This window comes from Lactuca serriola, chromosome 9 (genome assembly GCF_051521515.1).
Source record: "Lactuca serriola cultivar US96UC23 chromosome 9, Lser_US96UC23_V15, whole genome shotgun sequence".
NCBI classification, from domain to species: Eukaryota; Viridiplantae; Streptophyta; class Magnoliopsida; order Asterales; family Asteraceae; genus Lactuca; species Lactuca serriola.
In genome coordinates this window covers 64139447-64283625 of record NC_136416.1, presented here as the reverse complement: position 1 = coordinate 64283625, position 144179 = coordinate 64139447, and positions in this window count along the sequence as shown.

Here is a 144179-nt window from a genome sequence, read left to right as displayed (position 1 = left end):
GCGGGGTTATCGGCTACTTAGGAACTCTGGAATGGTCCGTGTGGAAAGTATGGGTAGATGTGGCAGGTAGTATGGGCCCATACTACTGAAAGCAGAGGACCCATACTTGATACAGGGGGCATTCTAAAGGTCCTAAGGGTCAGATTGAGGGGTGATGTTATGGTTCGGATACCATACATCGGATCGGATACAGAGTGATGTTATGGTCAGGGCACCATACATCGGAACAGTTTGGGATAGATGTTGTGGCTCGAGTGCTACACATTGGAGCAGATTGAGGAGTGGTGCTATGGTTCAGGTACCATACACCGAAGCATGTTGAGGAGGGATGTCATGGGATGAGTACCATGGTTCGTATTGGATGATGCTTGTGGCTATCTTGTTATCCGGTTATCGATCGGACGAGCACGAACGAGCGGGATGCGAGGATTCGCGAGATCCGGCGTGATGAGGTTGCTGCATTGTTGCGGGCGGAGTCGCCAGAATTGTTTGGGTCGATCAGGACCACTATGATTGAAGTAGTTTGATGAGCGATATGCGGCTTTCGCAGAGACGGCTGCCGCGGCGGTTACAGCGGCTGTAGCAACGGCAAAGAAAGGGGCTAGTCGGGGTTTTCAATATCGGGACTTCTATTATGCGAAGCCTCCCACATTCGATGGAGTTCAGGACTCGATTGTTGCTATGAGATGGTTATCAGACATGGAGGGGTGTTTCTCCACGAGTTTATGCCCTGCTGATCAGAGGGTGGAGTGTGCTCTGAACCTATTGAGGCTCGGGGCGAAGGATTGGTAGAGATTGACCACGAGGTCATTTTCCGATGCACAGAGGGCTGCAGTTTCATGGGATCAATTTAGAGGGATGTTCAGTACTCGCTATGTTCCGCGGGGTGAAAAGGAGAAATTGGCTCGGAAGTTCCTTGAGCTGAATCAGGATTTGGAGTCGGTGACAGAGAGCACCAGGATGTTTATTGAGAGGGCGATGTTTTGCCCTGAGTTCGCTTCGGAGCAGGCTCAGATGTCCCGATATCCGAGTATGCTCAAGGGGGAGTATCAGACAGTTCGTGTCTGCGCAGAGGCGCGAGACCGTGACAGGAGGCCGCCATGTGGCGTGAGCTAGAGGTTGAGTTGCAGTTGCGTGAGATGAGGCAGGCCCCGATGCAGTCGCAGTCGGCGCCGAAACGGCCCATGCCGTAGACGTTAGAATGGGGGATCGGAGCGGTCACACTTGTGGGAAGTGTGAGAGAGATGGCACCGGAGCTTGTTGGCCCAGTGGTGCATGCCGCAAATGCAGAAAGGAGGGGCACGGTGCACGGGATTGTCGGCAGTCAGTGCCAATTCGAGATTTCAGGAGTTGTTATCAGTGTCGGCAGGTTGGACATTTGAGGGTCAACCCTCCTCAGTTTCCTGCAGGACCGGTGCAGGCTCTAGCATCGGCCACCTTGAGGAGTTCAGGAGGAGGACAGGATGGAGCAGAGCCCAAGGGCTCATGGTCGCGCTTATCGGCTTGCGGCAGAGGGAGACGGAGCAGTGCCGGAGGCAGCTGCGGGTATGATGCTCTCTTGATGTCTTGAGTAGCTTGCGTTGATTGTGGCGCATTGTTTGTGCTGGTGTCTGGTGTGGATTTCGATGCAGTATTCGTTGTTTCGCGGGTTTGGCATGGTTATGAATTGGTGCTTCAGGTTTTCGCTTGGCATTCGTTGTTCCCTGATGGTTTAGTATGATTATAGTTTGGCGTTTTGGTACCGGTAGCCTTGTGCGGTTTTCGATGCGATGTTCAACCTTTGGCAGGTTGTGGGTTTGGTTATGGGTTATTGCTTGGGAATTCCGTTGGTCATCGTTCGTGAGGGTTGATAGTGGAGATGCGGCACTGGGTTGAATGACGGGTAACATCTGCAGTTGTGGAGTGGATAATTGAAAGATCGGATTCTTTTGAGCGGATTGATCAGGGAGGAGATGTGTTTTGATGAGGGTTGCTTACGCTTGTGGGAAGCAGTCAGTGGGTAAATGTTCTCCTTGTGCAGGATGGTTCTGAAAGGTCGTTAATGACGATCGGTGGCAGTTAGTCAGTGCTTTAGTGGGGGAGAATTGTAAAATTCTCCGGGAGATCGGTGAGTATGTAAGGGTGCTTAGCTGTTGGGATTCAGCAGTGTTTGTCAGCGCAAAGTATAGGCCGACGAGAGCGAGTGTTGGGTATGCGGGGCGAGATACAGACCTAGGGCATTTGATTGTGGAGGCCTGAGAGGAGGTCGGGATCAAGTTTGAGTAAGTAATCGGAATTTTGCGATCAGAGTATTGGTACGTTTGAGGTACGAGATGGGTTGTACTGCAATAATCCCACGGGATTATGTTGTGCATGTTTCTAGAGCTGGAACCGGAAGGTTCCCAGAGTTAGAACCTAAGGGTTCGCAGAGTTGGGTGTACGGACCCATAGAGATATAGCCTCGAGTGGCTAGTATGTGTTATGAGAGTCGGTCCAGTCATACTGGAGACTCTGTTGGTATTGCTGGATCAGTTTGAGATTTGCGGATCGCGTATGTGCAGTGTGATTGCATTGGAAGGTCTGGCCCCGGGTTAGTGATCTTGTTTAGCTAAGGCAGTGATTCTGATGAGTGGAGAGAGTGCATGGGATTGAGAGCCCCTGCAATGGGAACCAGAGTATGTGGTTAGCGGTTACGCGAAAAGGGTGGTGTCGCTTGGGGCGAGCACCGTGGCACCGGGTGGAGTGGCATTATGGCCAAGAGGGTTCCTTGGAAAAAGGAAAAGAGGAGGGTGTAACTCCGAAGGGGTGCAAGTTCACAAAAGTGAGAGCTGCAGAGCAGAGCTATGGATAGAGTATTTCGAGTATGGTTGTGAGCATCGTGTTCGCGGAAGGGGAGTAGGAACCCATCCGGTTGGGATGTTTGACGAGACTCAGGATGGATGCAAGGGAATAGAGAATCTGGAATTCTCAGTGTGATTCTGATCAGGGTATAGGACGGATATTAGTGGTTCGTCTTGGGAGATGTTCGAGGATATCATCAGTGAATCGGGTTTTTCAACCTGCGAGTGTTGGGGCTAGTTCAGTATGTGTATGTGGTGGCAAGAGGGAACTTGTGAGAGTTGACCTGAGAGGGAGAACGGATCTCTCAGTCGGTCCGGAATGGGCAAAGTGGGCTTTGGATCGGGGATCCGGTGGTTCAGGGTTTCCTAACCCTTATGGGTTGAGTGATCGTTGAGATTTGGAGCAGAGTGCATCTTGGGTAATTTCCGATTACAGAGAGTGATGAGCAGTTCAGAGTTTGTACTTTAGTTGGCAAAGCAGACTCAGCAGGTTAAAGAGAGTAAGTGATCGTTTAGAGTTAACAGGAAAATTATGCAGGCAGACGCCGTTACGAGTATGTGATTCAGGTCAGCGACCTCGTATTTCCGACGGGGTGCTTCGATTTAGGAAGAGGGGTAAATGGGGGGCCCCGGTATGTTGGGTCTTTTCGTGAAGGTGCGAAGGTAGGAAGGGTGGCCTATCGTTTGGAGCTGTCAACGGAATTGGGACGGATCCATGACACTGGTATGTGCCGCAGTTGAAGAGGTGTATAGCGGATGAGTCAGCAGTGGTTCCATTAGAAGCCATTCAGGTGGATGCAAGCTTGAATTATGCCGAGAAGCCAGTGGTCATCAGAGAACGGGAGATCGAGGTTCTGAGGAATAAGGAGATACCTCGGGTGTTAGTTCAGTGGCAGCATCGGAGGGGATCGGAAATGAACTGTGATCTGGAACGTGGTATGTGAGAGCAGCATTCGGGACTATTTTCAGAGTGAGACTTCGAGGGCGAAGTCTAGTTCTAGTGGGGGAGAGTTGTAACAGCCCGGAATTTCAAATATTGATATAATTATGATTTGGGGGTGTTTTAAGAAGGGACTCGGCGAGTTGGAGCCTTGACTCGCCGAGTAGGATCGCAGACCGGGTCGTGGGTTCGCGACTGGACTCGACGAGTCCGATATGGACTCGGCGAGTCTACGCTGTCAGCGAAAAACCCTAACCGTTCAGGTTGGGACGTATAAGAGGCACTCATTGGCCGTCATTGTTCAGTTTAGCCTTCTGGGAAGAACCCTAAATCGAGTGGGTGCATCTGGAGCAAAGTCTTAGGGCCATTGTTGATCTTGGAAGAATTGTTGTGCAAGGAAGAGAAGGGATTGGCTAAAGGAGCAGCAAGGGAGTCACATTCTGAGGATTGGGGACACAGAGGATACAATATTCAGGTAAGAACTCGAATTATCCTCTGCTATGTTGATGTGTTATGGGATTAGGGTTTGTGAAACCCATTTGGAGATTAGATGGATTGTTGTGTTGTTATCCAACGTTTATAACCCTGTATTAGTACCCCTTAGAGGTCCAGAAGGTCCTATGTTTGTATATTCGGGGAAATATGTATCTCAGGAAGCAGTTTGGTCGACTGCATGGCGTGGACTCGCCGAGTCGGATGATCAGACTCGGCGAGTAGCTTGAAGATTCACTGGGACTCGCCGAGTTGTTCTTCAGACTCGGCGAGTGGAGTCGGGGTGGCCCCGCGATTCTTCCAGGAGTGACTCGTCGAGTCAAAGAGGATACTCGACGAGTAGAAGGGGAATCTTAGATGATTGAAGGACGACCAGACTCGCCGAGTCGCCAGGGAACTCGCCGAGTCCAGTCGAGCTGGCAATGGGCTGTTGACCAGAGTTGACTGGTGTGATTTCGTAGGGTCAGTTAACGTGGAAGGTAGAAGTATTAATAAGGGATATATGATGTTACAGGGAGCTTGTAGCTCGGAGGATCAAGTGCAAGGGACTTTAGGAGTTGCTATCTTCTAGTGTCCGCGAGGTGAGTCTTCTCACTATACTGTACCCGGAAGGGTTTGACTGTGTGACCGGAAGGTCGGATATGATATGTGATATGTATGCTATATGTGGTATGTTATATGTTATATGTGCTATGTATGTTATGGGCCGGAAGGCGAATATGTTATGGGCCGGAAGGCGATATGATGTGTGATGGACCGGAAGGTCGGCGTGGGTAAGGCCGGAAGGTTTACCCAGCAGGGACGGAAGTCCCCTGAGACACATGGACCGGAAGGTCGGGCCGGAAGGCAATGTTACGTGGATCTAAAGATCCGGGCCGGAAGGCAATGTTATGTGGACCGAAAGGTCCGGGCCGGAAGGCGTATGTGCGTAAGTTGTATATTGGGGAACTCACTAAGCTTCGTGCTTACGTTGTTTATGTTATGTTGTTTCAGGTTCTTACAGTAACGCGGGATGGCAACGGTTCGATTATACACACCGAAGAAAGAGTCGTGTTTTGGAGGATCCTGGTCTTCTATTATAATGAAAATGAAACTATGTTTTGTAATTCAAATGTGATTAAGACTTTAAACAAGTGTTTTTAATATTAAATTGATTAATTAAATGAAAATTTTGTTTTTGGAAATCATGGTGTTACATGATGCATCTATATCAATGATGGGTGCCGTGTTGATGCAGAGGGGGCACATGATAGCATATGCGTCGAGGCAGCTGAATCCTCATGAGACAAGGTTTCCCACCCACGATTTGGAGTTGGGGGCGGTGGTGTTTGCCCTCAAGATTTGGCGCCACTATCTTTATGGTGTCTAATGTACCATATACACGGACCATAAGAGCCTGAAGTACCTTATGGATCAGCCAAACCTAAATATGAGATAGAGGAGGTGGCTGGATGTAGTGAAAGAATATGACTGCGAGATTTTGTATCACCCTGGCAAGGCTAATATGGTAGCCGATGCCCTGAGTCGTAGGGCAGCGAGTGCTCTGATCCGAGATGTGTGTATGAGGATGACGGTGATGACTCCAGTCTTAGATACCATTCGAGAGGCCCTAGCGGTGGCCATGAGACCAAAGAACCGTAAGAGAGAGCGGGTGATTGGGCAGATTTCTGAGTTTGAGACTGATAGTCAGGGGCTTATGACCTTCCGTGGGCGGATATGGGTGCCATATACGGGTGTAGCTCGACGTATTTTGATAGAGGAGGCCCATAGGTCGAGATTATCGATCCATCCTAGGGCCACCGAGATATATTTGGACTTGAAAATGGATTATTGGTGGCCCTGTATGAAGAGAGATGTGGCATGGATAGTCGAGAGGTGCTTGAACTTTCATCAGGTCAAGGCAGAGCACCAACGTCCCCATGGCCAGTTGTAGCCTTTGGAGGTTCCCTTGTGGAAGTGGGAACATATCTCCAGGGACTTTATTACCAAGTTACCGAGGACCATGTGAGGTGTCGATGTGATATGGGTGATTATAGATCGGTTGACGAAGAGTGCTCACTTTCTGGCTATAAGTGAGAGCTCTTCTGTGGAGAAATTGGCTGAGATCTACGTTTGAGAGGTGGTGGCATGACATGAAGTGACAAAATTGATAGTGTCAGATGGGGATGTGCGTTTTACTTCCAGGTTCTGGAAGAAACTTCATGAGGAGCTGGGTACCCAATTGCATTTCAGCACCGCTTACAACCCACAGAGAGATGTGCAGAGCGAGCAGGCGATTCAGATGCTCGAGGACATGCTATGCGTAGGTGTTATGGACTTTGGTGGAAGTTGGGACACTTACTTGCCCTTAACTGAGTTTTCATACAACAACAACCATCACTCCAGCATCGGTATGCCTCCCTTTGAGCTTTTGTATAGGAGGAGGTTTTGAACTTCCATCTGTTAAGGAGAGTTAGGACAGAGAGTGATCGGGTGCACTAAGATAGTGCTCAAGATGATAAAGCAGATCCAGTAGGTCAGACAGAGGTTACTGACAGCCCAGAGTCATCAGAAGAGTTATGTAGACCAGCGACGTTTAGAGCTAGAGTTCCAGGTCGGAGATTTTGTCCTCTTGAAGGTATCCCCATGGAAAGGGGTGATCTGATTCAGGAAGCGGGGAAAGTTGGGCCCTAGATACATCGGTCCTTTCAGAGTGATTGCTCGAGTGGGTAAGGTAGCTTATCGGTTAGAGCTGCCTGCAGAGTAGAGTCAGGTTTCTCTATTGTACATGCTTTGATTCTAAGACTTACAAATCTAGATCTATCAAATATAATTCAAAATTATCATAAAGAAAACAGATCTAAGTGGTGTACCTCTTTCAAGTAGCTTGAGTCCTTGTAGTCTTCTTGATCTTGACCTTAGAGTCACAATTGTAACTCCTCTAATGGTTCAAAAACCCCACAAGCAAGAAGGTAATATGAGAGAGGATGAGAGAGGTGCTGAAATCAGCCTAAGGTTCTCTTTGAATCAAGTGGTAGCCGATTTCCATAGCCTAGGGGTCTTATTTATACTGCTGGCTGCTAGGGTTTCAGCCTAGACCCTAATGGACAGCTTAATCACCAAGCAGCCCATAGAACCTTCTAGATTAGGGACCTTGGACGAAAATATGATGGATCCCCATCATAATTTCTTTCCCCCTTAGTCCATTAGGTTCTCCAGCCCAAAACTCAACGATCATGCATTTGACAGTTTATACCCCTTTATTTAATTGATCTCTTTTAGTCACCAAATTAATTCCTAATTAATTTATGACCAATACTAATTAAATAAATATGATTTCTCCTTTAATATATTATTCTTATAATATATTAATAAACCATAATATTCTCTCTTTCTCCTTAAATTACATTGTCAAGTTGCTTTGGAGAAGGCAACCCAAAAGGACCATGCACAACCGGGTCAAGTACATACCAAATATAGTTACGGGCTTAAACACTATTCCAATAGTCTCCCACTTGGATAAGTCTAGTAACTATATCTCACATACGACTATAGAATCCGATTAGCAATCGTAGCTCTTATACTTTGCTGTCAACCCTGATTAACTTGTCCTTCAGATAAGGGATCGTATAATCCTCCGTTCTAGATATCATGCTGACAATGCTTATTGTCCAACATTTGTTCCTCGATTTCCAATTTGTTTGACATAGAATTTAGTTGAACACATCAACTTCATTCTGACCGGGCTCGACACATAAGTCAAACCAAATCATCAAGTGGCCAAGATATCACTTTTATTCTCATAGAATAAAAGGAACAGATTAACTTCGACTCATATGCATCTATTATTCACTAATTGAATCATGCACATAATGCATTTTGTAACATCAAGTTACTGATGCGTTTACACATTATCAATGCATAACCAACCAGCAAACAACAACCATATCTCTAAGTTTTAAGACTATATGATATTATCGCTTTGCGATCACTTATGGTAAAACACCACGAAGTGATACCAGCAAATACGGGTTTATTCCAATGCTCAAATCATATTCATAAGCACTCATGAACTTTGCAGCAAACCTTTGCTATGCCCAAAACCTTTTAGACAATCTACAAGCAATTCATGACAGTCTTCATTCATATCTACTTCCAAAATATGACCGATTGTTGACTGTTTGAATAATCCTATCATTAAGGAAGTCAAAACATGCAAAATGGAAACAATAGATAAATAACGAACACAAGATAGTAGCTTTACTCATAAATAACACAATTTTATTTATTCATCCAATGTCAAGTACAAACTATCTATTACACTTTTCCTATCTAATCCAAACTTATATCATCCTTCAACCCAGTGCTCCTAGCGTGCTGCGAGTGTTTGACCCTACTCAGTCCCTTCGTAAGGGGATCTGTTGGGTTTTCTTCTGATGATACCCTCTTCACAACGAGGAGTCCCTCTTCTACCCGATGTCTGATAAAATGGTATTTTCTGTCAATATGTCGAGATCTACCATGATCTCTTAGTTCCTTGGTCAAGGCAACCGCTCCTTCATTATCACATAAAATTTCCATCGACTCCTTTATGGATGGCATAACTCCAAGGTCTCTAATGAAGTTCTTCAACCATATAGCCTCCTTTGACGCTTTGCTCGCCGCAATGTACTCTGATTTGCACGTTGAATCAACTACGGTCTCCTGCTTGGAACTTTTCCAAGTCATTGCTCCTCCATTCAGGGTAAAGACCCAACCTGACTGCGATCGGAAATCATCCCGATCCATCTGAAAACTAGCGTCACTGTACCCTCGTACCCTTAATTCATCACTCCCACCGAGGACTAGAAACCATTCCTTGGTCCTTCGTAGGTACTTAAGAATATTCTTAACTGCAATCCAATGGGCTCTACCAGGGTTCCCCTGATATCTGCTGACCATGCTCAAAGCGAAGGCCACATCAGGGCGAGTACAAGTCATAGCGTACATGATAGAGCCTACTACGGAAGCGTAAGGTACTCGGCTCATATCGGCTATCTCTGCCTCTGTACTCGGGCTTTGAGTCTTACTCAGCTTGGTATTGCTTTGGATTGGTAACTCCCCTTTCTTGGAATTTTCCATACTAAAACGCTTTAGTACCTTATCCAAGTATGTATCCTGACTGAGTCTTATCAGTCTCTTTTCTCTGTTTCTTACTATCCTTATTCTCAGAATATAAGCAGCCTCTCCGAGGTCCTTCATAGCGAAACATTTCCAAGCCAGGACTTGACCTCCTGCAAGGTTGGGACATTGTTTCCTATGAGCATTATGTCGTCGACATACAATACGAGGAAGCTCACTATACTCCCACTGGCTTTGACATACACACAAGATTCATCTTCGCTCGCAGAAAGACAAACTCTTTAACCTTCTCGTCAAAACAAAGATTCCATCTGCGAGACGCTTGTTTCAATCCATAAATGGATTTCTCAAGCTTGCATACTCTATTTGGATGCTTCGCATCGACAAAACCCTCTGGCTGATTCGTAAACATCCTCAGCCAACTTTCCATTAAGGAAAGCGGTTTTCATGTCCATCTGCCATATTTCATAATCATGAAACGCAACTATTGCAAGCATTACCCTAGTAGACTTTATCTTTGCAACTGGCGAGAAGGTCTCATCATAGTCAACTCTAGGAGTTTGAGTAAAGCCCTTCGCAACCAATCGCGCTTTATAAGTATGCACGTTCCCATCCATGTCCGTCTTCTTCTTGAAGATTCACTTGCACCCGACTGTCTTACGACCCGATACATTATCAACCAAATTCCAAATTTGGTTGTCGTACATGGACTGAATCTCACTGTCCGTCGCCTCTTTCCATTTTGCAGACTCCGGGCCCGTCATGGCTTCCTTATAGCTGTTAGGTTTGTCAAAATTTACTAGTATACTATCACTAGTAAATGTATCCCCTTCAGTAGTAATATGAAATCCATTCAACTGGGGTGGAACACTAGCCCTAGTGGAACGTCGAAGAGGTAAGGACTCATCAACAGGTTCAACAGGAGTTTCCTCCTCAAGTTGAGTGCCAGTTTCAGAGGTTCCTTCATCGCTTTGATCTTGAATCTCTTCAAGTTCAATTTGCCTCCCACTGTCTTCTTGGCTTATCAATTCCCTTTCTCGAAAAACTCCTCTTCTAGCAACGAAGACAACATTGTCACTCGGTCTATAGAAAAGATAGCCAAAAGACTTCTGCAAATAGCCGATGAAATAACACTTCTCACTACGAGGTTCGAGATTTTCGTGAGTCTCTCATCTTACGAAAGCCTCGCAACCCAAACCTTAATATGTGTAAACGAGGGAGCCTTCCCTGTCCACATCTCGTGAGGAGTCTTGGAAACCTTCTTGGTGGGATCTAAGTTAAGGATATGGGCGGTAGTCTCTAAGGCATACCCCCAGAAAGCTATTGGTAACGAAGTCCGACTCATCATAGAACGAACCATGTCCAACAAGTTCCGATTACGTCTCTCAGCCACACCATTCAATTATGGCATCCTCGGAGGCGTCAATTGCGAAACAATTCCGCATTCTTTTAGATAGTCGTGAAACTTAAGACTAATGTACTCTCCTCCTCGGTCTGACCGAAGCATCTTGATTTTCCTGCCCAACTGATTCTCTACTTCATTCTTAAAATCTTTGAGCTTTTCAAAGGTTTCCGACTTTTTCTTGATTAAGTAGATATATCCATATCTGCTATAATAATCTGTAAAAGTCACGTAGAAGCGGCAAGCATCCCTTGTGGTGGATCTAAAGGGCCTACACACATCGGTGTGTATGAGATCCAATAAACCCTCACCCCTTTCACAAGTGCCAGTAAAGGGTGACTTGGTTATCTTCCCAAGTAAACAAGATTCACACGTGTCATCTTCCCTAAGGTCGAATGACTCCAACACTCCATCCTTTTGGAGTTGGGCTATACGTTTCTTGTTGACATGGCCAAGGCGACAATGCCATAAGCATGTTTTGTATAGAGTAGTAGACGAATCAATATTCAAAACATTATTATCAACAACCATCACATATTCATAAATCCCATTACAAGGTAATGCATTGAAATAAAAGACACCATTCAAATAAACATTAATAGAGCCATTACTATTATCTAAAGAATATCTGAAACCTTGTCTAAACAACCCATGAAATGAAATAATGTTTCTTGCCATATCTGGCAAATAACAGCAATTGTTTAAATCTATTCCTAACCCATTACTCAACACTAAAGAATAAACACCGACTTTGGTCACTGGCGACGATCTTCTGTTTCCCATAATCAGTTTTATCTTTCCATGTTCCACCTCCCTACTTCTTTTTAGGCCCTACATATCAGAACAAATATGGTAACCAAACCCTGTATCAAGAACCCATGAAGTAGCAAATGAGTTATTAGATTTAATAGAATACATACTTGCAAAGGTGGGCTTAATCTTCCCATCCTTTATATCTTGCAGATATTGAGGGCAGCTTCGTTTCTAGTGGCCCTTTTGGTGACAATAGAAGCACTCTGCTTCCTTTGGATCGGATGAGGGTTTAGCAGGGCCTGCTTTGGTCCCACTTGAGGACGAACCATCACGGGGCTTCCCCTTATGGTGGCTCTTACATGGAGCCTTCCTGTTTTTACCCTTTCCTTGACCTATTGCCATCACAGGAGCAGCCACAGCAGGGGACGGTGCAATGGATTTGTCTTTGAGGTTGCTCTCAACAGTCCTCAAGAGTCCTTGGAGCTTGCTCAAGGAGTCCTCTTCCTTGTTCATGTGGTAGGTCATCCTAAACTGGTTGTAGCAGGAGGGCAAGGAGTGGAGGATTATGTCAATAGCCAAATCCTCATCAAACTTAACATTAAGTTTGAGAAGAGGATCAACATACCTCTGTATTTTCTGCAAATGAGAGGTTAGGGATTCTCCACTCCCCATCTTAGCAATGATCATGTTAGTAATGATCTCATAGCGCTCTTGCCTCGCGGTCTGGTGATACCTGTCCAGCAAATCCTGATGCATTTCATACGGATTCATGTCCTCATAGGACTTTTGGAGTTCAAGGTTCATGATGGCCAACATGATGCAGTGAACTTTCGTAGCATCACGCTCATGGGCCACAAAGGCGGCCAGCTCTTCAGGAGTAGCAACATCTGGGATGATATTCTCAAGCTTTTCATCGAGGACATATTGTTTGTCCTCGTAGCATGTGATCATGCGAATATACCTCATCCACTCGTTGAAGTTTGACCCATCAAATGTCACTTTCTGACACAGGTTCATTAACGAGAATGACCCAGAAGCGTTGTTGTTGTTTTTTGCAGACATCTGAAAAAGAAAGGAACAAAGTTTGATTAGAAATGAATCCCTAATCAAACACCCAAATGAGAAATTAGGGCTAGGATCCAACAACATTATTTACAACTTAGAAAGGGATGCCGTACTCTAAAAGTAAATAATTTGAAGGTAAGTGAATGACAATTCACTAATTCTCACCATGAAAAACGAAAAAGATATTTAGGTTTTAAATGTATTGAAAACTCCTAGATCTTTGAGATTCATTGAACTTTTCAATGACATGTTTAAATCTCGATATGCATTTCAAATTTGTGACTGGGATGCCGAGGATCGCAAACAAATTGTGAATAACCATGTGAATCAACATGGTGCACTCAATGTCTCTATCACCCAATCAATGTGCCGGTAAACCACACACGCTCCATTGATCTATGACAAACATCGAGTCACCCTTCGCTACCAATGTCATCCCCAAATTGATGTACCGGTTAACCACACGCCCTCCACCAACGTTTGACAAGGGTACGAAGTGTAATTCCATGGATTAGCATCATTTTCACATTGTACCCTAAAGTAACTAAGATTGAGAATTTGCAAAACATGTAGTTACTTTGTATGTTACATTATACTTTTAATGAGGAGAGGGTTGCCCTATCCTACCCGTTAGGCTAACGACCATCCACCAGTCAAGCAAGTGGTGGGTGTGAGTGTACACCCGTTAAGCGCCATTTTATAGGCAACAACCTTATACCCACCTTATAGACTGGCTTCGTGAATGAAGCCTACTAACGGTAAGACTAGCAGTTTAAGTTATACACACACACACACACGCATATATATATATATATATATATATATATATATATATATATTAATTAAGCTTGTAATAATATATAATAGTATAGGGTTGAATTTTAAACTTGTAAAATTCTAAGGCTTTGAAATTTAAATTATTCAAAATTAAACTTTTAATCACAAAATTCAAATTTCAAAACTTGAGGGAAAGTTTTGAACTTTGAAAAACATAAGGGATCAAATAACAAATAATTTAAATTAAACAATTAAATTCATAATTATCTTTATTTGACCTAATCTTATTTGAGTCATTAGATAATTACCAAATAATTTTAAATAATCCATATTTATCATATAAACAACCAATATTCAAAAGATTTGAAATTATCTATTGTTTTGGCAAGGATAATCATTTAATTAAGATAAAATTCGGATTTTAACTTCAAAAAACGATTTAGGCATCAAATCCAAGTCAAAACAGCAGCTAAATCCCGAAATACCCTTTGTCTGAGGCACAAACTCGTCGAGTCAACACTGAACTCGCCGAGTCCAGATATTGACTCGCCGAGTTGAGTCGGGAAGAGGCAAAAAAACTCGATTTTCAGCAAGTAAAACAGTTAAGCATCACATACAATTGAAACCAATCAAGGCTCCGATACCAATGATGGGTTTTATGCATAAGAAACATTCCTATGTGCTCATACAAACCTAATGCTTGGATCTAGGTTTCTCTATTATACATGCTTTGATTCCAAGACTTACAAACCTAGATCTATCAAATATAATTCGAAATTATCATAAAGAAAACAGATCTAAGTGGTGTACCTCTTTCAAGTATCTTGAATCCTTGTAGTCTTCTTGATCTTGAGCTTATGTGACATCCCCATTTTCATGGCCAGAAAAGACCGATTTGTTTATGCTTTGTTTTATAAATCAGAGTGATCATTTAAAGAAAACGGTTGCAGAATTTGTTCCCAAAATAAAATATGATAACCATTTATCAAAACGTTTCTCAAAGAGAATGTATTGTCATTAAATAATAAAACCTCGGGATGTCATGTTCCGATACAGAACAAAAACATAAACAATATAAAATAGACCTTACAACAGTTATTCATAACTACTGGCCTATAATCCAAAATCTCTCGTCAAGTCCACCAACTTATACTCTTGTGCCATTACCTGTAATGCAAAGAAAACTGAGTGGGTCAGGTTTGGGAGCCTGGTGAGCATATAGGGTTTTCAACCCACAATAATATAATTATTATACTCAACCATCAAACAATCAACTCAATTACCCATCCCTATTATCTTTCTTAGGATTTTACCCTAGGAATTCAACTACCCGTCATTCATTCATTCCTAAGGATTGACCTAAGGAATTAGCACAAACTTCCATTGCGACATAAGGCGCATCTACCAATATTATCCTTTAAGCGCCTCTACCAGGATTACGTCATACACTATGAGGCGTGACTGCCAGGATTATGACATTCTCTTTTAGGCGCATCTGCCGACATTATCTTATAAGCGCATCTGCCAAGATTATCCTATAAGCGCATCTGCTATTGTTATGACAATCTCTATTTGGCGCATCTGCCAAGATCACGACATTCACTACTTGGTGCATCTACCGATATTATTCTCAAGCGCATCTGCTAGCATTATGGCATGCTCTTTTAGGTTCATCTACCAATACTATACTTAAGTGCATCTACTAGTATTATGTCACTCTCTCTTTGGTGCATCTACCAATACTATTCTTGAGCGCATCTGCTAGCATTATGACATTCTCTAATTGGTGCATCTGCCAATATCATTCTTAATCATCTTTCATACCTCATCATTTTATCACATACCAACTATCTCATCTACCCATGTCCTACCCAACATATTTGTAGATATTAAATACATATACAGTTTAACTCATTTAAAAACTATATAAAACATTTATTCCATACTCATCTCAAATACACAACAATATATAAACACATAACACGTATTTTATAACAAATATTTCATATTTATGTGTTAGAAGAAAGTAACCACACACTTTCCCAAACATATACTTAATACATTCAAACAATACTTGTATTATACCCGTGTTTATGAAAGGGACTGTACACCCACACATATAAACAACTTCATATTATACACATAGCACGTATTTTATAGAAAATACTTAATATTTATGTGTTAGAAGAAAGTAACTACACACTCACACGTATAAACCACAATATACTTAATACACTCAAACCATACTTGTATTATTATCGTGTTTATGAAAGGTAGTATACACTCACACGTATAAACAACTTTATATTATACACATAGCACGTATTTTATAAAATACTTCATATCTATGTGTAAGACAAAAGTGATTATACACTCACACGTATAAACAACTTTATATTATACACATAGCACGTATTTTATAAAATACTTCATATCTATGTGTAAGACGAAAGTGACTATACACTCACTTGATCAGAAGATGATCGGACAGCACTACAGCTTGTAGAAGTATTATTCTTCGGTAGATCTGGAAGATCTCCACAAAAACCGGACTTCTCGCGGGCAGAGCTTCGGCTCAGGAATCGCACTTCACGGGATCTCGGGAGCGTAAAACTTCCTTCTTAACTTGGATATGAGATCCGGGGTGTCGGGATGGCTTCGGGGGTTTACACGCAGAGCTTCAGCACAAAAACGAGGAGAAATGAGCAAATAAGCCCGTAACCCTCGCATCCTATTTATAGGAGGCTGGAGCTTCGGAGTACGCGGGGCGTACTGGTCCGAAATTGTCATTGCGTTCGTCATCCGAAGAACTCGAGTGCGAAGGTCGTCATGCTTCGCTGTACGCGGGGCGTATAGCAGTACGCTGGGCGTACTTCGGATATGCCCGGTGACTCCTCTTCGGATAATACCGGGTTTTATAATTAAATTTAAATATTAATTATTTAAAAAAATTCGGAAATTCATATCTTCTTCATACGAACTCCGTTTTCGACGTTCTTTATATCCACGCATAGGTGAGACTACGCTCTACAACTTTCGTTTAGACTTCGTCGACTAATTTTGAATATATTTTTAGTAGGCCCGGACAGGAAAACTTCGTTATAAATTCATAACTTCTTCGTTTGACGTCCGTTCTTGCCTAACTTTTCATCGCTTCAATACCAACAACGAGATCTTCGATTCTCGTTTAGATTGTTTCGGCTAAAAACCGCTCGATCTCAAATCGAGTATTTCGGGCTGCATACCGCTAAGTCGAAACTTAGAAAAATCATAACTTCCTCATACGAAGTCAGATTTGGGCGTTCTTTTTATGCACGCTCATGGTTTAACGTATTATACGACTTTCATTTAGATTGCTAAGGCTAAATATCACTCTAATGTGAATTCACTTTTTACGTCGCGCTGTGTGGTGCCGATTCTGTCGCGAAACTTCGACAGGTCATAACTTCTTCGTTATAACTCGGATTTCGGCGTTCTTTATATGTACGGAATCCTTGTAACATATACTAAAACTTAGTTAAGATTATTCATTCTAAATAATCTTTCATAAAAAATTCATTTTTGATGCCTATCGTTTCTAAATTGACTAGCCCTGATCTACGGGCGTTACAATTATCTCCCCCTTAGGATGATTACGTCCCGGAATCATCAACGAAAATAGAACTTGTACAATGATTCCATACACTATCTCTTCATCCTAGGTAATAACCATAAATTCTATGTTTCCTCGAAAGAGTATTTAACTCTATGGCTTTCTTGACCGCGGACGATGCCCAATCTTGCATCTGCTTATCGTACTATGTTGTACTTTCAATCGTAACCCTCGAGTTACCAAATAAGTCGTTATTATGGACTCCTTCTTCTTCTCAAGATAAATACTTTCCTTTATCTATTGTAACAAACAGATGGGTCGTGCTCTATTGACCTCTCATCGAATGATGCAATGCTTAGACTCAGGTGTCTTAGAGTTAAATTCCAAAATGGAATATACCTTACTTCATATTCTAATGTGATATAATCACATTTCGGCATGTAGCATTTCTACCGACAAACTTCTTTTAACAACGAGCGCGACACTATCAATCGCATTAACTTCAACCTTCTGACTTAAGTCAGATGTTACATCTAACTTGGACCTCTAGACCACGTAACATACTCCTCGTAGTTGAACTCAAATTTAAATATGACCACTAGGGTCGGAACAAGAACCATCTTACTAGTCATTACCGAAACAATGGTAATGACATACCAGAATAAAATGGAATCAATCACTAGCTTCTTGGTAACCTTGTGACTTTCCCTGATCCAAGTGCGAGTCCTATGCTTCCGGTAGTATATGCATCTACTACCTTTCACACCTACTCATACTCGTCCCAAGTATTGTCCCGCAGTCGACCAAGACACCATACAAGAAAATCAGACAATCATTCAACACATCAGTTAGCAAAACTAGGGTTTATATTAATTCCTTGAAACGATTACACAAAAGTCCAAGTTCACCCTATACTATGCCTCTAATAGGCTACACACATGATACTTTTCATATCGCTACTTTATAACTTAATCTTTAGATATAAGATCCTTATTCCTGATTCCTTGCATTGCCATCTGCTTCATCAAGGATCATTTGAAATGCTCTTGCCTTTAGCTTTGGCGGTGCCTCTAGCCTTGCTGCTTGATTTTTCCTTGGGCAGTCTTGCTTGAAGTGCCCCTCTTCGTTACATTCGTAACACACCTTTTTGTTGAAAATACATTCATCTGCGTAATGGCCATGCTTTCCACACTTGAAACATGTCACCTCCACGCCACATTTTCCTGAATGCTTCTTCTTGCACTTATCGCACCACCTTGCCTCATCCCTTCCTCCTCCTCCAGACTTCGAGAATTTTCTTTTCTCATTAGAACCTGAAGTTCCTTCTAACTTTCTCTTCTCGCCAACTTCAACCTTACTGTCAGTCCTCCCCTTGATCATATTCTCAACAGACTTGGCAGCCCAAATAGCTGCCTCTAGAGTAGGTGCCTGACGCACTGGCACCGCATACTCCCAAGGGAGTCCCTTTGCGTACCGGTCGACTTTTGTCAGTTCGTCTGGGACGATGCGCAAAGCAAACTCCATCTTGTCTGTGAAGGCATTAGTGTATTCATCCATTGACATGCTGCCTTTCTTCAATATCAGAAATTTGTTCTCCAACTCTAGCAGGTTTTGGGCCGAGCATAACTTGCGCTTGAATTGCACCAAGAACTCCGCCCAGGTCAGTTGCAGTGGCTCATTAGGAATTAGGATCTTCCCCAAGGTGTTCCACCAACGAACAGCCCCACCCCTGAACTGACGTACTGCGAAAGTGGTCTGCAATTTGTCTCTGCAACCACACGTCATGAAGGCTAGCTCCATTTCCGATATCCAATCCATAACTCCGATCGGATCCTCCTTTCCAGTGAAGGTCGATGGTTTGCAAGTCAGAAAATCCTTATACTTGCATCCCATTCCATCATTCCTTCCATTCTGGTTGTTTTGCCTAACTATCGGTGGGTTGGCTTGACCAACAGATCCACTGAAGTTTCCTCCTTCCGAGTGCCCTTCATTTAATTTAGGCTCTTCCACTTGAATTGACAGTTCTTCACGATTCTGTTGAAGCAACCGCCTGGTTTCATCCATCTGACGATCCAACATTGTTTGAATCATCATTTGCACACCTGCCATGGTTATTGGCTCAGGTGCTACTGCTGCGACAGGTATTTGCTCAATCACTGGTGGTTGATTCCTGTTTTCATCAGCATTTCCAACTCCACTTCTTGTTCTCACCATTTTTGATCTACACACCGAATAAGGTGAAATTAGATCCTCATTCACGATAGATATTCAAATCATCCTTGTCACTCCGAAACGTTTACATACTAGTTCTAATATCGTAGACGTACGCTTAGAATCCTACACACATAAGGTTTCTAGATCTGGTCGGCAACAGACCATAGATCCAAACAAATAATATCATATATGGCAACATATAACATTTAGCACATAAAGCATTTTAGGCAACTTTCCTAAAATAAACTAGTGCTCGTGTCTAAAACATAACAGACACACATCTCAAAATTCCACTTAGCATTCTAAGTTTAAGTCTAGAAATCCTACAAATTCCTAGTTCGCTTAAACTAATGCTCTGATACCAACTGTGACATCCCCATTTTCACGGCCAGAAAATACCGATTTGTTTATGCTTTGTTTTATAAATCAGAGTGATTGTTTAAAGAAAACGGTTGCGGAATTTGTTCCCAAAATAAAATATGATAACCATTTATCAAAACATTTCTCAAAGAGAATGTATTTTCATTAAATAATAAAACCTCGGGATGTCATGTTCCGATACAGACCAAAAGCATAAACAATATAAAATAGACCTTACAACAGTTATTCATAACTACTGGCCTATAATCCAAAATCTCTCGTCAAGTCCACCAACTTATACTATTGTGCCATTACCTGTAATGCAAAGAAAACTGAGTAGGTCAGGCTTGGGAGCCTGGTGAGCATATAGGGTTTTCAACCCACAATAATATAATTATTATATTCAACCATCAAACAATCAACTCAATTACCCATCCCTATTATCTTTCTTAGGATTTTACCCTAGGAATTCAACTACCCGTCATTCATTCATTCCTAAGGATTGACCTAAGGAATTAGCACAAACTTCCATTGCTACATAAGGCGCATCTGCCAACATTATCCTTTAAGCGCCTCTGCCAGGATTACGTCATACACTATGAGGCGCGACAGCCAGGTTTCTGACATTCTCTTTTAGGCGCATCTGCCGACATTATCTTATAAGCGCATCTGCCAAGATTATCCTATAAGCGCATCTGCTATTGTTATGACAATCTCTATTTGGCGCATCTGCCAAGATCACGACATTCACTACTTGGTGCATCTACCGATATTATTCTCAAGCGCATCTGCTAGCATTATGGCATGCTCTTTTAGGTTCATCTACCAATACTATACTTAAGTGCATCTACTAGTATTATGTCGCTCTCTCTTTTGTACATCTACCAATACTATGTGTGACCGCATCTGCTAGCATTATGACATTCTCTAATTGGTGCATCTGCCAATATCATTCTTAATCATCTTTCATACCTCATCATTTTATCACATACCAACTATCTCATCTACCCATGTCCTACCCAACATATTTGTAGATATTAAATACATATACAGTTTAACTCATTTAAAAACTATATAAAACATTTATTCCATACTCATCTCAAATACACAACAATATATAAACACATAACACGTATTTTATAACAAATATTTCATATTTATGTGTTAGAAGAAAGTAACCACACACTTTCCCAAACATATACTTAATACATTCAAACAATACTTGTATTATACCCGTGTTTATGAAAGGGACTGTACACCCACACATATAAACAACTTCATATTATACACATAGCACGTATTTTATAGAAAATACTTAATATTTATGTGTTAGAAGAAAGTAACTACACACTCACACGTATAAACCACAATATACTTAATACACTCAAACCATACTTGTATTATTATCGTGTTTATGAAAGGTAGTATACACTCACACGTATAAACAACTTTATATTATACACATAGCACGTATTTTATAAAATACTTCATATCTATGTGTAAGACGAAAGTGACTATACACTCACACGTATAAACAACTTTATATTATACACATAGCACGTATTTTATAAAATACTTCATATCTATGTGTAAGACGAAAGTGACTATACACTCACACGTATAAACAACTTTATATTATACACATAGCACGTATTTTATAAAATACTTCATATCTATGTGTAAGACGAAAGTGACTATACACTCACTTGATCAGAAGATGATTGGACAACACTACAGCTTGTAGAAGTAGTATTCTTCGGTAGATCTGGAAGATGTCCACAAAAACCGGACTTCTCGCGGGTAGAGCTTCGGCTCGGGAATCGCACTTCATGGGATCTCGGGAGCGTAAAACTTCCTTCTTAACTTGGATATGAGATCCGGGGTGTCGGGATGGCTTCGGGGGTTTACACGCAGAGCTTCGGCACAAAAACGAGGAGAAATGAGCAAATAAGCCCGGAACCCTCGCATCATATTTATAGGAGGCTGGAGCCTCGGAGTATGCGGGTCGTACGCCTGTACGCGGGGCATATTGGTTCGAAATCGTCATTGCGTTCGTCATCCGGAGAACTTGAGTGCGAAGGTGGTCATGCTTCGTTGTACGTGGGGTGTACAGCAGTACGCTGGGCGTACTTCGGATATGCCCGGTGACTCCCCCTTCGGATAATACCGGGTTTTATAATTAAATTTAAATATTAATTATTCAACAAACTTCAGAAATTCATATCTTCTTCATACGAACTCCGTTTTCGACGTTCTTTATATCCACGCGTAGGTGAGACTACGCTCTACAACTTTCGTTTAGACTTCGTCGGCTAATTTTGAATTTATTTTTATTATTTATTTTTAGTAGGCCCGGACAGGAAAACTTCGTTATAAATTAGTAACTTCTTCGTTTGACGTCCGTTCTCGCCTAACTTTTCATCGCTTCGTTACCAACAAATAGATCTTCGATTCTCGTTTAGATTGTTTCGGCTAAAAATCGCTCGATCTCAAATCGAGTATTTCAGGCCGCATACCGCTAAGTCGAAACTTAGAAAAATCATAACTTCCTCATACGAAGTCAGAATTGGCGGTTCTTTTTATGCACGCTCATGGTTTAACGTATTATACGACTTTCATTTAGATTGCTAAGGCTAAATATCACTCTAACGTAAATTCACTTTTTATGTCGCGCTGTGTCGTGCCGATTCTTTCACGAAACTTCGACAGGTTATAACTTCTTCGTTATAACTCGGATTTCGGTGTTCTTTATATGTACGAAATCCTTGTAACATATACTAAAACTTAGTTAAGATTATTCATTCTAAATAATCTTTCATCAAAAACTCATTTTTGACGCCTATCGTCTCTAAATTGACTAGCCCTGATCTACGGGCGTTACAACTTAGATTCATAATTGTAACTCCTCTAATGGTTCACAAACCCCACAAGCAAGAAGACAACATGAGAGAGGATGAGAGAGGTGCTAAAATCGGCCTAGGGTTCTCTTAGAATCAAGTGGTAGCCATTTTCCATAGCCCTAGGGGTCTTATTTATACTGCTAGCTGCTAGGGTTTCAGCCTAAACTCTAATGGACAACTTAATCACCAAGCAGCCCATAGAACCTTCTAGATTAGGGCCCTTGAACGAACATATGATGGATGCCCATCATAATTTCGTTCCTCCTTAGTCCATTAGGTTCTCCAGCCCAAAACTCAACTATCATGCATTTGACAGTTAATACCCCTGTATTTAATTAATCTCTTTTAGTCACCAAATCAATTCCTAATTAATTCATGACCAATACTAATTAAATAAATATGATTTCTCCTTTAATATATTACTCTTATAATATATTAATAAACCATAATATTCTCTCTTTCTCCTTAAATTACCTTGTCAAGTTGCTTTGGAGAAGGCAACCCAAAAGGACCATGCACAACCGGGTCAAGTACATACCAAATATAGTTACGGGCTTAGACACTATTCCAACAACTGACAGCCCAGAGTCATCAGAAGTGTTATGTAGACCAGTGACATGTAGAGCTAGAGTTCCAGGTCGGAGATTTTGTCCTCTTGAAGGTATCCCCATGGAAAGGGGTGATCTGATTCAGGAAGCGGAGAAAGCTGGGCCCTAGATACATTGGTCCTTTCAGAGTGATCGCTCGATTAGGTAAGGTAGCTTATCGGTTAGAGTTGCCTGCAGAGTAGAGCCAGATTCAAAACACCTTCCACGTGTCCCAAATGAGGAAGTGTGTAGCCGACGAGACGGCTGTAACGCCTGTGTTTCCGGGCTTGCCATTTTTAGCAATGAAATAGTCTAGGTTAACTTTTGTAACCCGTTTTGAAATAATAAGAATGTATTATTTGAGTATTATGTGTTTTGTGCTTAATTGCTTAATTTTGTGGTCTGATTAATTAAGAATAAAAAAATAAGCGTCAAAATTTAAGTGTAAAATAAACTTAATATCTTTGGATAATGTTGTAGTAGTTGAAACGAGGTTTCCGAATATATATATAGAACGCCCAAATCTGACTTCGTATGAGGAGTTATGATTTATCGAAGTTTCGACTTAGCGGTATGCAGCCTGAAATACTCGATTTGAGATCGAGCGGTTTTTTAGCCGAAGCATTCTAAACAAGGATCGAAGGTCTCGTTGTTGGTATTGAAGCGATAAAAAGTTAGGTGAGAACGGACGTCAAACGAAGAAGTTATGAATTTATAACGAAGTTTTTCTGTCGCGGCCTATTAAAAATAAATAATAAAAATAAATTCAAAATTAGCCGACGGAGTCTAAACGAAAGTTGTAGAGCGTAGTCTCACCTTCGCGTGGATATAAAGAACGTCGAAAACGGAGTTCGTATGAAGAAGATATGAATTTCCGAAGTTTATTAAATAATTTGTAATTATTTTTAATCTTTAATTCCGGTATTATCCAAAGAGGAGTCAGCGGTCCGATCCGACGTACGCCCCGCGTACTCCGAAGAGTGTCGACATTTCGGATGACGCTTGCAGTGACGACTTCGGAGGCTAGTACAGCCCGCGTACTCCGAGGCTCCAGCCTCCTATAAATAGGATCTGAAGGCAGCCGAATCTTTTGCCAATTTCTTGTCTTCTCTCTCCCGTTTTGCATCGATTTGCGTGCCAAAAATACCCCGAAGCCCTGGTATTATACTCGAGCCCCGAGGCAAGTCCCGAGATCCCGAAGATCCCGAGAGGGGCGGTTCCCGAGTCGAAGCTCTGCCTGCGAGAAGTTCGATTTTTGTGAAGATCTTCCAGATCTGCTGAGGATTACTACTTCTGCAAGTCGTAGTGCTGTCCGATTGTCTTCTGATCAAGTGAGTGTATACTACCTTTCATAAACACGATAATAATACAAGTATGGTTCGAGTGTATTAAGTATATTGTTGTTTATATGTGTGAGTGTGTAGTTACTTTCTTCTAACGCATGATTATGAAGTATTTTATACGAAATACGTGTTGTGTGTAGAATTTGTTGTTATGTGTGTGAATGTATGTTCACCCTCTTCCATCTCATAGATCTGAATTGCTTTCTATGAAATACGTGTTACGTGGGTATGCCTCATCTGTTATGTGGAATATATATTGAATGAAAATGATATACAGGTTTTAAACTATGTATGAAAATATATATTTTATCTACTAATATGTTGGGTAGAACATGGGTAGATAGTTGGTGTGTAATAAACAGATAAGAGGCCTCGATGTTGTTGTTGTTGTTGTTGTTGTTGATCTAGTTATTCAGCAGAGTATGGATAACGACCACGGACTCTTTCTAGACAGTCCAGTGGAACGCTAGCAGGTTCATAACCTGTAGGTGTTGTGAACGATGTGTTCACCGGTGTACTCTATCCCCCTCATGGTTGCCTTTAGGATATCTATTGTTGAGGAAACCCCTTCGCAGTGATGTCCGTCCCGATGAAAATCCTAGATTAGGTCCCTTGAGATAGATGTTATTTTAGGGACGTAAAGTGAGGATAACGGGAATGGGTAATCGGGATAATGATTGGTTGGTGAAATTAAATATAACTTATTTATTGTGGGTTGAAAACCCTATATGCTCACCAGGCTCCCAAGCCTGACCCACTCAGTTTTATTTGTATTACAGGAAGTGGCGCAAGGGCGTAAGATGGATGAATCATCGAGTTGTTTTGTTTACAAGTCTGTATATGTATATATTTGTTGAATGACTTGTAATGTTATCGTTTATGCTTTATGGTCTGTATCGGAACATGACATCCCGAGTTTTGATTATATAATGAAAATGCATCTCTTGATGAAATGTTTTGATAAATATTATTTTATCATGTTTTGTTTTGGGAACAAATTCCGCAACACTTTTAAATCAAAAGGATTTACTCTGAAAATATTTTAAAAAGCATAAATGAAATCGGTCTTTTCTGGCCGTGATTTTAGGGATGTCATAACGGCAGTGGTCCCTTTAGAGGACATTCAGATTGATGATCGCCTGAACTACATTGAGAAGTTGGTGGTGATTTTGGATAAGGTGAAGGTATTGAGGAATAAAGAGGTGCCCTTGGTTCAGGTTCAGTGGCAGCATCAGAAGGGATCCGAGTGGACTTGGGAGCCGGAGTCCGAGATGCGTGAGCAGTACCCAAAGTTGTTTTCGGAGGATGAATTTGAGGTCGAAGTATGATTCAAGTGGGGGAGAATTGTAACATCCTGACTCCCATGTATAATATTTAATAAAATTATATTCATTTTTTCAGGGCAATTTTACAAGTTGGAGGCACCAACTCGCTGAGTAGAGTTTGAGATGGTCGCGTGATTTTTAGAGTCTACTCGACGAGTTCGGGGACCTGACTCGACGAGTAGGAGCTGATTTTGAAACCCTAATTTTCAGGGTTTGCACACTATTTAAAGGACCTTAAGTCCTTTACCCCTCCTCTCTCATCACCTAAACACTCTGAGAAAAACCCTAATCGAGCTATTATCATCTTTGTGAGAGAGAGAGAGAGAGGCTAAAATTCTATGTTTTAGTGCATTCTTGGAAGAAGTTTGAGGAGAAAAAGGCTTGGAACGAGAAGGAGCCCTTAGATCCAGTAGTCTTTCAGCGTTAGCTGCCACTTGGAGGTAAAAAGCTATTTTACCTTGACCACTTGTGTGTTAGATCTCTCCATTAGAGAGTTTATGGCCATTTCCATCTTCTCTTTGAGTCCCTTAGTTGTTTGAGCATGCCTTGAAGTTGAGACTTCAGATCTGGACAATATGAGGTCCCATGGGCCTAAAGATTCAAGCTTTATCAAGCTATTGGCCAACTTTCATGCATTAAACCCTTTATTGAGCTTTGGGTTGGCAAACTTAGCCCTAGATGTCATGCATGGACGTGAAGCTTGTAGCTTTACGTGGTATTTCAATTTTGGATGGCTAGATCTAGAGTATGGGGCCTTAGTTCTGCTTAAAAATGTTTGGATGAGAGAATGGACTAAAGGGACTCGAAGAGTTGGTGAGCCAACTCGACGAGTTGGTTAGGGTTTTCCCCGATAGTATGGACGCGTTACAAACTCGGCGAGTTGGTGAGACAACTTAACGAGTTGAGTTAGATTTTCCTGATTTTTCAGAAGAAACGAGGGAACTCGATAAGTCGCATGGATGCACTCGATGAGTAGGGTCAACATGGACTGTTGACTCGAGTGTTGACTTCCGTTGACTTTTAGGGTTTTGTCAAGTTATGGATTATGGAGACCATGGAGGGGTAAAATGGTCTTTCACCCTTTCCAAGAGTTAGAAAACGGGTTAACTTAACATTTTTAGATTTGTAGTTATAAAGTGTTAATTAGAGATCATTATGATATGTAGGCGGTGTCTAGACCGATCGTTGAGTACGAGACCTACTTGCTTACGTACGAGGTGAGTCTTCTCACTATACTTACCTAACTGGTAATACTTTGTGATCGGAGGGTCTTATTTGAGTTACTGGTCGGAGGGTCTTATGTGCTTATACTGAGTTATGTGATATCATGCATTTTGTCTTTGTGATTTATGTTTTATATTAATATGTCCCTTATTGAGTTAGGATCGGAGGGTCCAAACCGAGCTGTGACATCGGAGGGTCCTCATTGAGATACCGGACTGGAGGGTCCAACTCGAGTTGTGATGCCGGAGGGTCCTTATCGAGCTATAGCCACGAGAGGCTAATTATTTGTGTGTGGTATTTTGGGGAACTCACTAAGCTTCGTCCTTACAATGTTGAGTGAAATGTGTTTCAGGTACCTCTCAGGACTGCAGGAAGGCGCCGGCTTGATTGTACACACCAGCTTAAGATTATGTTTTGAGGATTCTAGGATATTATCAAACATTTTGTTGTCTTTTGTTTTGAACAACTTATACATTTGGGTTTTGAGAAATGTGAGATTGTGTTTTATGTGGTTTTAAAAATGAAACTTTTGTTTGAAAATTTAGAGTGTTACATGAGGACTAGATGACATGTCGTGGGAATAGTGTCTCAACAACTTAATGGATTTAGCTGTTTTCCATCCATTCCATGAGCTCCAAACCTCAAACCTGATTTTTTCCAATGTATTGATGGATAAAGTCTCCAACTTTATGCATTAATACATCCCAATAATCCAAGATCTCAAATACTAACTCCTTGATCTCACTTAAGGCATGAAGTCACCCGTGAACACTTAATCCTTAAATTCTCCAATCCAACACTTCCAGAAGGGTTTTAGGGACCCTAATGATCCCTTAAAATGTAAAATTTATGGACATGCATGCCCCATACTTGTCCTTTCCAAAATCTAGGATAGAAGATGACATATGACCTAAAATTCATGCAAAGTCTTCAAACCACCACCAATTCATCGATCTATAAGATAAGATGCTCAAGGGGATCAGAGAAACCATAAAGTTCCAAACTTTATCTCTTCAAACCATACAAACAACATCAAAGGGACCAAAACATGACATAAAAGCTAGATCTAAAGCGGAACCCATCAAAAGATGGAAGTTTGAGGACTTACTAAGGTCCAAAATATGTACAAGAGAATGATGATGAAGTTTCCTTGCTGGATCAATAAACTAGAACCCCTTCTTCTTATTCTTCATGCTACCAAAGGCACCAAAATGATCCAAGAATCACCAAGGGGAAACAAGGTTAGGGTTTTTAAGGTTTGAGAGTGATAGGGGTTGAGGAGGATACCCTAATCCTTTGGATAAGATGCTTAAATACGAGAGAAACCCTAAAATCATGGGTTTTGGCCAGAACAGTTGCCACATCATGGCCACCTTATTGCCACATCGTGGTACTCATCAAATGAACGTGCTCCATAGTGGCTTGTCACGTCCTGAGCTCCCTATGGTCACGTCGTGACACATGATTTTTCCCAAAGATCATGCATTTCACTCCTTTATGCCATATATTGATCCAATCTGAAAAACGGGTGTTACAACTCTCCCACACATAAATTAGATTCATCCTCGAAATCATTCCTTAAAACTTATCCTACTAGACTAGTCGACCCCTTCTAAGCTTTCCTGAATGCAAAAACCAGAACTGGGAAATCATCTCACATAGACAACCACCTTCCGATACAGGTACCAAAACCCAATCTTAATGAAAATCACATGACCTGACGAAGGACGAACCTTAACACACCGCCCTTTTAACCAACAAAGAGAAAGTTCTACTACTTTGCTTGTATCTGATAACCTTATACCATGCCTGACTTCCAGCCAAACAAAATCGCTCAAACCACAACTAAAATGACTCTAATCCACAACCCAACTGACTTAATCCTTTCCAACCCTACATTATCTCAATAGAATAGGACCCCCGACCATTCAACGATGCCGGCAACCTTGCACTCGAATACAAAGGCGGCTCTCAACATGGGCCTCAACCACTAATTTTGGATCAACATATACATCACATTCTGCTGACCAAAAGTTTGTAAATCTGGTCTAACTAAGATCTTCCTGGTTGTACGACGACCCACTAAAATATTGAAATGCAGAAACCCTAACCAATTGTTGAAGATGTCCCTCTCACACATGGTTGCCCACGAGAATCCAACTAAGAGTCTAACTGACAAAGGCTATCCTAGCCTGACCATCATCATGGCTCCAATGATATACTTTGCAACACATGCACCCATTAGTCTAACTATAGAAACCATGCCCTAAAACCGAGAATCATCCCCTTGTCATACTTACCTCTAGTCCCCGACAAGGATCACTGCCGAAACATGTAGAATGAATTCTCAAAACATCCCGATCGTGGATTCCAAAAAATTTCAATACAAAATTCCTATCCAAAAAAACTTCATGTACACACTTGACTTTCTGCAAAGTCATCATTAGCCCACTGCTCCCACAAGCGTAATAATGGTCAATCCAAGAATCTCGCTCCAGCCCAAGTGTACAACCATCGGCAAATCCTTCAAGACAATTACATCGAACTTTTAGTCCAAAGTTTCAAGGCCAATACCCAACCATGCTAAATACTAACGATCTGAAACAAAAAAAGTCTCAATCATATGACTACCGGGTCCCAACCACATGATACATACACTCACTGGTTCATGATACATAGTGAAACCTCTAATCCACTAGAATGCTAAAATCACAGAACACACTGATCTTACCATCACTCCACCATTGACCTGAAGACTTACAACCAACACCACATTCCCTGATCATATCAAACCTTGTCACACCCCAAAACCGGAACGACGGAAACGTTCTGGGGTGGATGACGTCATGTCAAGTATCACAACACATGCATTATAGTAATCAAAGTACAACAACCATTGCATTAATAGTAATAGTTTTACATGGTTTACATTACAATACATCAAGGTAATACTAAGCTATCTTCATCAACAGCTTCGGGGATGTACCAGTCTAATGCTGACCTGAGAATACAAGTTATTTGAAAAGAGAGTATCAGCATTTTTACAAATGCTGGTGAGTTCATAAGTATTTAGTGTCATTTCATTCAAATAACTTTAATAAAAGTGGTAGTTTTAGAGTATCTATTAAGTTATAATCCTTTCCAGAAAATCCTATATTTTCTTTAATAAAAGCAGTCTTCTACCAAGACTAGACGAAGTTATGTGGTAAAAAGTAGTTTTCCCTTAATCGCTATCGTTATCAAAATACAGAATTTGATTATTAAAGAAAGCAAGAGAAATCAGGGAATAACATATGCCTCAGCAGTGAAGACTGCTGACTAAGGCAAAAGAATCATAGACTCCAGGAGAGTATCGAACAAACGACATGCTTGGCTTAGTCTAACAAAGAGAGACACAGACCCCAGACGGTACCAAATGAAAGGTATGGCTATCAAGGTCTAAAAACAGAGGATACAGACCCCATACAGTATCAAATGAAATATACAGCTAGTAAGGTCTAAAACAGAGAATACAGACCGCAAACAGTATCAAATGAAAGATACAGCTAGCAAGGTCTAAAAACAGTGTGACTCTGAGAGTGGGTTTCCAGCATACAATGTAAATTGCTAGTGAAATACCGTTACCTTAAGGCCATGAATTATAAGGTAACATGGGATACTCGTAACCATACTAACCGACACTAGAGTACCTGACGCCCTGCAAGCGTCTATAAAATGTGACATTTGTCACCCCTCGACTTGGTAGGCCGTGGACTGTAGCTAGCAATGAGGGTGCGGGGGTGTCAATTCCATATAGATCTATACAAACAATGTCCGCTCTCCCTACAGGAGACTCTGGTTACCAACTAGACGACGGAGAAGGCCGTGTCCTGAAGATGCATCCCAAATAGTGGGTAGTGGGTTTCCAATATAAGTGTTGAACTAGAGGTAGAGACTCATAACTGAACTGATTAGAGTAAACCTATATGGCTATGCTCGTATACATAATATATAACTAATGAATCAAACGACCTTCGGACGGACATCCGATCCCACCAGACCACATCTCAACGAAGAAAAGGAAATAGGGCGGACAAACCTTCCTAAGTCCTTCAACCATTATTTATATGCATCTATGCAATCACAGGTATACATCTAACTACGTTTGAGTGTGTAACAAGTGTGAACTATAAGCGTATAGTGTGGAATAACCGAATCGTGAAATATAAGCGTACAGTGTGGAATAACCGAATCGTGAAGTATAAGTGTACCAAATATAAGTGTATCATGAAGTAGAAGCGACAACAAGTGAAGTAAGAGCATCTAATAGGCATAAGCGACTACAAGTATAAGCAAAATAGAGGCAATAACAAGTATAAATGCATCACGAAGTGAAAGCGTTATCAAGTAGGAGTTTAAACTAAGAGGGAGTATCAAAACATGGAAGAAAACCTTTATACTTGAGAAAATCACAACTTGGTGTTCTTTGGTAAATAGAGTTGAAAACCTTTAGAAATTCTTTGGAAAATTTTCATAAACCCGTTTAAAATGAACTTTGATAAAATAGTATAAGTAAGAGTTTTGAACAAGTGAAAACCTTTTTGGAAAACCATTTATAGTATCCTACTTGGTAAAACAGTTTACCGTGTGGTAAATCCTTGTGCATGCGGGTTATCAATCACATGTTATTGATATGATAACTGGCATGTTTAACTTGTATTCCCCCCTATAAAACATGTAAAAACATTTAAAAGGTTCATTCAGGGGTATGAACTCACTTGGTGTAAGTGGATCCGACGAAGGTGCCGGTTGGGTGCTCGGTGTCAAGTAAAGACTTGGACACACTTAGTGACCTATTTAACATATGATAACATATGTTCACATACAATTAGTACATTTAATACTAATTAAACAAGTATACGCACTCTAAGGAGCGGAACACACTTTGGTTAAGTGTTTGGGGTGTCCCGGGTAACATTTAAGGGTGTGAATGGCTTAGGAATGGAGTTTACTCTCCAAGAGTAAACTCTATACATAGTGTTTACGGCACTGGGACAACTCCCCATGAGTTTACGGCCGTAAACTCATGGTGAGGGGGTTCTAGGATGTTTAAAGGCCTTATATTGATCGTGGAATTTTGCTAGGTCCAAATCTAAAATGTATGAATGGGTTTAAGTCATTTAAAGGGACCAAATGGGAGTTTACGGCCCATGAACCACCCCTATGGGAGTTCACGGCCGTGAACTCCTACCCTTTGATTTTATGGAAGTTTAAGGCCCTTGTTTTAATCCTAGTGATTTATAATGAAGTATAAGGCCATTTGGGGGGATTAAAACTACCATTTGACATGGTTTGGAGGTGTTTACGGCCTAAGTATATGCTTGGGCCGTAAACTCCATTTCACCCCTCAAATCTATGTTTTTAATTGTTCTAAACCCGAAATAGCATGTCCCTAATTTATGTCTTAAGGCTAAGGGTGTTTTAGGAGTGTTTGGAACTTGTTTTAACAAGTTTAGAGGGTGTTTACGGCCTAAGCATGTGCTTGGTCCGTAAACCCTCTTTGATCCCTTAAAATTTGTTGTTTTATAGTGCAAACACTCCTAGGCTAAATCCCCAATTAGTTTCCAACCTCAAGGATGAGTTTAAAGGCAAGTTTGGCATCATTTTAGGGGTTTATGGCCCTAGAGTGTTCTTGGGCCGTAAACTCCTTACTCCTTGCCTTCTTGGACAATTTTTGACCTATAATGACATGCAATGGGTTGTAAAACAAGATAGGGTACAAGAACTTACGATTTGGAGGCGGAAACTTGCGGTTTTCAGACGAAATCGGGCTTTATGAGAGAGAGTATAGAGAGAGAGTGTAAAGGGGGTGGAATGAAGTCCATTCCCCTTTATATATGGGTTGGAGTTTGAGCTCAGTGGAAATCTACCCATTGCTACCGTTAAACGGGGCTTTTGGTCGCACCCGATTTAGTAGTCGTAATAAAATTAACTTTTTCCAAATTAATATGGAAATGTAACTTAAGTGTTTTTACTTTATTTTATTACGACGGATAACGACATAGAATATAAATAAGTAAAACGTTTATTTATTTTACGACCTCAAATTAACGGAACTTTTATAAAATGGAATATTCCGTTAACGGTAACGGGGTAATGTAACGGAATAAACTTTGGGTTGTCACATCATCCCCCGTTAGAGGGAATTTTGTCCCGAAATTCAGGTCTAGGAAAGGAAATAGGTATGAATGGTAGAGTTAAGAGGGTACTTCCTATTTGGTTTGTCCTCGCATTCCCAAGTGAACTCTGGTCTGTGTTTGTCAATCCAACAAACCTTCACCTACGGAATGCGGATTCCGTCTCGTGTAGTTAGCGAGTTCCGACTGGTGTATCTACGAGGTTAGGGTTCTCAATGGTTTCTATCAAGATGAGTGGGATACGACGAGTGACGTCGAGTAAACACTTATCAAGTCTAAGAAGTGGATCGATCTGGTGTGGAACTTGTGGAATATCCAAAAGTAGTAGTGGTCTGACGAGGGTTGGACCAAGTCTCCATGAGGATTCTCATATGGTCCTAAGCTCTCAGAAAAGTAGAGCTTTTCAGTACTTAAAACATAGTGTACTTCTATGGCAAGATCACCACTGGCGTGATTGCCATTCTGAAGTTCCTAACATTCTCTCATACTGGGAGTGTAGTCCTTCAGGTTGGTTCTCAGGAAGCTTGGGTTATCTTTGGTTTCGCATTTTCCTGTCAATTGGCTTTTAGAGGCCTTCTAAGTCATCGAATGGGTTATGTGACTACGGTTTTCTGTTTGATGTAGGGTGTCTATCTCAAGCTCGTGCAAAATGAACCTGCACAATGACTCTTGAGATATTCCCAACGGAAACCCTCAGGGTCAGGGAGATAGGGTTTCACTAGATGAGTGTTGGACTATCTCGGGAGGTGGTTCTACTATTTCTGCGTGAGATAGTATTCGTGGAACACCTAATATTCCAATGAATCTCTAAGACTTTGGTGTATTCTAGTACGGAAAGCGCATGCTCCTGCATAACCCCTCGACTAACACCAAGGTTGGTGTTAAGTCTATAATCTGTTTGGGATCTCGGTCATGAGGCTTAACGCAACTACTTTCGCACTTTGATCAAGTATTCTTGGTTGCAGAGGTTATCCTGTGGTTCTCGGTATTCTAGGGTTTACTTCGGAGAATGAAGTCTATCGTCTACAGGGCGACGACGATTTCCTCCATGCGAGAGGGTGGAGGGTTATATGCACTACTGGTCTGTAACAGGGTGGACGAAGTGCCTGAGTAGTGCGAACATCTTCTGCAACTACTTTTCTGAAGTTCCTGAGTGTTTCCCGGTCTAGGTCAAATCTAGTGAGTATAGGGTTCCATTACTTGGAACTTTAATCGCTTTACTAACTGAGGGTCTTAGCTACTATGTGGGCTTAACCGGCATGACAACAAACTTCGGATTTGTGGTCATTATAGTAGCTCAACCCGCAGTGGTTCTCTTGACTCCAACTCCTATTTTATGGAATAGGATGAAGGGATTCACTATGAGGTTCGTGGTAGAGCTTATACTCAGCTTAACCACTAATACTTGGTGTATGCAAGCCGTATATAATTGAGGTCGGCAGGATGTTCAGTTTTGCGACTCCACCCCAGACCCACAACCCAACGAGGAATAGGGAGTAGGGAGGAAGCACACATCTTAAATCTTTTTGATCTCAACTATATACCACCTTTATGCATATACCTGGTTATAGTGGTTAGTCTCATGAGTTGTATCCTCTGCGTTCATGAACCTGATGTGCGAGGTGCGAAGGGTCTTTATGGGGAATCTACGAAGTATGCTTCGGATGGTTATAGTCTTCTGGAATGCCTGAAGTGTCTTTCGCTTCGATTTCCATATGACTAAAAGAGGGGTCGGTCAACAGCGCGCGGTACCCTTCTCTTGGGTACTTCGGAAGGTTTGAGATAAGAGGGACGACTGACAGATTGAATTAGGTTTGATTATTTGTATTATGTTTAGGTTCGGAAGAACCTTTATCTGCCGAAATGGCTTACGGAGAAAGTTCTTTTTACACAACACTATGGGTTTACACATGGTTGCACTACGTCAAACCATGATCAATAGAGGCGTCGAAGTTGGCACACTTCGACAAAACATAGAATGAGGATCGGTAGAGTCATGCGCCGAACAGGCACACAAGTTTTAGGTGTCTCAGGTTTCGTCCTGTGTATCACTTCCGCGGATACTTGGACCGATAGAGTCGACGCGGAACTGTAGAGAGTCCTAAGTTTTTCTGAGTAGAGTATCTTTTCATGAATGGATTCTCACGAGGCATTTCTATAATCGCCTAACATATACTAGTCATGTATAATTAAGGTGGGGAGGACTGTTGACTGAGAGACTCCGCCCTAAATCCACAACCAAACGAGGAACAGGAAACGAGGCGGCATTCACTCACTCTAGGTCTATCATCTTAACTATACATGGTCGTAATGTATATGTTTAGCCCTTATAGTTTTTCTTAATGAATTCTAAATTTTATAACAGTGCTGCGACTTTCGCCTTACTGGGGAAGTATTTACATTTGAATTAGCCTTTTAATGTTTTGCATTAGCTATCTGAGATTGAGAGACATACCAAAAATCTACTGGGTTCCTTGGTGCTTCTCCTTAAGCTGTAGAGTTAGGCTCCTCCTGTGTCCTTGTCTTTTCCTTCAGTTGGGCAGTCCCTTTTGAATTGTCCAATCTCACCACATAGACTGCAAACTGGATTGGTCGTCACGTTGGTGATTGATGCAATACGCTCCACCGGAGTTCTGCATACGCGAGCAGTATGCCCCTTCATGTTGCACCTAGCACATAAGAGTTCCCGGCATATACCATGATGATGGTAGCTACACTTGCCGCAGTGGGGAAGGTTTCCTAGGTATAGTCTTTTTGAAGTTAGGAGGGAAGGATGGACAGGGGTATTGACTGCCTCAGCTCGTTGCCCTCCGGAAGGTCCTTGAGCCGAGGAACCTCCCTCCTCGATCTTGAGTTTTCTCTTTAGTGGATTCGATTGAGGTCTTGGGTGGCTGGGTATGCAGGTGTTGGTTGATGTTGTCCATTGCTAGGATCGGAATTCCCAACAGGGCCCTTGCTAACATTGGCGTTGTTAGCATTCAGGTTAGCCATGACAACTGCTACGGCTGCCGAGACTAAAGCTTGGAAAGTAGCTTCATTGAATAAGAGAGGAGGTTTCTTTCTTGTGGACTGGTTACACTTCTTTGGAGGCATGGCTTTCCTACACGGAAAGGAATACAAGATAATGAGAGACGATGACTAACCCTGGACATATCTGTCCTAACTGTATTAGGCATAAATTTTTCCCGTGCCTAGGGTACTGGTTGTCTGAGTGTCGACCTACATCCCTATGATGTAGTCCTGGTAATCAAGGTAGGAGTGTGAGTATCGGAAAGAGTCATAAGATGCGAGTCGTTCCTACTACGTTACCTTTATACTGGGAAAGATTCCACTTTCCGGTCTGGAAAGATTTGAGAACAATTTGGAACGAAACCGCGGAAAGAGAGGCTCATGAAGGCTTATGGGTAAATACTCTCAATAGAGGTGCGGGGATCCGCTCTAATCGTGTGACTGGCAACGGGAAACAACGATTTACCTAACATATAGTGTGAGTAGTGTAACCACTAACTCACTAAACTGTATTATTTTAAGGGTGTATTAGCGTGACGAACACGAGGGTAAGACACTTCTTTCGTTCCATGTACTAGCTCCCTCTGTCTGCCTCGTATCTTTGATTGGAATCGGTGTTGGTTTCCTTCGGGTAGTTACCTAGGGTTCTTTTCTCATGAAGACACATTGAATTTCTACTCCACCTTACTCCCGAATCCGACTCCGGGTGTCATCACTTCATGATGGATGACTGGAAATTTCGGAAGTTTAGGTGAATTTCTCACCGATGTCCCTAAAAAGATATAGGTACTTGGTGAATTCAATAGTCTCAACCCAGTTCATTTATTTCCGAACAGGAAATTTTCTCAATGAACCTCTTCTGGGTCTGCATCAACTCTTCTGTCAAGCACTGAAGTGGATAGGGTTGTCTACAGGGTTCGTGCAAGAATGGAAATGTCTAAAGAATCCTAAGAGATTATTAACATTTCACTGGACGATCCATATCGAGTCCTGCTACGATTACACAGGGTATACAAATCATATATAGCTTAGATCCGATAGGCCTTCGAATATGTGATACTACTCTATATCCACATCCCAACGAGGAAAAGGAAGTAGAGCGAAACCACACATTCTTAGCCTATGGGATCCTTATTATATATAACCTTGGGAGTACACTCTCTGTAATTGTAGGTATATCAATAAGGATCTTTTTAGTTCTTCACACAAGGTTAGTTATGGATCCTAAAATACCCCTATGGTATTTTAATTTCTTGTTTGTGTTCTTATCTTTTGAATGTGATTCTGGGATTTGTGTGAGTCTTTTAGTATTCCAAAATACTCTTATAGTATTTTAACTTTATGTTTGCCTTTAGCATTCCTAGTTGGTAAGTTTTAGACCTGTTGCACACCACTATCACTCCCAAGCACATGTTCATCGCATCTCGAAAAATTGTAGTTGATCAGGTTACATTTATTCCAGCTTACGATTACATAACTGCCCAGGTTTGACGGTAATGCTCAACATCCGAAGACTTTTATTATTTTTCTTCTTGTGATACTTTTGTTCGAGAGTTTAGATTATGGATGTTCTTATACTTTGGTAAAATATGGTTATATTTTAAAGTATAATTCTTGGTCAAAGTGTTTTATCCCTATGTATTTATAGGCTGTATATCTTTAATGAATTGATATACTTAACTCACTATAAACAATGCTCTGATACCAATCTGTCACACCCGAAAATCGGAATGGCGGAAACGTTCTGGGGTGGATGACGTTATGTCAAGTATCACAACACATGCATTATAGTAATCAAAGTACAACAACCATTGCATTAATAGTAATAGTTTTACATGGTTTACATTACAATACATCAAGGTAATACAAGTAAATATATAGGTGCATCTTGGTACTAAACTGTCTTCGTCAGAAGCTCCGGGGATGTACCTGTCTAATGCTGACCTGAGAATACAAGTTATTTGAAAAGCGAGTATCAGCATTTTTACAAATGCTGGTGAGTTCATAAGTCTTTAGTGTCATTTCATTCAAATAACTTTAATAAAAGTGGTAGTTTTAGAGTATCCATTAAGTTAGAGTCCTTTCTAGAATATCCTATATTTTCTTTAATAAAAGCAGTCTTCTACCAAGACTGGACGAAGTTATGCGGTAAAAAGTAGTTTTCCCTTAATTGTTATCGTTATCAAAATACAGAATTTGATTATTAAAGAAAGCAAGAGAAATCAGGGAATAACATATGCCTCAGCAGTGAAGACTACTGACTAAGGCATAAGAATCATAGACTCCAGGAGAGTATCGAACAAACGACACGCCTGGCTCAGTCTAACAAAGAGAGACACAGACCCCAGACGGTACCAAATGAAAGGTACGGCTAGCAAGGTCTAAAAACAGAGGATACAGACCCCAGACAATATCAAATGAAAGATACAGCTAGTAAGGTCTAAAACAGAGAATACAGACCGCAGACAGTATCAAATGAAAGATACAACTAGCAAGGTCTAAAAACAGTGTGACTCTGAGAGTGGGTTTCCAGCATATAGTGTAAATTGCTAGTGAAATACCGTTACCTTAAGGCCATGAATTATAAGGTAACCTGGGATACTCGTAACCATACTAACCGACACTAGAGTACCTGACGCCCTGCAAGCGTCTATAAAATGTGACATTTGTCACCCCTCGGCTTGGTAGGCCGTGGACTGTAGCTAGCAGTCAGGGTGTGGGGGTGTCAATCCCGTATAGATCTATACACACAATGTCCGTTCTCCCTACAGGAGACTCTGGTTACCAACTAGACGACAGAGAAGGCCGTGTCCCGAAGATGCATCCCAAATAGTGGGTAGTGGGTTTCCAATATAAGTGTTGAACTAGAGGTAGAGACTCATAACTGAACTGACTAGAGTAAACCTATATGGCTATGCTCGTATACATAATATATAACTAATGAATCAAACGACCTTCGGATGGACATCCGATCCCACCAGACCAAATCTCAACGAAGAAAAGGAAATAGGGCGGACAAACCTTCCTAAGTCCTTCAACCATTAGTTATATGCATCTATGCAAGCATAGGCATACATCTAACTACGTTTGAGTATGTAACAAGTGTGAAGTATAAGCGTATAGTGTGGAATAACCGAATCGTGAAGTATAAGCGTACAGTGTAGAATAACCGAATCGTGATGTATAAGCGTACAGTGTGGAATAACCGAATCGTGAAATATAAGCGTAAAGTGTGGAATAACCGAATCGTGAAGTATAAGTGTACCAAATATAAGTGTATCACGAAGTAGAAGCGACAACAAGTGAAGTAAGAGCATCTAATAGGCATAAGCGACTACAAGTATAATCGAAATAGAGGCAATAACAAGTATAAACGCATCACGAAGTGAAAGCGTTATCAAGTAGGAGTTTAAACTAAGAGGGAGTATCAAAACATGGAAGAAAACCTTTATACTTGAGAAAATCACAACTTCGTGTTCTTTGGTAAATAGAGTTGAAAACCTTTAGAAATTCTTTGGAAAATTTTCATAAACCAGTTTAAAATGAACTTTGATAAAACAGTATAAGTAAGAGTTTTGAACAAGTGAAAACCTTTTTGGAAAACCATTTATAGTATCCTACTTGGTAAAACAGTTTACCCTGTGGTAAATCCTTGTGCATGCGGGCTATCAATCACATGTGATTGATATGATAACTGGCATGTTTAACTTGTATTCCTCCCTATAAAACATGTAAAAACATTTAAAAGGTTCATTCAGGGGTATGAACTCACCTGGTGTAAGTGGATCCGACGAAGGTGCCGGTTGGGTGCTCGGTGTCAAGTAAAGACTTGGACACACTTAGTGACCTATTTAACATATGATAACATATGTTCACATACAATTAGTACATTTAATACTAATTAAACAAGTATACGCACTCTAAGGAGCGGAACACACTTTGGTTAAATGTTTGGGGTGTCCCGGGTAACATTTAAGGGTGTGAATGGCTTAGGAATGGAGTTTACTCTCCAAGAGTAAACTCTATACATAGTGTTTACGGCCCTGGGACAACTCCCCATGAGTTTACGGCTGTAAACTCATGGTGAGGGGGTTCTAGGATGTTTAAAGGCCTTATATTGATCGTGGAATTTTGCTAGGTCCAAATCTAAAATGTATGAATGGGTTTAAGTCATTTAAAGGGACCAAATGGGAGTTTACGGCCCATGAACCACCCCTATGGGAGTTCACGGCCGTGAACTCCTACCCCTTGATTTTATGGAAGTTTAAGGCCCTTGTTTTAATCCTACTGATTTATAATGAAGTATAAGGCCATTTGGGGGGATTAAAACTACCATTTGACATGGTTTGGAGGTGTTTACGGCCTAAGTATATGCTTGGGCCATAAACTCCATTTCACCCCTCAAATCTATGTGTTTAATTGTTCTAAACCCGAAATAGCATGTCCCTAATTTATGTCTTAAGCCTACGGGTGTTTTGGGAGTGTTTGGAACTTGTTTTAACAAGTTTAGAGGGTGTTTACGGCCTAAGCATGTGCTTGGTCCATAAACCCTCTTTTATGCCTTAAAATTTGTTGTTTTATAGTGCAAACACTCCTAGGCTAAATCCCCAATTAGTTTCCAACCTCAAGGATGAGTTTAAAGGCAAGTTTGGCATTATTTTAGGGGTTTACGGCTCTAGAGGGTTCTTGGGCCATAAACTCCTTACTCCTTGCCTTCTTGGACAATTTTTGACCTATAATGACATGCAATGGGTTGTAAAACAAGATAGGGTACAAGAACTTACGATTTGGAGGCGGAAACTTGCGGTTTTCAGACGAAATCGGGCTTTATGAGAGAGAGTATAGAGAGAGAGTGTAAAGGGGGTGGAATGAAGTCCATTCCCCCTTATATATGGGTTGGAGTTTGAGCTCAGTGGAAATCTACCCAATGCTGCCGTTAAACGGGGCTTTTGGTCGCACCCGATTTAGTGGTCGTAATAAAATTAACTTTTTCCAAATTAATATGGAAATGTAACTTAAGTGTTTTTACTTTATTTTATTACGACGAATAACGACATAGAATATAAATAAGTAAAACGTTTATTTATTTTACGGCCTCAAATTACTGGAACTTTTATAAAATGGAATATTCCGTTAACGGTAACGGGGTAATGTAACGGAATAAACTTTGGGTTGTCACAAACCTAGTACACAATAACAAAAATTAGTATCCATAAAACTCATTTTCCCCCTTTTTTTAATTTCAACATTTGATCCTCAAGATGTAGGGCGGTGGTTCTCACTTCTCAGTTATCAGTTCTTCATTAAATTTCTCATTTGGTATCATTTATAATTTGGGATGCACTTTTATATTCGTGATATGACGATCTCTTAAAGCAGACTGGGAAGCTCGCTTCCATTCTCCAAATTCTTTAGGTACTCCATCTCTCCATCATGTATGTTTTACTCTGTGTCGATCAATTTTCTATTTTCTTGAATTACTGTTTCTTTATTGCTATAAATTGGCGAGGTGTTAATAACTTTGCACATGGTAATTTGGAGGTTATTAGTCAACCTACTACTTGGGTGATTACGTTAAAATTATGTTTTTCAAAGTACTTTATTATCATTTGTTTTCATTTCAATATGCTAAAGCTAAAGAGAAGTACTTTTCATTACGTGGTATGAAACAAATAAGAATAGTTATGTATGATTAAATTTGATTTCTGATGTGTGATGTGGTTTTGAACTCTATTATTATAGGCAGGTTGAGCATGAGATGGAGACTATGGTCAAAGTACTCCAACATGGACCTTTAGGAATTATAGGGCACAATTTTTATGCTGAGGAGATTACAAAAGCCAACTCTATTGTGAAGAAAGCAGTGGAGAATTGGAAGAGGAATGAAATCATAGAAAAAAATAGGCCTCTTTTGAAAGATTATCTCAATTAAATACATATCATTTGTTCATATTTTCTGATAAGAAGAATTATTGTGGACAATAGTAAGCTCTCATCATCATTCATTCGGCATGTAGATGATTCTTGCTACCGATGATTAGTTGTATGTCTTTATTATTATGCTTTCTAATCACTATTGTTCATTGTTTATACTGATTGATTGAAAGATTATGTATGGCCTGAAATGAAATTGACATGGATACATTTATCAATGTTCTTGATACGTATAGCAATTAGGAAAACAGTACAAAGGCTTTATAAGATAACATCTACCAAAAAACCCCATACAATAGTTTCTGACATGGTAAACAAGACACTGTTACTTCATATAGCAATTAGCTTTACCATTTCAGTAGTTGAGCTAGTTCCCTCTTGAGATGGAGTGACATGATCTCATTCGAACCACGTTTCAGTTGTTGCCTACTAAACACAACTGCTATACTTAACTTACATCCTAGTGCTTTCAGTTTATCCTCCAGTTGTTGTCCATTAGGATGTCCATCTAGCTCATAAACCACAATATTTTACCCAAAGTTATTAATCAAAGTCTTAATGGTGTGACACATACAACAAGAAGTTTTACTTAATATAACCTTTGGATTTTTAGCAACCTCCCTTGTAACCATGGCCATTATCTTCAAGAAAACACTTGACACAAGCCTTAACGACAGGTCACGAATTTATATAAAGTTGTTTTTGAATGTTTGTTACATCAAATTCGATGAACATGATAGAAAGAATATGGTTCGATTAGTGTTAACGTATCCCTCTACAAATATTTCAATTATAACAGAACGGATATCCAAAGGAAGACCTAGCTAACGGTCGCTACTCAACTTAAGTACTAGGTTTGGGTCCTCGCCCTCGAGGCCTTTCACTTAGGCCCCGACATTCTAACCTCAAGATCCAAAACATGCCAAAACAGTACCAACCACTCCCTAGAGCGACAAGGGTAACGCTTAGAGCGATGCTCTTTGGTGATTCTGAATCAATAGTAGATAACCGTTGATGGTGCACGATCCGCTAATAGGACGCTTCCACATCCTAATGGTCTAGACAAGACAAAAGAAAATGTCGATTACATGCTCCCTCAATGACAGGTATAAAAGAGATCCTTCTTCTCGATAAGAAAGGAACACCTCTCTCTATCTAAAACAGAACCCTAATTCTCCCATACAACTACTGACTAGACCGTCGGAATCTCGTTTCGAGACCCCTTCTTAGACAACGACTAACGTTGGCTCTTTTTTCCTATGATTCTCAGGCTTAACCAGACGAAGCAATCCACAAACGGTGCTAAGCTCAAAGACATATCACAACATTTGGCGCCATCCGGGCGTGTACTCAGAGTTACACAACCTTAAAACGACCTTAGATAGTGACAGTGATGGGAAAGGCACCTACGACGTCCGGAGGGGGATAAACAAGGCCACTCAGATCAATGTCGTCGCTTGATGGCATACATGGACAAGCCTCTACCCACATGCCAGCAATGCAGACATCAGGCCTAATAACGAGAACCGCAACGACAACAATCGCCGCCCTATGGCAACCGTCACCCATCACAATAAAGCAGTCCATTACAACCGCGAACACAGTGCCCCAGTCAACAACAAATCACCAATCACAACCACTGACCCAACAGTGACATCTGTCGGCCTAAAAGTCACAATTGTCGACTCAGCAGTCGCAACCGGTAGTTTCTCAGCCACAAGTGCTACTGCAACAGGCGGGGATGAACACTTGGTCCCCAGGGAGTATATTGTCCTCCACACAATACCCAACGTCAAGCTATCAGTTCTCTCCAGTAGCAGGAATGTTGATGTAATAGTCTACGTTAACCTTCAACCCCAACAGGCGGGGATGAACACTTCAACCCCAATTTTCAGCAGTCACACAGATCTAACCACCAAACACCGCTGTTGTAAAGCCCGTTATTCCAGGCTAGGCATTATCGTTGATGTAATAGTCTACGTTAACCTTTATAACTCTTTCTGAAGTATTAATGATGAAATATTTGAGTATTATGAGAATTATGTGATTTACGTGTTTCTTTTCTAAATTATTATAATTTAATGAATTAAGAATAAAATAAGCGTCAAAAGTAAAGTGTGAGAAATGTCACACCCCCAAACCAGACGGCGGAAACGTCCGGGGGTGGAGGACTTCATTTGTATTATTACAACACATGTATCGTAGTAATCAAAGCACAAACAACCATTGTATTTAAAAGTATAATATTTACATGTGTTCAATCATTGTATATTGAAACCAAAATAGTTATACAAAAGAAGAAGATAAGAATCCTAATGGCTCCATCTTCTCAAAAAGCTCGGGGAGTACCTGTTATTATTTCCCTGATAATACAAGTAATTTGAAAAGAGAGTATCAACAATAAGTTGAGTGAGTACATAAGTCTTTATGTTTGAATGGGTGTCTTTGTATTTTGAATATGAAAACACTTCTAGAAAATCCCATATTTTCTGTGGTATGTGAAAAGTAGTTTTATTCCCATAAAACCGTCTTATTTGTAAACCAATGTATATGTAAAACTTGTATTTGAGAGTGTGTCTGGCTTCACCAGTTGTTATTGAAAACTATAGTATACCATTGTACTTTGCATTTTGTAAATTGGTACTTTGAAGATATACTTACGTTTAATTGTTTATACACTAACGTGTTGTTAATATCTTTTTAATGAGTTATTATAACCATACTAAGACATGAGCACATGAAACAAACGCGTGATGAGCGCTTAAACTGTTGATAACAATTGCCACTCATTGGCGTGTATGCCTGATTGTAGCTAGCAGCCTGAGTGCGGGGTTGTCAATCTCGATATAGATCTACACACAACTTGTTTCGATCCCCGGACTGGAGATTCTGGTTATAATGTCAGGGCTTTACTTTGGTTGTCTGAAATGAATTAAACAACCTGAATTGAATGTCTCATAAAAAGCATATACACGTTACATGTATATTAGTTATGAAAACCCAATCATTCTGAAATAAATGATTGACAGTATGTTTTTGACTTAGTATCCCGAACATGTGTTTGATAAGTGTAAACCCTTTATTTGTTTTGAATTAAAACCCTTGTTGCATGTAAAACAGTGTATTCATGTGAATTATTGCTCTATGTATCATAAATTATACCTATTAGAATTTATATGTACTTTATGAATTGGTAAATAACTATTTTTGCATGTAATCCTTTGTTCAACATGTTACAAAGGGTGATTAAAATGATGAAATAACTTTTATTTTTATGTACATATACAAATTTTATATATAAGTAAAATTTGAACGACCATCGGACAAATAACTGGTACTATAAGTCCACATCCAAACAAGGAAAAGGACCTAGAATGAATTATTAGTCCTAAGCCTTTTAAATCTTATTTATATTAAATTATATATACAAATATGTATATTTGGGAAAAATATAAGTTTATAAAAGAGTTCAATATTTGAAGTATTTTTGATGCTTTAAAATCATTTTATCGTGATTTGAAATCATTTATTTATAACACAAAGTTGTTGTGTTATACTTGTATTCCCCCCCTTAAAACAGTAGAAATTATGAAAATACGAGGGTATGAACTCACTTGACAGGTGGTAATTTGGACAGAGTTTCGTTTCAGGAAAATGAGTTTATTTGTCGAGAAACCGGCTCAAATCGGGCAGAGTTTTGACAGGAGAGAGGATGAATTCTCGAGAATTTCGGGGCTTCACGGCTTACTTCGGGCTCGAGTCTTGATATCGGGGCTTTAGGGGTTGTATATGAGCTTAGGGGAGTGGCGAATGTGAAAGGGGGTGAAATTTAGGGTAAAAAAGTGAAAATATTCGGAAGCCCTCGCATGCTATATATAGCCCGAAGGCTCGGACCCGAAGCTGTGCGAGGGTGACACGCGTTTGACAGACGGTGAGGCGAGGGCAGTTCTTCGGACCGGAGGCTCGCTGCTGGTTCGCTCGGATTGGACCAACCCTCGGTCCAATGGGAAGACGACACGTGCGAAGGAGCTGGTCCGAGGCGTGCGAGGGGCGTGCGAGGAGCGTGTGAGGGTTAGGTCTGGTGTGTCTCATGCGAGGCTGTCCGGTTCTAAGTGTGTAACAACGTGAATTTTCAAACAAATTTTTCATTTCAAAATAAAGTATTTTCATTCAAAACAAGGCATAAACATTCCAAGTGTCATGTCAGAATACAAATCATATGAATCCCAAGATCACAAAACATCTATCAGTGTGTACAGATCACGCCGGCGCCTTCCCACGGTCCTTGCTAGTACCTGAAACACATACACAACAACTGTAAGCATAAATGCTTAGTGAGTTCCCCAAAATACAACTTACGCACATACTCCTTTCCAGGCCCTGACCTTCCGGTCCATGTGTCTCAAGGGACTTCCGTCCCTGCTGGGTAAACCTTCCGGTCCTACCCACGCCAACCTTACGGTCCACATTACACGCCTTCCGGCCCATAACATAATGCCTTCCGGCCCACATAACATACATAGCACGTATAACAATTAACTTATCACATATAGCACATATATCACATATCATATCCGACCTTCCGGTCACACAGTCAAACCCTTCCGGGTACAGTATAGTGAGAAGACTCACCTCGTGAATATCGAAAGCTAGCAAATCCCGAAGTCACTCGTGCTAGATCCGCCGAGCTACAATCTCCCTATAACATCATACATCTCTTATTAACACTTTTATCTTCTAAGTTTGACTATCCCTAAGAAGTCAAACATAGGTCAACTCTGGTCAACGGTCAACGGTCAACTTGACCGGACTCGGCGAGTGCACAAGGGCAACTCGGCGAGTCTAGACGTATCCGCCAACTCCATAGGATTCCCTTCTTACTCGTCGAGTACTTCCCCTGACTCGACGAGTTCCACCTGGGAGAGTCGCGGGGCCACCCCGACTCAACTCGACTCAGACCACCTGTCGACCCTCTCTAACTCGTCCTGACTCACTGAGTCAACCCGTGACTCGACTGGATCACTCATTGGCCGATCCAAGGCAATCTTCAAGCTACTCGCCGAGTCTGCTCATCGGACTCGGCGAGTCCATGCCATGCAATTACTCAAACTCGCTTCTAAGGTCAGATCTGTTCCATCAATTCATAGATCTAGCCTTTCAAGACTGATTCACCACGTAAAGTCCCTATCTTGGTGTCCATAACACACCCCATGGCTTATAATGAACATTTTGATCTAAAGCATAAGGGTTCCAACCCAAAACTTCCATTGATTCCCAAAAAGCTTGGGCAATGGGACACTCTGGACCTTTAGGGGTCCAGATCTATAGTCTAAATCTCTTAGGGGTCCAAGGGAGCACAAGATCTAGCCACAAAAGGGTTCAATAAACCCTAAATCAATGAAAACACCAACATAGAAGAGAATAGCTCGAAATATTACCCCAATAGAGATGCTCTGGACTCCAAATCCTCAGAAGATGGCTCCTCTTGCTTTCCCCTTGGCTGATTTCCTCTTTCCTTGCAAAATGACACCTCCAAGATCAATAATAGCCTCCTTCTATGCTCCAAACGCTCACACTCGATTAGGGTTTCACTCAAGGGACTGGTGAGCACAAATGACGGCCATAAGGCCCTTTAAATAGGTCCCAAACCTGAGAAATTAGGGTTTCATTAAACAGCGCAGACTCGCCGAGTCCATATCCTGGACTCGCCGAGTCCAACCGAATCCCACGTCCAGAATCGCGACCCTACTCGGCGAGTCTGAGCTCCAACTCGCCGAGTCCCCTCTCAAAACACAAAATAATCAAATCAATAAAGACACCTGGAATTCCGGGCTGTTACAAAGTGGACCTCGGACTTGATCAAATCAGGAGGTGACACGCGAGGATGCGGTCCAACCAGAAGATGCCACGTGGAGGCTCGCATGCGAGGGTGACATGGCAGTTACTGTTCATGCGAATATTCCCGGTTTTTGCTATTTTTCTTTATTTTTTTTTGCCAAAACTTGTAAAATTAATAAATTTTGCACACGAACTCCGTTTTTGACGTTCTTTATATGCATGCATAGGTAAAATTATACTCTACGACTTTCATTTAGACTTCTTCGGCTAATTTTGACTTTACTTTTAATATTATTATTTTAAACAGACCGGGACGTGAATCCATTATAAATTCATAACTTCTTCATACGACGTCCTTTTTTCTCTGTCTTTTTACCGTTGTACTACTAATGACGAGACCTTCAATTCTCTTTTAGGTTGTGTCGGCTAAAAACCACTCGATCTTTATTTCGATTTTTTAGCTGTACACTGCTATACTAAAACTTAGAAAAATCATAACTTCCTCATACGAAGTCAGATTTTGGCGTTCTTTTTATGAAAGTTCTCGGTTTAACATAAACTATAACTTTAATTTAGATTATTAAGGCTAGAAAGCCTTTTATTAAAAATTCAGTTTTTACACTGAATAGTGTTTTGCCGGTTTTGTCGCGGTTTTTCGATTGGTCATAACTTCTTCGTTATAACTCGGATTTCAGTGTTCTTTATATTTTGGAAACCTTGTTACAATCTCTATCACTTGGTTAAACCCAATTTATATTATTTAATAATTTATTTTTGAGGGTCAATTATGTAAATATACATAGTATGCCAAAATTTCTCTTTATTTAATTAAAAAGAAGTACAATTTGACCTACACTATTACATAAGTTTGAAATAACGGTTTGTTACATTATCCCCCCGTTAGAGAGAATTTCGTCCCTAAATTTACTTTACAGATAGACTAGGGAAAAAGATGTGGGTATTTTTGTTGCATTTAATCCTCCCGCTCCCATGTGAATTCAGGTCCCTGCTTTGAATTCCAGCGAACCTTCACTATCGGGATGCGGCTTTGTTTGGTTTTCTTAACTTCCCTGTCTAGTATCTCTATGGTTTCTTCCACAAAATTGAGGCTCTCGTTTAACTCGATTTCCTCGAGTGGTATCACAAGAGTCTCGTTAGAAAGACACTTTTTCAAGTTCGAAACGTGGAAGGTAGGATGAATGTTACTTAGCTCTTGGGGTAATCGAAGTTTGTAAGCTACAGGGCCGATTCGGGCAAGAATCTCGAATGGTCCTATATACCTTGGGTTCAGTTTGTCACGCTTTCCAAAGCGTATCATGCCTTTCCAGGGTGAGACCTTTAGCAAAACTTGGTCTCCAACCTGGAATTCCAAGGGTTTTCTCCTTTTGTCTGCCTAGCTTTTCTGTCTATCTCTGGAAGCTTTAAGTCGTTCCCAAATTTGTACGATCTTTTCGGTAGTTTCTCGAATAATTTCTGGACCAGTGAGAGCACTGTCAGGAGTTTGACGTCTAGTTAGCTGCGTGTCATCCACTTCAGCCCAGCACAGAGGGGATCTGCACTTGCGGCCATAGAGGGCTTCGAATGGAGCAACTTTTATTCTAGTGTGATAACTATTGTTATAAGAGAACTCAACAAGGGTTAAATGAATATCCCATGCCTTTCCAAAGTCTATCACGCAAGCTCGTAACATATCTTCTAACGTTTGAATCGTCCTTTCACTTTGTCCATCGGTTTGCGGATGGTAGGCTGTACTCATGTCTAGCCTAGTTCCCAGAGAGTTTTGTAAAGACTGCCAAAATCGAGAGGTGAATCTACTATCCCGGTCTGAAATAATAGATATTGGTACACCATGTAGTCTAACAATCTCCTTGAGGTATGTTCTGGTTAGCTTTTCCATCTTGTCAGTCTCCTTGATTGGTAAGAAGTGTGCGGATTTGGTTAATCTATCGACGATTACCCAAATAGTATAATAACCACTTGATGTCTTGGGTAACTTGGTTATGAAATCCATTGTAATCCGCTCCCACTTCCATTCAGGGATTTCAATTTGTTGTAATACGCCTGAAGGTTTCTGGTACTCTACCTTAATTTTGGCGCAAGTAAGGCACTTGCCGACAAAGGTAGCGATTTCGGCCTTCATGTTAGGCCACCAATATAGCTTCTTAAGGTCCGGATACATCTTGTCTGAACCTGGGTGCATGGAGTATCGGGTTTTGTGTGCTTCATTCATAACCACATCTTTATAACCACCAAACTTTGGTGTCGAGATCCGGTTCATGAAATAATAGACTCCATCATCCCTGACTTCGAAGTTCTTATCCATTCCTCTCAGGGTTTCACCTGCTACGTTTTCGGGTTTCAAGGCTTCAAGTTGAGCTTCCTTGATCTGTGTGGATAGATGCAAATGGATTGTCACGGTCAACGACTTTAGCCGGCGTCCCGAGTATTCTTTTCTACTAAGGGCGTCAGCTACTACGTTTGCTTTACCGGGGAGATAAAGAATTTCACACTCGTAATCGTTCAGTAGCTCCACCCATCGTCGTTGTCTCATATTCAGTTCTTTCTGATCGAAGATGTGTTGGAGACTTTTATGGTCTGTGAATATTGTGCATTTCATGTCATATAAGTAATGTCTCCAGATCTTTAGAGCAAACACCACTGCTCCTAGTTCAAGGTCATGTGTTTTATAATTGACTTCATGTGTCTTTAGCTGTCTTGAGGCATAGGATACAACCTTTCCTCTTTGCATAAGAACACATCCAAGCCCTTGATTAGAAACATCACGGTACACTACGAAATCCTCTGTCCCTTCAGGGAGAGACAGGATCGGTGCACTACACAAGGCTCGCTTCAGCATTTGAAATGCTGTTTCTTGCTTTTCTCCCCAGCTAAAAGTTACACCCTTTTGGGTTAGAGTAGTAAGAGGCTTAGCTATTCGAGAGAATTTTGAACGAATCTACGATAATAGCCAGCAAGACCTAAGAATTGATGGATTTCTGTAGGTGTTTTAGGTGCTGACCAGATTTCAATTGCCCTTATTTTGGAAGGGTCGACGTGTATTCCTTCTGAACTGACCACGTGACCTAGGAAATATAGCTTACTGATCCAAAATTCACACTTTAAAAACTTCGCATAGAGCTTCTCCGATCTAAGAGTTTGTAATATTTGACGAAGATGTTGGCCATGTTCCTCTTTGCTCTTTGAGTAGATAAGGATATCATCAATGAAGACTATAACGAATTTGTCCAAGAATGGACGACACACTCTGTTCATTAGGTCCATGAACACTGCAGGTGCATTCGTCAATCTGAATGGCATCACTATAAACTCGTAATGACCGTAACGAGTTCTGAACGCGGTTTTGGGAACGTCTTCCTCCAAAATTCGCAACTAGTGATACCCGGATCTTAAGTCTATCTTCGAGAAGCAGCTCGCTCCTTGAAGTTGGTCGAACAGATCGTCAATGCGAGGCAGAGGGTATCGATTCTTGATGGTAAGTTTATTCAGCTCGCGGTAGTCTATACACATGCGGAATGATCCATCCTTCTTCTTTACGAACAAAACCGGTGCTCCCCAAGGTGAAAAGCTTGGTCTTATGAAATCTTTGCTTAGGAGTTCGTGAAGTTGGCTGGATAATTCCTGCATTTCAGAAAGTGCAAGACGATAGGGGGATTTGGCTACAGGGGTAGCTCCAGGTATTAAGTCGATTCGGAATTCGACTTGTCACTCGGGAGGCACCCCTGGAAGATCATCGGAAAATACATCAGGAAAGTTGCAGACCTCAGGAATGCTTGCGATGTCTTTCACTTCTTGCTTTTTGTCTACCACATGACCTAGGAATGCACAATACTCCTTGCGAAGGTATTTTTGTGCCTTGATGCATGAAATGATCTGAAGGTTCGTTGCGGGTTTGTCGCCATAGATAATAAGAGTTTCATTAGTTGGCAAGTTCAAACGAATAGCTCTTTCATAGCATAGGATGTCGGCATGGTTGGGGCAAAACCAATCCATACCTATTATGATGTCAAAACTTTTGATAGAGACCGGCATAAGGTCTATTGGGAAAGACAAGTCATTTAAGGTAAGGGTACATCCTATGTATATATCATTGGTGGATTCAGATTTCCCGTTAGCCATTTCTACTGTGAAGGTTTTATTTAGTGGTTGGGAGTTCTGATTTAGTATATGTTTAAAGTTATGGCTCACGAAGCTCCTCTCGGCACCACAATCAAAAAGAATGCATGCATAAGTATTGTTGAGAAGGAACGTACCCATGACCACAGCAGGGTATGCCACCGCTTCTTCGTGACCTAGTGCTAGAATTCTCCCAACCCCACCGACATTTCCATCTTTTGGACAATCTTTCTTGAAATGCCCCACATCACCGCATTGGTAGCATGCTCGACTTACTCCAGCGGCAGGTACTTGGTTCAGGGGTTGAGGTGGTGTTCTACATAATCGGGCAGTATGCCCTTTCTTGTTGCAGTTACGGCACTGCATTTCAGGGCAATTTCAGGTGTGGTGAAAATTGCACTTGTTGCATTTAGGGAGGCTACCGACATAGGGCTTAGTTGGTGCTGAGTAGTTAGGGGCAACAGCAGGTGCAGTAGTAGGTATGGTAGCAGGCACAGTAGTAGCATGGACTGCCATTATTTGTTGCTTCTTTGAAGGTTCTAGAGGAGATTTTCCCTTCCTTTTGTTCCAACCCTTCTTCTTGCTGTTGTTGTTGTTCTCTCTAGGTTGTTCTGGGGTAGTAACCACAGAGTTTTGACAGTTTCTGTGGTCAATAAGTGACTGTGCCAGTTCCTTGGCACTGTCAAAAGTGATAGGTTTAGATGCAATGACACTTGCTTGTATTTGGGGTGACAGTCCCCAAATATACCTTTCAATCTTTTTGCTCTCTGGAGCAACCATCTCCGGACACAGAATCGCCAAGTCACAGAATCGATTCGTGTAAGTCGTTATGTCGGCACCGGCCATAGTAACACCCCAGAGTTCTTGTTCCAGTTTCTGAATTTCCCCTCGCGTGCAATATTCCCGCATCAACATGGTTTTTAGGTTCTCCCAGCTTATAGTATTAGCCACTACCAAAGTTAGTGACTTAACATGGCCATTCCACCATGTTAGGGCCCTATCTAAGAATGTAAAGGAAGCAAATTTAACTTTACTAGCCTCAGGACAGGAGCAAATTTCAAAGACTGCTTCTATCTTTTCAATCCACTGCCTTAAACCCAACACTCCTCCAGTTCCATTAAAGGTCCTGGGTTTGGCATTCGAGAAGTCTTTATAAGTGCACTTTCTCGAGTGCTCATGACCCTTGACAAGGTTAGAAGGACGTGGACCAGCTCCCGACCCACTAGCACCAGGAGTATTGATATGAGATAAGGCATCCGCTACAACTGCCGTGACTGCCGCTTGGAACATGGTAGCATCGAATTGAGGGGGTGGTGGTGGAGGTGGCGTCGGTGCTTCCGTTTCATTGTTACGTCTTGGATTCCTACGAGGAGGCATCTTTTTCTATAAAAGTCAATAGGTAAAAAGATAGTGAGATATCAAGAATGAATATGAATTTGATATCTTTGAACTTAAACACTTAATTCAATAAGAATCTTTTAAAGAATTGAAAATGGATGTCCATTGCAAGTACAACTTGCAACTGGATAGATTAAAATGAAGTGGTTATTTTTCAAAGAGTATGAAAGTACATGTCGATTGTATTGGTATATTAAGTATATGTAATTTGGATACTTAACCCAAAAGTAGGTCTATAATAAACCACAATATTGCAAAAGTATCAACATCAAACCGGCCTACCGAAAATAAAAAATTTTGCGGTCGTATTTGAAAAGTAAAGTGCTTTGGAATGGAATGGAATGTTTATGTAAATTGTAATAACTCTTGTTGAAGTAAAGTGCTTATTATTTTATTGATACTTGATTTATACATATCCTGAAAGTAGTCTATACATTCAGTATATTAAACTAGAAAGTAGTGTAACACTACTTGCGGCGGTTGCTACGACGGTTACTGGGTTCCGCTTCGTCTTGCGATTTCCAGCGCCTTTCTTGGGCAGCTTGATGCTCCCTCAGTCCTCTGATCTCTGATTCAGCAGCATTAAGTTGCCTTTGAAGGGCATTAGTATTGTGTTGGGTATCATCTTGCATCTCGTCAAGACGAAGGATATCAGCAGCGTTAGCCTGCGCAGCCGCATTCACTTCTAGGATACGATTGATTGACATCCTTGATTGATCGAATTTTCGGGCAATTCGGTTCACTATAACTAGAATCTGAGACGTTATAGAAACCCCGTGCCATTCCGTAGGGAGGACATTGGACGTCTTGTCGACTCCAATGGTTTATGTATTGGCCCCACTCGGGTATGGGTATTGCTTCCTCTTGTCTCGGGGGACGTATCCCCAGGTTGCAGACTTGTGGCTCTGTATCTGTACCGCTTGATTGTCCTCAAATGGTTCTTCATCTGAGTCTTCTTCTGGATCCTCCTCCAGATCTTCCACTATCTATCCTTAATTGCCATGATTTGGGAAATAAGGGTCCCCTCGTAGATGACGTCCTGCCATTGTGTCTGTACGAGTATAAGGTTATGAGAAATGCCTGAAAAAAAAAACTAAAGCATATCGATGTTTATAATATTCTTATAGTATTTTATGTTCTGTTCTTAGAGTTTCTTCGGTATTTGGTAAGTTTTAGACATGTCACAACACTACTATCACTCCCAAACACATGTCGGTCATGTCTGAAATCAATATATAGTTGATCAGGCTATATTAATTCTAGATATGATTACATAACTGTCCGGGTTTAACTGTAATGTTCAACATCCAAATACTTTTAAGTTCTTATGACTATGTACTTGTAGGTATGAGGGTTAGTATACTTCTTGTAAAAATACTTAGAATTCTTAAAAGTATACATGTAGTCAGAGCTCTCAACCCCAATGTATTTATAGTTTGTATATCTTTTATGGATTGATATACTGAGTTCACTATAAACAATGCTCTGATACCAATCTGTCACACCCCAAACCAGACGGCGGAAACGTCCGGGGGTGGAGGACTTCATTTGTAGTATCACAACACATGTATCATAGTAATCAAAGCACAAACAGCCATTGTATTTAAAAGTATAATATTTACATGTGTTTAATCATTGTATATTGAAACCAAAATAGTTACACAAAAGAAGAAGATAAGACTCCTAATGGCTCCATCTTCTCAAAAAGCTCGGGGAGCACCTGTTATTATTTCCCTGATAATACAAGTAATTTGAAAAGAGAGTATCAACAATAAGTTGAGTGAGTACGTAAGTCTTTATGTTTGAATGGGTGTCTTTGTATTTTGAATATGGAAACACTTCTAGAAAATCCCATATTTTCTGTGGTATGTGAAAAGTAGTTTTATTCCCATAAAACCGTCTTATTTGTAAACCAATGTATATGTAAAACTTGTATTTGAGAGTGTGTCTGGCTTCACCAGCTGTTATTGAAAACTATAGTATACCATTGTACTTTGCATTTTGTAAATTGGTACTTTGAAGATATACTTACGTTTAATTGTTTATACACTAACGTGTTGTTAATATCTTTTTAATGAGTTATTATAACCATACTAAGACATGAGCACATGAAACAAACGCGTGATGAGCGCTTAAACTGTTGATAACAATTGCCACTCATTGGCGTGTATGCCTGATTGTAGCTAGCAGCCTGAGTGCGGGGTTGTCAATCTCGATATAGATCTACACACAACTTGTTTCGATCCCCGGACTGGAGATTCTGGTTATAATGTCAGGGCTTTACTTTGGTTGTCTAAAATGAATTAAACAACCTGAATTAAATGTCTCATAAAAAGCATATACACGTTACATGTATATTAGTTATGAAAACCCAATCATTCTGAAATAAATGATTGACAGTATGTTTTTGACTTAGTATCCCGAACATGTGTTTGATAAGTGTAAACCCTTTATTTGTTTTGAATTAAAACCCTTGTTGCATGTAAAACAGTGTATTCATATGAATTATTGCTCTATGTATCATAAATTATACCTATTAGAATTTATATGTACTTTATGAATTGGTAAATAACTATTTTTGCATGTAATCCTTTGTTCAACATGTTACAAAGGGTGATTAAAATGATGAAATAACTTTTATTTTTATGTACATATACAAATTTTATATATAAGTAAAATTTGAACGACCATCGGACAAATAACTGGTACTATAAGTCCACATCCAAACAAGGAAAAGGACCTAGAATGAATTATTAGTCCAAAGCCTTTTAAATCTTATTTATATTAAATTATATATACAAATATGTATGTTTGGGAAAAATATAAGTTTATAAAAGAGTTCAATATTTGAAGTAATTTTGATGCTTTAAAATCATTTTTTCGTGATTTGAAATCATTTATTTATAACACAAAGTTGTTGTGTTATACTTGTATTTCCCCCCTTAAAACAGTAGAAATTATGAAAATACGAGGGCATGAATTCACTTGATAGGTGGTAATTCGGACATAGTTTCGTTTCACGAAAAGGAGTTTATTTGTCGAGAAACCGGCTCAAATCGGGCAGAGTTTTGACAGGAGAGAGGATGAATTCTCGAGAATTTCGGGGCTTCAAGGCTTACTTCGGGCTCGAGTCTTGATACCGAGGCTTTAGGGGTTGTATATGAGCTTAGGGGAGTGGAGAATGTGAAAGAGGGTGAAATTTAGGGTAACAAGGTGAAAATATTCGGAAGCCCTCGCATGCTATATATAGCCCGAAGGCTCGGACCCGAAGCTGTGCGAGGGTGACACGCGTTTGACAGATGGCGAGGCGAGGGCAGTTCTTTGGACCGGAGGCTCGCTGCTGGCTGGCTCGGATTGGACCAACCCTCGGTCCAATGGAAAGACGAAACGTGCGAAGGAGCTGGTCCGAGGCGTGCGAGGAGCGTGCGAGGGTTAGGTCCGGTGTGTCTCATGCGAGGATGTCCGGTTCTAAGTGGACCTCGGACTTGGTCGAATCAGGAGGTGACACGCGAGGTTGTGGTCCAACCAGAAGATGCCACGTGGAGGTTCGCATGTGATGTGCACAAAAGTACCCACTAATTTTAATATTTATAACCTAACAAACTTAGACTATCTATGCACTTATAGGCAGTGTACCTAGTCAGATTACAGTATAGCTTAGGTAAGTCGGGTGTCGATCACAGGGAACGGTGGATTAACTTAATATATTTGATTATAGGTTACAGGTTACACGAAAATAATAAAATGGTTTAATAAATCAATTAACAACTCTCGATAAACTAACAGGAAAGGCAAATCTCTTCAGGTACTTTGGTTTAGATAAATTACACCTTAAAACATAGACAATTGCATACACAAATTCATTTATTCAATGTTCACCGATTCCTAAAATGATTAGATTCGCGTTCACTATAACTAATCCTTTAGCAAACAAGTCAATTCAAACAGTGATCAGTTGATTAAACTAACATGTTTCCTAGTGTTCAGTTCGTATCAAGCAAGACTTGTAAATATAGTTAATCAATGTAGACATTTAATGAACCTCTTGTTGATGGTCATCAAACAAGGCTCACACATTAACTTACTTATTCTCAAGTTAATTCTAGTTTCACATTCGTTATTTCTAGTCTTATAATCTCGATGGTCATCAAAAATCATAAGAGACAAGCAAATCAAGCAGATGTTCAAGCAACTCAATTCACTTAACAATTAACAGAAAATAATCATCATTAACACATAAGGATCTTTAAACAAGCTTGGCAAGATAAATTAAACACAAATAAACTATTTAATATAGCAATTGGTCTAATAATCAAAGCTTCATTCAATCATAAACACAAAGTAAAAGGTTTTTACACCTAAATCAGAAACTAAATACAGAAAAATACCACAATAGAATGCTAAACATGGTCACGTCAGCAAACCATATGATAATCAACATGTATCCGCTCTCCAATCCTTCCGATCTCCGCTCCCGTTAGCTTAACGGCCTTCCGGCCGCCTTCTAGACCCTCAAAACGGCTTAACAGAAGTTAATTGTCGACTAAATTAGGTTAGAAGTCGAATCCCCTTTCCTGGTTAGCTAAAAATCGATATTTATAATCTTTGTGGCCGACCTAAGTACGCTGGGCGTACTTAGGATTACGCAGCGCGTACTCAAGATAATCACGCGATCAAGTCTATCCGGTGCAAAGGTGTACGCGGCGCGTACTATTTCCTTACGCGGGGCGTACTCACTTTTTCAGCAATTTTGATTTCTTTTAGCTTCTAAGCCCGGTTCCCGATTCAGTCTTTTCTTTTGTGCTTCATCGGCAACAAATAGCTGCAAAATATAATTCAAAGCATTATGAGTACTTTTTAGTTCTAAAATAGAATAAATAAGGCCAAAATATTAAGATAAAGTGTATAAAAATATATATAAAAATACACATATCAAAATACCCCACACTTAGCCTTTGCTTGCCCCCAAGCAAATTTACTTTTATTTTACCAATATTGCACTAAACAATCCTTTTAAAACTCAGCCATTATGCCAAGACCTCAACGCGTACATTTGTGTCTAATATTTTCCTAAAGTACCCCCCCATATTTTAAATACTTACAATCTTCATAAACACTTGCCCACTTTTTCCGAACAATGCTCATTTTATGCAACCCTCCGAATCCATCCGCAGAAAACCTCCTAACCTCAAGGTATTTTTGGTTGAGCAACCTAAACATACATATTCTAGAAAATTACAACTTTCCGATACCACTATGGAGCTTTATTTGAATTCTTCATTTCTTTGACATTTGATCTTTGATTTCTTTGAATTCAACACCTTATTTGAATTGATTTCTGGTATCTTCAACTTTTTGAATTTCTTCAGAATTTTGATCTTTTGATCTTTACTTTATTTGCTCCAAAATTCTTCAAACTTTTTTCGTAATTCTCTTTTCTCTCTTTTTTTTTTCACATGTAACTCACTTTTTTTTTCACATGTAACTCACTTTTTTTTTTCACTCAAAACCCTACATGCTTAAGCAGAGGCGCTCAACCTCAACCTTTATTGGTTAATGATAATAATTTTCCTGGATACATTTCAGGTTTAGGCTGCTAAACATATTGCATCCCTCAAACCAAGCGGGGTTGTGTTTTTGTTCCATGATTTCACTAAAATAAGGGAGGCCACAAATGCACTATAACGTGTATTGGCTCAACTAAACATTTGAGTTCTCATCGGATTATCTCATACAATATTAGCAAAAATTTAAATTATCACTAGATTTTTCTAAATTAAACTATTATTTCAAGTTTTAAAATTTTTAAATTTTCCAAATTCTAGCAATTTCATTTTTTCTCTTAATTTTAATTTACTTTTACCGATACCCTACCCCACACTTATTTCATACAATGCCCTCATTGTATGCTAAAACGAATTAAGAACATAAAAAGGGAGAAAAAGGAACAAACTCCCCTGGGTAGTTGTGGCGAGATCGAATGGGGCTGCTACAAGTTGCTTCAAATATCGCCGAAAGACTGAAAACTAGAACTGCTGCCTCTGAATTTGCCGAAAAATAGAATCAAGACCGCCATCTTCAAAAATGTGGTGCAAAATATTGCAAATAAATGCAAAGTATAGTAACCATGACGTGGGAAAGTGTCGACCACGTCGTCTCGTCGAGAATGACATCCTCTACTCGCGATGAAAAATCCCCCATAACATAGGAAAGTGTCAACCATGTCGTGGCAGCCGGGACGATACTTCTTCCTCGCGTCGAAATAAAACTCTATAGTATGGGAACTGCTCATCCATATCATAAGGGTCAAAACATCGTAACAATGCCAATCTTCAAAATGATCGCTCACGACATAAATATGCACCCCACACTTATGACAAATCGTGGGTCTCGACTATAATCTTCAACTCTCATACCGCTCTCTCTAGCAACAGTCGGACCTAGCTGCTGAACTTACTGCCAGCTTCCTAAGGGCGAAAATTCTGCAGAAATCTAAACAACCAAAGAGCATCAACATGGAAAACAAACTAAATCAAACTAAATCAAAGTTTAATTACATACCAAATACTAAAAACTAAACTAAACTAAAAATAACACAGAACAAATAAAACAAAATAAAAAGGATCACTCGTCATCTCCATCATCATGTGGCTGTGTCCCAGAAATACCGGCCCCATCAAATCGTGGTAAGTCAAAGGGTCAAGATATATTTACCTGGTCGTCGTTTTACGCGGGGCGTAACAAAAGGATACGCGGGGCGTACCTCAATCCCCCTGAAATGTTCATCCGCGATTCGGGGCTCATTACGCATGGCGTAATATAACTTACGCGGGGCGTAGTTTTGAAAATTTCCTTTTTCTTTAATTTAACTTCCTTTTCTTTTTAATTATTTAATCTAGGAGACTTAAAACTTATTTATTTTTTATTTTTTATTTTTTTAATTTCTTCAGCTAATGATGACTTCACGATGAGTGATAAAAAAATTAAAAATGTGAGACATCATAACCACTTATCTTTGTCGAGATCAAACGACAACGGTTGATCAAAAACCCTTGCATGCAAGAATTGGTTACGAAAATACCCGCTTTCGGGACCCGTTAGAATATTTCCCTTGTTTTCCTTGCACCTTTAACTAAAAGCGGAACAAGAAGTGACCTAACTAGTCAAGAACAGCAAGAGCTCGGTCTTCCACTTAACCACCACAATACGCCTTGCTATACTACGCCTCATGGATTGAGTAGGACAAATCAACAAAGTAGTAGGCTAAGCAGGTCAAGAATTCCCTAATCGCTTTCATTCTCGAAACCCATGCAAAAAGTAAAGTCAAGCAATGTGTACAATCCCAAATTCCTGCAAAATAAAAACAAGAACCTTCCCGACAAGTGAAAAGATATCATCGAAAATCAAACTAAAAATAAAAGCTAAAAATAAAAACTAACTAAAAACAAATAACGAATAATCAAATAAAATAAATTAATGACAAGCCGTTCCCCGGCAACGGCGCCAAAAACTTGATGTGCACAAAAGTACCCACTAATTTTAATATTTATAACCTAACAAACTTAGACTATCTATGCACTTATAGGCAGTGTACCTAGTCAGATTACAGTATAGCTTAGGTAAGTCGGGTGTCGATCACAGGGAACGGTGGATTAACTTAATATATTTGATTATAGGTTACAGGTTACACGAAAATAATAAAATGGTTTAATAAATCAATTAACAACTCTCGATAAACTAACAGGAAAGGCAAATCTCTTCAGGTACTTTGGTTTAGATAAATTACACCTTAAAACATAGACAATTGCATACACAAATTCATTTATTCAATGTTCACCGATTCCTAAAATGATTAGATTCGCGTTCACTATAACTAATCCTTTAGCAAACAAGTCAATTCAAACAGTGATCAGTTGATTAAACTAACATGTTTCCTAGTGTTCAGTTCGTATCAAGCAAGACTTGTAAATATAGTTAATCAATGTAGACATTTAATCAACCTCTTGTTGATGGTCATCAAACAAGGCTCACACATTAACTTACTTATTCTCAAGTTAATTCTAGTTTCACATTCGTTATTTCTAGTCTTATAATCTCGATGGTCATCAAAAATCATAAGAGACAAGCAAATCAAGCAGATGTTCAAGCAACTCAATTCACTTAACAATTAACAGAAAATAATCATCATTAACACATAAGGATCTTTAAACAAGCTTGGCAAGATAAATTAAACACAAATAAACTATTTAATATAGCAATTGGTCTAATAATCAAAGCTTCATTCAATCATAAACACAAAGTAAAAGGTTTTTACACCTAAATCAGAAACTAAATACAGAAAAATACCACAATAGAATGCTAAACATGGTCACGTCAGCAAACCATATGATAATCAACATGTATCCGCTCTCCAATCCTTCCGATCTCCGCTCCCGTTAGCTTAACGGCCTTCCGGCCGCCTTCTAGACCCTCAAAACGGCTTAACAGAAGTTAATTGTCGACTAAATTAGGTTAGAAGTCGAATCCCCTTTCCTGGTTAGCTAAAAATCGATATTTATAATCTTTGTGGCCGACCTAAGTACGCTGGGCGTACTTAGGATTACGCAGCGCGTACTCAAGATAATCACGCGATCAAGTCTATCCAGTGCAAAGGTGTACGCGGCGCGTACTATTTCCTTACGCGGGGCGTACTCACTTTTTCAGCAATTTTGATTTCTTTTAGCTTCTAAGCCCGGTTCCCGATTCAGTCTTTTCTTTTGTGCTTCATCGGCAACAAATAGCTGCAAAATATAATTCAAAGCATTATGAGTACTTTTTAGTTCTAAAATAGAATAAATAAGGCCAAAATATTAAGATAAAGTGTATAAAAATATATATAAAAATACACATATCAAAATACCCCACACTTAGCCTTTGCTTGCCCCCAAGCAAATTTACTTTTATTTTACCAATATTGCACTAAACAATCCTTTTAAAACTCAGCCATTATGCCAAGACCTCAACGCGTACATTTGTGTCTAATATTTTCCTAAAGTACCCCCCCATATTTTAAATACTTACAATCTTCATAAACACTTGCCCACTTTTTCCGAACAATGCTCATTTTATGCAACCCTCCGAATCCATCCGCAGAAAACCTCCTAACCTCAAGGTATTTTTGGTTGAGCAACCTAAACATACATATTCTAGAAAATTACAACTTTCCGATACCACTATGGAGCTTTATTTGAATTCTTCATTTCTTTGACATTTGATCTTTGATTTCTTTGAATTCAACACCTTATTTGAATTGATTTCTGGTATCTTCAACTTTTTGAATTTCTTCAGAATTTTGATCTTTTGATCTTTACTTTATTTGCTCCAAAATTCTTCAAACTTTTTTCGTAATTCTCTTTTCTCTCTTTTTTTTTTCACATGTAACTCACTTTTTTTTTCACATGTAACTCACTTTTTTTTTCACTCAAAACCCTACATGCTTAAGCAGAGGCGCTCAACCTCAACCTTTATTGGTTAATGATAATAATTTTCCTGGATACATTTCAGGTTTAGGCTGCTAAACATATTGCATCCCTCAAACCAAGCGGGGTTGTGTTTTTGTTCCATGATTTCACTAAAATAAGGGAGGCCACAAATGCACTATAACGTGTATTGGCTCAACTAAACATTTGAGTTCTCATCGGATTATCTCATACAATATTAGCAAAAATTTAAATTATCACTAGATTTTTCTAAATTAAACTATTATTTCAAGTTTTAAAATTTTTAAATTTTCCAAATTCTAGCAATTTCATTTTTTCTCTTAATTTTAATTTACTTTTACCGATACCCTACCCCACACTTATTTCATACAATGCCCTCATTGTATGCTAAAACGAATTAAGAACATAAAAAGGGAGAAAAAGGAACAAACTCCCCTGGGTAGTTGTGGCGAGATCGAATGGGGCTGCTACAAGTTGCTTCAAATATCGCCGAAAGACTGAAAACTGGAACTGCTGCCTCTGAATTTGCCGAAAAATAGAATCAAGACCGCCATCTTCAAAAATGTGGTGCAAAATATTGCAAATAAATGCAAAGTATAGTAACCATGACGTGGGAAAGTGTCGACCACGTCGTCTCGTCGAGAATGACATCCTCTACTCGCGATGAAAAATCCCCCATAACATAGGAAAGTGTCAACCATGTCGTGGCAGCCGGGACGATACTTCTTCCTCGCGTCGAAATAAAACTCTATAGTATGGGAACTGCTCATCCATATCATAAGGGTCAAAACATCGTAACAATGCCGGCTAATTTACGACTTTTGTTTAGACTTCTTCGGCTAATTTTTACTTTACTTTTAATATTATTATTTTAAACAGACCGGGACGTGAATTCGTTATAAATTCATAACTTTTTCATACGCCGTCCGTTTTTGTCTGTCTTTTTACCGTTGTACTACTAATGACGAGACCTTCAATTATCGTTTAGGTTGTGTCGGCTAAAAACCACTTGATCTTTATTTCGATTTTTTAGTTGTACACCGCTATACTAAAACTTAGAAAAATCATAACTTCCTCATACGAAGTCAGATTTTGGCGTTCTTTTTATGAAAGTTCTCGGTTTAACATAAACTATAACTTTCATTTAGATTGTTAAGGCTAGAAAGCCTTTTATTAAAAATTCAGTTTTTACACTGAATAGTGTTTTGCCGGTTTTGTCGCGGTTTTTCGATTGGTCATAACTTCTTCGTTATAACTCGGATTTCAGTGTTCTTTATATTTTTGGAAACCTTGTTACAATCTCTATCACTTGGTTCAGCCCAATTTAGATTATTGAATAATTTATTTTTGAGGGTCAATTATGTAAATATACATAATATGCCAAAATTTCTCTTTATTTAATTAAAAAGAAGTACAATTTGACGTACACTATTACATAAGTTTCAAATAACGGTTTGTTACAAGATAAGCCTGATATCTTTGCATGAAGATGTAGTGGTTGAAACAAGGATTCCGGAGATATAAAGAATGCCAAAATCCGAGTTATAACGAAGAAGTTATGACATGTCGAAGTTTCGTGACAGGACCGGCACGACGCTGAGTGACGTAAAATGTGAATTTGACATAGAGCAATATTTAGCCTTAGTGATCTAAACGAATGTTGTAGAGTTCCTTAAACTGAGAGCGTGCATAAAAAGATCGTCAAAATCTGACTTCGTATGAGGAAGTTATGATTTTCCGAAGTTTCTGCTTAGCAGTATGCAACCCGAAACTCGAATATGAGATCGTGTGATTTCTAGCCGAAACAATCTAAACAAGAATCGAAGATCTCGTCATTAGTAGTGCAACGATAAAAAGACAGACGAAAACGGACGTCAGATGAAGAAGTTATGAATTTATAACGAAGTTTTGTTGTCCCGGCCTACTAAAAATAAATTCAAAATTAGCCAACAGAGTCTAAACGAAAGTTGTAGAGCATAGTCTCACCTACGAGTGGATATAAAGAACGTTGAAAACGGAGTTCTTATGAGGAAGATATGAATCTTTGAAATTTATTAAATAATTAAAATATTAAATTTAAATACAAATACCCGATATTATCCAAGGGGGGGGGGGGGGGGGGGAGTCACCAAACTTATCCAGGTTACGCCTAGCGTAACTCGGGAACTACGCCTAGCGTAGTGTGTAGGTTCAGTCCCTATAAAAGGGATGCGAGGGCATCCAAGTTCCTTGCTCAATTCCTCTTCTCTCTCTCCCGTTTTACTTCGTTTTTCATGCAAGAAATATCCCGAAGCCCCGGTATCAATTCCGAGACCCGAAGCAAGTCCCGAAGCCCAGAAGATCCCGAGAAGTAAAGTTTTCGAGCCAAAGATCTGCCCGTGAGAAGCCCGATTTTTGTGAAGATCTCCCGGTTTCACTGAAGAATTCTACTTCTACAAGCCGTAGTGCTGTCCGATCATCTTCTGATCAAGTGAGTGTGTAGTTACTTTCTTCTAATACATAAATACGAAGTATTTACTATGAAATACGTGTTATGTGTTTATATATTGTTGTTGATTTGAAGCGGGTACATAATCTCTTTCAAATGCATGATTTTATACAAGTATCGATTTAACGTACTAAGTATATGTGTTATGTGAGTGTATCGATGTTATCTTCTAATCTCATAGATATGATTTATTCTCTATGAAATATGTGTTATGTTTATGTGTCTCATCTTTGATCTGGAACATGTTTTGAATGAACATACTATACAAGTTTTAAACTATGTATAAAAATGTATATTTTATCTACTAAAATGTTGGGTAGAACATGGGTAGATAGTTGTCTTGTGATAAAAAGATGAGAGGCCTCGATGTTTTTGATTTAGTCATCTAGCAGAGTTTAGATGACGAACACAGACTTTTCTAGACATTCTTGTGGAACGCTAGCAGGCTCGCCACCTATAGGTGTTAATGAACTCGGGTGTTCATTCACTGTACTCCATCCCCCTCATGGTTTCCTTATTTGACATATATTGCTGGGAAACCCCCGAATGCATGTGTTGTCGCCCCGATGAAATATTCTTATACTAGGTCCCTTATGTTAGTTGCTTAGGGACGTAAAGTGAGAATAACTGGAATGAGTAATTGGGTTATTTTTGGTTGGTGGAATTAAATATAATTATTTATTGTGGGTTGAAAACCCTATATGCTCATCAGGCTCCCAAGCCTGACCCACTCAATTTTCTTTGTATTACAAGTAGTGGCGCCAAAGCATAAGTTGGATGAGTTGTCAAGTTATTTTTGGATGATAGACCTATTGTTTTATATAATTGTTGTAAGGTCTGTAATGTAATGTTTATGCTTTTGGTCTGTTTATCGAAACATGACATCCCAAGCTTTGATATACAATGAAAATATTTAAGAAATGCTTTGGTAAATCTTATTTTTATCATATTTCATTTTAGGGACGAATTCCGCAACTCTTTTAATCAAAGGATTACTCTGAAATTGTTTTAAAAGCATAAATTAAACTGGTCTTTTCATGCCGTAATTTTGGGGATGTCACAGTTGGTATCAGAGCATTAGTTTAAGCGAATTAGGAATTTGTAGGATTTCTAGACTTAAACTTAGAATGCTAAGTGATGATTTTGAGTTGTGTGTCTGTTGAATTATAGACACGAGCACTAGTATATATTAGGAAGGTTGCCTAATATGCTTTTATGTGCTAAATGTTATATGTTGCCATATATGATATTATTTGTTCTGATCTATGGTTTGTTGCCGACCAGATCGGGAAACCTTATGTGTTTAGGATTCTAAGCGTAGGATTACTGTATTAGAACTAGCATGTAACTGTCTCGGAGTGATAATGATGATTTGATTATCTATCGTGAATGAGGATCCAATTTCACCTTATTCGGTGTATAGATCAAGAATGGCAAGAACAAGAAGTGGAGTTGGAAATGCAAACGAAAACAGGAATCAAAGGCCTCAACCACCAGTGATTGATTAAATACCTGTAGTAGCTGCTGTACCAGAGCCAATAACGATGGCTGAAGTGCAAATGATGATTCAGACAATGTTGGACCATCAGATGGAGGAGACCAGGAGGTTGCTTCAGCAGAATCGTGAAGAACCTTCTATGCCTATTGAACAACCCGAGTTAAATGAAGGGCACTCTGAAAGAGGAAACTTCAGTGGGACTATTGGTCAAGACAACCCACCAATAGTTAGGCAAAGAAACCAAGATAGAGGAAATGATGCAATTGGATGCAAGTATAAAGATTTTCTAACATGCAAACCATCGACCTTCACTGGAAAGAAGGATCTGATCGGAGTCATGGATTGGATCTCAGAGATGGAGCTAGCCTTCATGACGTGTGGTTGCAGAGGCAAGTTGCAGACTACCTTTGCGGTGCGTCAGTTCCGAGGAGGCATTGTTGTTTGGTGGAACACTCTGGGAAGACCCTAAGTCCTAACAAACCACTACAGTTGACTTGGGCAGAGTTCTTGGTGCAATTCAAGCGCAATTTTTGCTCGGCCCAAAATATACTAGAGTTGGAGAACAAGTTTCTGACTTTGACGAAAGACAGCATGTCAGTTGATGAATACACCAATGCCTTTACAGACAAAATGGCGTTTGACTTGTGCATCGTCCCGGAAAAACTGAAAAAAGTTGATAGGTACGCAAAGGGACTCCCATGGGAGTATGTGGTGCCAGCACGTCAGGCACCTACTCTAGAGGCAACTATTTGGGTTGCCAAGTCCGTTGAGGATATGATTAAGGGGAGAACCGCCAGCAAGGTTGAAGTTGGCGAAAAGAGGAAGTTTGAAGGAACTTCAGGTTCCAATAAGAAAAGTAAATTTTCGAAGTCTAATTCGAAGAAGTTAAGAGGAAAAGGCGACAAGAAATGGTGTGAGAAGTGCAAGAAAAAACACTTTGGGAAATGTAGTGAGGAAGTAACCTGCTATAAGTGTGGAAAAACTGGACATTATGCAAATGAGTGTCCGTCCAACAAAAGGATGTTTTTTGGCTGTAATGAAGGGGGGCACATTTTGAAAGACTGTCTAAAAAAGAAGGAGGCAGCTAAGCCCAACATTCCACCAAAGTCGAAGGTGAGAGCCTTTCAGATGACACTTGAGGCTGCGAAGGATGAAGTTGATGTCGCTTCAGGTACCTTTCTCGTAAACGAATTACTTGCTCAAATTTTGTTTGATTCTGGAGCCAACTACTCCTTTATTTTGCATGAGTTTGGTAGAAAACTCGCTTTGCCTGTCGATAGACTAGATAATGCTGTATTAGTCGAAGTTGCTAGTGCCAAGTTTGTACCTGTTAGCCATCATATGAAAAACTTATTAATTGACTTGAATGGGAATAATTTTCACGAGGAATTATTGCCTATCGAACTTAACGGTTTCGACATCGTGTTGGGGATGGATTGGCTTAGCGCCAACGATGCCGATATTTTATGCAAGAAGAAGATAGTAAAAGTAAACCCACCATGGAAAGAGTCATTTATGGTGTATGGGGACAAACGCAGAGTAAATTCTAGAATCATTTCGCTAATGAAAGCCAGAAAGTGTTTGGCCAAAGGATGTACATCATATTTGGCATTCGTGATCGATGCTAAGAAGGAGAAAAAGGAAATGCAAAGCACTCCTGTCGTGCGTGATTATTTGGAAGTATTTCCTGAAGATCTTCCCGAATTACCGCCTGGTAGACAACTGGAGTTCAGAATAGACTTGTAACTAGGAACCACACCAATAGCAAAGGCACCTTACCGATTAGCACTGACGGAGATAAAGGAGCTGATGATGCAACTTCAGGAGTTATTGGACAAAGGTTTCATTAGACGTAGTTCGTCACCCTGGGGAGCTTCGGTGTTATTTGTGAAGAAGAAAGACGGAAGGATGACAATGTGCATTGATTACAGAGAGCTGAATAAGGCAACGATAAAGAATACGTATCCCTTGCCAAGGATTGATGACCTGTTCGATCGGTTGCAAGGCTCAAGTTATTTTTCAAAGATCGACCTAAGATCAGGATATCATCAGTTGAAGGTGAGGAGCAGGATATTGAGAAGACTACATTCAGAACACGATATGGACACTACGAGTTCTTGGTTATGTCGTTTGGCGTAACCAACGCTCCAGTAGCATTCATGGATTTAATGAATCGGGTTTGTAATTCATTCCTTGATAAATCTGTGATAGTGTTCATAGACGACATTCTGATTTATTCGAAAAGCCAAGAGGAGCATGGCAGACATTTGCGAGAAGTGTTAGAAGTTTTGAAGAAGGAGAAGTTGTATGCAAAGTTCTTCAAATGTAATTTTTGGATTCGAGAAGTCCAATTCTTGGGTCATGTGCTCAACCAAGAAGGGATAATGGTTGATCCAGCAAAGATCGAAGCTGTGATGAAGTGGGAACAACCGAAAAGTCCCATGGAGATCCGAAGCTTTTTAGGATTAGTCGGATATTACCAAAGGTTTATCCAAGGCTTTTCTTCGATCGCTACTCCATTAACAACTTTGACCCACAAAGGAGCTACTTATACTTGGAGTGAGAAGCGTAAGGAAGCATTTGAGAAGCTAAAGAAGAAGCTATGTGAAGCACCGATTCTTTCTTTACCCGATGGAGTCGAAGACTTCGCGGTTTATAGCGATGTGTCTGGTGTTAGATTGGGTTGTGTTTTGACCCAAAGAGAAAAGGTGATAGCATATGCATCTCGACAGCTGAAAGAGCATGAATAGAACTACCCCAGTCATGATTTGGAGTTGGCAGCAGTAGTTTTCACTTTGGAAATATGGAGGCATTACCTCTATGGCACGAAGTGCAAACTTTTCACTGATCATAAGAGTCTCCAATATCTTTTTAATCAGAAAGAATTGATTATGAGGCAACGACGCTGGCGGGAGTTACTCAAGGACTACGAATGTGAGATACCTTACCATGCTGGTAAAGCTACTGGTGTCGCTGATGCTCTTAGTCGGAAAGTCAATGTTGAGAGAAAAAGGCCAAGAGCGTTGAGAATAGAAGTTGTCTCGACAATTGGAGAGTATAAAGAAAGCTCAAGAAGAAGCTTATGAGAAGAATGACCGAAAGGGAGAACGTTTGGGCAAAAGGTTGGTTTTTGATACAAACGGTCATGGACTAAAGGTATTCCAAGATCGAATTTGGGTGCTTAAGTCAGGAGGAATAAGATATCTTCTAATGAAAGAAGCTCACAAAACCATGTACTCAATTCATCCTGGCAGCACTAAAATGTATAGGGACCTAAAACCCTACTACTGGTGGCCGACGATGAAGCTTGATATTGCAAAGTATTTGGCCGAGGGTGTGACATGTGCGAGGGTTAAGGCACAACATCAGAAAACATATGCGAGTTTAGAAACTTTACCTATACCTATGGGTAAATGGGAAGACATTGCCATTGATTTTGTCACTAAACTACCCAGAACAAGGAACGTTCACGACATGATTTGGATGGTCGTTGATCGCTTCACTAAGAGTGCGCACTTCATAGCAGCCAATGAGAAATGGTCTATGGATAAGCTTGCGAATTCTTACGTGAAGGAAATTGTGAGGCTTCACGGTGTTTTGTTAACAATTGTATCGGATCGTGATAGCTGTTTCACCTCAAGGTTTTGGAAAAGTCTACAAGAGGAGATGGGTACCAAGTTGTGTTTAAGTACAGCTTACCATCCACAGACTAATGGGCAGAGCGAACGAATGATACAAACTCTTGGAGATATGCTGAGAGCATGTACCCTGGAATTCCAAGGTAACTGGGATGAACATTTACCTTTGGTGGAATTTTCCTATAATAATAGTTTCCACTCGAGCATAAAGATGGCACCTTATCAAGCTAATGATGGGTTTTGATCAATACATCAATCCTATGGTGTACATGTAAACCCTAAAAGCATTTTGGATCTAGTTTGTCTAATGAACATGCAATTGAATATCCAAAGTTATAAACCCTAGATCTAGCATACAATTAATCAAATTAACATATGAATTAGGGTTTAGATCTTACCTTGATTGTTATGTAGCAATAACAATCAATTCCTTGGCTTCAGAAAGCTTAGTGCCTCAAGTGTTGCACCTCTAATGGAGTCACAAACACCACTAAGCAACTTGGATGAAGAGGGAAGAGAAGGGAGGCACCAGAAATGGTTGGAAACCCTAAAGGAAGTGTTAGCCCCGTTTTTGGTGCCTAAGGGCTCCTTATATACTTAGGCAATTAGGGTTATCTAACAAGGAAATCCTAATTTGACTGCTTAAGCCCTAAGCAGCCTATGGACTACTTCTTTAGAAGCCTTGGACAACTTCTAATGGGTTTCCCCCATAGAATTCGTCCACTCCACCTTCTATGGAGTCCATAAGCCCATCTATGTAATTATCTTATAATTACACAATAAGTCCCTTAAGTTTAATTAATCTCTTTTAGCCACAAAATTAATTCTTAGTTAATTCTTGACTAATATTAATTAAACATTATGATTTCTCCTTTAATATATTATTCTTATAATATAATAATAAATCATCATTAAACCTTTCTCTCCTTAATTCATCCTACATATTGTTGTGGGGAAGGCAACCCAAAAGGACCATGCTCATAATCGGGTCAAGTACATACCAAAATAGTTATGGACTTAGACACTAATCAAACAGTCTCCCACTTGGATAAGTCTAATAACTATTTTCCGTATGATTTCAAAACCTGATCAGCAATCGTAGCTTTCATAAGCCGCTGTCAACTCTGATCTTATCAGATACGCGTGTCCTTTAGATAAGGGATCATATATTCCTCCATTCTCAAGATATCGTATAGACATAAGACATGAATTTTAATCATTCTCTGTATACTATTTCCCAACTTCCGATTGATGACGACCGAGAACAGACTACAATTGAACACATTAACTTAGTCCCGGCTTGGCCAAGCGCTTTAGGTGTCATCAATAAATCATCGAGGGGCCCACATATATCGCTTTTATCCTACTTTGGGTAAAAGGAATGGATAAACTTTGACTCAAATGCTCACTTGTACTCACTCATCGAATCACACACAACAATAAGTTTTATAACACCAAGTTACTGGTGCGTTTTCTTATTATCAATGTGCAACTGACCAACAAATAACAATTCACACGTCTCAGTTTCAAGAATATACAATATTATCATCTCAGTAATCACTCGTGATAAATCCATGAAGCGATCCAAGTGAGCGTGGGTTTCATCCAATACTCTAATCTTATTAAAGCACTCATGAACTCTACAACAAACTTGTGCTATGTCTAAACTCTTCAGACAATCTACAGACAATCTACAGACTTTCCATAACTGTCTTGCTTCATACCTACTTCCAACGTATTACCGACTATGGAGGTTCGAATAACCCAATTATTCTGGAAGTCAAAACATGCAAACTGAAACACAACAATAATACTTAATCCTATATGGCCCCAAACTTGTGAGAGTAAATAAAACACTTCTATTTAAACACCATATTGATTACTCATTATTCATTCTTTACTGTTTTAGAAAATCAACTTATTACTCAAATTACAACAATAGTTGTCCCACGCACAAAGCATGCACACTGTGTTTCCTATGGTCTTTACTTTGTGAAATAGATCAATTGAATTTCCAATGATGCTCATTTCACAATTCCCAATCCTTATCATTAGTGTTAGAACACAAGGTTCTTGCCACTACTAAAATATGCTAGATTCTAACATTTTATGCAACGATCCTTTCGCAAAGTCATAGCACAAAAGTCACCAAGGCTTGACCAATGAAATTACAAAGTACTCTATCGGAAATTGTTACAAGACAATTCCATAGACGTGAAGCCTCACATTTAAAGTACATTCCTTTGAACATCCTTCTTGCATAAAATTTTCTAATCTAGACATAGACTCTCAGTATCCAACTCCCAATATAGAAACATTTCCATATTTGCCATATGACAACTCATTCTTAATAGAATCTTATCTATTCATAATAATGTCGATATGGTCCATCCAAGACCATACTTCCAACTACTCACAAGATACCAATCCGCAGCGAATCTTTGGATCGTCCTTTGATAGTTGTTTAATTATTTTAGTCAAAACCGATTCTAGTCCTTTTTTCCTCCTAATGCGCTAGACATTAGGAAAATTTTAGAATGATCAAATATTATAGCATTTGCAATCGTTCCTATACTCGAAGCGTATGGGACACGATGCATAATGTCTTACATAAATATATGATACTTTATCAATCTTCTGCCATAATATTTTATGTGTCACGTTCTCACAATTCGAAATATGAAAAGGGATGCCGTAATCATAATCGAAATTTAAGAACACACTATGTATCCTTTGACTATATTCATTAAAATTTCTCAATCTAAGCTTTAGATTTTGAAACAAAGTATAATGTTCTCTCCCTTAATTATAGCAAAACAACCTTTCAACCCTTGCGACTTTGCAAAGTGAATCTTTGTTTTCTATAATTAATATTGCTAATTTGCAATACTTGCCATAATAATCATACAAACATAACACTTATGCTCCCACTATCATGATGATTATTATCATATAAGCATAACACTTATGCTCCCACTAGCTTTGACATCTATTCAAAAAACAATTAAACTTCCAGAAAACAGTGCCTATTGAATTTCTGAAGTTCATATTTCTAATACCAGATGCTTCAATAAGCATTTATCTAAGCTTCTTAAACTTATACACCTTTGCCTTAGATAGCTCATATGTGTGTCTAAACAATTCATAACTTATATAAATAAGTCCCAAATGTTAGACTATTTGCCAAATCTCACAATTCGAACTATGGAAAGGGATGTCGTAACCATAATCGATTTTGAGAATACAATTTTCATAATTTCTATCTTCTTAAAATCTCTCTTAGTGAAAGCATTTCCTCACAGTCATTTTCATGAAGGAGGGAATCTTATGACACTTAGATTTTATGGTGTATGAGTTCCTATCCATGTGAATTTGCCAAAACCAAAGTTTGTGACAAATCCAATCTCATATGGACTGAAGTTTCTTAATCTTGCCTTATGTTAACATGAGTGCCCACCATGTCTTCCAAGTAGTTTAGTAACTTATCCTTACATATCAATGTACTTTTCATCGATTAAGGTGATTTGTCTTTATTCATTCAAATGAGAACTCATAGAACTCACATGCATAATTAACTCAATTGGAATGGCACATAAACAAAATAATGTCAACACGATAGGTTTTAAACCTCAAGTCGTGTGCTAGTGATGATCGATAAGGTTTATTCTTGATTTGTTCTTGAAACTTTTTCAAGATCATTAAAACTCCCACTGACCTCTTGACATATATGATTCTCTTTGTCAAGAAACATTTCTTGACAAACAAATATTCAAGAGTTAGTGCAATTATTATCAAGACAAAACACCTCACAAATTGGTCCTAGTTGGCCTTTGTCTTATCCAAGACATCACAACTTACCAATTTCAAATGTGCAAGAATAAGAAAACTTTTCCAAATTCTACATTTGATGAGTGTTATAAACCTACTTAAGACATGTCACTCAATTCACAATCTTTGAGTATGACTCTAAGATTCGATATTGAACGAAGTATGATTGACTTCTTGATTTAACCATTTCCACAATTCTCGATTCCTCTTCTTAGACATACAAATGTACTAAGACTCACTTAGAGGACCAATTAAGATATGGTTCTTAATCATTAAGACTTTATCATAAAACACAATAAAAGGTACTCTCCCTTCTTCTTAGAACATTTATGCCTTCTTGATACTTCTTATTCGTTCTGCCATTCATTGAAACCTTTCCAATTAAATCAGAATTACACTTAATCTTATAAGTATAATCATATTTACTAAACTTTAGTAAATCATGACGAAATATCTTTATCATTCTTGTGGTGGACTTAATCAATGCACAACTTAGTGTACTTGATCTCCTAGTCCTTCACTTGACACTTTGTCAAAGAATTAGTCTAATTTCCAAATATGAAAGTTTTTCATTCACCACACAATGCAGATTGCATGATTACAATTTTCTGTCTAATTGAAACTTGGGCGATGAGAAACTCTCCCTATTTGGTAAATTCTTGACATTTCCACAAATAACATGATTAAGAATCAAATCCATTATTGCTAATAGTAGAAACCTTCAAACATAATTTTTTTTCATACACGCCATTGCAAGGATAAATAAATAAGATAAAATCAAAATTCATTTTATTGCGGAAAAAGTTTGTCCTTACAATGCAATTCAATTGAAAAACTATGTTATTACATATTTCTTAGCAATCTATTCTAACTCCAAGTAGTAGCTCAAGAATCCAATCTTCAAGCAATGCGATCGAAATCCATTTCTTCACGACTAGATTCAACTCACTTCTTCCCTTAAGCTTCCTTGCTTTTCTTCGATCCTACAAAACATCAAAAATGTAATCTTATAATCTAGAATAGGAACTTAAAAGAGTTAGATAATGGATTTTACCTGAAGTAGAGCCATACGTCTTGACCCTCCCATCTCTTAGATCTCTCAGGTAAATAGGGCAGCTTCGTCTCAAATGCCCATTCTCTTGGCAATAAAAGCAAATGGACTCTTTTGGAATGACACAAGGAACTATCTCAGAGTTTCCCTTTTCTGGATCTCCAATGTCATCATTTTCAATGTCCATTGAAGTTTGAGAGTTTGATTCACCAGAAAAATTGTAACGCCTGTGTTTCTGGGTCTGTCATTAATGTTGATATAATAGTCTAGGTTAACCTTTGTAATCCGTTTTGAAATAATAGAAGTGTATTATTTGAGTATTATGTGTTTTGTGCTTAATTGCTTAATTATGTGGTTGGATTAATTAAGAATAAAAATAAAAGTCAAAATTTAAGTGTAAAATAAACTTGATATCTTTGGATAATGTTGTAGTAGTTGAAACGAGGTTTCCGAATATATAAAGAACGCCCAAATCTGACTTCATATGAGGAAGTTACGATTTTCTGAAGTTTCGACTTAGCGGTATGCAACCTGAAATACTCGATTTGAGATCGAGCGGTTTTTAGCCGAAACAATCTAAACGAGAATCGAAGATCTCGTTGTTGGTATCGAAGCGATGAAAAGTTAGGCGAGAACGGACGTCAAACGAAGAATTTATGAATTTATAATGAAGTTTTTCTGTCCCGACATATTAAAAATAAATAATAAAAATAAAGTCAAAATTAGCCGACGGAGTCTAAACGAAAGTTGTAGAGCGTAGTCTCACCTATGCGTGGATATAAAGAACGTCGAAACGGAGTTCGTATGAAGAAGATATGAATTTCGAAGTTTATTAAATAATTAATAATTAAATTTAATTATTAAATCCGGCATTATCCGAAGAGGAGTCATCGGACTCATCCGAAGTACGCCCAACGTACTAGTGTACGCCCCGCGTACAATGAAGCATGACACGCCTCGCACTCGAGTTCTTCGGATACGTAAGCAATGACGATTCTGAGGCAGTACGCCCCGCGTAACGCAGTACGCCCCGCGTACTCCGAGGCTCCAGCCTCCTATAAATAGGATGCAAGGGAAGCCGACTCCTTTGCTATTTTTCTCTCTTCTCTCTCCCGTTTTGCATCGATTTGCGTGCCAGAAGTGCCCCGAAGCCCCGGTAGCATTCCCGAGTCCCGAAGCAAGATCCGAAGCCCCGAGAATCCCGAAGAGCGTGATTCCCGAGTCGAAGCTCTGCCCGCGAGAAGTTCGATTTTTGTGAAGATCTTCCAGATCTGCTGAAGAATACTACTTCTACAAGCCGTAGTGTTGTTTGATCGTCTTCTGATCACGTGAGTGTATACTACCTTTCATAAACACGATAATAATACAAGTATGGTTTGAGTGTATTAAGTATATTGTTGTTTATGTGTATAATTTTGTTGTTATAAGTGTGAATGTATATTCATTCTCTTCTATTTCATAGATCTGATTTACTTTCTATGAAATACGTGTTATGTGGGTGTGCCTCATCTGTTATGTGGAATATGTATTGAATGAAAATGATGTACAGGTTTTAAACTATGTATGAAAATATATATTTTTATCTACTAATATGTTGGGTAGAACATGGGTAGATAGTTGGTGTGTAATAAACAGATGAGAGGCCTCGATGTTGTTGTTGTTGTTGATCTAGTTATTCAGCGGAGTATGGATAACGACCACAGACTCTTTCTAGATAGTCCTGTGGAACGCTAGCAGGTTCATAACCTGTAGGTGTTGTGAACGATGTGTTCACTGGTGTACTCTATCCCCCTCATGGTTGCCTTTAGGATATCTATTGTTGAGGAAACCCCTTAGCAGTAATGTCCGTCCCAATGAAAATCCTAGATTAGGTCCCTTAAAATAGATGTTGTTTTAGGAACGTAAAGTGAGGATAACGGGAATGGGTAATCGGGATAGCGATTGGTTGGTGAAATTAAATATAATTTATTTATTGTGGGTTGAAAACCCTATATGCTCACCAGGCTCCCAAGCCTGACCCACTCAGTTTTATTTGTATTACAGGAAGTGGCGCAAGGGCGTAAGATGGATGAAACATCGAGTTGTTTTGTTTACAAGTCTGTATATGTATATATTTGTTGAATGACTTGTAATGTTATCGTTTATGCTTTATGGTCTGTATCGGAACATGACATCCCGAGTTTTGATTATATAATGAAAATGCATCTCTTGATTAAATGCTTTGATAAATATTATTTTATCATGTTTTGTTTTGGGAACAAATTCCGCAACATTTTTAAATCAAAAGGATTTACTCTGAAATTAATTATTTTAAAAGCATAAATGAAAATCGGTCTTTTCTGGCCGTGATTTTGGGGATGTCACAGTTGGTATCAGAGCATTAGTTTAAGCGAACTAGGAATTTGTAGGATTTCTAGACTTAAACTTAGAATGCTAAGTGGAGATTGTGAGAAGTGTGTCTGATATATTATAGACACGAGCACTAGTTTATTTTAGGAAAGTTGCCTAAAATGCTTTTGTGTGCTAAATGTTATATGTTTCCATATATGATTTTAATTGATCGGATCTACGGTTTGTTGCCAACCGGATCTAAAGGTTTATGTGTTTAGGATTCTAAGCGTATGTTTACGATATTAGAACTAGCATGTAATCGTTTCGGAGTAATAAGGATGATTTGAAATCTATCGTGAATGAAGATCTAAATTTCACCTTATTCGGTGTGTAGATCAAAAATGGTGAGAACAAGGAGTGGCGTTGGAAACGCAGATGAAAACAGGAATCAACCGCCAGTGATTGAGGAAATACCTGTTGTAGCAGCAGCACCAGAACCAATAACAATGGCTGGGGTGCAAGCCATGATTCGGGCTATGCTAGCCGAACAAAGGGATGAGATGCGACAGATGTTGCATGATAATAGGGACGAACCTATCATACCTATTGAGGAACCCGAATTGATTCCCGAGCAATCGGAGGAAGGGAACAATAGTCGCATTATGAGTCAAGTTGGGACTCAAGGAGAACGAAGGAACGATCCGGAAAGGAGAAACAACAAGGATGGGCGAATGTACAAGAACTTCTTGGGCGCCAAGCCGCCAAGTCTTTCTGGGAGCCCATAGCCTGTTGAGATAATGGATTGGATCTCCGAAATGGAGATGGTATTTGAAAGTTGCGACTGTAGCAACAAACAAAAGACTGTCTTTGCAGTCAGACAACTAAAGACTGGAGTCTAGAGTTGGTGGAAGTTGTTGGCAGATACTATGCCACGAGGGGAAGCCCTGAAAATGTCATGGGAGGAGTTCTTGGAACAACTAAGGGTACAGTATTGTTCAGAGATAGATCTGATTGATTTGAACAATGAGTTCCAAAACTTAAAGAAGGGGAGGATAAGCATAGATGACTATGCTACTGCATTCACTGAGAAAATGAAGTTATTTCCGTACCTAGTGCCAACAGAACTCTCCAAGATTGAGAGGTTTGCTAATGGACTGCCTGCCGACTTTGGTCCGACAGTCAAGATGGCAACTACTCTGAAAACGGTTGTTCGTGCAGCTAAGAATGTGGAGGCCCAGCAGAAGGAAAAGGGTCTGGAAAGGATAGAAGTTGGTGAAAAGAGGAAGTTCGATGGAACTTCAGGGTCCAATAAGAAAAACAAGTTCTCGAAGTTTGGTTCGAGGGGAAGTGGAGGCGAAGCGAAATGGTGCGACAAATGTAAGAAGAAGCATCATGGAAAATGTGAGGTAGCGACCACATGCTACAAGTGTGGAAAGCCAGGGCACTATGCCAATGAATGTACCCTCTCTAAGAAGGTTTGCTATGGTTGTGGTGAGGAGGGACATGTCGAGGGACTGCCCGAAGAAGAAGGAGGCAGCTAGACCCAACATTCCGCCAAAGCCAAAGGCGAGAGCATTCCAGATGACACTGGAAGTTGCTAAAGATGAAGATGATGTCGCTTCAGGTACCTTTCTCGTAAACACATTGCCTGCTCAAATTTTGTTTGATTCTGGAGCCAACTACTCTTTTATATCGCATGAATTTGGTAGAAAACTAGCCTTGCCTGTTGTTAGACTAGATAATGCCTTATTAGTCGAAGTTGCTAGTGGCAAGTTTGTACCTGTTAGCCATCGTATGAAAAACATCTTAATTGATCTAAATGGGAATAAGTTCCACGAGGAATTATTGCCTATCGAACTTAATGGTTTCGACATCGTGCTTGGAATGGATTGGCTTAGCGCCAATGATGCCGAAATTTTATGCAAGAAGAAGATAGTGAAAGTGAACCCGCCTGGGAAAGATTTGTTTATGGTGTATGGGGACAAACGCAGAGTGAATTCTGGAATCATTTCCCTAATGAAAGCCATAAAATGTTTGACCAAAGGGTGTACATCATACTTAGCATTCGTGATCGATGCTAAGAAGGAAAAGAAGGTGATGCAGAATATTCCTAATGTGTGTGATTATCCGGAAGTATTTCCCAAAGATCTTCCTGGATTACCGCCTGATAGACAAGTGGAGTTTAGAATAGACTTGTTGCCAGGGACGACGCCAATAGCAAAGCACCTTACCGCTTAGCACCGACGGAGATGAAGGAGCTCATGATGCAACTTCAGGAGTTATTGGACAAAGGTTTCATTAGACCTAGTTCGTCACCCTGGGGAGCTCCAGTGTTATTTGTAAAGAAGAAAGATGGAAGTATGAGAATGTGCATTGATTACAGAGAGCTAAATAAGGCAACAATAAAGAATAGATATCCATTGCCAAGGATTGTTGACCTGTTTGATCAATTGCAAGGTTCGAGCTATTTCTCGAAGATCGATCTAAGGTCAGGATATCATCAGCTGAAAGTAAGAGAGCAGGATATAGAGAAGACTGCATTCAGAACACGATATGGGCACTACGAGTTTTTGGTTATGTCGTTTGGACTAACCAATGCTCCAGCAGCATTCATGGATTTAATGAACAGAGTTTGTAATCCGTTCCTAGATAAATCTGTGATAGTGTTCATAGATGACATTCTGATTTATTCGAAAAGCCAAGAGGAGCATGACAGACACTTGCGAGAAGTGTTAGAAGTCTTGAAGAAGGAGAAGTTGTATGCTAAGTTCTCCAAATGTGATTTTTGGATTCGAGAAGTGCAATTCTTGGGTCACGTGTTCAACCAAGAAGGTATAATGGTTGATTCGGCAAAGATTGAAGTTGTGACAAAGTGGGAGCAACCGAAAAGTCCCACGGAGATCCGAAGCTTTTTGGGATTAGCCGGATATTACCGAAGGTTTATCAAAGGCTTTTCTTCGATCACTACTCCGTTGACAGCTTTGACCCACAAAGGATCTACTTATGCTTAGAGTGATAAGCATAAAGAAGCATTCGAGAAGCTAAAGAAGAAACTATGCGAGGCACTGATACTTTCTTTACCCGATGGAGTTGAAGACTTCGCTGTTTATAGCGATGCGTCTGGGGTTGGATTGGGTTGTGTTTTGACCCAAAGAGAAAAGGTGATAGCATATGTGTCTCGACAGCTGAAGGAGCATGAAAAGAATTACCCGACTCATGATTTGGAGTTGGCAGCGGAAGTTTTCGCTCTGAAAATATGGAGGCATTACCTCTATGGCACGAAGTGCAAACTTTTTACTGATCATAAGAGTCTCCAATATCTCTTTAATCAGAAAGAATTGAATATGAGGCAACGACGCTGGCTAGAGTTACTCAAGGACTACGACTATGAGATACTTTACCATCCCGATAAAGCTAATGTTGTTGCTGATGCTCTCAGTCGGAAAGTCAATCTTGAAAGGAAAAGGCCAAGAGCATTGAGAATTGAAGTTGTCTCGACTATTTTGGAAAGTATAAAGAAAGCTCAAGAGGAAGCTTCTGAGAAGAATGACCGAAAGGAGGAACGTTTAGGCAAAACGTTGGTGTTCGGTGTAAACAGTCATGGACTGAAGGTGTTCCAAGATCGGATTTGGATACCTAAGACGGGAGGAATCAGAGATCTTCTGATGGAAGAAGCTCACAAAACCATGTACTCGATTCATCCCAGTAGCACTAAAATGTATAGGGACCTAAAACCCTACTACTGGTGGCCGACGTTGAAGCTTGACGTTGCAAAGTATGTGGCTGAGTGTGTGACTTGTGCGAGAGTAAAGACACAACATCAGAAACCGTACGGGAGTTTAGAACCATTGCATGTGCCTATGGGTAAGTGGGAAGACATTGCTATGGATTTTGTCACTAAACTGTCCAGAACAAAGAATGGTCACGACATGATTTGGGTGGTCGTTGATCGATTCACTAAGAGTGGGCATTTCATAGAAGCCAAGGAGAAATGGTCTATGGAGAAGCTTGCAAATTCTTACGTGAAGGAAATTGTGAGGCTTCATGGAGTTCCGTTAACAATTGTGTCGGATCGTGATAGCCGTTTCACCTCGAGGTTTTGGAAAAGTCTACAAGAGGAATTGGGTACCAAGTTGTGTTTAAGTACAACTTACCATCCGTAGATTGATGGTCAGAGCGAACGAACGATACAAACACTTGAAGATATGCTGAGAGCTTGTACCTTGGAATTCCTAGGTAATTGGGATGAATATTTACCTTTGGTAGAATTTTCCTATAATAATAGTTTTCACTCGAGCATTAAGATGGCACCTTACCAAGCTTTGTATGGACAGTGTCGTATGCCGTCTTGTTGGCTTGAGGTTGGGGAAAAGCAGTTTATGGGACCGGAGATGGTTCATCAAACTGCTGAAAAGTTGAAAATAATTAGGGAAAAAATGTTAGCAGCTCAGGATCGTCAAAAGAGCTATGCTGACAAAAAGCAAAGACCGATGACTTTTGAAATTGGAGATTCGGTTTTGCTTAAAGTCTCGCCGTGGAAGGGACTTATAAGATTTGGTAAAAGGGGAAAGTTGAGTCCAAGGTTTATTGGACCGTTTAAAGTTCTTCAGAGGATTGGGAACCAAGCTTACAAGCTCGAACTACCAGAAGAACTGAATGGAATTCATAACACTTTTCATGTGTGTTATTTGAGGAAGTTCACGGGGGAAGTTCCCGACATGATTCCACTTTCGGAGTTGAGAATCGATGAGAAAAAAAGGTTGATTGAAGAACCAGAGGCAATCATTGACCGAAAGACTAAGAAGTTGCGACGCAAGATGGTCGAGTTAGTGCTTGTCTGATGGAAACACACGAATGGGCCGAATCTCACCTGGGAGACGGAGAGTGACATGATGGGTCACTATCCGCAATTGTTTGTTGATGTGTGATTCCGGGGACGGAATCATTCTAAGGTGGAGAGAATTGTAACACCTGTGTTTCTGAGCCTGTCATTAATGTTGATATAATAGTCTAGGTTAACCTTTGTAACCCGTTTTGAAATAATAAAAGTGTATTATTTGAGTATTATGTGTTTTGTACTTAATTGATTAATTATGTGGTTGGATTAATTAAGAATAAAAATAATCGTCAAAATTTAAGTGTAAAATAAACTTGATATCTTTGGATAATGTTGTAGTGGTTGAAACGAGGTTTCCGAATATATAAAGAACGCCCAAATCTGACTTCATATGAGGAAGTTACGATTTTCTGAAGTTTCGACTTAGCGGTATGCAGCCTGAAATACTCGATTTGAGATCGAGCGGTTTTTAGCCGAAACAATCTAAACGAGAATCGAAGATCTCGTTGTTAGTATCGAAGCGATGAAAAGTTAGGCGAGAACGGACGTCAAACGAAGAAGTTATGAATTTATAACGAAGTTTTTCTGTCCCGACTTATTAAAAATAAATAATAAAAATAAAGTCAAAATTAGCCAACGGAATCTAAACGAAAGTTGTATAGCGTAGTCTCACCTACGCGTGGATATAAAGAACGTCGAAAACGGAGTTCGTATGAAGAAGATATGAATTTTCGAAGTTTATTAAATAATTACTAATTAAATTTAATTATTAAATCCGGCATTATCCGAAGATGAGTCATCGGACTCATCCGAAGTACGCCCAGCATACTAGCGTACGCCCCGCGTACAACGAAGCATGACACGCCTCGCACTCGAGTTCTTCGGATTCGTAAGGAATGACGATTCTGAGGCAGTACGCCCCGCGTAACGCAGTACGCCCCGCGTACTCCGAGGCTCCAGCCTCCTATAAATAGGATGCGAGGGCAGCCGACTCCTTTGCTATTTTTCTCTCTTCTCTCTCCCGTTTTGCATCGATTTGCATGCCAGAAGTACCCCGAAGCCCCGGTAGCATTCCTGAGTCCCAAAGCAAGATCCGAAGCCCCGAGAATCCCGAAGAGTGTGATTCCCGAGCCGAAGCTCTGCCCGCGAGAAGTTCGATTTTTGTGAAGATCTTCCAGATCTGCTGAAGAATACTACTTCTACAAGCCGTAGTGTTGTTTGATAGTCTTCTGATCACGTGAGTGTATACTACCTTTCATAAACACGATAATAATACAAGTATGGTTTGAGTGTATTAAGTATATTGTTGTTTATGTGTATAATTTTGTTGTTATAAGTGTGAATGTATATTCATTCTCTTCTATTTCATAGATCTGATTTACTTTCTATGAAATACGTGTTATGTAGGTGTGCCTCATCTGTTATGTGGAATATGTATTGAATGAAAATGATATACAGGTTTTAAACTATGTATGAAAGTATATATTTTTATCTACTAATATGTTGGGTAGATAGTTGGTGTGTAATAAACAGATGAGAGGCCTCGATGTTGTTGTTGTTGTTGATCTAGTTATTCAGCGGAGTATAGATAACGACCACAGACTCTTTCTAGACAGTCCTGTGGAATGTTAGCAGGTTCATAACCTGTAGGTGTTGTGAACGATGTGTTCACCGGTGTACTCTATCCCCCTCATGGTTGCCTTTAGGATATCTATTGTTGAGGAAACCCCTTAGCAGTAATGTCCGTCCCGATGAAAATCCTAGATTAGGTCCCTTGAAATAGATGTTGTTTTAGGGATGTAAAGTGAGGATAACGGGAATGGGTAATCGGGATAGTGATTGGTTGGTGAAATTAAATATAATTTATTTATTGTGGGTTGAAAACCCTATATGCTCACCAAACTCCCAAGCCTGACCCACTCAGTTTTATTTGTATTACAGGAAGTGGCGCAAGGGCGTAAGATGGATGAATCATCGAGTTGTTTTGTTTACAAGTCTGTATATGTATATATTTGTTGAATAACTTGTAATGTTATCGTTTATGCTTTATGGTCTGTATCGGAACATGACATCCCGAGTTTTGATTATATAATGAAAATGCATCTCTTGATGAAATGCTTTGATAAATATTATTTTATCATGTTTTGTTTTGGGAACAAATTCCGCAACACTTTTAAATCAAAAGGATTTACTCTGAAATTATTTTAAAAGCATAACTGAAAATCGGTCTTTTCTGGCCGTGATTTTGGGGATGTGACACAAATTTGCTTGACCAGCACGCCAAATCATTGCTGATTTTGCAACTATATGCAAATAGGTGAGATCAATGAGGGTCACGTCGTGATCCATCATATAGTACTCTCTAACGAAATCACTATATGATTCAGGAAGCAACTGAAGAACCCAGTCAACAGCCAAATCACCTAAAATATCGACACCCAGCATCCTTAACCTATCAATGTTTGAATTCATCTCTAAGACGTGTGCACACACAGATTTTCCATCTTCGTGTTTACTTGTCAAAAGGGCTTGAGTGAGCTTGAACTTTTCAAGCCTTCGAACTTGTGGGTTAGGGAGAAAAATTGGAGGAGATAGAGGAAGTGAAGCATGATTTCTTGCTCCTCGATCATATCGTGGAATATCATCTTCGTTTGGAAAGCTTGTTCCATGGGATTTGGGAAGACCATGATTGTTAGAAACTAGACATCTACAAAACGGGAGAAAATTCAAGTTAAGTTGATTGAGTCCTTAATAAAACACCCCAAATGAGTTATTAAGGTTAAGATCATACACAATACTCTACAACCTAGAAGAGGGATGTCGTAATCTAGTTGCAGAATATTTGAAGGTAGGTAATGACGATTTACCGATTTCCACCATGAAAAACGAAAAGGAAGTTTAAGTTTTAAATGAATTGAAACTCCTAGATCTTTTGAGATTCGTTGAACTTTTCAATGGCATGTTTAATTTTGATTATGCCCTTATATTTGTGACTGGGATGCCGAGGATCACGAATAAGGTGTGAATAACCATACGAATCACGTGGTGCACCCAATGCTACTATCACCTAATCAATGTGCTGGTTAGCCACACACACTCCATTGATCTATGACAAACATCGAGTCACCCTTCGCTACCAATGTCATCCCCAAATTAGTGTGCCAGTTAACCACACACACTCTACTAACGTTTGACAAGGGTACGAAGTGTAATTTCATGGATTAGCATACAATTTCACATTTTGCCTAAAGTAACTATGATTTGGGAATTTGTAAAAGCATTTAGTTACTTTTGTACTTCATTATACTTATAATGGAAGGTTTATGTCTTATCCTACCCGTTCGGCTAACGACCCTCCACTAGTCAATAGTGCGGTGGGTAAGAGTGGATACCCATTCAATCGCCATTTTATAGGGAATTTCCTTAAACACCCCTTATAGACCAGCTTCGTGAATGAGGCCTACTAATGGTAAGACTGACTCTTTACTCATATATATATATATATATATATATATATATATATATATATATATTAGACTTTTAATGTTACATATATACAGTATAGGGTGTATTTTAATCTTTTAAAATACTAGGTAGTTTTATTAACTTTCTGTTTTAATTAAACCTTTAATTAATTTAACAAAACCATGAGAGTGTAATTTGAACCCTTTCAAAATACTATGGTTTTAGAATTTATCATTTCAAAATTAAACTTTTAATCAACTTTTAAATTCCAAAACTTGAGGGCAAGTTTTGAAACATTTCAAAACATTAGGGTTTAGAATTTAAATATTTCAAAATTAAACTTTTAATCAAAAATTTTAAATTCCAAAACTTGAGGACGAGTTTCGAAACCTTTCAAAACATTTAGGTTTAACTATTTAACTTTCAAAAAAAACTTTTAAGTTCAAATTTAAACTATAAAACCTAAAGGGTGCAAATTGATACTTTTCAAACTTACTAGGTTAAATATTTTTCAAATAATAATCCTGTATTATCCATATTTAACCAAATCCATCAATTTTGACAAGGATAAACAATCCAAACATAAAAAATCGATTTTAGGCAATAAAAACGAGTTTTGGTAATGATCCCCAATAAAATCTGGCCAGAAAATCGAAAATCCCGGCAACAGAACAGGAAAATCGCCGAGTCCTCTTTGGAACTCGTCGAGTTCATGCTACTTGTCAAGTTCTTAGAGCAAATCCACGAGTTCATCAAATAGTCAGCCATAAATTTCGATTTTCAGATCAAACAAGCATCAAATTCACTAACAAACAGCCCTAGGCTCTGATACCACTGATAGGTTTTGAGCAATACAACAATCCTATGGTGTACATGCAAACCCTAATATCATTTTGGATCTAGTATGTCTAATGAACATGCAATTGAATATCCAAAGCTATAAACCCTAGATCTAGCATACAATTAATCAAATTAACATATGAATTAGGGTTTAGATCTTAACTTGATTGTTATGTAGCAATAGCAATCAATTCCTTGGCTTCAGAAAGCTTAGTGCCTCAAGTGTTGCACCTCTAATGGAGTTACAAACACCACTAAGCAACTTAGATGAAGAGGGAAGAAAAGGGAGGCACCATAAATGGTTGGAAACCCTAAAGGAAGTGTTAGCCCCGTTTTTGGTGCCTAAGGGCTCCTTATATACTTAGGCAATTAGGGTTATCTAACAAGGAATCCCTAATTTGACTGCTTAAGCCCTAAGCAGCCTATGGACTCCTTCTTTAGAAGCCTTGGACGACTTTTAATGTGTTTCCCCCATAGAATTCGTCCACTCCACCTTCTATGGAGTCCATAAGCCCATCTATGTAATTATCTTATAATTACACAATAAGTCCCTTAAGTTTAATTAATCTCTTTTAGCCACAAAATTAATTCTTAGTTAATTCTTGACTAATATTAATTAAACATTATGATTTCTCCTTTAATATATTATTCTTATAATATATTAATAAATCATAATTAAACCTTTCTCTCCTTCATTCATCCTACATATTGCTATGGTGAAGGCAACCCAAAAGGACCATGCTCATAATTAGGTCAAGTACATACCAAAATAGTTATGGACTTAGACACTAATCCAACAGCTATGTACGGACAAAAATGTCGTACGCCGTCTTGTTGGATTGAGGCTAGGGAAAAGCAGTTTATGGGACCCGAGATGGTTCATCAAACCACTGAAAACCTGAAGATAATCAGAGAAAGAATGTTAGCAGCTCAGGATCGTTAAAAGAGCTATGCTGACAACAAGCGAAGACCGATGACTTTTGAAGTTGGAGATTCGGTTTATCTTAAAGTCTCACCTTGGAAGGGACTTATACGATTTGGTAAAAGGGGAAAGTTGAGTCCAAGGTTTATTGGACCGTTTAAAGTTCTTCAGAGAATACGGAACCAAGCTTACAAGCTCGAATTACCCGAAGAACTAGATGGTATTCATAACACTTTTCATGTGTGCTAGTTGAGGAAGTTCACGGGAGAAGTTTCTGACATTATTCCAATTTCTGAATTAAGAATTGATGAGACAAAAGGTTGATTGACGAACCAGAGGCAATCGTTGACCGAATGACTAAGAAGTTGCGACGCAAGATGTTCGAGTTAGTGCTTGTCCAACGGAAACATACGAATGGGCCAAATCTCACCTGGGAGACAGAGAGTGACATGATGAGTCGCTATCCGCATTTGTTTGTTGATGTGTGATTCTGGGGACAGAATCATCCTAAGGTGGAGAGAATTTTAACGTCCGCGTTTCCAGGCTAGGCATTATCGTTGATGTAATAGTCTACGTTAACCTTTGTAACTATTTTTGAAGTATTAATGATGAAATAGTTGAGAATTATGAGAATTATGTGATTTACGTGTTTCTTTTCTTAATTATTATAATTTAACTAATTAAGAATAAAATAAACGTCAAAAGTAAAGTGTGAGATAAGCCCGATATCTTTGCATGAAGATGTAGTGGTTGAAACAAGGATTTCAGTGATATAAAGAATGCCAAAATATGAGTTATAACGAAGAAGTTATGAGTTATGACATGTCGAAGTTTCGCGACAGGACCGGCACGATGATGAATGATGTAAAATGTGAATTTGAGATAAAGCCATATTTAGCCTTAGTGATCTAAATGAATGTTGTAGAGTTTGTTAAACCGAGAGTGTGCATAAAAAGATCGTCCAAATCTGACTTCGTACGAGGAAGTTATGATTTTCCGAAGTTTCAGCTTAGCAGTATGCAACCCGAAACTCGAATATGAGATCGTGTGATTTCTAGCCGAATCAATCTAAACGAGAATCGAAGATCACTTCATTAGCAGTGCAACGATAAAAAGACAAATGAAAACGGACGTCAGATGAAGAAGTTATGAATTTATGACTGAGTTTTCCTGTCCCAACCTACAAAAAATAAATAATAAAAATAAGTTCAAAATTAGCCGACGGATTTTAAACGAAAGTTGTAGAGCGTAGTCTCACCTACTATGACAACCCGAAATTTCTATTATGTACAACCCTTCACTTCAATAGAAGTCAGAACAGTTTCTACAAACTTTCAAGCTTTTTGGAATAAGTTTGAGTATGTTAGGATTGACCCTTTTAGGAGATATCAGGAGAGAGGATGCCCTAGGGTTTATTGTGCATCATTAAAGTTCCAAAAACTTCAAGAATTTGGAGTTTACGACCCAAATGGTATTTGGACCGTAAACCCTAGTGATTATATATATGGCACTTAGCCATTTAAATCACTTTTTCACCATTTCAAAGTTAGAACTCAAATCCTCTCAAGTAGCATCCGACCTTTCCTTCTAGATCTTCAACCTAGTAAGTGTTCCTAACCCTTTTAAGTTGGTATATCACTTAATCTAGTGTTTTAACACACTTCCATCCGTAAAAATGTTCCAAAAGGTTAGATCTTCAAGTTTCACCAAGAACACCAAGAACATACACTAGTGTTTTTGGCCTTTTGGTACCATTTCAAGCCTTTATCCTATATGTACTTCTATCCTAGAGTATCTTAAGGCTTCTTCTACTTCCATATATCAAGAAAACACCCAAGAAACTGAAGATCAAAGGTGTTTACGGTCCAAGATATTCTTGGACCGTAAACCCTAAAAAGTGTGCCAAAGTGGCCCTAGTCCCTTCTCAAGCTTTGGAAACTAGTTTAGACCCCTTCCTTGATGTGTTTAGGACTTGAAAATGTTAAAAGACCTTAGATAATATGTGTTTATGACCGTAAACACATGGAATAGTGGTCCATTGGCTGTAAACTACATATAAGAGTGATTTGATGCCACAAACACTTCCATAGACTTATGCTTCAAGTAGAATTGCTTCTAAGGACTCATAAGGCTTCAAAACTCAAAGTGGTAAAAGAAGCATGAGTTTACAGCCATAAAATCATGGGTTTACGACCGTAAACTCAATGAGTTATGGTCATAAAACCGTAAACTCATGTAGAGGGTCCTCTTGAACCCTAAACTCAATAGCTAAAGTCCTACAACCTTTAGATACAATCCTTAGGACTTATAGCACTTAGATCAAGTGTTTTACATGTCTTAGGATGTCTAATCTTGGTTAATTAGTTGTTTAAATGACTAATTGAATATATATATATATATATATATATATATATGTATTATTATATGTTGATTAGGATCCTTGTGTGTGTTCAAGTCTTCACTTGACACTTAGCATCCTATACAGTCAGTTCAGCCAAACCACTCACTACAGGTGAGTTCATACCCCCTTAATCAATATTTTAAATGATTTTATGGGGGGGATACAAGTTGAATCATGCTAGTTATTATATCAATCACATGTGATTAATAAGTAGCATACAAATGGATTTACTACTCTTTTAGCTGTTTTACCAAACAGATTACTTCAAATGGCTTTCCAAAACATTTTTGCTCGTTTAAAACTCTTTGTTAAACTGTCTTACATACTGAATGTTTCTTTTCAAACCCTATTACAAATGTGTTTCAAAACAAAGGATTTCCTAATACTTTAAACTGTTCTTATCAAACCAACTGCTTTCAAATCGTTTTACAAACTGACATCAAGTCATCCTTTCTTAGTTGCTAAACGTTTCAATGGTTTTACAAAACTTCTTTTATACTTTTATATTGTCAATTGCATGCCTATATATGTATAGTTATATAAGTAATGTTTAAAGGACTTAGGAAGGCTAGTTCGCTTTATCTCCTTTTCCTCGTTGGGATCTAGCTTTAGGGCGTCGGTTATCCGTCCGAAGGTCGTCTAAATATTAGTTATATATTATGTATACATATATAGACATAAAAGTTCTATCAGTCAATTCAATACCCTTGGGTAGCAAGGGTATACGTTCACGTTCATAAGTACAAGTCATATTACTAGTAAACTACAATAGGCGTAGTTTAGGAAGTTTCTAATACTATTGCTAGAGCAATGAATCATAAAATGAGTCAGTTCATACATGAGTCAATACTTGCTAGATAGAGAGAGAACACACATCACAGCTAGTACACATAGTACATTTCAATACTTGCTAGATAGAGATAGAACACACATTACAACTAGTACACGCAGAACATTACAGTACATACAGGCTAGACAGAGGGAGAACATACAATACAGCTAACACATTCATTACATATACATTCATGCAGTTATGTGAGCCACTAAACGGGGCATGGCACTTCCTGCGTGGCCGTTTCTGTATTCAGAATCTCCTTAATTGGGGAGCATATGAGTTCGCGTATAGATCTATACTGGATTGACTATCCTACACCTTACTTCTCGCTACAATGGGACTTGCAAGTCTATGGGTTCCAAATGTCATTTTTCTCCGACATTGTACATTGTCGCGTTCTATAGTCGGTAGCTGGATACAGGCCGATCACATGGTACTTTAAATTATGATTAGTTTAAGGTAGTTAGTACAGTAGTAGTTACTTATTACGATACTACAGTACTATAATATTTTTCCCATTACATTCACTTTGTGAATATTCACACGATGCACGATAATGTAAAAGCTATGTTTTTGGTTAACGATAGTCAGATTTGGGAAAATTCACACTCTTACAAGAGACACACTCAGATACTAGATGCCTTGGTAGAAGGCTACTTTTAGTAGGAAACATAGGGTTTTCTAAGAGGTTCAAAAGTTTTACATACTTACACTTCACACACTTACAAATACTTTCTTAGAAATTCAGACACTAAAATACTTATGATCTTACCAGCTTTAAGCTGATACTCTCTTTCAAAATAACTTGTATCCTCAGGTCAACAGTAGACAGGTACTGATGCAAGGTTTTGAGAAGATGGAGCTCATTCAAGACTCATCCTTCATTTTGATTTATACTTTAGTGTCCATTAGACATATCAGAACACTTGTATTAAAATTATATTATTAATGCAATGGATGATATTGTCGCTTGTTTGCTACTATTCATTGTTGTGATACTGTACATGACGTCCTCCGCCCCAGAACGTTTCTGACGTTCTTGGTTTTGGGGTGTGACAAATTGGTATCAGAGCATTGTTTATAGTGAATTGAGTATATCAACCCATAAAAGATATACAGACTATAAAAACAATGGGATTAAAATACTCTGACCAAGAGTTTTTACTTTAAATAATAAAATATTTAATTAAGTATACGTGCCTGCATTCATACTAAAATCAGTGTCACTAGGACAGTACAAAAGAATTACGATTGTTAGGCAGCACAAGTAGACTTAGAGACATATAGTCAAAACTGGGAAGATATAGCCTGATCAACTATATTATCCGAGGGTTGACTAGCATGTGCCTAAGTGTAGTGGTGAGGTTGCAACAAGTCTAAAATCTTACCAACAATACCACAATGAGAACAATAGAACATAAACATAAAATACTATAGCAGTATTTTGTGTTACTACAAGCTACTTATGTGCTAGATTCTTATATCCCTTTTCTCGCGTAGATAATATGGCTGGATTCCGTCCCAACGACAAGTTGTACTTCCCTAACCAAGGTAATGAAGGCGGGTTTGAAGCTGATCCAGGAAATGACCACCCAATCCCTGTGGATGGTCACCAGGCTGAAGGCTTAGAAGATGGTTCCGACTCCAAGCCGGAAGTACATAATCTACCCTCGATGGCTCTTGTTCCAAATCCTAACCCCCGTCCGGCTTTTCAAGGCCCGACGCCCCCGTGGGTAGAAAGCTTGGAAACATGGAGCCAAGGACAGGATCAACCCATGCCATTTAATGGAGACCGAAGCTTTTATGACCTGAGCGATGGGGGCTCAACAGACAGAGTCTTGCGAATCCTGGTCCGCAGAGTGGCCCGAAATGAGATTCAAGGCAGGACAACCCTACATCAGATCACAAAAGTTGTCGCCAATACGAGAATGCATACCCTCCGCACCATTCTCCTGGAAGATGCTTGTGAGAGATCTGAGAGAGACCATGAAACCCTGCTTCAAGCACTGGCTAAATCACGAGCCGAAGTCATAGAACTCCGAGTATGCCAGAGGGTGTACGAAAGACACCTACTTGATGTGGAACGTCAACTGGCTGAACTAAGGGTTCACCAGAGGGATGACCGTCACCAGTAGTAGATGCCTTACTTTCTTTCCCTATTGAAAGGAAATCGTTTTTCCTATCTATGTCCTATGTGGCATTTTTCTATGAAACTATCTTGTACTGTAAGTACTTTTAGTTAGGTCTTTATGTTGTCAAGGACTTTCTACTCTGGATATGATGTAAGACCTTCTACAAGGTCAATTTTTCCTGAACTTTTGCGTCATGAATATTAACAGTCGGCTAACTTCTGTGTCATTCTTTATTCACATACTTTCATCATGCTATCATGGGAGTCTATTTGAAAACCACTCTAGTCGAGTTATGGATCTAGGGTAATTTAGCTCAGGGATCATTCCAAATTCTTTTTCAAGGGTTGGATCATATTATTTACCAACCGATGGTACCCTATTTTAAACGTCAAGCGTCTTAAGGCGATTCTACGAACTTACTTCCACTCTTTACTAGGACTGCATCATAGGGATGTCGGTTAAACCTTCACGAACATACTTCCAATCCGTACTAGGACTGCGTCATAGGGATTTAGGTCGAACCTTCGAGAACATACTCTTACTCTTTACTTGAGTGATCGTAGTACGTCTAGGGTCAACCGAAATCGCTCACAAAATCCTTACCTTTCGTGTTAACAGAATCATGTTGCCATCCGGAAACAGTCAGCTGAACAACGAAACCCCTGCTTTTCCTATGGACGCCGCTACTTTCCAAGTCGTAGTTACAGCTGCCGTGACAGCTGTCCTTGCAAATCATAGCGCTATCAACGCAAGCAATGCTGACGAAGGGGTTGAAAATCTCGATCGTAGTATCAATACAGGAAGTCATCAAATGATAACAGTTGCAGACTCGCAAAACCGAAAAACAGAGAACAAGAAACGAAAGCGCCAAGCCCAGAAAGAACGCAACCGATCCCAAAAACTTGCCATGCAACAACAACAAATAGAAACCCCTGCCATCCCAGTACCGAGCAGACCGTACGAAGGAAAACTTCTGAAGTGTGATAAGTGTAGTTTTCATCATCATGGGGCTTGCCATGAAATGCAATGTTGCAATTGCCTAAAAATAGGGCACCATGCTCGTAGCTGTGAAGCACCGACACGACCCATCACTCAAGCCCCTGACATCAGAGTCAACCGGGCTTGCGATGGTGGTGTTAAAACTAGACCCTATGAAAGAAAAGTTTCAAAGTGGATGAACAAGGAGAACACTCGTGTCCACATAACGCTAGCTCGACACATCGCTTCCACCACCAATGTTGGTGCTATCCAGATATGTCACCAATGTGGTGAGATTGGGCACCTCAAGAAGGATTGTCCGATAACGAAGAACTCCAGCACAGACGGAAAGGTACTAAGTATCACTCCCGCAGGAGAGACTACCCGGGACCCTTGTTAAAATATCTAAGGAATTCGTTGTAACATACTCATAAACTTTTTAAAACCAGTGAAACTTGAGTCTTATCTTTTGTGATATCCCATCAGTGAAGGGATGCTCGTGCTGCGTATACTTGTCTTTTGTAGTATGCCTAGTTCGCAGCAATAGTCTAGTAGTGAATCTATAGTACTGTAACTCTGTTAAAGGTTGCACTGTTGTGTTTTGTCTGTAACGCCTTATGTTCAAATCTGATGTCTTTACTTCCAAGTAAGTCTGACATTATCGTACAGCTAGTTTTAATTCGATTCGCAATACCAGTTCCGTACGTACATCTCTTTCTCCGAAATCGCCTTTCCAGCGAAGTGGTCATTTCAGAGCTCCAAAGTACTCATGCGTAGAGTACCTCATATTTCTTATCCTTTCCGATGGAACCTCAACAAACCTCCCCGAAGTACCACTCGCACAGTACGTCAAGTTCAATACAAGGACTCTTACGATTAATCTATAAATGAAGGATGTATACACAAGTGTGACATCCCCAAAATCTCGGCCAGAAAAGTCCGATTTTCATTTATGCTTTTAAATAATTTCAGAGTAAATCCTTTTGATTTGAAAGAGTTGCGGAATTTGTTCCCAAAACAAAACATGATAAAATAATATTTATCAAAGCATTTCATCAAGAGATGCATTTCATATATAATCAAACTCGGGATGTCATGTTCCGATACAGACCATAAAGCATAAACGATAAACATTACAAGTCATTCAACAAATATATACATATACAGACTTGTAAACAAAACAACAAGATGATCCATCCATCTTACGCCCTTGTGCCACTTCCTGTAATACAAATAAAACTGAGTGGGTCAGGCTTGGGAGCCTGGTGAGCATATAGGGTTTTCAACCCACAATAAATAAATTATATTTAATTTCACCAACCAATCGCTATCCCGATTACCCATTCCCGTTATCCTCACTTTACGTCCCTAAAACAACAACTATCTCAAGGGACCTAATCTAGGATTTTCATCGGTACGGACATCACTGCGAACGGGTTTCCTCAACAATAGATATCCTAAAGGCAACCATGAGGGGGATAGAGTACACCGGTGAACACATCGTTCACAACACCTACAGGTTATGAACCTGCTAGCGTTCCACTAGACTGTCTAGAAAGAGTCCGTGGTCGTTATCCATACTCCGCTGAATAACTAGATCAACAACAACAACAACATCGAGGCCTCTCATCTGTTTATTACACACCAACTATCTACCCATGTTCTACCCAACATATTAGTAGATAAAAATATATATTTTCATACGTATTTTAAAACCTGTATATCATTTTCATTCAATATATATTCCACATAACAGATGAGGCATACCACATAACACGTATTCCATAGAAAACAATTCAGATCTATGAGATAGAATAAAGTGAATATCCATTCACGCATACAATCACAAAATATACACATAACAAGTATATCATATAAAATACTTCATAGTTACTCGTTAGAAGAAAGTAACTATACCCTCACACCTATAAACCACAATTTACTTAATACACTCAAACCGCACTTGTATTCTTATCGTGTTTATCAAAGGTAGTATACACTCACTTGATCAGAAGACGATCGGACAGCACTACGACTTGCAGAAGTAGTAATCCACAGCAGATCTGGAAGATCTCCTCAAAAATCAAACTTCTCGCGGGCAGAGCTTCGACTCGGGAACCGCACTTCTCGGGATCTTCGGGATCTCGGGACTTGCCTCGGGGCTAGATTATGATACCGGGGCTTTAGGGTGGCTTCGGGGGTAAAAAAAATGCAGAGCTTCGGCACAAAGATGGAAGAAATGAGCAAATAAACCCTGAACCCTCGCATCCTATTTATAGTGAAAATATCTGATGTACTCGCCGAGTAGGGGACACCTACTCGCCGAGTTGGTCCATACTCGCCGAGTAGGGGACACCTACTCGCCGAGTTGGTCCATGTGGCGGCTTTCTGGTGGTGCCACGTGTCAAATTCTGGGTGGTGCCACGTCACCCCTATCGCGTGTTAGCCTTCGAACTTAGAAAAATCATAACTCTCGCATACGAGCTCTGTTTTTGACGTTCTTTATATCCACGCGTAGGTAAAATTAAGATCTACAACTTTCGTTTAGACTCCGCCGGCTAAATCTTGACCGATCTCAAATTTAACAGTAGGAGGCGTTTAGACTGTTAAACGATCGCGAAGAATTCGTAACTCCTTCATACGAACTCCGTTTTCGTCCATATTTTTACCGTTGAGTTCCTATTAATGAGACCTTCAACTCTCATTTAGGTCGCATAAGCCAAAAATCGCTCGAACTAAAATTCGAGTTTCGGGTCGTGCACTGCTAAGTCGAATCTTAGAAAAATCATAACTTCCTCATACGAAGTCAGATTTGGGCGTTCTTTTTATTGACGCTCTTATCTTAACATATTCTACAACTTTTTTTTAGATTGATAAGGCTAAATCTCGCTCTATCGTAAATTCACTATTTACGCTTCCCGGTGCCGTGCCAGTTTTGCCGTAAAACTTCGACAGGTCATAACTTCTTCGTTATGACTCGGATTTCGGGATTCTTTATATCTTCGGAATCCTTGTTTCGACCACTACAACTTTATCCAATGATATCAAGTTTATTTTAAACTTAAATTTCGACGCTTATTTTTATTCTTAATTAATCAAACCACATAATTAAGCAATTAAGCACAAAACACATAATACTCAAATAATACATTATTATTATTTCAAATTGGGTTACAAAGGTTAATCTAGACTATTACATTGCTAAAAATAGAAAGCCCGGAAACACAGGCGTTACAACAAGGGTGGTATATAATCAAGGTTCTACAAATTTAGAATTAATGACTCCCCTTTAACTTCTTTTCCTCGTTGGGATGTGAGATTAAAGAAGAATCATTTATTAAACTACATTTTCAATCTTAATTATATACGAATCGTATACACGAGATTGTGATCGATGAACCATGTATGAACTCTAATATGAAATTCAGGACAGAGACTGCCCAAGACTACGAGTAATCACATCGTCATGTGAACAAACTTAGAACCCAGTACGACTCCTGCAACCAGATCGCCCTACGGTCTAAACACGTACAGAGATATAAGAATAGTCCGGACAACTTAGCGAACTACTCGGCAAAAGAATAGGAAGACCAATCTCCTCAACCTGGAGAACTCCGGTCTTATTCTTCAGAAAGGTGGACTAATAGTATCATAAGTACGTTGACTATCGGAGACCTCGTCAAGATTTCAATTGGAAATCATTATCTCTGCCTCGCATGAATGTGTGGGCTAAGCAAGCGCGAGGAATGAATTACCTTAAGAAATGGACCTGAAATCCGAATATCATCGGTTACGAGTGTTAATGAAGGATGTCCCGAGGACAATCTTCCAAACTCGATGCGGACGCTATGGGACCGTAGTGACACCCCTCCGATAAGACCAATGCGCCCATAGTATTCTGCAACTTAATGAATAGGGTACGCCATTCTTACTTGGATCAGTTCGTCATCATCTTTGTTAATGACTTACTTATCTACTCTCGTAGTAAGAAGGAAATCATAAAGAGCACCTACAACAAACCATGGAAATAGTGCAATTAGGGAAACTTTGCGCGGAGTTCTCTAAATACGAGTATTGGAATTGATGAGTCAAATTCCTAAGACACACTATTAGTGATGTGGAAATTCCTGAGGACCCTTTCAATTTATCAAAACCGTTGAGAATTTGTCAGCACCAAAGGCGCCGATGGGAATTCGCCAAATTCTAAGTCTTGCAGACCTACTATCGTAGTTCATTTAGAACTCCTGGAAAATTATGGAACCTCTTACGACTTTGACCCAGAAGGGAGTGGCCCTTGACTGGGAAGAGGAGCAAGAGGGAGAAACCCTTGGAACTCCAGGTGAGAGACCAAATTCTTTTGGAAGTCTCACTCTGGGAAGGCTTAATATGCTTCATAAAGCGTGGAAAGCTAAATTCAAGATAGTTAGGACCTCCGAGATTCTTGCCATAACCGGCCTTGTATCTCACAAACTCAATCTACCCCGCGAGCTTAGAAACATACATTCTACCCTTCACGTCTCGAGCTTGCAAAAAGTATCAATCCGACGAGACTCTTGAAATCCCACTCGAAGAGATCGAGTTCCACAAGAGTCTCACCTGCGTGGAAGAACCGTAGTGACCATGGATTGAGAGGTCATGCGAACGATTCATAGCCATTTCCCTTTAGTGAAGGTTTGCTGGAATGCCAACCAAGGACCTGAATTCACTTGGGAGCGCGAGAATCAATCGATTAGGAAGTATCCCCACTTTTTGGGCTCGATTATTCATGCTTACTTCCGTTACCTAAATTCTAATTTCGGGACGAAATTCCTTCTAACGGGGGGATGATGTGACAACCCGAAATTTCTATTCTGTACAACCCTTCACTTCAATAGAAGTCAGAATAGTTTCTGCAAACTTTCAAGCTTTTTGGAATAAGTTTGAGTATGTTAGGATTAACCCTTTTAGGAGATATCAGGAGAGAGGATGCCCTAGGGTTTATTGTGCATCATTAAAGTTCCAAAAACTTCAAGAGTTTGGAGTTTACGGCCCAAATGGTATTTGGACCATAAACCCTAGTGAGTATATATATATATGGCACTTAGCCATTTAAATCACTTTTTCACCATTTCAAAGTTACAACTCAAATCCCCTCAAGTAGCATCCGACCTATCCTTCTAGATCTTCAACCTAGTAAGTGTTCCTAACCCTTTTAAGTTGGTATATCACTTAATCTAGTGTTTTAACACACTTCCATCCGTAAAAATGTTCCAAAAGGTTAGATCTTCAAGTTTCACCAAGAACACCAAGAACACACACTAGTGTTCTTGGCCTTTTGGTACCATTTCAAGCCTTTAACCTGTAAGTACTTCTATCCTAGAGTATCTCTAGGCTTCTTATACTTCCATATATCAAGAAAACACCCAAGAAACTGAAGATCAAAGGTGTTTACGGTCCAAGATGTTCTTGGACCGTAAACCCTAAAAAGTGTGCCAAAGTGGCCCTAGTCCCTTCTCAAGCTTTGGAAACCAGTTTAGACCCCTTCCTTGATGTGTTTAGGACTCGAAAACGTTAAAAGCCCTTATATCATATGTGTTTACGACCGTGAACACATGGAATAGTAGTCCATGGGCCATAAACTACATATAAGAGTGATTTGATGCCACAAACACTTCCATACACTTATGCTTCAAGTAGAATTGCTTCTAAGGACTCATAAGGCTTCAGAACTCAAAGTGGTCAAATAAGCATGAGTTTACGGCCATAAACTCATGGTTTACGACCGTAAACTCAATGAGTTATGGTCATAAAACCGTACACTCATGTAGAGGGTCCTCTTGAACCCTAAACTCAATAGCTAAAGTCCTACAACCTTTAGTTACAATCCTTAGGACTTATAGCACTTAGATCAAGTGTTTTACATGTCTTAGGATGTCTAATCTTGGTTAATTAGTTGTTTAAATGACTAATTGAATACATATATGTATTATTATATGTTGATTAGGATCCTTGTGTGTATTCAAGTCTTCACTTGACACTTAGCATGCTATACAGTCAGTTCAGCCAAACCACTCACTATAGGTGAGTTCATACCCCCTTAATCAATGTTTTAAATGTTTTTAAATGCTTTTATGGGGGGGATACAAGTTGAACCATGCTAGTTATTATATCAATGATATGTGATTAATAAGTAGCATACAAATGGATTTACTACACTTTTAGCTGTTTTACCAAACAAATTACTTCAAATGGCTTTCCAAAACATTTTTGCTTGTTTAAAACTCTTTGTTAAACTGTCTTACATACTGAATGTTTCTTTTCAAACCTTGTTACAATTGTGTTTCAAAACAAAGGTTTTCCTTATACTTTAAACTGTTCTTATCAAACCAACTGCTTTCAAATCGTTTTACAAACTGACATCAAGTCATCCTTTCTTAGTTACTAAATGTTTTAATGGCTTTACAAAACTTCTTTTATACTTTTATATTGTCAATTGCATGCCTATATATGTATAGTTATATAAGTAATGTTTAAAGGACTTAGGAAGGCTAGTTCGCTTTATCTTCTTTTCCTCGTTGGGATGTGGCTTAAGGACATCAGTTATCCGTCCGAAGGTCGTCTAAATATTAGTTATATATTATGTATACATATATAGACATAAAACTTCTATCAGTCAATTCAATACCCTTGGGTAGCAAGGGTATACGTTCACGTTCATATGTACAAGTCATATTACTAGTAAACTACAATAGGTGTAGTTTAGGAAGTTTCTAATACTATTGATAGAGCAAAGAATCATAAAATGAGTCAGTTCATACATGCGTCAATACTTGCTAGATAGAGAGAGAACACACATTACAACTAGTACACACAGTACATTTCAATACTTGCTAGATAGAGAGAGAACACACATTACAACTAGTACACGCATAACATTACAATACATACAGGCTAGACAGAGGGAGAACATACAATACAGCTAGCACATTCATTATATATACATTCATGCAGTTATGTGAGCCACTAAACAGGGCATGGCACTTCCTGCCATGGCCGTTTTTGTATTTAGAATCTCCTTAATTGGGGAGCGTATGAGTTTGTGTATAGATCTATACTGGATTGACTACCCTACACCTTGCTGCTCGCTACAATGGGACTTGCAAGTCAACGGGTGCCTAATGTCATTTTTCTCCGACATTGTACATTGTCGCGTTTTATAGTCGGTAGCAGGATACAGGCCGATCACATGGTACTTTATATTATGATTATTTTAAGGTAGTTAGTAAAGTAGTAGTTACTTATTACGATACTACAGTACTATAATATTTTTCCCATTACATTCACTTTGTGAATATTCACACGATGCACGGTAATGTAAAAGCTATGTTTTTGGTTAACATAGTCGGATTTGGGAAAATGCACACTCTTACAAGAGACACACACAGATACTAGATTCCTTGGTAGAAGGCTACTTTTAGTAGGAAACATAGGGTTTTCCAGGAGGTTGAAAACTTTTACATACTTACACTTCACATACTTACAAATACTTTCTTAGAAACTCAAACACTAAAATACTTATGATCTCACCAGCTTTAAGTTGATACTCTCTTTCAAAATAACTTGTATCCTCAGGTCAACAGTAGACAGGTACTGATGCAACGTTTAGAGAAGATGGAGCTCGTTTAAGACTCATCCTTCATTTTGATTTATACTTTAGTGTCTATTAGACATATCAGAACACTTGTATTAAAATTATATTATTAATGCAATGGATGATGTTGTTGCTTGTTTACTACTATCCATTGTTGTGATACTGTACATGACATCCTCCGCCCCAGAACGTTTCTGCTGTTCCTGCTTTTGGGGTGTGACACCTATGCGTGGATATAAATAATGTCGAAAACGGAGTTCGTATGAGGACGATATGAATTTTTGAAGTTTATTAAATAATTGTTGCCGAAAACGCATACTCGCAAGTATACGAGGTCGTGCAAGTAATAAAGTCGTAAGACCAGATATCGAACCCACATGGACTATCCTATTCTAAGGAAGAGAGAACTAGGCAATTGATTGCAAAAGTGATTGATTTTATTAAACTAAGGAAACTATTAAAATAAAAGTAAACTACATTTAGCAAGGTAAAAATGAAAACTAAAATAATCGAACAAACAAGGAAAACAATTAAACGATTTAACAATTATGAGAAAAACGGGATTTAATTGACTTATACAGGTTCAATGGTTCTTCTAATGCAACTAATTTGTCAAACCAATTATATAGAAATGAATAACTTAACACCAACAAAAGTTATCAATTACCTCTCGGTCTCATGATTCGATTTTAAAAAAACAAAACATTCACTCATATCTCTATGTAGTTCATGATTTTAAAAAGCATTAAGTCCAATGGTTTTGTTAATAATGCCCTAACACACGTCTATGTTAAGTTTAAGCGAGATAATGAAACCGCACATTCATATTCAAACGATACCACAAATAAAGCTTCTCTCGAAGTCAATATAAGCATGTAAATATTAAATTTAAACCAAGAAATTTAACCCTAACTAACATTGATCAAGTGCTAGCCAAAATCAAATTTACCCGTCAAAATTCATATTTTTAAAATAAGCACACATTTGAATATGCTATTTGATTTCAACAAAATTGGTATAAACAAAATCAACTACATCAAAATTACCATCTCACCCTAGTCAACCAAATCCACAAAAAGTTTACTCCATTAAACTAAAATCAAAAACCATAACAGTGACCAAATAAAAATTAAACATCATGGTTACTCAAATCCTAATTATTTAAATAACTTAAAATAATATCTAATTTCAAGGGTAAAGAATTAAAAGGAAAAGAAAACACCATATTGGTTTGCACCAATTGTTGTTTCTTTGCGTCACTCACGTACATGCCCTCCTTTCCTTTTAGTCATGCATCCATGAGGAATGATGGCGATGGTGGATCGGGTGCAACGAATGGCGGCAGTGTAGGTTTCTTTTCGTAGGGTTTTTTTCTTTACGACGTTTTTCACCCTTTTTTGCTCCAAAACTCGATCAAAAACTCGTTTTTATAAAAAATGCAAAGAAGTAACCCCCCCTTATTTTTGCGAGATCTATCCAAAAACGCTATTCACTTTTCAAAATAAGATCAAATAAGCTCCAGATATGAAAAAATTGATTGATACAACCAAGCTCTGATACCAATTGTAAATCCCCAAAATTGCTTGTGTATCAATCAGATCCAATTGATGGTGCGGAATCCCAATCAATTGGATGATGTCAGATCAAATAGAAGAGAAGGAGAAGAAGAATAACTTGAATCTAATGATGTATTCAATATGAATGATGCTCCTTACAATAGATTCTCTTTCACACACACTTCTTCTTCTCTCTTACTTTCTCTCTCTTCTCTTTTTCTCTTTTTTTTCAACCGTACACTCACATGCACTCCTCTATTTATATGAGACATAGGCCACCAGCAGCACACCAGTGTACAGCTACACACGCGTGTGCGGCCGCACACACATGTGCAGCCGTACACAGCCACAAAATTACATATTATATTATAGAAAAATATATTTTTCTAGAAAAGCAAAGTATAAACCATATTTTTGACCCAACACAAACCTTGGTAAAATTTCTCAAGTTTCACATCATCAGGGAGTCGATTTGTTAGACATTTTCTTAACAAATTCTTCCATCTCTCCCACACTTCCCATAACGATTCACCATCCATTTGTCGGAATCATATGATGGTGTTTCTTAGATTTGAATTTCGAGTGGGTGGGAAAAATCTTTTTAGGAATTTTTCTCTTAATTCCTCCCAAGTGGTGATGGAATCAGAAGGCAAAGACTCAAATCAGTCTCTAGCTTTCCCTTGTAGTGTGTAGGGAAATAATCTTAGACTAAATGCATCAGCCATCATGCCTCTTTGTTTGAAATTATCGGACATCTGGTTAAAGGAACACAGATGGGACAAGGGCCCATCACTAGGCATACCTCCAAAGAGACCATTGTTATTGATCATCTGAAACATCACAGGCTTGAATTCAAAATTGTCAGCATTAATTGTTGTGCTGACAATTGGGGGGTTTGTTCCTTCGAAACCTCTGTTTCCATTATTGTTTTCAATTCCGTTATCTCCCATATCTTCTTGATTCCTAAGTCTCCTCAACCCTCTCAAAGTTCTTTCAATCCCCCAATCAAGCGCAAATTCATGTGGTCTGAATCTTCGACCGGCCAGAGTAAAATATCTTCAAGATGTTTAAGAGTCTAACAACTACCTAATGTTCTAACTTAAAAATAAAAATAGTCCCCGGCAACGGCGCCAAAAACTTTTTGACGAAAACGCGTACTCACAAGTATACGAGGTCGTGCAAGTAATATAGTCGTAAGACCAGATATCGAACCCATAGGGACTATCCTATTCTAAGGAAGAGAGAACTAGGCAATTGATTGCAAAAGTGATTGATTTTATTAAACTAAGGAGACTATTAAAATAAAGTAAACTAAATTCAGCAAGGTAAAAATGAAAACTAAAATAATTGAACAAACAAGAAAAACAATTAAACGATTTAACAATTATAAGAAAAACGAGATTTAGTTGACTTATACGGGTTCAATGGTTCTTCTAATGCAACTAATTTGTCAAACCAATTATATAGAAATGAATAACTTAACACCAACAAAAGTTATCAATTACCTCTCGGTCTCATGATTCGATTTAAAAAAAAAACATTCACTCATATCTCTATGTAGTTCATGATTTTAAAAAGCATTAAGTCCAATGGTTTTGTTAATAATGCCCTAACACACGTCTATGTTAAGTTTAAGCGAGATAATGAAACCGCACATTCATATTCAAACGATACCACAAATAAAGCTTCTCTTGAAGTCAATATAAGCATGTAAATATTAAATTTAAACCAAGAAATTTAACCCTAACTAACGTTAATCAAGTGCTAGCCAAAATCAAATTTACCCGTCAAAATTCATATTTTTAAAATAAGCACACATTTGAATATGCTATTCGATTTCAACAAAATTGGTATAAACAAAATCAACTACATCAAAATTACCATCTCACCCTAGTCAACCAAATCCACAAAAAGTTTACTCCATTAAACTAAAATCAAAAACCATAACAGTGACCAAATAAAAATTAAACATCATGGTTACTCAAATCCTAATTATTTAAATAACTTAAAATAATATCTAATTTCAAGGGTAAAGAATTAAAAGGAAAAGAAAACACCAGATTGTTTTGCACCAATTGTTGTTTCTTTGCGTCACTCACGTACATGCCCTCCTTTCCTTTTAGTCATGCATCCATGAGGAATGATGGCGATGGTGGATCGGGTGCAACGAATGGCGGCAGTGTAGGTTTCTTTTCGTAGGGTTTTTTTTCTTTACCATCGTCTCTTCCGTTAAGAACTTTGGACTTCATAAGAAGAAGCCCAACTCCCCTCGTCCTGTAGAATAAGAGATGAGGAACCCATGCAAGACAGGTCAAAAACCCAACTAAATGGGTAGAAAAATACCAACCGAGCAATATTATGTCGATCACACTCATTAACAAAAATTTATCTTTTTAAGCTCAAAAAATGATGTAAATTGTAAAATCCGGAGACAAAAATAAGCTTTTTAGTTCATTTAGTGATCGAAAAACGAGCACTAAACAATAATTAAAATATAAATATCCGATATTATCCGAAGGAGGGGAGTCACCGGACTTATCCGGGTTACGCCCAGCGTAACTGGGGAACTACGCCCAGCGTAGTGCGTAGGTTCAGCCCCTATAAAAAGGATGTGAGGGCAGCCGAGTTCCTTGCTCAATTCCTCTTCTCTCTCTCTCTCCCGTTTTACCTCATTTTTCGTGCAAAAAATATCCCGAAGCCTTGATATCAATCCCGAGACCCGAAGCAAGTCTCAAAGCCCCGAAGATCCCGAGAAGTAAAGTTTCCGAGCCGAAGCTCTACCCACGAGAAGCCTGGTTTTGTGAAGATCTCCCGGTTTCACTGAAGAATACTACTTCTACAAGCCGTAGTGTTGTCCGATCATCTTCTAATCAAGTGAGTGTGTAGTTACTTTCTTCTAATACATAAATACGAAGTATTTACTATGAAATACGTGTTATTTGTATATATATTGGTGTTGGTTTGAAGGGGGTACATAACCTCTTTCAAATGCACGATTTTATACAAGTAGCGATTTAACGTACTAAGTATATGTGTTATGTGAGTGTATCGATGTTATCTTCTAATCTCATAGATATTATTTATTCTCTATGAAATATGTGTTATGTTTATGTGTCTCATCTTTGATCTATAACGTGTTTTGAATGAACATATTATACAGGTTTTAAACTATGTATACAAATGTATATTTTATCTACTAAAATGTTGGGTAGAACATGGGTAGATAGTTGTCTTGTGATAAAAAGATGAAAGGCCTCGATGTTTTTTAGTTAGTCATCTAGCGGAGTTTAGATGACGACCACAGACTTTTCTAGACAGCCTTGTGGAACGCTAGCAGGCTCGCCACCTGTAGGTGTTAATGAACTCGGGTGTTCATTCGATGTACACCATCCCCTCATGGTTGCCTTATTTGACATATACTGCTGGGAAACCCCCGAATGCATGTGTTGTCGCCCCGATGAAATATTCTTAGACTAGGTCCCTTATGTTAGTTGCCTTAGGGATGTAAAGTGAGAATAACGGGAATGGGTAATTGGGTTATTGTTGGTTGGTGGAATTAAATATAATTATTTATTGTGGGTTGAAAACCCTATATGCTCACCAGGCTCTCAAGTCTGACCCACTCAATTTTCTTTGTATTACAGGTAGTGGCGCCAGAGCATAAGTTGGATGACTTGTCAAGTTATTTTTGGATTATAGACCTGTTGTTTTATATAACTGTTGTAAGGTCTGTAATTTAATGTTTATGCTTTTGGTCTGTTTATCGAAACATGACATCCCGAGTTTTGATATACAATGAAAATACATTTCTGTAAGAAATGCTTTTGTAAATGTTATTTTTATCATATTTCGTTTTGGGAACGAATTCTGTAACTCTTTTAATCAAAGTATTAGTCTAAAATTGTTTTAAAAGCATAAATTAAACCGGTCTTTTCTAGCTGTGATTTTGGGGATGTCACAGCCGTCGTAAGAGTCTAAACCTCACTTGTTATCGGCACAACAACTCAACACCTTCGCTCAACAACCTTAGGGTTCAACTCCGAACATACCCCAACAGCCAGAACAAAGCTATCAACAGCAAAAAAGAACACAATCGAGCTCCCATCAGCAACCATACATCTTGTAAGCAATAGTGTACAATCAAGCATACGAGAACTCGTATTACACTCAACAATTTACGATGTACAGTGGTTTTCCATACTCTTGCATTGAAAACCCGGTAAGAAGCACCACTTTTAACTTTTGCTAGGAGCTCTTGCAGTATGAGATCCCACATTCGGTGATGATACCAAATATCCCCAAGTATAATGGAACAACTGACCCCGACGAGCACATAGACACACATGAGTGGACGTTGACTTCATTAAGGATGGACAAGTAGTTCATGTTTACGTATTTCCCTGTTACGTTATTTGGAAACGCTAGAAAGTGGTTCAAGGCGTTGCGACCGAGTAGCATCATGAGTTTCGAACAACTATTATACCTTTTCCTTAACAATTTCATGCAACCGAGAAAGGGGAAAGGAGATGAAAACTTCATAATGGCATGCAAGCAAAAAGAAGGAGAGTCGATACGAGTATATTACGATAGATTTATGTGGCAACACTCAACATCTCGGGCCATGAAGAGTTCCTTGTAACTGGCGCCTTCACCCAAGGTCTACTCGCCGACCCTTTGTCAAAAAAGACGTAGGGGACAGCTCAGTCGAGAGACGAGCTCAAAATTAGAGTCGAGAAATACCTCCGAAAGATCGAAGGTGACGAACAAAAGGAAGCCAACCTAAAGGTCGTCGCAAACGTGTACATCAAGAAAGAAGAAACAAACTCCCATGCAAGCCCCAATCACCGAGATCACCACGACAGAAACCATGATAGTATCCATGACAAGTACAGTCGGTACTCAAGACACCCATCTCGTAGATTTCATCCATTTGGTAATGATGAGCCCCGAGGCCACCGAGCTAAGGTGCATGCAGTTGAGAAAACACCTCCAAAGGTGGACAAAGAGAAAGGAAACCATTGTGAGTACCACAAGAGCAAAACCCACGATACTAGAAAGTGTACGGTTCTGAAGAAGGAAATGGATGAAAAACATATAACGGGCGACCTTGCGGCAATTTTAAAGGACTTGAGGTCCAAGTTCGACGTTGACCAGAGGAATACCTGAGATCGGAAGGATGCTGGAAAATGTCAAGTTAAGGAGGAGATCCTTACCATCACGAGGCCCCATAAGAGAAGTGGGTACTGCAAAGTGGATGATGATGTCGAGGTACTCCCTAAAAGCACCCTCAATATTAGTTTTTCATCAGAGGACCCGAGGATGCCAGGCTAGAACCCTAGGGATCCACTTTTGGTAATCGCTTGCATATGTCAGATACAAATTAATTGTGTCTACATAGACAACGGCAGTGGCACTTGCATCCTTTACGAGCACTGTTTCCAACAATTGCGGGCCTCCTGGAAAGAAATCTTAATACCTCCGACCTTCGGTCCCCTCATAGGGTTTACAGGGCACAACTTATGGGCGCTAGGATCGATACATCTCCCTCTTACTATAACTAGTCACGACGTGAGAGACAGTGTCACATGCACGAATAATTTTTAATAGTACGATCCCCGATAGAGCATGACATCCTACTCGGGCGGCCGGTGCTTTCCCAACTACAAGCCATACCATCCACGATCCACAACACCATGAAGTTTAGCACGAGCATCGGATCGGTCACTATCGTTACCTTTAGAACACACACACACGCCACTACTATCAGGCTCTCACTGCTCCAATGCTAACACGAATCTCAACCAACGAACAAAAGGGGGGCGCAACATGTGAGGAGAGTAAGACAAAGAAAAAACCCGAAGTCATAAGGCCAATAGGTACAAGCATCCCTCGTGAATCGAGCTCCCTTAGCGGTCTCACAAACCAAATGGCAACAAGCAAACATGGAAAGCCACAGCAAAAGCGCATCGATTACCTTGAACTGATTAAGGAAGTTCTACCCCATGACACCACGAGAAGGCATATGATGCCAAGTGTAGGCAAGTTCATTCTAAAGGGGAGGAAGAGCCAATCTTCTGATGACCAAGTAGAAATCACTCTGAATTAGAGCAAGATTCGAGAGCCCATCATAGAAAATGAAACAAAAGACAAATAAGGACTTGGGATAGGCCTATGCCAGGCACGAGAAGCTGGAGTCGAACTCTCTCCAACCCCTAGTGAGTCTTTATCTACCTCCAACAGGGTTAGAGACCAGAAGGTCCAAAAATACCAAAACACAGAGCAAGAATGGATACAATCCAGTAGGATCCCAAAGTCGAGAAGACTCCCCGAAAGAATGTTGCAAACATCGACACCCTAAACAAGATGACCTTAGCACCTTTCGACCACCAAATCAAGAAGGTACCGACTGAAGCTCTTTGGGGAAGAGACGTCGATGCAGAACAGATCACCAATGCCACGAAGATCCCCAATCGACTCAAATGTTTGCCATATTACTTCTCGTATGGCCCCTTTCCAAGTGACCCCCAGAAAATAAGAAGGCCAACAATAAAATCTTATGACTCGCGATAGAGAAGATGCAGCTAGGAAAAGAAAGATACTTTCCTATAGAAAAGAATTAAGCAAGTGATCCGCAACGAGCATGCCTGAGAGCCATTGCTAGAAGGATGTCTTGCCCGGAATTAGGGGTGCAAACGAGCCAAGCTACTCGCGAGCTAATCGGGATCGGATCGCTAAAAGCTCGAATCGAAATCGATTTTAAACGAGCCCGAGCCAAGCTCGAGCTTAATATTAAGCTCGTTTATTAAACGAGCTCAAGCTCGAGCCTATGTCATTAAGCTCGATTAGGCTCGCGAGCCTAAACGAGCCTTTACATAATATAATTTATTATTATTTATATATATTAAAATAAAAATATATTAAGAGGAATTACGGATTTAGGGTATTAGTAAACGAGTTTCTTAACGAGCTCGAGCCGAGCTTAAGCTTATTTAGGTACGTTAGATAAAAAACGAGTCGAGCCCGAGCCGAGCTTGGATAATTCTTTACGAGCTCGAGCCGAGCTCAGTACAGGAAAGCTCGAATCGAGCCGAGCTCGAGCTCGAGCCTCATATAACATAAACGAGCCCGAGCCGAGCCTGGCCAGGCTCGGGCTCGGCTTGACTCGTTTGCAGCCCTACCCGGAATCACATCGACCCATCACACGCAAAGACAAGATTGGACCCTAGGAAATCGTTGTGGAGGAATGCCCAGAATACCAGGCGCTCATTCCAACACATCATGACTTTGACTAGCTACCATCGGCACCAGGTCAACAGGGCGTCGACACCATGGGGTCACCACCTATCACCCCAGGAGGAGCCAGGTTCCCTCTGGTCACCCGTGGCTGTTTCATTAAGCTGGCGAAAGGTAAGCATCCATCATAATCGAAAAAGCTTGGTCCATGGAACCACCAAAAATATCTCAGATCCATCACCAGGCCCCAAGACCAGACGTTGAAGGAATACCCTTTGATTCAATACAAGGAGTAAAAGCAATATGACCACTTGGGATTGTAAACAGGTCGTTGTGAGCACCGATGTTTGGTGAAACCATTAACAAAGTAAAGCAATGTCCAAACTTGAACATACTCAACGGGAAACTCGAGTCTATTAGACTCAGCCAGGCCAAACACAGGGGAAATGCCAAAAATCACCACACTTGGTTTATACGAGTAGAAAGCCCCGATGTAAAAGACTGGGCATTGTAAAAGGATGGGTCTAGCCACGTAAGAGCCAAGGGCTACCTAAACGTCGCCAAGGAACATACGAGCAGGACCACAAAGCACACCAAGATGGAATTGGCGTCTGATGTGTGTAAAACTCACTTAGTTTTAATCCTACTTTAATTATCAAATAACACACAAAAGGCAGTGAACCTATCTATTGTGGTATAGCTAAATAAGCAGGGTATCGAACACAGGGAACGGCAAATTAAATTAAAAACTAATTCTATCTAAATTACTTTAGCAAATAATGGTTTTTCTCTAGTTTTACAAGACTAGAAACTTATTAAACAAAACTAATGCAAGGCTAGAAAAGAACAAATCAACTAGATTCAATAATGGGAAAGAAACTTCTGTTTAGTTCAACTCGGTTAACTTTATGGTTGCTTTTAAGGTAATAGTGCAATGGATTAATTCTTTCGTTGGTTACCGATTCAAGTGATTAAGTTGTGTTCACTACCCTAATCCTTAGCAAATAAACTAATTCAAACAGTGGCCAATTGCTTAACTTAATTATATTTACTAGATTAATTGATTCGGGTTAAGTTAGACTTGCAATAGCTAATTAAATTGTTATTTTTAATTAACCTCTTGTTCAATAGTCATCTTACAAGCTTGCACATGAATTTACTCAATTTACTTATTAATCCTAGTTTCATATTCATTAATCCTAGACATATGATTTAGTGGTCACTTATCATATGAGGTCGATAATTAATAGATGTTCATGCTAATTAACTATCTTCCTATTAACAGAAAATAAATTATCATTCATACACAAGGTTCTTTAGCAAGCTAATATAACAATTAATCACCAACTTAGAATTAATCCTACCAATCAATCAAACCATATTGTCAACTTTGTATCCCCAAACAGAAGTATAAAGAAATTAGTTCATAACTAAGGTGAATAACAGCAAACAAATGAGTTCAAGTTGCTTAATCATATTGACAAAACAAGAGAATTAAATAGAATGATGAAATTACGCCTTAATTACTCCCGGAATTGGATTCTAGCTTCTTTGGTCGACTTCTAGGGTTCTTCTGGCTTCTTATTCGCAGCTTAACACCTCTGAAACTTCCCAGAATTCTCTCTTTTCGCATTAAAGAGTTATCTTTATATATGCATACCGACTCGTCGAGTCATATGGCGACTCGTCGAGTCCCTCTCACATTAGTCGTAACCTGATAACTGTCTTGACTTCCGAATGCTTATCTCTCTGAATCCGCGACCGGACTCGTCGAGTCAAGAGATAACTCGACGAGTAGAAGCCTTATTTTGGCTGTTTTCTTTCTTCTTTCCACTCTTGAGCTCTCAACCGCTTTTCTTGCTTCCTTTCGCTTCCGAGCTTCATCTTTGGACTGAAAAACACAATTTAACACTTTTAAGTACCTTTTGTCCATAATATGCAACAATTTAGCTAATATATGAATAATAAACTACACTTAATACACACTAAATATGCACATATCAAAATACCCCACACTTGTCTTTTGCTTGCCCTCAAGCAAAACTGAATTTTAACACATTAGAATCACATATAATAACTCCAATCCAACCCAGCCATTACGCCAAGACCGCAACGCATGCATTTGTGTCTAAAATTTTTCCTAAAGAACCCCCCATATTCCAAATACTCACAATCCTCATAAACATTCACCCACTCACCCCGAACTATGCTCATTTTATGCAACCCTCCGAATCCATCCTCAGAAAACCTCTTAACCTCAAGGTATTTTTAATCGAGCAACCCAAGCATACATATTCTAGAAAATTACAATTTATCCGATACCACTATGAAATTCTTTGAATTCTTCACTTCTTTGACATTTGATCTTTAATCTCTTTGAATTCACCACCTTTATTGTTTGATTTCTTTGGTATCTTCAACTTTTTGGATTTCTTCAGAATTTTCAATCTTCAAATCTTTACTTGAATTGCTCCAAAAAACTCTTATAACTTTTCTTGTAATTCTCTTCTTTCTTTTTTTTTTTTTTAACATGTAACTTACTTTTTTTTTTCACTCAAAACCCTACATGCTTAAGCAAGGGCGCTCAATCTCAACCTTTATTGGCTAATGATAAAAATTTTCCTGGATACATTTCAGGTTTAGGCTGCTAAACATATTGCATCCTTCAAACTAAGCGAGGTCGTGTTTTTGTCCCATGATTTCACTGGAATAAGGAAGCCACAAATGCACTAGAACGTATATAGGCTCAACTAAACATTTGGGTCTTCATGCAATTATTAACACAATTCTAACATGAAATCCTAATTTTTACCAAAATTTTCTAATTAAATCCTAAATAATACTTTTGGTATGCAAAATTTTTTTTTTAAAATTGACTAGTATGTAACCAACCCCCTACCCCACACTTATGTGATGCAATGCCCTCATTGCATACTATGCATAATAAAGAACAATAAAAATAAAGAAGAGAATTGGAACAAACTCCCCTGGGGTAGCAGTTGATAGGCTGATCACTTCCATGTTAAGCTCCAACTTCAATCAACTTTAGACATGGTAACATCTCATCCATGCCTTGGGTGTCAAAACTCATGTGGGTCGCTCCAAATATGCGGAAATTAGTGTAAGATCTTCAAGAAAGGAAATGGAAGAATAAGCGAGCAAGTGGGACCAGTAGCAGCATCAAATCAGCAGTCCATCGGTGTAAAAGATGATCGACTCGTCGAGTCTTATGATGGACTCGTCGAGTACCAGCGCGCCTTCTCAGAATATGTAGAAATACAAGGCGACTCGGCGAGTCTGCTTAGTGCACTCGTCGAGTAGGCCACTGAACGAAAAATCTTGGTATTTTGCAACTGTTTTAGCTCCTAAAAACTTCTTTAACCCTTCCTCACATTTGGACTCAATTGCTCATACCCCCTAGGACCGGACTCGATACTTTGACGTTAAAAACTCGCTTCCTTGACTCGCTCTCACACGAAAAACAACCATGCTTTACCTCATCCTAAGCAATCAAAATGCAATCCTGAAAATACTTAAAGCAAACAACTATTAAACAAAATAATACCTTAAAGCATACACACCAAAAATAAAACAAAATAAAAATGCAAATTGTTTAAACACAAAAACACAAAAAACTAATCCTCATCCTCCTCATCATCGTTATTGGCTCCACTTCCTCCCGCTCCGCTATGGCGTGCACTAATCCTCTCGTCCCACGATGGAATATATGGATAATTCCCACCATCAATATGTGGAATATTGAAGTGGTCAAAAAGTCGTATGTGGGATTGATTGCTAAAATTTAGCCCCCGCGCCATTTGGTCTTGCATCCGCCTCATCTCTATGTTGTACCAATCCATTGGTACATCTTCATTCTCTACCGGAATCACCGGCGGCTCATCCTCCATATCCCTTTCCCTTCTCGGTCTCACCCTCCTTCCCGGTGCATCGGGACCAACAACCGGGTCATCATTTGGGATGGCATAATGGCCACCACCATAGTCTTCAATAATTCGGGCCCTGCGAAAAAGAATAGGATTAAATGGGGGTGTCGGGATCAAAGTCATGAGGTTCCAGGCATCACAGTTCATCAACCCGAATGAATTAGCCAAACGGGTGACAAACATGCCTCCATTGATGCGCGATGTTTTGCGATCTTTGACCGCACCCGCTGAGAGGTATGAAGCAATACACCATGGAATGTTGCAAAAGACGCCGGGTGTGATAATGCTCCAAAGGTAGAAAACATCAAGGTTGGAAACCTTGTCATCGTCCTTCCTCTGGTTGATGGTGGAGGAAATAAGGCGGTGAATGAGGCGGTGGGTCGGGGATCGGATGCTCCCTTCCTGCGCGGACTTCGGGATATAAACTTTATTCCCAATAGTGTGCCACCAACCTGTGCTAGTAACCCCATCGGGAAACACCATGTGAGTGGTTGCCAAAAAGGCCCGAAAGAGGTTCGTAGAAACCAACGGTTGATCATAGATCCCTAGCCGGCAAGCAAGATCCACCACCGAGCATTGATGATACTCGCCCCCAAGACAAAATGTAAAACTTGCCGGATGATACAAATCCACTCCACCGGTAAAAGATACCGTGGAAAAGAACTCCAAGCAAAGCTCCAAATACACCGGCTCTTGCATGCGGAAGACCCGGCTCCATCCATCACATATCATTGACTCGCCGCCATGTTGAAATTCCCTTAAAAGGTATGGAGCTAATTCCTCTTCATATCGCACCGTTTGCAACCATTCCCAATCTATTCTGTTCGGCACATAAACCTCCTTCTTTTTAATATCGGCAAGCTTCTTTTTCCACTTCCGCATTGTTGAAACGGACTCGATTTGCGGGAAGTTTAACCATGGAAATTCCTCTTGGCTACCCCTTGAAGATTGTCCTCTTCTAAACATGATTCCTGCAAAACATATAAACCATACCCAGAAAACACAGAATGTTAACAAGCCGAACTGTTTCTGCATCTCGACTAGACTCGTCGAGTCCATGCCCGACTCGGCGAGTCGCGGGACCTGTACGAGTCAGTCGACGGGTTTCACCAAATTGAACCATGTAATCTCTAAATTCTTGCAAGGGTTTTGTTCAGGGACTTCCTACTAAGTAATAAGGTCAAACTAAGCATTCAAAACAACAATATTCATGAAAAATCGAAACCCTAGAATTTCATTATTTTTCAAAAACGGGTTTTTTTACATGCAATTGCAGGCATAGATGGCCTTATACTCTCATTTTCTTTAGAAATCAAGAAGAAAGTTGTTACCTTTTGAGTTTAAACCTTGAGAAATTGAAGAAGATTGGAAGATTTCTTTGAATGCTTGAGAGTGTTTGCGAATGGGGGTACCCGGCGAGTGTGATGTTGAAATTGAATTTTTAGGGTTAAAACCCTATTTACCAGATGTAAAAGTAATTTCGAAATTAATTTTTTTTTTCTGTAATTAAGCTCGACTCGTCGAGTCAGGGTCAGACTCGGCGAGTCCCAGCGAGCAGTTAAAATTTTTTCTGAGATCAGTATGTACTCGTCGAGTCAGGGTCAGACTCGGCGAGTCGTTTATAAAACATTTCTAATTTTTGAAATTTTGTTATTTATTGAAAATATTCTCACCCCACTCTTAAGCTAGGTGCTCCCTTAAGCAGACAAGTTCGATGATTTGGAAGATTAACATTAAAACACAAAACAAAAACAATAAATGAAAAAAAAAAAAAACTAAAGAGTAAAAGAAAGCAAACTCTAACGACGGGTTGCCTCCCGCCAAGCGCTTCTTTTTGAGGAGTCATTAGCTAGACTCCTTCCCATTTACGTTTTGTCGCCTTCAAGCATCGGGAATGTGCGCCGTACTTTTTGCGGTTTATACTTAGTCTTGTAGGCGTGAATCTTTTTCTTGTAGGCCCTTCTCAATTCGTCTCTTCTCTTTTTCGCTGTATCATCCTCAGCTGGTTGGGCCTCTCTTTTCCTCTTCTTCTTTTTCAACCCATGCTTTTTCACCAATTTTTGAACCTCCTTTTCTTTAAATTTGATAACTTCATACTTCATAATGGTCCGTGCTCTAGGTTTAGTGGTGAATTGGGGATCAGCTTCCGCTCCACTTCCATTTATGGCTTCATTCTCTTTTGTGCTCGACTCTTTTCCAAATGGCATCATATCAAGGCATGCCACGTTGGCGTGTTGGACCTCCATTCCTTTTACTTTTTCTGCAGATTGTTCTTCCAAAGAGCCACTCACAGTAACTGAATCCAGGGTATGTGAAGAACTGTCAACAAATAAATCAGCTTGAGTTAAGTTTTTCTCCAAATCAACTGGACTCGTCGAGTCCATTATGGCGACTCGGCGAGTCGGGTCGGGTTTCATCAATTCTGGATCGTTGTCTGAGTCGGCTCCTTCCAGTAGCTTTTCTAGCTCCTCCAATTCTTTGTCAGCATCTGAAACTTCTTCTGAGTGTAGCGTGAACTTACTTGGGTCTTCTTTTAATAAAACATCAAGCTCTTTTTGCAATATCTCATCATCTAATTGGATAAATGAGATTTCTTCTCGCTTTTCTTTTTCTTGCTTGATCCCTGGATTAGCTTTAAACATCACCGACTCATCACCCACTCTTAATGTCAAAGTAGTCTCGGATATGTCAATTAGGGCACATGCGGTGTTTAAGAATGTTCTGCCTAAAATAATTGGTATTTCGGGGTCTTCTTTCATCTCCACCACCACAAAGTCTACTGGGAAGATAAACTTGTCTACTTTGATAAGGAGATTTTCACATATGCCTTGTGGATGAATAATTGTTTTATTTGCCAAATGGATTCTCATATTTACCGGCTTTGGCGCTGGTAAATTTAGCTTCTTAAAGAATGAATAGGGCATCAAATTAATGCTTGCCCCTGAATCAGCCAAAGCTCGTGTGGAAACATCATTGCCAAATTGGCACGGGATTACTATATTACCCGGATCACCCTTCTTCTCAGGTAGCTCATTCATCAATATCTCCGCGACTTCAGCAAGATCTTTCCTGGCAGCAAACAAACCCTTAAGCAAGTTAAAGTATTTGGGAGTTTGGAGCATTGTGTCCACGAATGGCATATTGACTTGTAAGGCTTTAACATGCTCCATGAAGGTTCTATAGGCTTGAACTTTTTCTGAAGGAATGGCTCTGGATGGGTATGGCAAAGGAGGGTTGTATGTCTTCAGAAAACTTGCTTTTTTATCCTTCCCGACTGGACTCGTCGAGTCCATTTTGGTGACTCGGCGAGTCGGATCGAGTTCTTCTCGTTCTGGTTCTTCTTCCTTTTCTGCCTTCCCTTTGGAAACCCTTAGTGTTTCTGCCAATTCTTCTTCACTGCTGGAGGTTATTACGCTCACGTTCTCCTTTCTTGGATTGGGCTCGGTGTTGCTCGGAAGTTGACCCGGTCTTCTTTCGTTTACTTGATGTGCAAGTTGGCCCAGTTGTTTCTCTATGTTGAGAATAGAAGCTTGCTGATTCTTCAACATGTTTCTGGTTTCCTGCATTGCCACATCATGATCATTATGCCTTTTCTCGGACGCGCTTATGAATTTTGTAAGTATGTCTTCTAAAGTCGTCTTCTTGTCCGTCACCGGTTCCTCCTTTTGATAATAACCCCTCTCCCTCTGCTTATATTTTTCTTCCTTAGCCTTTCTGTACTCTTCGTATGGGAGCCACTCCTTCTTCGGTTTCCTCCAGTCTTCATCATATCTGTCGCCACTTGAATAAAATACTTGAGCCTTTTTATTTCCATTCTCGTCTCGATCACAATTCTTTGTAAGATGGGGGCCGCCACAATTTTCGCATCCTACCCTAATAGCATGGATCGTTTGATCCATTTTCGTCATTCTTCGGTCTAGGCTATCGAGTTTAGCTATTACTGCCGCCATGCCATCGCTCACTGAGTTTATGGTTCCACGACTCACTTCATTCCTCGGATTGTGGTATTCTCTAGAATGCTTAGAGAATTCTTCAATCAATTCCTTTATTTCCGGAGGTGGCTTTCGGGTGAGCGGGCCTTGTGAATCGAGTAGTTGCCTTGTGGTGACATTTACTCCATCATAAAAGATGGAGACCTCCTGTTGGCTATTTAGATCATGGTGTGGGCAATTTCTAAGTAGGCTCTTGTACCTTTCCCAAGCTTCATAAAGAGATTCTCCGGGTTGTTGCTCGAAGTTGGCAATGGCTTTCTTTAACTTGGCTATTTTGGAAGGTGGGCAGAAGTGATCTATGAACTCTTCTTTCATTTTCGCCCATGTAGTAACTGATCCGGGAGGGAGTGACTTCAACCAATCCTTTGCAGCTCCTTTGAACGTGACAGGAAGCATGCGTAGTAGCTGGACCTCGCGGGGCACATTAGGTACATTGAAGTAATCCGCCACGTCGTTTACTTCATCTAAGTGCTTATAGGCGTCTTCATGATCTCTCCCGTAAAATGGTATCTCCTTGAGTTGAGCGAGAATATGGCCCTTTAGTTCGAACGTAGCGGTAGCGGGGATTGCGGGTTGCACAAGTCCCGGGCCGGTGTCATCACGCATCCTTTTCTTCCACTCCCCCATGGGGATCTCGTCAATATTAGCCATTGCGGTGGCTAAGTCTTCTTCAATATCGGATGTGTGCTCGCTTTCTTCTTCGGTCTCGTATTCGGTGTCTTTCGGGATCGGATTTTCGGTTGACAACGACGCACTGGATGCTCCTGCTTTGCTGCTCCTCTTCTTGCCAAACACGGATTTGAAGTTTTTGAGTGGTGAGTTCTTTGAAGAGGTGGTTTCTCCAACGGTTTTGCCCTTGTTTCTTCTTAATGCGGTTTCCGGATCTTCAAGAGGAGGAATTAGAGGTGTAGAAGATCCTCGGGTCATGAACTAACTGCAACTTAAAACAAAACAGAACGCGTAAAAAAGAACAAAAATTTAATCTGATTCAGCGTCAGACTCGCCGAGTCGGATCGAATGCACTCGGCGAGTTCACGTGAAAATCAGTTTTTTTTTTTTTTTTACTTAAACAAAAAAAATTGAACAGAAATTAACTTTGCGTAAGATGAATCTTACACAAAGGGTCGATTGAATTAGAATTTAATGCTAATTTTAGAACCGTTCCCCGGCAACGGCGCCAAAAACTTGATGTGTGTAAAACTCACTTAGTTTTAATCCTACTTTAATTATCAAATAACACACAAAAGGCAGTGAACCTATCTATTGTGGTATAGCTAAATAAGCAGGGTATCGAACACAGGGAACGGCAAATTAAATTAAAAACTAATTCTATCTAAATTACTTTAGCAAATAATGGTTTTTCTCTAGTTTTACAAGACTAGAAACTTATTAAACAAAACTAATGCAAGGCTAGAAAAGAACAAATCAACTAGATTCAATAATGGGAAAGAAACTTCTGTTTAGTTCAACTCGGTTAACTTTATGGTTGCTTTTAAGGTAATAGTGCAATGGATTAATTCTTTCGTTGGTTACCGATTCAAGTGATTAAGTTGTGTTCACTACCCTAATCCTTAGCAAATAAACTAATTCAAACAGTGGCCAATTGCTTAACTTAATTATATTTACTAGATTAATTGATTCGGGTTAAGTTAGACTTGCAATAGCTAATTAAATTGTTATTTTTAATTAACCTCTTGTTCAATAGTCATCTTACAAGCTTGCACATGAATTTACTCAATTTACTTATTAATCCTAGTTTCATATTCATTAATCCTAGACATATGATTTAGTGGTCACTTATCATATGAGGTCGATAATTAATAGATGTTCATGCTAATTAACTATCTTCCTATTAACAGAAAATAAATTATCATTCATACACAAGGTTCTTTAGCAAGCTAATATAACAATTAATCACCAACTTAGAATTAATCCTACCAATCAATCAAACCATATTGTCAACTTTGTATCCCCAAACAGAAGTATAAAGAAATTAGTTCATAACTAAGGTGAATAACAGCAAACAAATGAGTTCAAGTTGCTTAATCATATTGACAAAACAAGAGAATTAAATAGAATGATGAAATTACGCCTTAATTACTCCCGGAATTGGATTCTAGCTTCTTTGGTCGACTTCTAGGGTTCTTCTGGCTTCTTATTCGCAGCTTAACACCTCTGAAACTTCCCAGAATTCTCTCTTTTCGCATTAAAGAGTTATCTTTATATATGCATACCGACTCGTCGAGTCATATGGCGACTCGTCGAGTCCCTCTCACATTAGTCGTAACCTGATAACTGTCTTGACTTCCGAATGCTTATCTCTCTGAATCCGCGACCGGACTCGTCGAGTCAAGAGATAACTCGACGAGTAGAAGCCTTATTTTGGCTGTTTTCTTTCTTCTTTCCACTCTTGAGCTCTCAACCGCTTTTCTTGCTTCCTTTCGCTTCCGAGCTTCATCTTTGGACTGAAAAACACAATTTAACACTTTTAAGTACCTTTTGTCCATAATATGCAACAATTTAGCTAATATATGAATAATAAACTACACTTAATACACACTAAATATGCACATATCAGCGTCCCAAGAGTTCAGGACGGAGGAGTCATCCTTTGCACCTGGAGTGCATGCAGTTCGCACCAACACCCCTAAAGCAAGGAAAAAGGTCCAGATAAGGCACATCTGAGGCAAGGGAAATGTGATCAAACTACGAATGGACAATCACACCCCAGTAAGTCGGCCCAAGAGCTAGGCCTTGGCTTATGCCATGATGTAGCCATCTCTCCCTCTCTCTCTTTACTCATCGAACAATGTAGTTATTTCTAAAAAACATTATCAATGAAGTGAAAGATGTCGACTATAAAAAAACTATTAGAACATTTTTTACTGTTCAATCTTGATAACATTTACATAAGAGGTTATGCACATTTACCAAATGATAAAAATGACTGATCATCCACATCATTTGAGTGAAACCGTTGTGAAAATGCAACCATAGGCATCAAAGGCTCATAACCTTTCCTTAAACATGTTAATTCAGCCCAAAAGGCCAACAATCTTGACCTTGACATGAATAAAAGTTTCAAAGGCTCATAACCTTTCCCTTAAAACATAAAAAAACTAAGTCCTAAAATGCCTCAAGGTGACGATCTCGACTTGATTAAGATGGTTGGGGTCGGAGTACAACTCTCCAAAGTCCAGGACTTAGAACAAAGTCGTAAAAGGGTATTTAGTAAACCTTAGCTAAAAATGGACACCTTAACAAAGCAAACTGGACAAAAATCCCTAGCATAGAAATAATGATTTATGACCCAAAGAAAGGAAAAATTAGGAGCGCTTAAGTTGAGTACCTGGGATAAATCCAAAGAACCATAATCAAATATGAGTCCTAAAGTCATAAGTTGGGCAAATCCAGTAGCACGACTACATTTCCAACCCACACACCTGCCCACCAAGCAAAGAGACCTAATTTTCTTGAGCCGACTCCCCAAGGCCAACATAAACCTGGGGAAGAATCGCCTCAGCAAGGAAAAGTAAGGGCACGTGTTCACCACTGGCCAACATAAACCACCCCGGGATAGAAACAAAAACATTACAGAAACAGAAAACGACTATATTCTCAAAAGAAAAAAAAATGTTCTGTCAAACAACTCCCGGACTTAAAAAGGCCACACAGGGCTAAACAACACTTAACAATATTGTCTTTGAGACATCGTCTCCGAACACCAAAAACTCAAACATTGTTTCATATAAACAAACCAGGAAGAATGGAAGATCACTTACCGAGAGTAGTGGAGGAAGATCCAACTTTGAGAGGGTCACCTTCAGGAGGGTTCTCCTCAACGTTAGGGTCACAACACAAATGGCGAAGGCCCCCCAAATCGAGCTCGCCCAAATAAAGGAGGAGGCAAAATCTGTTTCCATGAGCCTCTTCACAGAAGCATGCATGGCCAGAGTCAATTCCATCACAACGCTTGGCTCATGCAGATCGAATTTCTCGGATGCCACCTGTTCCTTCACCGCCTTCCTGCCTCCCTCCACACCTGTTGCGAAACACGTCGCCTTCATACGTTGAACTCTAGTTGAGAACTCAGGACTCTCAATGACCCAGTCAACCAACCGAACAATGCCCTCCTAGAGCAGCCACACCATAACCCCCTCCACAGTCTTCTTCTTGGATTCCTCGGCAGCCAGCTGTCTAGCCAGGCGCTTCACCTGCTCTTCCAAAAATCCTTTCTCCTCCACCAGAGTCTCCACTCTCTTTGACAAACGTTCCACTAACCCATCCAAACTTGCAACCTGTTCCTCCATAGATGCCTTCTCACCTCCCAAAATGTCATAACACTCTTCAAACTCGCGCTTCTCCTCCTCCAGCCCCAACGATAGCTTGATTATTTGTATATATTTTAGCAATCATTTTCTTTTACTTTTAGCATTTTTAATATTCTTTTTGCATTAAATCGTTAGATTTATTGTTTTGAATATTTTTACTCATTTAAACTATTGTGTAGATTGGAACGAGCAAGATGGTATTTTGGAGCATCGTAAAAGCTACATTGAATGCCTTGCAACCAAGATTGAAAAATCTGGGAGCGACAAGAAAACAAAGTGGTATAAATTAATTTTCGGATTTTGACAGCTTTGCGTGACTTTCTTCAAGAGATCAATTGGAGGGGAAAACGATGTCCAATTGGGCTGAAATTTTGCATGCATCTTCCCAACACGATGATCTTCGATATCAGCGAAAATCAATAGATTCCAACGAGTTTTGATGCAGCTTTCAGCCTTGTGAACAACAGCACAGATTTGCTGCCAACTTTAGTTTTGGCATCCCAATATGAAGATTTAAAATTGCAGCCCAATACAGAGAATCAAAGATGGAGCCTAAAAATGAAGGATTCAGTAGCCTATACGAATTATTGCAACCGAATTTAAGAAGTATGAACCCCACTAGTCTTTTGTGTTGGGATTTGGGAACGTGGGAATCAAACAGTAGGGCATTTTCAACAAAAAAGAGGCATTGCATTTCACATATTCGCCGACAGCATGCAGGAGGAGTGACAACGGTTTTGGTGTCTCCTCCTTTGCTTAGTTTCTTATTTTTAGAACAGTCAAACACTATTATCATTGATATATTTATTATTGATTTTATTGTCTTGTAATTTATTTTCTTTAAATTAGGTTAGGTTAATTCTTGTGTTAATATTTGGATTATGAATGAAATTTTTGAAGCAATAAGAAGTGACGATTTCAAGAAACCTCGTAATTTTCGTTTCGTAATCGGTATTGGGGTATAATTTCTATCATTTTTAATGTTATTTTTTTTCCAATATTGGGTGAATCAATAGAACAATTAATTGATTATGAGTAGTTTTATCTGGTTTTGATGGTATTCTATGAAAATAGTTTCTAGCAAAACATTTATTTATGTTCATATATCTTTAATAATGAGTTTAGATATGTAAATATTTAATTAGTTGGTAAATTTCTTGATTACGTAATAGATCTTCAAATTAACAAACAAAAATGGTTCTTGTGATTGTTTTTTCTTTCACATGACCATGAAAACATTTTCTTCAACATGGTAATGAAAGCATTTTGACTCCTCTTGGATTTAAAGACTTTTAAATCATAATGCTAGTTAATTTTCATTAATTACATGTTTCATGGAAATTGTAATTAAGTTTAACTAAGAAAATATGTTATAATCTTTTCTAACCATTATATTAACTAAGAAAAATTTAGGTGATTTCAAGCTTCTTAGATTGTTATATCCAAATTAGGATCCATCAAACTCATTGCACCATGAAAAATTATGATGATTAGTCAATTAATTGAAATTGCGATTTATCCCAATATTGAAATGTTATATTTTATAGATTTTGTAGTTTTTTCATTTTAGTTATTTTTGTAATAATCGTTTTTATTTAACATTATAAGAACCCCCCCCCCCCCCCCCCCTCTCTTCATTTTATATTTTTATTTCATAAAAATTGAATACATAAATTTCATTTGAACGAGTCCTTGTGAATTCGATCCTTATTATTGCTACTACAATTTATTTTTGTATTTCATCGTATTTAATGATTTTTATATTTGGTGGTCTTGACACCACCAAATTTTTGGCGCTGTTACCGGAGATTGGTTATTTTGATCGATCTTTTTCTATGCTCAAGTTTCTATATTTATATTTTTTTATGTATTTCTTTTATTGTTGTTTTTGTTTTCATGTATTTTTAGGTTGTATATGTAATCACATTTTTAATTTGGATTGTAGATCATATTCTATTGAAAATTCCAAAAAAAAAAAAGTTTATTATTTTTAGAGTTTTCATTTTAGCATTGCATTTAGCTTAAGTTTTGCATGCATTTTTTGTTCATTTTTATCTAAAACCCAAAAAGGTTTTAGTTACTTTTTTTCAAATTTTTATAGCATAACATTTAGTTTAGGTTCATTTTTATGCATTTTTGTTGTCTTTTTATTTTTACCCCCGAACATCTTTAATTGCAAGTCTTAATATGGTAAATGTGTAAATCTTTTTGAAACAATAGAATTGCTTATAATGACCTTCATTTGTCACGTTTTCTTATAACACACATAGGATAGAATACAAACAATTTATGCAAATGGATCGACTTATTGGAAGCATGACATGACGCGTTAGACAAGTTAGCCTTAAAGTCTTAGAAATTGTATCTCATGAGTGTATTAGTTATTAAGCATACCAATCTTCCAAAGAAGAGAACAAGAACTAAAACCTTGCTATTTTGAGATCTTTCGTATCTAGCTATTACATTCCATGTCATCTTACTTCATGATATAGACACATTTTCCTATTTAATCTTAATTTAATTTTTTACTCAGCTTTTGTGCTTACATTTTTTAGTTAGTTTTGTTGGTTGTTGTTTGTATATTGTTATGCTTTGTATTTTTATTTTATGCTATATTTGTAAAACTCTTTGGTAAACCAAAAAAATGAGCTAAAAAAAATGAAAAAAAAAAAAGACGACTATCCCTTTTTATTATTGTTCATTTTTTATATAAGTGTCTTTGTAGTTATTTTTGTGTTTTGTAAATCAAAAGTTAGTTGTTTTAAAAAGTCGTTTGGAAAATTTTGTATTAATTTTCGACAAATTTTAGTAGAAGCCTAGTAATTAGCATGTGTTATGTGACGTTTCATATGTTTTTATTTTTGTTAGAAAAGTCAAGATTCGATCCTATATTTCTATGTAAAGTTTGAAATTCGTTTTTTATTTATTTTAGTCCTTAAAAGTCTTTAAAAAATGTTTAGAAAAGTCGAATATTATCGTAATTATACAATGCATATATAGTTAGATGTTTTTAGTATTTCTATCATTGTTTATCTACATATCTTATGTCAGTAGTTTAAGTCTTTATATTTGTAAATGTAATTGTGTATTTGGGGTTTTGTTGTCTAAAAAAGTAATAAAAAAAGTGAAAAAAAAGTTCGGGCCAAGGAGTTGTATCTCTTTTTTTGTTCATTAGATGTTTAGATTATTTTGGATTTCTTCTTATATATTTCATTTACGTTTTGATTTTTAGGCTAGAATTCGTCTTTTGTTGACAACTATAATAGTGTTCCATTATCATCTTGTGTTCGAGTATCTTATTTGCATGAATCTCATTTTGGTAGGAGCACTAATACCTTTAGACGATTGTAGATTTGTCAACCTTTGTTTATAGCTCGTTTATCTTTTGTCTTTTAGATTTGAGCTCTTTTTCTTAGTCTTGTTTCTTGATTTGGAAGAGAATTGTGAATGATAAGTGGTATGCAAAGGGGGGACAACCTCTTGTGATGTGAAGGCTAGATCGGATCACAAGTTGTGTCATGTGCGTCATATTAGAGAAGTATGTGTATGTAGCTTTGTATCTATTTCATATGTGTCTCTCTGATAGATGTGTAACAAAAGTTCGTCCTTTAATGTGATTCTTAAGTCTAAAATGAATGTTTTTATTTCTAAATGATATTGTTTTGATTTGCTACGGAAGATGTTCCTTCTTTTTATTTTGTTTGGTTTGTCATTTCCAATTTGTCCCGTTATTGTCTTCCTTGAGGACAAAGAAAGGTTCAAACTTGGGGGATGATGTTTTATTTTTATTTTTATTATTTTTTTCCATTTAGGGTAGTTTAGTTTTTTTATGCATTGTATTTAGTTATTTTCATGTAGAAAAAGAAAAAAAAAAAAAAAAAAAAAAAAAAAAAAAAAAAAGGGACTATTTTAGCATTCTCATGTGGCATGAGTATGATATTTTTTTTTGATGATATTTTATATTTATTTAGCTAGTTTATGTTTGTTGAAATTTAAATATTAGGATTAGTGGTTATGTTACTTGTCCCAATTTTGTTGAAATTTCTAATTTTCGTTTTTCTTTGTTTCAACAATTGGGTATAAGTTGGATTTTTTGCATGATTATTAAGACGGTATCTTAATTGCAACTTACATAATCTTGGTCTAGTATTTTTGTGATATATTCGAAATAAAATTATTAGTCTTCATAAGTTTGCATTTGTCGTATTTTTACTTTTGTTGTTTTTCTTTGGTTTGACTTTTCTATATTGTTTTCCTTGAGGACAATAAAATGTTAAGCTTGGGGGATTTTAATAGCTTGACTATTTGTATGTATTTTAGTAATCGTTTTCTTTTACTTTTAGCATTTTTAATATTCTTTTTGCATTAAATCGTTAGATTTATTGTTTTGAATATTTTTACTCGTTTAAGCTATTTTTGTGTAGTTTGGTATGATCAAGATGACATTTTGGAGGATCGTTAAAGCCACATTGAATGTCTTGCAACCACGATTGAAAAATCCAGAAGCGACAAGAAAACAAAGTGGTATAAATTAATTTTAGGATTTTAAACAGCTTAGTGTGACTTTCTTCAAGCTATCAAATGGAATGGAAAACGATGTCCGATTGAGCTGAAATTTTACAGGCATCTTTCCAACTCAATGATCTTTGATATAAGTGAAATAAATAGATTCCAACGAGTTTTAATGCTGCTATCGGCCTTGTGAACAGCAGAACAAATTGTTGCAGGTTTTAGTTTTGGCATCCCAATAAGAAGATTTAATATTGCAGCCCAATACGTAGAGTCCAAGATGGAGCCCAAAAATGAAGAATTTAGCAGCCCATATGAAATAATTATTGCATCCTAATTTAAGAAGTATGAAACCCACTACTCTTTTGTGTTGGGAACGTGGGAATCAAACAGTAAAGCATTTTCAACAAAAAGGAGGCATTGCATTTCACATATCCGCCGACAGCAGTGGAGTGACAACGCTTTTGGTGTCTCCTACTTCGCTTTGTTTCTTATTTTTGGAACAATCAACACTATTATCATTGATATCTTTATCATTGATTTTATTGTCTTGAGATTTATTTTCTTTAAATTAAGTTAGATTAATTTTTGTATTTAATATTTGCTTAGTTTTTGGAGCAACAAGAAGTGACGATTTAAGAAGCTTTGTCATCTTTGCATCGTAATCGGTATTGGTATAATTTATATTCTTTTTTATTGTTATTATTAGTATGAGTAGTTAGCTTTTATTTCTAATATTTGGTGAGCCAATAGAACAATTAATTGATTATAAGTAGTTTTATGTGGTTTTGAAGGTATTCTATGAAAATAGTTTCTAATAAAATATTTATTTATGTTCATATATCTTTAATCATGAGTTTAGATATGTGAATATTTAATTAGTTGGTTAATTTCTTGATTACGTAATAGATCTTCAAGTTGACAAGCAACAAATGATTCTTGTGATTGTTTTTCTTTCACACAACCATGGAAATATTTTCTCCAACATGGTAGTGAAAACATTTTGACTTCTCTTGGATTTGAAGACTTTTAAATCATAATGCTAGTTAATTTTCATTAATTACATGCTTCATGGAAATTGTGACTTTAACTAAGAAAATATGTTATAATCTTCTCTACCCATTATATTAACTAAGAAAAATTTAGGTGGTTTCAAGCTTCTTAGATTGCTATAGCCGAATTAGGATCCATCAAACTCATTGCACTATAAAATTATGATGATTAGTCAATTAATTGAAATTGCGATTTATCCCAATATTGAAATGTTTTATTTTATAGATTTTGTATTTTTTCCATTTTAGTTATTTTTGTAAAATCATTTTTATCGCATTTAACATTATAAGACCCCCCCCCCCCCCCCCTTCATTTTATATTTTTATTTCATAAAAATTGAATACATAAATTTCATTCGAACGAATCTCTGTGAATTCGATCCCTATTACCGCTACTACAATTTATTTTTGTATTTCGTCGTATTTAATGTTTTTTTATTTGGTGGTCTCACACCCACCACCCAACACTCCCGTCCTTAGCTCATCCCGCTTGGCCCTGATAGAGACAAGCTCTGTTAAATCTGAATTAACTTAATGGAGGCGCCGAGCGGCAGGCACTAAGTAAGAAGCAACCTGAGTTGTTACATAGTGGAGACTATTGGACATATGAGAATTGGAGAGGAGCTCAAGGCCCTCGATAGTAGTAGGAGGGAACGTGTGGTGACCACATGTGGAGGAAGTATCTCTACCAGAGGCACTTCTATGTGATGACAGCTACCTTGGAACCTGCCCCGAAGTACCATCTCTAATGGAAGGATCCTCTTGTTACCTAAAACAAATAATGAATTGCATAAATAAGGAGATCAACAAAGACCTACCCTTACCTCACTAAGAATTGGAGCATCCTCTTACGTTTCCTCCAGGCGGCACTCATATCGAAGACGGATAGCGTATAGTCCTCTTAATCCTACCCATTGAAGGAAATAGTCGTTAGTGCTTGCGGCACACTCTCGCTGCCCCCCCCCCCCCCCCGAGTTGAGGCGTCCGATCGGTGAAAATGACTAAGTTGCGGTTCACCCATAACCATTTGTCCTGCCAGTTCTTCTTGGGGGCCTTCTGGTTTATGATAAACTCATGGACGCCCCACCGCTGAGAGATCATATGTACACCGGACTGAGTAGAGGAGTTGAATAAGTACTTGAAAACCCGAAATTGAGGGAGCACGCCTAAAGCTTCATAAGACATCTCGAAACCAACTAGTTTGTTGACAACGTTAGCAGTCAGATCGTCAACAGAGAAGCCATATTGGCGCTTGATCTCATCAAAAAAGTTGGTTGTCGGAAGCCTGAGACCCACATCGAAGATTGGGATTAGGACTCCAACATTCCCTTCCAACGGCCGAGAAGTACACGCCCCCCATCAAGGATATTGTACCTTGTGCTCAGGAAGAGAGCCAAATAGAGCCTGTAGGGACTCAAAATTCTTTGGTGTAGGTTTGATTCTGGTGATTGGCGTTGCCATTTTTTACCACTAACAGGTGCAAGACGAAAGAAAAATGAAGCAAAGAGAAGAGAAAATACATTTGAAGAGCAGTAGAGCGATGAAAAGGAAATTGTCCCTGATAAGGGAAGTCTTAAATGCAAGGCGGGAAATTCGGACAGTTGCAATGATGAAACCATCTGGGTATACGACTCCGTCATATCAGTGGATGTCAGAACTATCCCATCCGATCATGTGTTTAGGGCTAAGCTAGAACAACTCAGCTACCCCAACCTAACGCTGACGTTTACTATCCTAGGGGAATTGTTAATGTATCCCTCTAGGAATAAATCAAAGATAACGGAACGGATATCCAAAGGACGACCTAGCTAAAGGTCGCTACTCAACTTAAGTGTTAGGCTCAGGCCTTCGCTCTCGAGGCCTTCGTAGGCCCCAAAGCTCTAATGCCAAGATGCGTAATAGGCCAAAACAGTACCAACTACCAAAACAGTACCAACTACAACATTCATCAATATCAACAATATTAATAAATTTTAACATGAGTTGAGAGGTAAAAGAAGGAGAAATATGTCAAGGCTTAGTGTCTTAATAAAGTAAGGCAAACATTTTTTTGGCTTAACATGCTAACGTTTTATTTGGTGAGTTTGTTGAAAAGCTAGCTTCTAGTTTATAAGCTATTTTTGTGGTCTTACCGAACACTAAATTACAATAAATCAAAAAAAAAATTAGTTTATGCATTCCAAACATAGCTTGTGTTTGGAGTGTCATAACTATCTGATAAGCTAGTTTATATTTTGAGTTTTTTAAGTTTCATGTCTAGTTAAAAAGTAGTTTATAAACTAGTTTAAAGAAAACAACTTAAACTAGCTTTTCAGGAGCTTTTCTAAAATTTCTTGCATAAATTTTTTATTAATTACAAAAAACATATTTTTTAAATGTCTTTTAAGTCATTTTATATATTCTAGCTAACTTATAAGCTAGTTTTATCAAACATTATTTTTATCAGTTGGCTTATAAGCTACTAGCTAGCTTTTCAGCTAATACGTCAAACACAAGTCATTTAGTCTAGCTTCAATAAAAACATAAGCATACATAATTATCCGTTTTAACTATTTAACCCATTAAAACCATTAATTAAAAAAGAAACAGCCACACAAAGATAATTAGTTTCACAACCTTATCGTTTAAGGCTATTTGGTATGGAGATGATGCCAAGGACCTACAGAGACTACCACATCAATAGCTCCACTCCACCACCACTTAGAAGGGAGTGGTGTTGTCTTCCAGAACGATATATATATATATATATATATATATATATATATATATATATATATATATATATATATATATATATATATATATATATAGAGAGAGAGAGAGAGAGAGAGATAGAGAGAGAGAAGGGGATGGAGAGGTTGTGTTGCCACATCATCCCCATGCCCTTGGTGTGGTGGCTATACCCGATAGTCTTGAAGCCTGAATATATATTTCTTATTTCTAGTCACTTCATGATCATCAAATGACGAACCTAATTTTTCTTTTTCTTTTTCTTCATACATGTACATAAATGAAAAATTATTGATACATGATGACATGTAAATGTTTAGGTTAGTGATGAATCCCTGTTTGGCATCTTGAAAGGTGGAGATCATGTATCCTTTTATGTTCCACGTATCAAGATTCCCAACATTTTAGTTTAGGAAACCCAAAATAAAAGAAAGTGGAAGTTTGGAATATGTAGATGCTTATTTCAACATCATAGATAAATTATATATGCATAAATTTATTCCTGTTGTTTAAAGCATCAGATGGGTGGTAATCAGTTCGGATAAGATTAGAAGTATATTTTGATTAGTTTATCTAATAAACATTCATATGTTTGCAGTGAATCGAGGATATCTTCCAAACTTCATACTAATTAAAATAGCAGAGCATTAAAAAGTATTTTAAATATCTTTAAATCCATTGTAGATTGGTCTTAGGAAGATAATGTAGATAAATAACATATATGTATAAATTGGATATAAAAATGTGATGATTTTGTTAACTTTATGTTGACTTCCTTTATAATTATGTTCTCTTGTTTATATCTTATAATTACTTTTCATCTTCTTGAGTTTAAGAGAAAGTTAGGTAACGATTTTATAATTATATCGTACATGCATAGGTTTGTTAAAAATCCTTCAAATGCCAAATTTCTTTATCAGATCCGAGTTTCTTCCAAAACATTGTACGTTCATCTTGACCGTTACTTATCCAGAAGACCCATTGGCTCATAATATAACGCCTGTTATGTCAATGTAAATTCTTAGCTATTTATTTCCCCTTTTTATTTTGACTTAAGAGCTAGTATGTTGGGCGTACATAAGGTACGTCGGGCATACTTCGGAGCATACATGATACGGGTTTAGGCCCCTGGTATGTGGGGTATACCAGTTGTACGCAGGGCGTACGTCCGTCAGGGGAAAACCATAATTTTTAGGGTTTGCACCCTATTTAAACACCTTATGTCCCCTAAGCCTTCACCTTATCAGACTCAATTGCCTCTTTGGAGCTATATCTTGAAACCCTAACCCATTTCTTAAGAGATTGACCATTGTATGTGTTTTGGTGTGTGTGTGTGTGGTGCACTTTGAAGAAGAAGAAGCCTTGTAGAGGAGCATTGATCAAGTGGAAGCTTGTAGATCCATAGGTTATTCATTATTTCCAGCTTATTGGAAGTATAAAGCTTCTATCTGGATGACTCTATGTGTTAGATCTAGTTTAGGGCTTGTTTTGAGCATATTATGGTCCCTTGAGTCATCCTTATGAGTATGAGCTACTCCAGGAGCTTAGAATGTTATATGCTAACATTTTTGATGTTGTTAGTGCATACAAGTGTCATCTTGATGGGTTTTGAGGAACCATAATGGTTAGTGTTAATTCCACATGGATAAAGTCTTTAAGTTGGGTTTTGGGACTTATTAAGTCATGCAAAAGCATAAATATTGCAACTTTATGGCTTAATACATTTTATTGGACTTAGATCTAAAGTTGGACATTGGGTCTTAAAGCATTAAGACCTTAATAGAAAGTTTTGGTCATTGACGCGTACGTAGGGCGTAAATCTAGGTACGTTGCATGTACTGCATCTTGGCCCTAGAACCTTCCCTTTGTAAATCAGTAGTATACGGAGTGTATAAAGAGTACGTCGTGTACTCTCTCTAACACCCATTTTGGGATTTTATTTTCGGACTACCTTGGACTTTAGGGTTTGGGGCCCTTGTTGGGCTACAAGTCTTTCTGAGTTGGGCCTTTATAGATATGGGCCTATATTGGGCCTTGAGTCTTTTGGACTTTGGGCTAGTTTGGGTTTGGACCGTGATATGATAGGCCCAATAAGAGAAGGGTAAAGCAAACCTTTTTACCTTAGGAGCCGAGATTTAGAATTTGGACCCTCAATTTGGGTTAATGAGCTAATTGCTAATTAGGGTTATATTATTTGTGATTTAGTGTGGGCATTTTCGATTCAGCAGCCCGATTGTGATTTGTTTATATTCATACTGAGGTGAGTCTCTTCACTGTACTTGTGGGTTGAAGGCACCAATGCCAGCCCACTAAATTATGTTTATAGCTAGGATGATATTTATCTTCGTGACTATTTCCAGCTATGTATGTATATGCTTGTTGTATTTGTGACTCGTGTTATTATGATTGTATGCTAGTTGTATGGGTGAAATACACCTGATACCAGTTAAAAGCGACCAAAATGGGTGAAGTATACCCAATATCGGTTGAAAGAGACCGAAAGGGGTGAAATAAACCCAATATCGGTTGAAAGAGATTGAAGGGAGTGAAATATACCCAGTACCTGTTGAAAGAGACCGAAGGGGTGAAATAGACCTAGTTATATTTTGACTATTATGTGTGTATTGTATGGGGAATTTTGAGGGAGCTCAGTAAGATTTGTGCTTACAGTTTTTAGTTTATGTTTCAGGTACTTCCAACTCGAAAGGGAAGGGCTCAACATGATCGTACCGCATCCGCCCAAGTTTTACGCATTATGTGATTTTGGGATTTAGTACTCTGATGATATTTTCACTATGATACAATTTGGTTGATTTGATATGAATATTGGATGTTTGAGAATGATTTAAAAACAAAATTTTTATCTGATTATTCAGGATGTTACACATAACGATTGGCCAACGTATCCTTATAAACGAGGCATCATAACTTTACTGCGATCCTTGACCGTTATTCGTCAAGTACTCATCCGTAAATTCTACTTGATAACAACTGAATAACTACACTTTACATCATTATATGTTAACAAGCAGAACACGTTTCCAAAATTTTCCCCTTTCACAATTGACACAGTATTTCTACACTAAACTAAAGAATATATGTTCCTCCTGTGTCGACTTGTTTATAATATAAATCACTGTTTTCATGAAAATCGTCAAACCATGTTTTTCCAAATTAAAATATCCAAAACAAAAAAGACTTATATTTTTTTACAAGTTTTCAATTCGTTTAGATTCTCCATTTCCCCTTAGTGTAGCCTATAATAAGATGCAAATAAACTTCAAATTTAAACAAGTTAGCGATCTTACCTTGATTTATAGTTTTTATCAATCATAAATGGCTAGGGTGAAAGATTTGGCATCCAAGAATGTTGCGGTTATTTTCACGAAAAGCTCGTGTTGTATGTGTCATAGTATCAAAGCATTGTTTTATGATCTTGGTGCAAGTCATGTGATTCATTAAGTTGATCACGATACATATATGGAATGGAACCTACAACGGGTTGGTTGTACTCTGGCCATCCCTGCAGTGTTTTTAGGCGGTAAATATATAGGTTCAGCAAGAGATGTTATTTCTCTTCATGTTGACAGGTCCCTGAAACAAAAGCATATGGTTCTAGCACATGTCTAACATGTGTTCTCAATAAGTGCTTTTACTAGGTTTAATGTTGGGTTAGAATACTGAAGACGAAATCTAGGAGCCATTCTTTGTTGTCGGCTTCGTTGACTATGTTGTATTATAGTCAAACAGCAAATGAGTTTATCTTCGTTTTTAGTTTTCTATGTATAAAATATCAGTTGTCTTATGACCTTGTGCATTGCTACTATCTTTTTTGAACTCCAAGCCAAGTGTTGTGATGCATCCAACTTAATCTAATCAATAAAATTGGTGAGAACTTAAGCATTTTGGAATGAAAAAACTACACCTTTTGTCGCTTGTTAGATTTTATGAGTGTATAGGGTTTTAGGATGTTAGGGATTCACGTGGAGGATTGTGATGAAAACTTCCGTGTTTTTTCTTGTTTGATTGGGGCATGGAGGTTTAAATAACAATCCAAAATCCTGACAGCGACTATAAGTTTCATAAGTTTGTTTTATGCCTTATGTCGGTCTGGCTTACTATGGTAGTGGTTGACGGATCAGGGTGAACCCAAGAGTCATTAGTGGTTGATGGATTGGGGTGAGCCCGATAATCATCATTGGCTGAAAAATTGGGGTTAGCTCGAGATTTATCAGTGGTTATCGAATCAGGGTGAGCTCGAGAGTCGTTTGTGGTTGGCGGATCGGGTTGTGATCAAGATTCATTAGTGGTTTTTAGATTGGGGTGATCTCGAGGTTCATTAGAGGTTGAAAGGATTGAGGTAAGCTTAAGGATCTCTAGGCGTCGTTGGACCCGAGATGTTCTTTCAAACCGGTTGATAGGTAAGTCGGGAAAAGTGATTTTCGGATTTGCAAGTATCAGTTGGATCTCGAATCGACAACCCACTAGTATTGGTGAGTCCCTCTAGGACTTGGTTGGTAATGTGGAACTTGAAGATGGGTTTCTTGGAGTTGAAGAGAATTTTTAGGTTGTAGGATCCAAAGATTTACTAAGATATGGTTAGCTATGGACTTGGGGAAACCATGTTAGATGTGTGAGTGTGTTACTGATGCATAAATAATTATGCACTAGTTTAACCGAGTAATGTAACTAATTATTACTCCTAAGGAAGTGTACCTAGTTGAAAATATAATAGCACAAATAGTCATGTATCAAACACAGGTAATAGAATGATTAGCAAATTTTATCCACTAATTACCTAAATTACTATTTAAATAAGGAAAAGGGGTTTCTCTAGTTTTTCAAGAATAGAAACTTGATTATCCAAACTAAAATAACTATAAACTAATGAAACAAAAACTAAAACTAAAAGCAAGAAACACAAAAGACGATTTTAACCTAGGTATTGTGAGACTTTCGTTTAGCTTCGATATACTTTCTATTATGGTTGATTTATGCAAGTGCAATGGAATAATGCTTCGTTGGTTACCGATTCCTAAGATGACCATGTTAATGTTCACTAACCTAATCCTTTAGCAAATAAGTTCATTCATACGGTGATCAGGCGGATAAACTGCAATGACCCAAATTTTCAAAAGAAAATTTTCATTTTTAATTAATCAAACAAATTTACATAAACAATGAAATCCCAAAACAATTGTTTTCAAATCCACATCCATTACAACTTTATTTAAAAACAACAGAGTATCCCATAAAATGTCGGTGAGAGAGTGCACGCCGCGCTATCAAGCCTTGCCCTTGCCCTTTGGCTCAGATGTACCTGAAACAAATCAACAAACTGTAAGCTAATCCTTAGTGAGTTCCCCAGAGCATACCCACACACAAACCACATACAACATATCATACTAGCTATAACAGCTACACATATCACATAAGTCATGCATACAACAGATAGGGATGTCGTGGGCTCGCCACATGGTCTTACACCTAAGTGCCATGGGCTCTCCTATGGTCTTCGATAGGAAATCCATGGGCTCCCCACATGGTCTTACATCCAAGTGTCATGGGCTCTCCCATCGTCTTCCACACATTCATATTACATATATCACTAGCATGCTTCCTAGATCAACAAACTATCATACCACATAATACAGCTACGACTAGGATGCTAAACATCATAAAATGGGTCGGCCTTGGTGCCTTAAACCCATTGGTATGGTGAGGAGACTCACCTCTGTCTGTAGAATCCGAAGGCTGCTCTCCTAACAATCCGTAGACACCCGTGCTGAACAATAATAATATTAATCAATGTTAGGATCAAACACCATCTAAGTGGGGAACCCAAATCCCCAAGTCCTTTCACAAAGCCCCAAAAGGTGTTCCTTAGTTAATGGGCCCAAAGTCCATATCTAAAGTCATTAATGGGCCTCATGGCCCAATAAATCCCAATCATAACATCCATGGTCCAAAACAGATAAATTGCCTGTCACACCCCAAAACCACGAACGGCGGAAACGTTTAGGGGTGGAGGACGTCATGTACAGTATCACAACAGTGTAATATAATAAACAAGCAACAACATCATCCATTGCATTAAAAGGTAAAGTTTTAATACATGTGATTTCTTTCATAATGTACAACAATAAAAATGAATAATCAAATTATGGCGAGTCTTGACTATGCTCCGTCTTCTCAAGGCCTGGACATCGTACCTGTCTAACTAATGACCTGAGAATACAAGTTATTTTGAAAGCGAGTATCAGCTATAAAGCTGGTGAATTCATAAGTATTTAGGTGTTATTGTCTTGTTTTGGAATGTTGTTAAGAATGTCGTATAAATCCCTACATAGAACAGTTGATATAAGTATGAAATGTGGTCTTCTACCAAGACCCGAATGTTTTGTTATGATAAAGTAAAATGATAGGTTTTCCTTTCTATTGACTAGTACTGAGAGTACTTAGTCTAACTCATCGTTTATGTGAATATATCACAAAATAAAGTAAAATGGGAAAATGATATGATAGTCTTCTACCAAGACCCTAATGTTCTATAAGTAAAATGATAGTTTTTCCTTTCTATTGACTAGTACTAAAAGTACTTAGTCTAACTCCTCGTTTATGTGAATATATCACAAAATAAAGTAAAATAGGAAAATGATAAGATAGTCTTCTACCAAGACCCTAATGTTCTGTTATGACTATGTAGTCTTCTACCAAGACCCGAATGTTCTGTTATGACTAGGTAGTCTTCTACCAAGACCCGGATGTTCTGTTATGACTATGTAGTCTTCTACCAAGACCCGAATGTTTTGTTATGCCTATGTAGTCTTCTACCAAGACCCGAATGTTTTGTAAGTAAAATGATAGTTTTTCCTTTCTATTGACTAGTACTAAAAGTGCTTAGTCTAACTCATCGTTTATGTGAATATATCACAAAATAAAGTAAAGTAGGAAAAATATAATCATGTAAGTGTTATCCCTGGATGACCAAGATTGACACAACATCGCCGAAGCGAAAGATAGACCCTATGGACATCCGAAGAGTTTCCCCTCATCCTTTGTAGCGGCAGCAGGGTGGAGGGAGGGTTAGTCCCGATATCGATCTCTTAATACAGATCGCTAACCTAATGATCCTCCGAAGATTCACGTCTCATCCACTGTTGCAACAGTGGACAGAGGGATGGTTAGTCCCGTCACTGACTACTAAGTAAGTAACAACCTTAGACATTCGTAGACGTTCATCGACCACTGGTGTTAATCAGTGGGATTTGGAATGGTAAGTCCCGCCGAATTATCCCATTGAACTGGGATAGGAAAGATAATTTACACAGTAAATACTAATAAATCATCCTCGTAGTTCTAAGTACAAGTATCCAGGTAAGTAAATACAGGATAATGCACCTAAGTAACAGTCTTCCTGTATGGTATTCATGTAAGTGTGTTCATGTAACAGGTAAGTATATGTAAACATATTCATGTATCATGTTGATGAGATTAAAACTTTAATCTATGAAGATCGATTAGATCTTAAACAGGTAAGTAAATATAAAACTGTAAGAACACGAAAATAAGAACGAGACAAGAATGAATCAAACATGTCGAATGATTAAACAAAATCCTCAGAAGAGCTCGATTAAGAACATCAACTGTAGAGGATTGGTAGGTTACAAGAACGATTAAACAAATCTGTAAAATTATCGTTATGCTCTGATCTATCGTTAAAATCGTTTTCAATCGTTAACCTAATATGCATGCAAGCATATACTTATATATTAAACATAATGGGCTCTCGGTTGGACAGGCCCAAACCGGAATACAAATAAAATAAATAAACATTCGAGCCCAACGACGCAACACTTGAGCAATTCTTCAACTCAACAATCTCCCCCTTTGCGTCAATTGGAGCGAGACCTTCATTTGTTACTTGGGCCAGCAGCGGAGCCAGGTACCTTCTTCTTTACGGTGTTAAACAGACGAGAGATTAGCGCCAGTGGTGTAGAGATGTTTATCAGCTAAAGCAAAGAGACATTTCTGTCCTTCTGCTCTAGTGAACATGACCGAATTGCGTCTCGGGTCGATCTTGCCCATCTTCATCTGATTGAGATCACTGGCCGATCCCACAGGAGCTATCTTCAGTTTCTTCTTGAAGACAGTAGCAACCTCCTGATCCATCAGGGCAACCTCCATGATATAACAAACAATCATCCTCTTGATATGGTCTATAATCGGACCATATTCAGCTTCATTTGTCAAGAGGATGTTGTGCAGAACAATCCAATCATGAGGATTTAAGTTCGGCAGATCCGCCAGGGAGATATGATGTGCAGTTCGTGCAGATCCCCGAATCACCTTGAACCGAACGTTTATGAATCGACCTTCGGTGTAAGGCTTCAGCACCCGAACGTTCACTATCTTCTGTGCGCTCCAAGTAAGATATTGAGGACGAGCAGCCGCCAGATAGAAGTCGATGAGCTCCCTGTCAAGCTCAGCGTTCAGATGAGGGACTTCAAAAATATTAGAGAAGGCATGGAAGATGAATGCCTTTCGAGTCAACGGCATGTCGAACTGCGAATCGACAAAATTAACGCAGTCGAACGAAATCACCGGCTCGAGCCACAGGATGCTGGGAGTATCTATGGCCTCTTTAATCAAGCGCTCCCGAGTCCAGGCAGGGAAGAGAGTCTTCCTGCTCTCGAGGAGATCGTGGGCTTCCTTCTGCTTGCGTTCGACTTCTTCAGCCTCTCGCGCCACACGATTTACATCTTCATCCACATTGCGACTGTTCTTTCGTTTCAACATGTCCGCAATGGTTTCATCATCTTCATCTTCATCTTCTTCCTCAGCTATATTTTTCCCTTTGTCCTTCACACCCGAACCCGAAGCTTGACCAGTCGGAGGTGGTTCGGTTGTGTGAGTAGCTTTGGAGGAAGGAGGTGGTTTCGATCCGGTCTTCTTCTCTTCTCCCCCTTGTTTCGGAATGGACACGAAACTAGGAAGGCCTTCTATTTTGCTGAGAAGGTCCATGGCCGGAGAGAGCTTTTCAGCAAGGGTTCGCCTCACCGAATGATTTAGAATCGGATCATGTGCTTCTAGGATGTTGGATAAGGCAACGTGTACATCCGAAACACATGTCTTGATGACCTCCCTTTCGGATCGAAGAGTTTCCAGCTGTTGTTGAGAGATTGAAAGCTGCGTGCTCTTGACCTTGAGGGCGGTTGTTTTGCTTGCGAGAACGTCCATCAAAGAGTTTTCAGCCGCAAGATCCTCTTGTAGCTTAGCAAGGCGTTCATCGATGGAGGCACGAAGGGCCAAGTTGTCGTCGCTTATGGTTTGATGAAGGGCAGCGAACGAAGTCAACTCCGTTGAGACAAACTTTGCCAATTGCTGAACAATCGGTTCCAAATTTGTCTTGGTGGCGTCTGCGCTTTCCTGTAAGGACTTCAACAGGCTAGAGGTGTCGGAGAATAGTTTATCGACTTTTTCGGTCGCAGCCTCACAGGCTTTGGTAGAGGCTTCGATGGCGGCAGTGGCTGAGGCTACCGAATCATGCTGACCCCTGGAGAAGGCATCAACCAGCTTCTGAAGAGCAGCTTCAGATAAGGAGGACTGTTGGTTGGAAGAAGAGGCGAGAAGTAAGTCAACCTTCTCATCGAGCTCCTTAAGATGCTTCTTTGTCACTGGAGCATCATCCTCTTCGTCACTCTGAACCTGAAATGGACTATAGTAGACCGAATCGAAGGTCATGTTATCACCGCCAAGGAAAGGGTTTTCTCCATCAGAGGCATTTTCTGGAGATGGAGGAGGTGGTGAAGCTGGAGGTGTTGTTGTTTTGGTTGGTTCAGGTTGAGTATGGGGTGGAGTAGTTTCGGGTGGTGGTTGAGTGTGGGTAGGTTCGGTTGTATGGGTTTCGGTTTGTGGAGGTTCGGTTACGGGTGGGGTTTCGGTTATTGGTGGTGTTTCGGTTGCAGTTGTGAAAATGGGTGGTGGTATAGGGAAAGAGGTTGGAGGAATAGTGGTAGTGGGGATTATTGTCGGAATGGAAGTAGGAATGGTTTGAGGAGGGGAAGGAACTGGTGAATTGTGAAGTTCCATCTCTGGGGTAGGTGATCGAGGTGGTGTGTTTCCTCGTTGAGGGGTTTCGCCTCCTTGAGAGCCGTCCGAACCCGAACGCTCGTTTTCTGATTCACTCGAAGAAGAGGGAATAAAAAGCTTGTGCTTCTGTTGAGTCTTCCTCCTCTTCGGTTATGGGGACTGTGCAACTTTAGGCTGTTTCCTCTTCTTGGGAGAAGGACCCTTAGTAGCTTTGGTCGCTTGCTTCCCTTTGTCCGCCTTTTTGCCTCTGTTCACCGGTTTGTCTGCATCGTGGATGGACCTGAGCATATCCGGTGTAAGTTCCCTAGGACCAGTTGCCCTGAATTCCTTGATCGTCCGAATAAGTCCGCTGTCAGAGGGGACGACGCCATACATTGTCTCCGGAATAGAGCCAATGAAGGAGAATTTGGATGCATCCGAGATGATGATCTTCTTGGTATGAAACGTACCAATTGAAGACATCGATGCACCTTCAGGAGTGGGAATGTCGAACTTGTCCATCGCCCAATTTGTGATCAAAATCCAGAACCGGGCCAGCGACACCTCAGAGTGTCGTGATGATGAAGAAAGGCTCTGGACGAGCTGTTGCCAGAGGACAAACCCAAAGTCTAAGTTGACCCCTTTGTAGACTGCGTACATGATCGACAAGAAAAGTCGACTGGCACCGTCGGATCCTGAGCTCCGTTCTGACAAGCCCTTGAAGAGGACGGTAAACAAGCCGTTCCACTGTGGCGGCAAGCAGGACTTTTTAAACTTTGCGACGGAGGTGAGAACCTCCGTATACCCCATATTATAAAACATGTTATACAGATACCCAACCGGAATCGTCTCCGGATTTATTCTCGATGGGTCAACAGCCAACCCTAGCATTGTGCAGAAACGTTGTCGAGATATCGAGGTCTTGTGTTCAGCAATCTCGAAGAACACCCGCTCAACTGCTTTGTCGTAATAGGCAGTCGCATAAACCTGCGAGAGAGACGCCATGGGCACGGACTCGATCCTGGATAGAGCCGTAGCGATTTGTGAGTACTTCAGGCACTCGATGATCGGCGACATATAGGAGTCGTACGCCAGAGGGTTGAGATCGATCACCAGGCATTGTTGCGGACAAATAGGAAGTATTTGTGAGGTAGCATGGACTGAGGATGATTCCGCCATTGTTGAATGTAGTAGAAGAAGAAGATGAACAGGGAAGCTTTTGGGAGTTTTTGCTCTCTAGAAAATCTGGAAGCAGTAAAAAGGTAAATGAGAGTGTAGACTGCCTTTTATAGTGAGGGATTGGAGAGAGAAAAATCGTTTCAAATCTTCTATGCGATGATCACGTAGGAGAGAGAGTGTCAGATTCCTAGGATCACGCCACCCAACAAGCGTCGTTTCAGAAGAATACCGGTTCAAATCCTCACGCGCCTTTAAATGCCAGAGGGATGTCGCTTGGATTTCGCACACGCGTCCATAATGTCAGTAAAAGTATGGGCGTTTCAAATTCACACGCGCCCCCTTTTTTACCGTCGTTTGAATTTTAATCCGTTTAACTCCCGCCGAGTCAGCAACCTTTCGTCTTATCTTTGTAAATGGCATCTTTTGAAATAAATACCCACGTGGATTATTTTTGACCACAGCTTCATAATTAACCACCAAAGTAATTATACAGCCTGTAATAATTAGTAACGAAATTTTGGAAAATCAAAGATTTTCGTGCAAAGAGTGTAAAAAGAAAAGAAATAAAGCAACTCTTTTGAGGATTAACTGTGATGTCAATAATGACACGAAACTGATGATCCCGGGCATGAATCTCTTCCTTCAAGGTCAAGAGAGACCTTAAAGTGTTAGTGTGGAATCCCGTTGAATTACGATCAAACACCTTTTAAGAAATGTTGAAAGGCTTCTTTTAATTAGGCTACTTTAGGGTGGCTTTCGCTTTGATGCAACACTTCTAATCTTGAAATAAGAAATAAATGGATCAAAGTACTTGTGAGACCAGTGTAGTCTATTGAACAAGTAGATAGGAATTTATTTTAAAGTGGGTTGGAAAAATATAAAATCTCAGATAAAAAAAATTAAAAACTGGATCCCGAGGGAAGAAATGTTATGGTGTTTAACAATTTCATAGGAATCACACAAAATAAAATTTGAGATTTCATGAAGGTACATTCATCAATTCATTGGTGAAAACTTGAGCAAATTAATTGTTCACCGTCAATTCATATTTGGTGTTGAATTTTGGGTTTCACTCAGCTCGTAGTGGCACGAAACTAAGATCATAAACACAGATGTTGTGTAACCATAAACCTCAGTGGTAATTTCTGAGAGTCTCAAGGGTTATGTTGATGAAATGAATGTAATGGAGAAGTGTAATAGAGATGGTGTAAGAAGATAAAAGTACCTCTGCTGCGAAAATAAGGACTAAGCAGGAAACTCTTATCTCATGTGAGAAGGGAGTGAGGTAGCTCACGATTAGAATAAATGTGTTAGCCTTATTGGGAAGACAAGGTTTGTGTATACCAGGTCATGAAGGCTATTATTCAAAATCTTATGAGGCTTGGGACACATACAGCAGCATGCTTCTAGGGACACTTAAGTAATTCATCAATTATATCCCCATAAACGAACGAACACACAATTAAAAAATAAAAGAGAAAAATATTTTTGGTGTTTTTGAGATTTATTTCAAGGAATAAATAAAAATAAGTAAGAAAGAAAAAAATAAGACTTAAAAAAAACTTTGGGATAAAATTGAAAAACCAAACCCGAACGTTCGGTTGGTTTCGGTTCCTGAAAATTTTGAAAAACCGAACCCGAGCGTTCGGTTGGTTTCGGTTCAACAAAATTTTGAAAAACCGAACCCGAACCTTCGGTAGGTTTCGGTTTTGGAAAATTTTGAGAAACCAATGGATTTAGACATGCAATTGGAAAATACTTTTAATATTAAGAAAAACAAATTTTGTACAAGAAATATACAGCCCAGAAAAACTACCTTTGAAGTAATGAGCGAGTCAGATGTTTTA